The 142,532-nt window shown below is 35.2% G+C and overlaps 12 protein-coding genes, 2 long non-coding RNA genes and 1 pseudogene across 23 annotated transcripts; 7 read left to right on the top strand and 8 right to left on the bottom strand.

Annotated features, from left to right (window-relative positions):
- The first annotated feature begins 1,125 nt into the window (after nucleotides 1-1,125).
- LOC110802167 (clathrin light chain 2) lies at nucleotides 1,126-4,671 on the top strand. Its single transcript, XM_022007603.2, has 3 exons — nucleotides 1,126-1,550; nucleotides 2,888-3,041; nucleotides 4,073-4,671. Exons 1-3 carry the CDS (start codon nucleotides 1,249-1,251, stop codon nucleotides 4,394-4,396), a joined length of 780 nt encoding a protein of 259 aa, XP_021863295.1. The 5' UTR covers nucleotides 1,126-1,248; the 3' UTR covers nucleotides 4,397-4,671.
- Nucleotides 4,672-5,548: 877 nt separating this feature from the next.
- On the bottom strand, nucleotides 5,549-11,353 carry LOC110802163 (flocculation protein FLO11). Its single transcript, XM_022007596.2, has 5 exons — nucleotides 10,660-11,353; nucleotides 10,412-10,523; nucleotides 8,701-8,815; nucleotides 6,722-7,918; nucleotides 5,549-6,100 (listed from the first exon to the last, which is right to left on the bottom strand). Exons 1-5 carry the CDS (start codon nucleotides 10,859-10,861, stop codon nucleotides 5,846-5,848), a joined length of 1,881 nt encoding a protein of 626 aa, XP_021863288.1. The 5' UTR covers nucleotides 10,862-11,353; the 3' UTR covers nucleotides 5,549-5,845.
- Nucleotides 11,354-11,453: 100 nt separating this feature from the next.
- On the bottom strand, nucleotides 11,454-16,837 carry LOC130470123 (uncharacterized). The gene is made up of 2 exons (XM_056839718.1): nucleotides 13,983-16,837; nucleotides 11,454-13,791 (listed from the first exon to the last, which is right to left on the bottom strand). Exons 1-2 carry the CDS (start codon nucleotides 14,016-14,018, stop codon nucleotides 13,159-13,161), a joined length of 669 nt encoding a protein of 222 aa, XP_056695696.1. The 5' UTR covers nucleotides 14,019-16,837; the 3' UTR covers nucleotides 11,454-13,158.
- Nucleotides 16,838-19,924: 3,087 nt separating this feature from the next.
- LOC130470114 (uncharacterized) lies at nucleotides 19,925-25,111 on the bottom strand. Of its 4 annotated transcripts, none has more exons than XR_008930126.1 (5): nucleotides 22,000-22,797; nucleotides 21,861-21,909; nucleotides 21,659-21,784; nucleotides 20,948-21,011; nucleotides 19,925-19,958 (listed from the first exon to the last, which is right to left on the bottom strand). XR_008930126.1 is itself a non-coding variant. In XM_056839709.1 (3 exons), exons 1-2 carry the CDS (start codon nucleotides 24,044-24,046, stop codon nucleotides 20,983-20,985), a joined length of 1,038 nt encoding a protein of 345 aa, XP_056695687.1. In that variant the 5' UTR covers nucleotides 24,047-25,111; the 3' UTR covers nucleotides 19,939-19,958; nucleotides 20,948-20,982. The 4 variants fall into 4 exon arrangements, 2 of the variants coding, with proteins under 2 accessions (XP_056695687.1, XP_056695684.1); XR_008930125.1 differs by having other exon boundaries at nucleotides 21,861-21,921; nucleotides 22,000-22,768; XM_056839709.1 differs by lacking the exons at nucleotides 21,659-21,784; nucleotides 21,861-21,909; nucleotides 22,000-22,797 and adding an exon at nucleotides 23,038-25,111 and having other exon boundaries at nucleotides 19,939-19,958.
- Nucleotides 25,112-25,147: 36 nt separating this feature from the next.
- Nucleotides 25,148-29,183, bottom strand: LOC130470117 (uncharacterized). Of its 2 annotated transcripts, none has more exons than XR_008930128.1 (5): nucleotides 28,733-29,183; nucleotides 28,594-28,654; nucleotides 28,392-28,517; nucleotides 27,681-27,744; nucleotides 25,148-25,470 (listed from the first exon to the last, which is right to left on the bottom strand). It is a non-coding gene; the product is annotated as an uncharacterized lncRNA (long non-coding RNA). The 2 variants fall into 2 exon arrangements; XR_008930127.1 differs by lacking the exon at nucleotides 25,148-25,470 and adding an exon at nucleotides 26,658-26,691 and having other exon boundaries at nucleotides 28,733-29,181.
- A 135-nt stretch (nucleotides 29,184-29,318) lies between these two features.
- Nucleotides 29,319-31,218, bottom strand: LOC130466114 (uncharacterized). Of its 2 annotated transcripts, none has more exons than XR_008926134.1 (3): nucleotides 30,853-31,218; nucleotides 30,223-30,400; nucleotides 29,319-30,133 (listed from the first exon to the last, which is right to left on the bottom strand). It is a non-coding gene; the product is annotated as an uncharacterized lncRNA (long non-coding RNA). The 2 variants fall into 2 exon arrangements; XR_008926133.1 differs by lacking the exon at nucleotides 30,853-31,218 and adding an exon at nucleotides 30,670-30,724.
- A 1,490-nt stretch (nucleotides 31,219-32,708) lies between these two features.
- LOC110802162 (arginyl-tRNA--protein transferase 1) lies at nucleotides 32,709-38,958 on the top strand. 2 transcript variants are annotated; one of them, XM_022007594.2, is made up of 6 exons: nucleotides 32,709-33,194; nucleotides 33,884-33,922; nucleotides 35,859-36,009; nucleotides 36,498-37,631; nucleotides 38,003-38,318; nucleotides 38,511-38,958. In XM_022007594.2, the coding sequence occupies exons 1-6, from the start codon at nucleotides 33,062-33,064 to the stop codon at nucleotides 38,625-38,627; spliced, it is 1,890 nt and encodes a 629-aa protein (XP_021863286.1). In that variant the 5' UTR covers nucleotides 32,709-33,061; the 3' UTR covers nucleotides 38,628-38,958. The 2 variants fall into 2 exon arrangements, with proteins under 2 accessions (XP_021863286.1, XP_021863287.1); XM_022007595.2 differs by lacking the exon at nucleotides 38,511-38,958 and having other exon boundaries at nucleotides 32,714-33,194; nucleotides 38,065-38,286.
- A 121-nt stretch (nucleotides 38,959-39,079) lies between these two features.
- LOC110802160 (uncharacterized) lies at nucleotides 39,080-43,564 on the top strand. 2 transcript variants are annotated; one of them, XM_056839693.1, is made up of 4 exons: nucleotides 39,174-40,042; nucleotides 40,282-40,433; nucleotides 40,546-42,772; nucleotides 43,146-43,564. In XM_056839693.1, exons 3-4 carry the CDS (start codon nucleotides 40,549-40,551, stop codon nucleotides 43,301-43,303), a joined length of 2,382 nt encoding a protein of 793 aa, XP_056695671.1. In that variant the 5' UTR covers nucleotides 39,174-40,042; nucleotides 40,282-40,433; nucleotides 40,546-40,548; the 3' UTR covers nucleotides 43,304-43,564. The 2 variants fall into 2 exon arrangements, with proteins under 2 accessions (XP_021863283.1, XP_056695671.1); XM_022007591.2 differs by lacking the exon at nucleotides 39,174-40,042 and adding an exon at nucleotides 39,080-39,167 and having other exon boundaries at nucleotides 40,282-42,772.
- A 4,070-nt stretch (nucleotides 43,565-47,634) lies between these two features.
- On the bottom strand, nucleotides 47,635-50,604 carry LOC110802169 (protein yippee-like). The gene is made up of 6 exons (XM_022007605.2): nucleotides 50,452-50,604; nucleotides 50,038-50,209; nucleotides 48,478-48,521; nucleotides 48,190-48,298; nucleotides 48,036-48,091; nucleotides 47,635-47,932 (listed from the first exon to the last, which is right to left on the bottom strand). The coding sequence occupies exons 2-6, from the start codon at nucleotides 50,131-50,133 to the stop codon at nucleotides 47,848-47,850; spliced, it is 390 nt and encodes a 129-aa protein (XP_021863297.1). The 5' UTR covers nucleotides 50,134-50,209; nucleotides 50,452-50,604; the 3' UTR covers nucleotides 47,635-47,847.
- A 4,438-nt stretch (nucleotides 50,605-55,042) lies between these two features.
- On the top strand, nucleotides 55,043-60,396 carry LOC110791918 (uncharacterized). Of its 3 annotated transcripts, XM_056839686.1 has the most exons (6): nucleotides 55,043-55,816; nucleotides 56,240-58,337; nucleotides 58,454-59,144; nucleotides 59,335-59,837; nucleotides 59,969-60,022; nucleotides 60,108-60,396. In XM_056839686.1, exons 2-6 carry the CDS (start codon nucleotides 56,241-56,243, stop codon nucleotides 60,186-60,188), a joined length of 3,426 nt encoding a protein of 1,141 aa, XP_056695664.1. In that variant the 5' UTR covers nucleotides 55,043-55,816; nucleotide 56,240; the 3' UTR covers nucleotides 60,189-60,396. The 3 variants fall into 3 exon arrangements, with proteins under 3 accessions (XP_056695664.1, XP_056695659.1, XP_056695661.1); XM_056839681.1 differs by having other exon boundaries at nucleotides 59,335-60,022; XM_056839683.1 differs by lacking the exon at nucleotides 55,043-55,816 and having other exon boundaries at nucleotides 55,925-58,337; nucleotides 59,335-60,022.
- A 6,381-nt stretch (nucleotides 60,397-66,777) lies between these two features.
- On the top strand, nucleotides 66,778-69,317 carry LOC110802161 (pentatricopeptide repeat-containing protein At5g64320, mitochondrial). Its single transcript, XM_022007592.2, has one exon. The coding sequence runs from the start codon at nucleotides 67,107-67,109 to the stop codon at nucleotides 69,315-69,317; it is 2,211 nt and encodes a 736-aa protein (XP_021863284.1). The 5' UTR covers nucleotides 66,778-67,106.
- An 85-nt stretch (nucleotides 69,318-69,402) lies between these two features.
- LOC110802171 (protein SLOW WALKER 2-like) lies at nucleotides 69,403-77,919 on the top strand (annotated as a pseudogene).
- Nucleotides 77,920-85,421: 7,502 nt separating this feature from the next.
- On the top strand, nucleotides 85,422-96,662 carry LOC110802180 (3beta,22alpha-dihydroxysteroid 3-dehydrogenase). Its single transcript, XM_022007615.2, has 8 exons — nucleotides 85,422-86,015; nucleotides 88,854-89,003; nucleotides 90,007-90,258; nucleotides 94,665-94,751; nucleotides 95,044-95,122; nucleotides 95,222-95,328; nucleotides 95,719-95,852; nucleotides 96,220-96,662. The coding sequence occupies exons 1-8, from the start codon at nucleotides 85,500-85,502 to the stop codon at nucleotides 96,317-96,319; spliced, it is 1,425 nt and encodes a 474-aa protein (XP_021863307.1). The 5' UTR covers nucleotides 85,422-85,499; the 3' UTR covers nucleotides 96,320-96,662.
- Nucleotides 96,663-96,849: 187 nt separating this feature from the next.
- On the bottom strand, nucleotides 96,850-107,518 carry LOC110802178 (nuclear pore complex protein NUP88). Its single transcript, XM_022007613.2, has 9 exons — nucleotides 107,044-107,518; nucleotides 105,785-105,936; nucleotides 103,299-103,421; nucleotides 102,758-102,902; nucleotides 102,407-102,468; nucleotides 100,355-100,568; nucleotides 98,393-99,310; nucleotides 97,751-98,000; nucleotides 96,850-97,618 (listed from the first exon to the last, which is right to left on the bottom strand). Exons 1-9 carry the CDS (start codon nucleotides 107,374-107,376, stop codon nucleotides 97,344-97,346), a joined length of 2,472 nt encoding a protein of 823 aa, XP_021863305.2. The 5' UTR covers nucleotides 107,377-107,518; the 3' UTR covers nucleotides 96,850-97,343.
- Nucleotides 107,519-115,740: 8,222 nt separating this feature from the next.
- Nucleotides 115,741-121,629, bottom strand: LOC110802194 (uncharacterized). Its single transcript, XM_022007630.2, has 4 exons — nucleotides 121,247-121,629; nucleotides 120,053-120,333; nucleotides 116,341-116,468; nucleotides 115,741-116,218 (listed from the first exon to the last, which is right to left on the bottom strand). Exons 1-3 carry the CDS (start codon nucleotides 121,515-121,517, stop codon nucleotides 116,400-116,402), a joined length of 621 nt encoding a protein of 206 aa, XP_021863322.1. The 5' UTR covers nucleotides 121,518-121,629; the 3' UTR covers nucleotides 115,741-116,218; nucleotides 116,341-116,399.
- Between the last annotated feature and the right edge of the window lie 20,903 nt (nucleotides 121,630-142,532).

The raw sequence follows: 142,532 nt of genomic DNA, 5'->3' as shown, positions 1-142,532 counted from the left end.
CATGTAGAACACTTATTTTAACCATGTAAAACAACAATAGAGTATAAAAGAACATAATAAAGTAAAGAGAAAGAACATTAAAAATAGCAGAAAAGAACATATCATGTAGAACACTTATTTTAACCATGTGAAAAAAAAACAACAAAAAAGATAAAAGAACAACAAAAATGGTAAAAGAACAATTTGATCTGAAGTGTGTAATATCAAAAGAACAACAAGCTAAAGCAAAAAAGAACAAAGAACAACAAGCTAAAGCAAAAAAGAACAACATGTTCAATAATTATTTTCTGTATTATTACAATCTCTTAATACATATATGAGAACCAATATATAAAAGAACAAAAGATAAGACTAAAAGAACATATAAAATCGAAAAAAGAACAGAAATCAAAATCATCAGAAATATATAATCAAGATACATTAATCATCAAAATTATCAAAATATAGAATCAAAATACATTAATCAAGGTTATTGAGAAATGCAGAAATCGAAATGATCAAAAAAATCAAAATAAATTGAAATGATGAAAATAATGAACATGGAAATCAAAATCATCATAAATAAGTAATTCATTTTAAAAAATTGAAAAATTACCTTCACAAATCGGATTATCAGCAGAGGAATTCAAATTTGAAGAAGAAGAATCAATAGAATTTGATATTGAAGTAGAAAAATCAACCAATATCTGAGAATTTTCCATTAGTTTCTCTCTCCTCTTCACAGTTTCTCTCTCCTTTCCATAGTTTTTCTCTCTCCTCTTCACAAATTCTGATTCGAAAATTATATAAAAAAAGGTATATATACCAGAAAAATGGAGTGAAAAACAAAAGAACGAAAAAAAAGGGACAGAGCAGTCATTGTTCTTTTTTTTAACAAAAGAACAACGTTTGTTCTTTTTTTATCAAAAAAAACAACGTTTGTTCTTTTCTTCTCCGGATTCAACAAGATATCCGCGTTTTATATTTATTGCATGTCGTTTGGACACCAGTGCACCAAGAGCACTGTGCACACCCCTGCACCATCATATTTGCGCAACGGAGTGCTACTTACCTAATTAAATAACAAGTCAATTAAATTGTCTTAAATTACATGGCTATCAAATAAATGTGAGTTTTATTTATCCACTCCGAAGTCCGACGCCCATCTCTCTTGGTCTTCTTACCACGGAGCCAAAGAAGCAGCGAGCATTTCACATTCTCTGACAAACTCCCCCGAGTTAGGAGCCCGGTTTACCCACTCAACTCGAAATGTCTTCCTTCCCTAACTCGTATGACGAACTCGGCCCTGACTCAAACCCCGCCGAGTTAACTCACCCCTTCGACAACGACGATGACTACGTAACAGCAGGAGGCTACTCCAACTTCGCCGATTCCGAGTCGGTCAAGGAATCGGCTGATGAATCGGTGGTTTTTAACGGTAACAGCGACGACATTTTCGGATCCAATGATGTTCCGGCGGGCAGTGGAGCTTTCTCCGAATCGGATGGCCCGATGTTGCCGCCTCCTTCGGAAATGCAGGAGGAAGGGTTTGCTCTTCGCGAATGGCGGAGGTGAGAGAAATTCATCGCTTTCAATTATTTTCACTTATTTTTTTTTGCTTAATTTTGTGGAATTCTGAATTATGTTGTGAGATCTAAGTGCTGATTTGATTAATTGGCTATATAAGTTAATTTAGCCATTTTAAAGTTGAATTTGATCCTAGTTGTTGAAAAAATTTACTCTGATAGTCTGATTACTTATGCCATGTCCTATACCTTGCGCGTGAAATTTTAAGTAGTTGGCAAATTTAGGCCGTACAATTGTGCAGTGTGCTTGAAGAAGAAAATGTAGTTCCACAGTGGTTGTATAATGACTCAATGAGTAGTGATTATGGAGGATTATCACCTTCCGAATTTGGGGCAAATTATGAGCATTAATCATAAGGTCATACAGCAGCAGTTCGTAGATTGATATAAAGAGGGGAAGCTTTTTATCGTCTTGAATCGTGAACGTATGTTTTCGTCTACGCCTAGTAGGTTCTCTGAGTTTTGTAACGCAAGTGTGTATTTGGTTGGGGGATTTGGATTGTTAAAGCAGCCGTCTAATGCCTGCAGGTGCAGTGGGGTGTACGTTGTAGTGGTGGTGGCCCTGGTGGGGTGGATCCGTGGGTGTATTTTGGGTTTGTATTGTTGTTAACTTGTTGTACTGGTCAACTTCACTATGATTTTGCCCCAATTGGAAAAACTTGCATTTTGACGAATATAAGGATGGACTACTGGTGATAGATGTTAGGGAGAACATGACAGTATGACACCATCAAATTATTTGTTAGCAGAAATCCAGAACTATCTATTTGAAACGTATCTACAGAGAAAACAGGACAGGCATTGTGAAACCGAGTTAGCAAGATGAAAACCTATCACGGAGCTGAGGCGAGATCAATTGATGATCAACAGTATATGAAATCTGCCTTAGTTATCACTTTTTCAATGATGTTTTCACCTGTGGTCTTTCAAAAATAGCATTTCTACTGACCTACACTGTTCTGGTAAGGTTCTACACCCCCTAGACCTCCCCAAAGCTCAGCAGTGGCAGGATCCAAACTTCCTTTGGACCCTATGTTATGTTACATGCATGTTTGTCGTGCTAACAGCTTTTAGGTTTAAGGCATTTATTCGTTGAACTTATATGTGATTTGTCATTTTTTAAACATTTTGATGTATAAATAATGGTACCTTTGATATTTGACATCGAGTACAGGGCAACATGCTAATTGATTGTGTTGTTATCATGTTTTGACAAGTTCTGTATACACATATCTGTGTCTTCTCTATTTTTTAAGAAATTGAATTGCTAGAAGGGGACCTCATACGTTGTCAAGTGGTGATTGATTTCATTGGGTTTGAAGGCAAAATGCTGTTCGACTGGAAGAGAAGGAGAAAAGAGAGAAAGAAACACTGAGCCAGATCCTCGAGGAAGCAAATGAGTACAAAGTTGCCTTCCATGAGAAGAGAAAGGTTACATGTGAGAACAATAAAAGCAACAACAGAGAGAAGGAGGAGGTAAGATTTTGCTTTCTTGATCTTATGCTATTTTGAAATGTACTTATTTTCCTTATTCATTTATTTTAAACTTTACTTATTTTTATTATCTCTTACAATATTTCTTCTATAATGTATATACATTTTTCTCTTATCTTACTTTCATTAATTCCACTTTCTCTTCCTTGTTTTCTTCTTTTTACTTCCTGCTCCTTTCTGGTTTGATTGGTGACAGTGACGATCTCCTACGACGATTCATGTTAGCCGACCCAAATCATTTTGGGACTAAGGCTTTGTTGTTGTTGTTGATCTTATCCTGTCTAGGACTGTTAATTAAGTTTGGAAATGGACTTCATTTTTTCTTTGGGACGTAGAGAGACAACATTTACAATCTTACAGTATTTTTTGATGTGTTGATTGTTGGATGTTCATTTAGGAGACTTGCTGTTTTTACTGTTTACTGTAGCTAGCAAGTAGTCTAGTCGCGCCAGGTTCATGTTCATGTTCATGTCAAAAATACTTGGGCTGAGAATACTTTGACACTATCTTGACCAATTCTATTTCATGTTGTCACTTTTTACCCACTAGTAAGAAATTTTGGAGGATCTTAACAGTAAGCCACTTTTGTTGTTTGGTTATGTTCAGGTTTTATCTACTCCCTGCCTGTTTACATTAAGATTTGGTACCTCTTCTGTTGGAATTTCAAAGTTCTCTAAATCACTCAATATATTATGCAGTTTCTTTTTTGCCTGTGTTTGAGAGTTCAACTAACTTGTAAGTTGTAACATTAAAATGGGTTAATCTTGACAGTTGATCTCACGAGTTGAGAAGTCTAATACAGAGTGCTAACTGCTAACTAAGTAACTAGCCTATTTTCTGTCCATGGTGTGTTATAGGTTGCATAGTTTTTTCTGCCTTTTCGCATTTAGATAGCAAGAAGAAATGAATTGCAAATCATTTGCTATGTAATGAATATGGGCAACCATATTATCTCTCTCCGATAGCAATTAGCAGTGAGTTGTGTCCTGAAATAGTCGTGATAATTTTTGCAGTTATTTCTGGCCAACCATGAAAAGTTCCACAAAGAGGCTGACAAGAACTACTGGAAGACAATTGCAGAGCTAATTCCTAACGAAGTTCCTGCAATAGTTCAGAAAAGAGGGAAGAAAGAACAGGAAAAGAAGCCTTCTGTTGCTGTGATTCAAGGACCAAAGCCTGGGAAGCCAACTGATCTTGCAAGGATGAGACAGATACTAGTGAAGCTTAAACACACTACTCCTAAGCACCTACTACTTGATAATAAGAACAATGGCACCACTGAACCCCCCAAGACTGCAGCTGTTGAAACCGTACCAGAAGCTGTAGTCGCTGCGTGATTGGCTGATTTGGGTTCGTCTCTGTATTTATATCCGACGATATGATGGTCGAGCCTTGACAATATTGCTTTGACAAAGCTTCATAGACAAACCAAAGCTGTATTGACGCTGCATATTTATAAGTTTGACCTATTAGAAACTCTTGAGAAAGTAATTATGGGTAGAGTGTTTTAGACATCAGATTTATTGTTATCATTATGTATGTAGTGCTCCGACATGCTCGAAATCTGAAGGCATATGCTACATTATTCAAATTCTATTAGCTTTTCATTGCATCCTCTTTTATGATATCATCTCATATCAACTCATTTGCCACAAATACAATCCTAAAGGGGTTGTTTGGTTGACATGGAAATTTAATTCCCATAGTAAGTTAGAGCAACTCCAATGGTGAGTTACAAGATGTTGTGGCTAAGTTTGCCACATCAAATTTCTAACTACGATTGATTGAAACTACAAATTTTCACATTTGTAGGCTATAACCTTTGTAGCTCCCTATAGTATTTAATTTAAATAATTTATTTATTTGAGCTATATTTTTTAGCTACGTAGTCCAAAATAGCTACAAGGTTTTAACAGCTGCTTATGTCATTGTTGTACCAATGGTGGGCTGTCTGCTCACATGCTCATTGTTTTGTGAGCATGTACATTTTTTAACCATTGGAGTTGTTTTTATAATTCAAGGGAAATTAGATCCTTTATTAAATTCATGGGAGTTTGTTTAAATTGTTTGGTTGGCAAATGGGAATTATTGCTACGTAATTTATTTCCCAATGTTTTGTAGGAATTTGAACTTCCCATGAATTCCAACTTCCTCCATTTTTACCTTTTTATGTCAACCAAACAACTAGCCAATATATAAATTCCCATAAATTTTCACTTCCCTTATTATAAAATGTCAACCAAACAACCCCTTAAAAAGAAGAAATCATATACGATGTTAGTTTAACAGAACAGTGAAGCAGACCACTGCAAGAATAATATTCTGCTGTTCTACTATGTATTTTCTTCACACAAAACAAATGTACTCTCTGAGAAATTCAACCCCTTCTTACAGTTCTTTTGCGTTTTCGAGCCACTAGTACAGTTGCCGTAGGTGAATTTGGTAGTCAGACAAATCTCAATCTTCAAGCTTACAAAAACTAAACCAACTTTTGAGGTGAATCAATGATCTTCATTCATAGTTAGCATACCAATATATCAGTAGTAGTTGGGGGAGATTTCCGAAAAGTCAGCTACAAGGATAATTCAGCTAATAAGTTCTAATAGTACAAGGGCTGTTAATAATATAAATTTTAATTTTCTGCAGATGCTTGTTAACTTTACACATACACCAATATACCATAACAGCCTGCAAAACTCCGTGAAGAAACTAATTTGTTCCCGAATTCCCCAGATTGCTGATAAAATCCAAAACCGACAAACAAGGAAATGCATTTGAAGTTTTTGTCACCTATCATATGCAATGGTAGGCGAAGCATGACAAACCCGATCGCTGATGAGATCGTCTTCCAATTCACTACCATGCCCAGCATGGTTATTAACACTAAACTCAGAACTGGCATTGCTGCTTGTAGCAAGGGGTGAATCAGAAACACTAGCAGTCCTGCTTCCTGGAGGCCCTGATCTCACACTGTACATGGACGAAGCTGGAATTTTCGTCATCAATGGCCGTAAGTTACCAGGGATACTTCGCCTTATATCCTACACCAGCGAAATAAATTATCAAGGAATTGCACATTCTAACTATAGATTAAATGCCAATTATGAAATAAAATATGGATTTAATAGTGAAATAGAGACAACACCAACATATGCAGGGTCCGAAGAGGCACACATGGTCTTTAATCAACCGAAATTAGGAGTATATAAATCATGAAGAAATTCAAAAATAAAGAAATTACGGTAGTAATTAAAAAGAGAGAAAGGTCCTTTTAGCAATCTCCCTACTAATCTAGACGGCTTAACATAGGGTTGAGCATGCAATCTCCCTACTAATCTAGACGGCTTAACATAGGGTTGAGCATGTCTAGACCTCCTTGGACACCAAAAAAAAAGGCGAGATTCATCCTGTGAGATGGCTGAAATTGTTGTATTAAAACAGGCAAGTACGCAATTAAGTTTTTCATCAAATTTAGATGACTATAGAGACCAAAACGAGGTATAAGTGTAGAACAGTGCTTTACATATAAACCCTACACATTCACAAAGAAAGAGGCCAAGTTCAAGAGAGAAAACTTCGGATGATGTGCTGAATACTTGGGCAAAAGAATTTAACACTACATACAAAAAAAGAAAATATGACAGAAAGGTTAATGAACTCACCATATGCCGTATAGCCATATCCAAAGACTTCTTAGAAAGTGTCCGTCCAAAGCCAGTGCTATCAGGTGATGAGGCTGACTTTCCAGACAAGCCAGGCGAATGTTTGTCGTCCTGTCTTGGTGGTGCCAATTTCCTCATATTAATCACCCTCTCAACCATCTTTGTTCCAATAACTACCGGACTCACATCATCACTTACTTTGGAATGTCCTCGATTCACTGCAGGCACAGAACTTCCACTAGAGTGAATGCCACCATTAGGGGCCCGCCCTCTAGAAGGAGAACAAGACTGACGTCTGCCCGCTCTTCCATTACTCACAGGCTCCATAGAAGCAGAACGTGCAGAGGGGGCGGCAGGTCTACCCCGTGAAGCTGAAAGGGGTCTATCAGGGAGAGTGGTCCTCAGATTTGGCGGAGCATCTAAAGAAAAACCGGGCATCTCAGATGGATTCCATGGACGAGATCTTACAGTTGGAGATGCGCCGCGTGAAGGCACAGGATTCCTAGGCGGTGCTGAACCCACCGATTTACTACTAATCGAAGAAGATGACTTGTTAAGAGATGCAGTGACACTGGAAACACTCGACGGTGTTGACGTCCGGCGAGTTGGAGTTGATGCCCTGGATGTGGGTCGGGAAGTAGGAGCTGTGGGCCGAGCTGTTGGGGTCGAAGATCTAGCAGTAGACCTAGTTGGGGTTGCTGCTCTAGCTGTGGGCCTAGTAGGGGTTGAAGATCTCGATGGCCCAGCTGATGGAGCTGAAGTTCTTGTGGATCTTGTTGGGGTCGAGGACCTTGAAGGACCTGCAGACCTGGTAGATGGCACAGAAGTTGTGGATCGAGTTGATGTCAACGAAGCAGAGGGTTTGGGTGACGAGTGAAGTGTGGGCTTGGAAGAAGAAAGTGTGCCCCGAGAAGTTGGTGTAGAAGACCGTGAAGGCTTAGAAGACGTCACTGTAGGCCGACCAGTTGGCGTTGCAGGCCTAGATCCACCTCCAGGTGTCACTGGTCTTGAACCTGGACCCCCTGATGAGGGGGGCCTGGACCCTGTACCCCCTGATGAAGGAGGCCTTGACCCTGGACCCCCTGATGAGGAAGGTCTCCGCATCCCTAATACCGAAGAGTTCAACCCAGTGGATGAATTCTGCTGCCTTGGCATCAAGCTGCTTCTCACTGTGGTCTCTGTCTGGGAGTTTGCCAACTGCATTACAGTCAAAACACATTTTCTTAGAAAACTGAGGATCATATAATATAGGATAACAAGGTTAAGAAACATCATACTACTCCCCACCCCCACCACCACCCCCCCACCGCTAGTCATTCTAAGTCATAACATCCAAGATCACCATGAAAGCAAGAAGCTTGGCGATTAATATATCTAGTTGCGATGCTAACTTAACCATGGATTACCAGATTCGGATCAGAAGTCATGCAAATATGAAGAGAATTATCATTTGTGGTAATAGGAGGAAAATAGAGGGCCCATACTATGACAACTACCGCTATATAAAAGATAATGAAAGCCTTCCATAGAACAGAGTAGGTACTAAGGTATCCATAATCCATATTGGCACATCTGTACATTTTTATGGGGCAGACAGACTAAAGTGTTCTATAAATCTATACACAATGGTACAGTCAAGCTATTTTTAGTGCGGATAGGCTTCTTTCCACCCCATTTTTGCCAATTGCTACAAAAAAAACATTGTGAAAGTGGCAAGGAAGAACACGCTATTCCATATGGTAAAGAGAACGGCTTCCTCCAAAGAAATGAAGAAATTATCTCTCTCCACGGAGAAGAGATGTCATATTGTCATCTCACCCATCTTGACTTCAAATGAGGAACCTTAATCACCCATCCTCTTCTTTTCCACAGAGTACAACGAAATAGATGCACTTTTCTCTACCATTTAATAAGTAAAGACAGGATTTTTCAACTTCCATTGTGTAATTAATACCCATACTAGAAATCTATTTTCTTACTCTTGATCTCAGTGCAGTTGGTTGAGCTTTCGGAGCATCTGTTTCATTCATGTAGGCTTTCCTTGATTCCATCTCTAATGAAGGGAAGAGGGGTGTACCAGGAGGGGTCAGAAGCCTGAAACAGGAAAGTGAATGCAAGTAAGACGTACTTCAAGGAGATAAAGAAAATAGCTAAATACAATTTTGTATATCTCAATATCTCTTAGCCACAAGTTTACTAGTTTTCTATCAGCTGCTCCCATTCTGTCCAAATGGCACAAACCTTTTGAACATTTTACTTAAAAGGCCACTTGACGGAAGCTACCGGAAGTTGCCACAAGCTTATCATGGTCCATTAAAACATCACTACAAGAACCAAGTTCAAACAAGCCATGCCAACATTCCATGCACACCCCAAAAAAAAAAAAAAAAAAAAAATATATATATATATATATATATATATATATATATATATATATATATATATATAATGGGTTGCCTCCAGATGTTACAGTGGTCAATGTAGCAATTGGTTAGAGTGGTTACAGGTTGAAGCCTAAGCAACCTTGGGTGATCTCAGGAACATTAAAACTACATATTTAAAATTAAAAATAAATAAAAAAGAGGCTGAAGATAGCAGGCCCAATTTTCTAATTGGAATCTCCCATAAAAATGACACTATTTCCTTTGATATCTAAAATACAAATTCTAAAGAATCTAACCTCTTTTTTGTTATATTCTCCAATATTCTTAACATCTATACTCAACAACAATTTTAGAAACAAGAACAGATATAGAAAGCAATAGGGTTCTATTAGATTTTCGATAAATAAATCACAAACACACACAAGAAGATTTTCTTTTGTCATTAATAAAAGTCCAACACAAGCATCTTCAACGCTCAACCTACTCATTGATGAAGTTGTTGCCCCAGCATAGTTAAATAGAAGAAGCTAATAATATCAATATGTATTTTTCTGAGGGTGACAGATTGGTACAGCGTGGATTATACGCTATATAGCATAATCCTAAATATTTTTTGGTTGCATAGAAAACAATTTCCTTCCGGAGAAAGCTTTGACATTACAATCTGACATACTGACATAAAGTGTGAGTTAAGGCCTTAATTTTTTTTCAGAAAAATTCCTAATAGCCCCCCACTTCTCCATACTGCGCAGAACAAATGAACAATATGTTCCTCAGAAGCATGAAACAGAAATTATAACTTGTTGAGGATAACTTTTGGTACATGAGATATACTTGTATTGCCCACAAACTTTCTACTTGTATATCCTTATCCGTGACATACGTGGCCTACCTCAAAATTTTCTTCTTGAAATGAGTTCAAATTCCATACTTAAAGTGTAGTCTGTCTATGACATAATCTAACCTAAATACTCAATCTTTATGATATTATATACAAGAACAAGTCTATTGGTTGTTAGCTTGTAAAATGGAAATTCCAGTCCCGTTTTTCTTCTGAAAAGGAACCCACAATTGTTGTTGGATTTCGCTTCAAATTGAAGCAGCAACTTATTAAAGCACTTGAATACCATGTAATGATTGGTACAATATCAACTGAACATGCCACCAAATTAAGCAAATGCAATCTTAAACCACCCACATATTCAAATTAGATGCAAAAATATCATGTTTCATCATAGAGTACGTGTACATTACTCATCAACCGCCTAAAATTCAAATCTTTCACAAAGTGTAATGCTAGATTTACCAGTCATAATCATTCTTATCGCCATCTGAATTCAAAAATTCATCAGGACCGGTCTTCCTCGCCTGAGTGGCGGATGGAATATTGAACAACGGAGAACTTCCAGGTTGTGACACTACAAAATCCATCAACAATCATACCGAATAATTAGTAATAATATAGAAATCGCCAAACGATCATAACAGCTACTACTGAAGTCAACAGAAACTATCAAAAGTCCAAATGAAACTGAAAAACAAAACAAATAATACCTAAAGATTCATCTAATTCATCAGAGTCTTGAAGTAGGAGAAGATCGTTTTTCTCCTTCTCACGCTTTCGCATTTCAAGGAACAATGCGAGGTCGTCTTCTTTCTCTCTCGTCGTCGTTGAAGAATGGAGACTCTTCAGCTGCGGAACCCTAGACCTAATCGACGGCATTAGCGTTTCCGGACCTCTAAAGCTCCGATTCATCGCAAAAATTCACCTTCTCAAAAACCCTAGGTCAATCTATAATGCTCAACCACTAAACTACCTTCAAAAAGCCCTAATTTGTCATCAATCCTACCAAAATACACCAATCAAACTAAAAAACTGCAACCTCAAATCTCCACAAACTGGTTATCAAAAGCAGAGATCTGCAACAAAGCTGAAACGCTTAAAATGCCGCAGTTCAATCAGCTGGATTAATCAGAGAGCGTTTCTCCAGAGACTTTTGATGAGCAATTAACTGAATCACTTGACTAAATTACACGAAGCTTCTGAAAAATCAATATTTGTTTGAAGATCGCGAGTATTTTTGAATTTGAATGCTCTCAACTCAAGAAACTGCAGGAGTTTGAATGAGCTGCAATTAAGAAAGAGAGAGTTTTGAAGATGAGAGAGGAGAGAGAAAGTGTGAGAGAGGGAGTGGCAAGGGTGTTAATTGAGTTGAAAGCGATGGATAAAATGGAGAAAATAAAAAAACGGGTAGGAAGGGTTTGTTTGGATTTCAATTTAAGGAAAGAGAAAAACAAAAGGACGACATTTTGGTAAGAAGGATTAGCATAAAATGACAGGTAAACCAAATACTCCCTGGAGTCATTTCTAAATAAGTGTCGTTTTAGCTAACGTTATCTATGACTTATACAATATCAAATATCAATGTAAGTTACTACTCCGTATTAATGTTTATATTATTTTTTTGGACGAAACAGAAAGGTCGTTAATAATAAATTAATAAGTCATATTGCATATACAAAAATAAAATAAGTCAGTAAATTACAGCTTTAGAGAGACATTATATATTACAGCCAAAATAATTATTATTCTGCATTTTAAAGCACAAATTCATGATAAGTTTAAAGATATGTATAGAAAAATAAAAAGTTAGAGTATTTCCACCAGAAATCCAGGAGTAACAATATTTCCGAATGAAGTCCCTTAATTAAAGATTTTCGAATGAAGTCCGAATGAAGTACCCCTATGGTGGGTTTGTTTTTAGTTAAGTTTTGCGTGTTTAGTTTAGTTCAGGTTGTTTCTTTGGTAAAGATTTATGCGGGATCGAAGAGTATGTCAATCTTTCGACTACAATCAGACGAATCAAACGGTAATCATATTTGTCACGGCTACAACAGATTTATAGACCCCCTCGCCAATGAAGGCTGTAAATCACAGCAGGGTAAAAGAGGGAATACAAAATGTTTGATATACTACGGTCGTAGCTATGGTGAAAGAAAGTTTTTATTTTTTCGATTGTTATGTATTTGTTAGATTTAAATCTTTATGTAGATGTCGTATGACTTTTTATCAATGAATTAATTTGTTTATCAAAAAAATATTTAAGATTTTAATAAGTACTAGATATTAAAGAAATAAAATACGGAGTATCTCAATTCTCTCCCCTAAATTATTGCGAAAACACTAAAGCCACCATTACTTAGAAATAGATTAATCAATTATTAATTTTAATAATTAATTAATTAAGATGTAAGATGATGGCCCCAACTCCCAGGTTTGTGCTGTGTGATCTTTTGTTGGATTCCCTTTTCAGTCTTTGGGCAGTTTTTGAGTACTTGTTACTTCACCAAGGATCGGCCGGTGTGGGGGTTGGTCCTACTATTTGGCAGAAATGCTTCCTTTTGTGTTCAAATTGAAATTGACTTTGAATACACTAGTATTAAATGTGTTTTTAGCAAATTGTTCAATGAACTTCATACAGATTCTTTTAAAAAAAACGAGCTTCTTTGAGAGATGATGACCGATGGTCATAGTCATGGTTTCATGGGTGCAATTTGATTAGTCGAGCATTTGAGCTAAATAATTAACGGATCATTTTGGTAATCGGTAATAAATGACAGTAATGAAAATAATCTAAAGTGTAATATAAGAAGAAAAGTAACATCATAATGGCTATGGTAACTGTATGGGTGTGATATCAGCCCGTTGGCAACACCCTTATTTTGTGAAATGGTTAACAATCATAATACGAGCAACTTTCCTATTAACTGATCAACATCCCCTTACCAGCACTGGGATGAGATCGGTGGCAACAAGTCATCCATAAAGGGGAAGTCAACGGGTCGCTATCTTATGGGTATGACCCATATTGTTCGTACATCCGACCGGTGCCTATATATATGGACCTCATTTATTATAAAAGGTACGTAATCCCAATCATTTCACCCAACCATAATCTTATACTCTCTATAATCTCTGACTTAAGCATCGAAGGGGGAATCCTCGAACTACCCCCGATAGTAGCTTACCAGTGTTATCTGTGCATAATACAATCAACAGGAAGTAGTTAAGGCAAGCAGCAGGACCTCTCGATCCAACAATTCATAATCCATACTGGAACAATGGGCGCTAGAAGGAGGGATGATCTGAGCAAGACAAAAGTTACAGGCTCTCAAAATCTTTGCCAAATAGGGGTGTAAAGGGAATAGGAGGCCGTAATCATAATGGTGGACATAAACAGCAGTATGGTCATTGGGGCAATCACCAATCACACTACCATCACCGGGAACCACCAATCGGTATCCGCCAGGAAGTGTGAGATACTCCTTCACCCAGCGGGGATGATCATCCTTAACAACCTTGTTCCGGCAGACTGTTAGGATCTTGGTAGTCGCAATCTCACTAGTCGCATCAGAAGGACAAGGAATTTTATGTTCTTCATCATCATCCTCGAAGTCAGGCTCTACATCCAACGCACCCTCCCTCATAACTTGCTCACAGATAGCAGCAACATCTTCCCCGTCATACCACAATTCTTCCAGCTCATCCTCACCATACTCTAAAATTGAGTCACCGGACCCCTCACCCTCCTCTATATTTTCTTCTGCACCGGAATCCTCTATATTTTCACCAGTCGCATGACTGTTACCGACAACGTTTTCTAAATGCGAACTCCTAACAACATCCTGGTTATAAGAAACATAAACATTACAAGCGTTAGTTCCATACTGAGCATATCCAGGGCCGACATGATCTAGAAATTGCTACCAAGATCGGAGATGATACTTTGTAGCAATTAGAAGAACATCCAATACCGGCACAGAGTCAAAATATTATGAACATGGGGATACAAATCACGTTGTACATTGGCTCGTACCTGATGGAGACTGCGGGACCGCAACTCATCAGTCATCAGCAGCGTTGTGAGGAGGCGACTCTATATTCCCAGAGGTGGTCGGCCCTTCAGTACCGTCAACATTGATGAATCTTATTTGTATAGGGTATTTTAGGCGCTTTTAGGTTGCATTTCTAGGCATTCGTCTCATTTTAGTTGCATTTAGAGTCACATTTGCATAAGTTGTCGTTATTGTACTCTATTACGCCCCGTTTGTGTTTTCTTTAATATTTCAGGTGATTTTATGATCATTTGGATGCTTTCGGAGTGTTCATAGTTGATTTGGATGATGAACGGATGGGATGTTGACTTGAGGATCACTACATGTCTCTAGAAATAATCTTGAGTCAACAATGAAGCTAAACGTTATTTTTCTAAGCATCAAATCGGACAAGCGTTCACTCTTTTGATGATATCTCAAGTTCTACATATCGAAATGAGACGATTTTGATTGGGCTAGAAAGTAGACTTAAAGAGCTTTCCAACGATAGGTCACACGTCCCTAGGGGCATTGTAGAACGAGAGTTATGACATAAACAAAGGTGACACGAATGTGAGATGCGCCCACAGCCCACAACGCTGCGCCCTCATCTCACAACGATGCGCCCACATCCCCCTAGCTGCGAGGTACCTGAGCGCGCTGCGCCCACATCACTCCCTCGCTAGCATTTCCAAGCGCCTGACCTGCTCACAGCGATGTGCTGCGCCCACAGCGCACATTTTCTTCTTCGATGCGCCCACAGCCCAAGTGCTGCGCCCACAGCAACATCGTTGCGCCCACATCTCACTCATGCTTCACTAAGCGGTTGCTGGCCTGCTCACAGCGCAAGGCTGCGCCCACAGTGCGCCCAAGTCGACGAATACCACATTGCGTACGTCTCTCTCGCCGTCGGGTTTTTCATCGCCACGTCATCACGCCATCGACCAATCATTGACGACTTCTACTTTATTTTCTTAAATTTACTTTTTATTTTAGAAAATAGAAAACTATAAATACTTGAAGGGAATTATTTTTCCCTCATGCTTTTTATTTTCCTTTACGTTTTCAATTCCCTTAGAACTCCTCTTTCACGTTCTTTTTCTCTTCTCCTTCATGAACCCTAGATTTTCTTCAAACTCCATTAATGTAACTCTTTGAGGTATTATCGAATTTTCTCTTTATTTTATTTATTGCTTTTAATTATGTTTTCATTCTTAGATTTGGTTTTCATTGTTTGTTTCATGATTGAGTAGTTCGCTTTCTAGGGTTTGGGAATCCATGTTTATATTATGAATCCTTATTATTATTGTTGATGGTTTGATTATTCATTGATATTTCTAGTTGATTAGGTTTATATTGTTAATCTTTGCAATCTGATCAATTGTTTGATTAAATCATGCTAATAGGATTTAGAATCGAAAGATCAAATTTTAGAAGCTTACCTACAACTAGCAATTCTGATTATGTTAGCGACCGTACTGCATATGTTGAATTGAGAGCGTTAAGACCCGACCGTAGGATTAACTAGTGCTCTAGATACTCTGAATACTTGAATTGTTGATGATGTTTTGATTGATTTTGAACTATAAACATGGTGAACCATTGCCCTAGATCTTTTAGTTTATTTTCCTTTATTTTACTTTAACCATTCAATCCTAAATTTCGTGACATTGTTAGTTTCGCCATACCTTGAAAGCTAGATTTAAATAGCCATCTCTCTGTGGATTCGACCCTGCTTACCCTACTACATTGTTAGGAGGTTTCGTTAGGATTTTATTTTTGACGGGTGTACGACAGCCTATCAAACATCAACTTCAATAGAATTATTACAAATAGATCTTGGGGAACCCCGAGCATTATCATCAAACCCATAATCACTCGGGACGTTTTCATTATCCATTTTACACGACATACTACCAAAAAATAGTAAAACATACGAGAGAAGAAAGCAAGAGAAGGTTAAGGAAATACCTTGAATGCAGTAAGCGATTCGTAACAAGATACGGCGCAAACAACTCGGGCAGCCCAGGTGACAATCGAGAAATGGAGTAGAGTTTTCTAAATAATCTACGGCAGAAACACAATCGAAGCAACAGGAGAAAATACGCAAGGAATGAGGTTTGCAGAAAGTTCAGAAGAGAAAGTGAATGGAGAAGATAGAAAGTAAAGAGGGGGTAAAATAAGTAAAAGAGGGTTATATAGTCAAAAAGGAAACCCAAGGGTCTCGTATTTGACAGTTAGCAGAAGGTGAAGCGACTCACTCGCATCGTAACCATTGAAAATAGGGGACGAGTGATGCGTGTCGCAGCAAACCCAATGTAACACCACATATCAGAAATAATGGGCGGTCAAAAGTGAAATTTTTTGAATTTTAAATTCAGTCAAATTTAAAAAAGGCTCAAAGTCTGTAGTCAGCATAATTCAAGGGGGCTAGTCAGAAAAAGAAATCAAGGGGACTAGTCAGCAAAAGAATTCAAGAGGACTAGTCAAAAAATAATTCAAGGGGGCTAGTCAGCAAATAATTAACAAAGACAATCAGTGCAATATATACCATAATTTCGGCATGTTGTAATCTGTGTAACCTGTCACATGCACAAGTAGCGAAATAATTCTGAAAGGGGCTAGTAAAAAAGCAGTGTTTCAGAATTCATCTTACCAGTACCAGCATCCAAAACACACATATTCGGAGGATAGTTGTAGGGAGACGTGCTTTTCTATCAGAGCAAGCACGTCGATTCAAGAATTGTTACACTCACTTTGACAGGGCTAGTTGTACGGGTGTGATAGCAGCCCGCTGGTAACACCCTTATTTTGTGAAAAAGTCAACAACCATAATACAAGAAACTTTCCTACCAGCCGATTAACAACTCTTACCAGCGCTGGGATAAGATCGGTGGCAACATGTCATCCATGAAGGGAAAGGCAACATGTCGTTATCTTATATATATATATATATATATATATATATATATATATATATATATATATATATATATATATATATATATATATATATATATATATATATATATATATATATATATATATGGACCTCATTTATTGTAAAAGGTTGTAATCCTAATCTTTTCACCCAACCATAATCTTATACTCTCTATAATCTCTAATTTAAGCATCGGAGGGGGAATTCTAGAATCATCCCTGAGGTAGCTTACCAGTGTTATCTATGAAAAATACAATCAGCAGGAAGTAGATAAGGCAAGCAGTAAGACCTCTCCAATTGTTCCTAATCCATACCGGAACAATAACGGAATTCATCTTCACACTTAAGATTTTCTACATATATAAGCATCTTCAGCCAACACAACCCCACAAATGATAATGAGGATTTATGAAAGAAAATGAGATTCTTTAGCTGAATTAACATTCTCAAGACGTAGGTATGAGTTTTCTTACAAATTGTATCTCTACTATTTAGCAAATGCATGATATTCCGTGTCGCCAATATTTGGCAAATGACAAGGCGTCATGCCGTGACTCGTGAGACACATTAGACATATTGTTACCTCACAAAAAATGTTGACGGTATCATTGCTCAAACTCATGATTTCTCTTCCATTGATGTAATATTTTAACCACTACTTCAATTCATCAGCTTATAACTCTAAATAAATCAAAAAAGAATATGTTCTATTAATGTTAAAACTTTAATGTCCAATGTTAATGTAACCATTTATAATACCAACAATTTATTTTAAAATTTCTTTTTATAGTCAAATCATATACTCCATAGAAGTTTTTTTTTATATAGAATTATTCAAAGTATACATAGAATTGTTAAGAATAGGAAAAAAAAATAGGCAAAAAACATTGTACTTTTTAGCTAACCAAATATGTCTTCCCTCCTAACATATTTGTAACCCAATGTATAATTTATAATTAAAAAAATAAATTAGGTGAAATACAAAAAAAAAAAGTTCAAGTTTATACAAATTGAGTAAATTACTCAAAGAGTTTATTCTTAAACAATAACAAATACAAAATATGACCTCGAATTATTTTCAACAAATCAAACTCAAATACTGTATGACTAGTCTTATAAGCAAGCGATGCGTGCGAGAGTATATATCAAAATTAGAATTGTGTAATTACAACAAAGTGACTAATCATCACTCGTGAAACTATTCACAAAGTCATCTAAACAAAATTAGACATCAATCACATCATCAATCTCAACATGAACCAAACATCTAAATAGTGAAAAGAATGTAATCCTCGTGCCCTTACTTGACGGAAAATCTAAATTCTAGTACCAATATAAATCAGGTAAACATATAAAATAATGTGTTTCACTTTTATATTTTGCTTGCAACATATCGCCTAACCACGTGCACTTGTTTGCTCAATCGATATCCAACACAATAACTTACATTATAGGAATGTTCTGGATATATTCAATTGGTGTTGGTAGCACCCAACCACCACGAAAAATCTTTGGCTCCGAAAGTTAAGAATTATTCTTCCATGTGTCGATTACGTCTATTAGGCTAGCTACATAAACATAAACAAAATTTCCTTTAATTTTAAACTCAATACGAGCTACTCAAAATCAGAAGATTATTTAGGGTACATTGAAACATGTTGAAGTACTTATTTTATTTTAGTAGTTAAACAACCTAAAATGTGATGTGCAAGGTCGAAACATAACCTATAAAACCAAATCATCTACTCTATTGATTTCCCCTTAATAACCAAGATATTAGTTTTGACCTCCGATCTTGCGTATCTTCATCTTTGTTGTCGTCCAATATAGAACTCTATAACTATATATATTTTACCAACATACTCTACCTTATTACTGTACATTTTTTGGTGCTCCTACATCTTCAGTGTACAATTATTCAGAGCATGATTGACTGCATTTTAGTATTTTGTATTGAACACTATTCTTTTACCCAGTAAAACGTAGCTTTCCCCCCCTACATATCTTGTGCATACTTAATATGTACTCATATTGTTTGCTACTAATCTTGAAAAGTGAATACTACATTTTAGTGTGTAATTTGATGCGTTTTAGTACTTTGTATTTAATTCTAATCCTGAAAAGTGAACACTACACATATTATTCACATCTTTTATGATGATTGTTCTTACTAAATAATCTTATTTTGACTTTTTCCAATTAGATTGCTCCCATTACTCCCTTAGGAAAAATAACATAGATTACAAATTTGCATTAAAATTTTCCCTTAAATCTTGGCATTAATTATATATTTAATATAATTGGTTAATTTAAATTTAAACGAGGGCACTATACACTATTCTACAGGGAACACCAAAAGATCAATTAATCTAATGATCTCAACAGTTCCCTTAGGAGGCGCTTGGTATGTGGGAATGGTGGAAAGGAAATTTGTGTGTGGGAATTCTTAGATATTTTTCCCATTCATTTGTTTGGGCAGTGATAGATAGGGGTGTGCAAAATTTGATCCGGACCGAAAAATGGACTGGACCGGATCGGACCAACCCGGACCGGACCGGACCGGACCGAAGGCAATCGGTCCGGTCTTCGGGTCGAGAAATATTAATTTCCGGTCTTCGGCCCGGTCCGATCCGGTCCGGTTAAAACCCGATTTTGGACAGGACAGATTTTTTCTTAATAAAATATACGGTTTTTGTAACACCCCGACAATTCCCTCTTTTCTAAAATAACCTTTTAATATAAAACGTAGAGAATTATCAAGGCATTATCGCCCGTGTGAAAACGTATCGGCTTATTCAGAATTTTGCAGCGGAAAACATAAAACTAACTTTTAGGTTCATAAATAATCTATTACATATTAGGTCCAAACCCATTTAACTGAATTAAGGAAATACGAATGGTACGACAAATTTCAAATCCAAGTTAACAAATTAAATCACTTAATTAAACGAATAGAACTACAAGCTCTCTAATCCCGATCCCAATGATGCATCATCTTCAAATCTGTAGATGGTCAACGCTTATTGATCCTTAAAGACTGCTCACCAAAGATGGGTCATCACAGGATCAATAAGGCATAGCCATGATCAACACACACAAACAAGCACGTAATCAGCAAAGCTGAGTACTACATACTAAAACAACAACAATCCTAGCATGATACTATCAAACCAACAACCCTAACATGATACTAATAAATATAAGTAAGGACAGACAAAACATAATAAATTGACGATTATACTTGACTAGACTAAGCTAGGCTTAATAACCATAATATTATTTTAGTTGAAATAGACAATGGACCGAGTTGACCATCCAGAAGTCTTTACTAAGGAAGACGAGGTACGGGCGCGACTCCGTAACCTCGGTGACCTGCGATATCGAGGAACGTTTAAATAAAAATAGGACACGGTGATCAATCCGGTCCCAGAAAAGGCCATGGGCTACCACCATGAACCCCAACTCCTGTTTGTCCGTCACTTCAGACGTGCACAGTCTAAAGCTATTGCTATTCAGTTTCACTTTACATGATTTACAAATTGAGATTCCGTTATGACTCAACCATTACATAAGACAGACAATTCACATTTGTTCACAACTGTTTTTATCTTGGAATTAAGTGAGTGATCATAAAAGCATCAATCAAGACTCATTCCAACTTAACCAACCTTTCCTTTAACCATGAGCAACCCTGTATATGGGCATAGAGTTTCAACTTACTAAACAAGGTCCTCCGCCCTTATAAAGTAGTGAAAAGATAGAAAGGGAACAACAACCAATTGATCCAACCCAATCATATAGAATAATCTAGTGTTCCCAACCAACATGTTTGTATCAAACATCCATACTAACATGTTACAGTTCCTATAGTGCAAAATAAGTTCAATAAGTTTGTCCAACAGTATTAAACATGCACATTCCATATAACCAAGTTTGTCTATAATATCAACATCACCAAGTTCAACAATAATATCAACATGATTTCAACAATTAGCACACATTCCAAGCACGCAGGTATGTACGTACCTTGTGTAAACAAACTGCAAGACCACTTTAATAATTCAAAAGTCGCCTACGGAGAATTCTCCACCTAACAACAACCAATATAGACTCATATCAATTCATATTGAATTTTCAACAACATTAGGGAGCTTCAAACCCTTCCTAAACATAATTAGAACATTTTTCAATATCGAAACTTGAATATTTGGTTTCCTAGCATCATAATTATTGAATTAGTGATTGAAATTCGTTGAAAACTCTTTGCAAACATCGTACTTTAAATTTTCAGCAATATGAACTCATTTAAAAACTTCACCAAGGCCAATTTACGTTCTTAGAACATCGAAACAATAAATTTAATAAACCACAATCGTCCTACCATGATTTACAACCATTAAAACCTTAAAATTCATACTTTAATAATTAAAACCATTATTTCAATCAAATCGCATAATCCGAATATTAATAATTTAATTATATAAAACATAAAATCTGAAATTTATAGTTAAACCATAAAACTATAATTTAATCCAATAAAACATTAATTAAATTTGTAAACATAATTGAAAATCTAACTTAAATATTATTAACAAACTGAAAATAAATTAGTTTATAATATATAATCTGAATTCTAAATATAAATTATCAAAACTAATAATTTAAATTATGAAAACCTTAATTAAATTATTAAAACATAAATATTACATTAATTAAATAAAAGGGTAAAGAATTAACCAAAAAAAGAGAGGAGAGGGAAGCTGCTGGCCGGCAGGCAGGGCGGCGCGGCAACAGTGGGCGGCGACGCTGGTCGGAGGAGTACGGCGGAGGGTGTCAGCGTCCGCGCGATGGTTGTTGGTGGTGCTGTGCAAGAAAACAATTAAGGAGGGCAACGAAAGGGGAGAACGAAGCAAGAGGTGAGAGGAAGGAGGTGCTTTACCGGCGGCGAACAATCGTTATGGGCGCGGCTGGTGGCGCGGTGGTGGTTGCTGCGAACGAAACTGCGAGTGAGGAGAAGGGATGAAACAACAGAGAAAGAAATAAGGGAGAAGGAGAAGATGAGGAGGTCGAAACCTTACCAGTGGCGTGATGGTGGTCCGACGGCGAGGGAGGCTGCAGCAACGAAAGTGAAGGCGGGAGAGAGGAACGGCGGCGTGAGGGATAGCAGCAAGGAGGAGCGGCGGTGGCTGAAGCAGAGAGTCTTGTGCGTTTTCACGTGAATGGTGAAGCAAGGGTTTGAGAGTTTTCTTTTGTTTCTCTTTTTATTTTTGTTTCACGTGAAGTTGAATAGGAGAAAGGGTTATGGGTTTATTTGGGGTTATTTATTTTGGGCTTTGTTATTTGGGCTAGGATTATAATTGAGTTTATGTTTGAATTCGAAACCGATTATGATTGTTTTCTAAGTAAAAACGTATTTTCGTAATTCAAATTCTTTTCAACATAAAATTCTAAAATTATTTTTGATTTCATAAATCGTTAAAATGTTTAGAATGTAATCAAATAAAATAAATATACGTTAATTATATATTTATTTCTAAAATTTATAAATTCTATTTAAATATAATTAACTATACGTTAAAATATATTAATAAAATGTATAAAATTATGGGGGATTACAATCTACCCCTCTTAAAAGAAGTTTCGTCCCGAAACTTGACAAGAAATTTCCCACACTTTTCCCAAAAGCTTTTAACTTATTCTTACTAGAGAAGTATTTGTGCCACCTAAGTGCACTATTTTGCCAACTCAAGGCTGTTTGTGTTACTCATGAACACCTTTTCTTATGCGGAGAATCTATTTGCTTTGCATCAACTTGTAAAGGTTGCTAAAAATAAGCATAAAATGCATAAAAATACCATAAAAATAGGTAAAAAGCGCGAATTTCTATCGCATTCTACCCCCTTAAAGAAAACGAGTTACGCCCTCGTAACTCACCTCAGGGAATAGCTAATTCAAAATTCTCTTTCGACGAATTCTCTTTCGACGAATTCTCTTTCAAAATTCCCATTTCATTAAAACTACTAACTTTAGACTTTTCACAACAGATGACGAAACAAAAGAACAAGTCACCACGAATTAAATAACGCTTAACTTGCGCGGAGTTAATAGAAAAGTACCAGAATCTATATCGGCAGATCGTTCATCCTCATTCTGATTCATCATGTACAACTTTCCTGGAGCCTTATTCGGGTTGTTGTTATCATTTGCAGGCTTATTATAGTTCTCTTGATTGTTTTGTGCCCCTCCAGGCTTTGAATTTTGACCTCCAGACTGGTTAAACCTCACTTGGTTTCCAGCTTTATTACTATTTTGTTCCTTTCTGTGCTTAGTGAAGCACTCATACTCCCTATGTCCCCTTTTTTGACAATAGTTGCAGGTCACTAATTCTCCGTTGCAGTTCTTACCAGGGTGATTGCTACTGCACATCTTGCAATGATGCACTCTCTTAGATTGGTTCGAATTGTTGTGGTGCCCCTGATTGCTTCTTCCCTGAAAATTTCCATTTCCACTCTCATTCCTATTCACGTTTCTATTCTTCTTGAAATTCCCTCGGTTTTTCCCAGCATCAAACTCTTTTCTTTTCTCCCCAACAACATTTTTCTTGTCCCTTCTAGACTGTAAACCATGAATATGGGCGGTTCTCTCATACGCATTCTCTAAAGGTATAAAGGTTTCTCCACCTAATTCCAACTGGATCTCATCGGTCAACCCTTGCTCAAACATCTGAGCCTTTATCTCCTCTATGGCTACAACCTCAGGTGTAAACTTCGACAACGCTATAAATTTGCTATAATATTCAGCGATGGTCATACTCCCCATCCCAAGGTTTATGAATTCCTGCGCTTTTCGTTTTGTAATAAAAGGAGGATAAAACTTTTCCCTCAATGCAACAACAAATGAGTCCCAATTAAATCTCTCGGCAGTACTTAGCCTAGTTTCATTCTCTCTCCACCACAGATCGGCTTCATCTTTTAGGTAAAGGACAGCTTGACCTACTCTCATACTCATAGGGCAACTCACAGCCTCAAACTGTTTCTCAAACTCCCTAATCCTATTTTCTAAGAAGGTAAGGTCTGATTGTCCCTTGAAGTATGGTGGTTTAACCCTAGCAAGTCTTTCAAACATTTCCCCTGCAGATTTGGGGCGCTCAGTTCTTTACTGAGTCAGCTTTTCCGCCAAAAGGCGAATAGCCACGGCTAGATCATTGTTGTTGGCCATTCTAGAACGTGACCTGCAATTAGAATACTCTACTTTAGGTTTGAAACATCACCTATACGTTATCCCATACAATTTAATACTTGAATTGACCATAAAGATCACCTCAACCAACACTGTTCACATTAATACACATCATCTATGAAGGCACGACAATCGTTTACGAAGGTGCAACGATCGTCTACAAGATGCAATAATCATTGAAAAATAATCATCCTCAATAATTCACGAAAGACATTCACACACTGCACATAAGGCATAACATTTTGAATCATATTGGTCATGAGGGTCTAGATTGGCCCTCACTTCCTTTATGTACTCAAATCATTTAATATTATTGTGGCAATTAAATTGATCCACAATTCACACTGAGTATGCACCCAATAGAAAAATTAATCCATGACGTACTACCTAGAGGTTGGGGTATTATGGAATCCTCAAAATAGAATAAAGAACAATTCCTTGAAAACTTTAACTTTTATTGCTAACTCCATAGAGGTTTATTACATCCTTGAAAATAATAAAGAACATCTCAAACTTCAATAAACTTAAACCTTAAACAGTTGTAGCTTTGCTTGCTACTTATTCTTTAAAACATGAAAGAGCTAATTAACTATTTATGACTTCAAAATATTTGTGGCCTCTTGCCTATCCATCGCTCCTGAAAGTTTTAGGAGTGACTTTAGATCTCAAGATCATCGAACTCTTCTTCAGGGTCTTCATCGGGGTCTTCCTCAGGGTTTGCATCTTCTTCCATGTCTTCATCTTGATTAGGCTCACTTGCCATCTCCTGTTCACTTTCGAGCTCTTCATCTGAATCACTAGAAATCTCAATGGTTGGCTCATGGGTCGCTGGGTTAGGATTCTCTGCCTCAACATCTACATTCTCATTCTCCACAGCTACATCATTTTCCTCTAGGTCATTATTTACACTTACTCCCATAGGTTCTTCTGTAACTGCATCCCAAGCATGACTCCATGAGTTTCTACCCTCCTTGAACCCATTTTCTACGACCTCAATAATGGTGGTCAGGATCTCTACGTCATATCTCTACCTACCATCCCTAGTCTCATACTTAATCAACTTTGGTGTTCCATCATCAGAATGCATGTCTTTAAACTTTTCCTTGAGTTCTAGGTATGGAAATTTGTTAGGTAAGCAATTAATGATAGTGGCTGCTATGATATCCTTTCTCATTAAGATAGGTTGCCCTTGAACCTTAGCATAATATTCACATCCAAACACAATTTTCTTCACATAAATATCTGGGGTTTCTATATCAAGTTTCTCGAAGGATCCTATATTGGTATACTTGGAAAGAAACATTTTATTCCTGAAATAAACAATTCAAGGTCTCACTAACGATTTTCCAGCCAAAACATAAACAAGGTTCAGTAATCAATAAGTTTGGTGGAATCAAACAATTCTTTATGCACATGTAAATGTAACACTTAAACAATTAGCACACGCACGTACATAACAATCAATTTCTAATGCTAGCGTTGACTAGCTACTAATGCACATATAATTCTATCTTATATGCCCTTCTTATACTACCCATCTCTCATAAACTAAATCATTGAAATAATTTAAATGACGAAGTAAAAGAACGATAATATAAGAAAATTATAACATAGAATAATAACATAAATAAAAATATAAAATAAATAAAGTAAATCATTGAAATAATTTAAATGACGAAGTAAAAGAACGATAATATAAGAAAATTATAACATAGAATAATAACATAAATAAAAATATAAAATAAATAAAGTAAAATGAATTAAGTAAATGCGTAGCGAATAAATTCGAAAATAAAGTTATTAATTCGAAAAAGATTTTATATTTCCTAACTAACGAATTCTAACTTTTAAACCAACTAAAAAAAATTGAACTCCATTTTTAAAAAAAATAAATAAATTGTATTTATATTATTTTTATTTATTTGTTTGAATAATAAATAATAAAAAAAATAAAAATGTCCAAAGTATCACTTTAACTTGGAAAAATAATTTGATTTCGAACGTAAATAAGGAATATCGTATACTTTCAAACAAGATAAAAGGAAATCGGCCCCCCAAAAAAAAGTACCAATTTTTGAACACTATAATCCGTAGAAACTCGATTTTTAAGAAATTTATTTTGAATAACTAGATGGTTAGGCGCCTAGAAATTTATTAAAATAAAACCTTAGCTTCTAGATACCACTTTGTAACACCCCGACAATTCCCTCTTTTCTAAAATAACCTTTTAATATAAAACGTAGAGAATTATCAAGGCATTATCGCCCGTGTGAAAACGTATCGGCTTATTCAGAATTTTGCAGCGGAAAACATAAAACTAACTTTTAGGTTCATAAATAATCTATTACATATTAGGTCCAAACCCATTTAACTGAATTAAGGAAATACGAATGGTACGACAAATTTCAAATCCAAGTTAACAAATTAAATCACTTAATTAAACGAATAGAACTACAAGCTCTCTAATCCCGATCCCAATGATGCATCATCTTCAAATCTGTAGATGGTCAACGCTTATTGATCCTTAAAGACTGCTCACCAAAGATGGGTCATCACAGGATCAATAAGGCATAGCCATGATCAACACACACAAACAAGCACGTAATCAGCAAAGCTGAGTACTACATACTAAAACAACAACAATCCTAGCATGATACTATCAAACCAACAACCCTAACATGATACTAATAAATATAAGTAAGGACAGACAAAACATAATAAATTGACGATTATACTTGACTAGACTAAGCTAGGCTTAATAACCATAATATTATTTTAGTTGAAATAGACAATGGACCGAGTTGACCATCCAGAAGTCTTTACTAAGGAAGACGAGGTACGGGCGCGACTCCGTAACCTCGGTGACCTGCGATATCGAGGAACGTTTAAATAAAAATAGGACACGGTGATCAATCCGGTCCCAGAAAAGGCCATGGGCTACCACCATGAACCCCAACTCCTGTTTGTCCGTCACTTCAGACGTGCACAGTCTAAAGCTATTGCTATTCAGTTTCACTTTACATGATTTACAAATTGAGATTCCGTTATGACTCAACCATTACATAAGACAGACAATTCACATTTGTTCACAACTGTTTTTATCTTGGAATTAAGTGAGTGATCATAAAAGCATCAATCAAGACTCATTCCAACTTAACCAACCTTTCCTTTAACCATGAGCAACCCTGTATATGGGCATAGAGTTTCAACTTACTAAACAAGGTCCTCCGCCCTTATAAAGTAGTGAAAAGATAGAAAGGGAACAACAACCAATTGATCCAACCCAATCATATAGAATAATCTAGTGTTCCCAACCAACATGTTTGTATCAAACATCCATACTAACATGTTACAGTTCCTATAGTGCAAAATAAGTTCAATAAGTTTGTCCAACAGTATTAAACATGCACATTCCATATAACCAAGTTTGTCTATAATATCAACATCACCAAGTTCAACAATAATATCAACATGATTTCAACAATTAGCACACATTCCAAGCACGCAGGTATGTACGTACCTTGTGTAAACAAACTGCAAGACCACTTTAATAATTCAAAAGTCGCCTACGGAGAATTCTCCACCTAACAACAACCAATATAGACTCATATCAATTCATATTGAATTTTCAACAACATTAGGGAGCTTCAAACCCTTCCTAAACATAATTAGAACATTTTTCAATATCGAAACTTGAATATTTGGTTTCCTAGCATCATAATTATTGAATTAGTGATTGAAATTCGTTGAAAACTCTTTGCAAACATCGTACTTTAAATTTTCAGCAATATGAACTCATTTAAAAACTTCACCAAGGCCAATTTACGTTCTTAGAACATCGAAACAATAAATTTAATAAACCACAATCGTCCTACCATGATTTACAACCATTAAAACCTTAAAATTCATACTTTAATAATTAAAACCATTATTTCAATCAAATCGCATAATCCGAATATTAATAATTTAATTATATAAAACATAAAATCTGAAATTTATAGTTAAACCATAAAACTATAATTTAATCCAATAAAACATTAATTAAATTTGTAAACATAATTGAAAATCTAACTTAAATATTATTAACAAACTGAAAATAAATTAGTTTATAATATATAATCTGAATTCTAAATATAAATTATCAAAACTAATAATTTAAATTATGAAAACCTTAATTAAATTATTAAAACATAAATATTACATTAATTAAATAAAAGGGTAAAGAATTAACCAAAAAAAGAGAGGAGAGGGAAGCTGCTGGCCGGCAGGCAGGGCGGCGCGGCAACAGTGGGCGGCGACGCTGGTCGGAGGAGTACGGCGGAGGGTGTCAGCGTCCGCGCGATGGTTGTTGGTGGTGCTGTGCAAGAAAACAATTAAGGAGGGCAACGAAAGGGGAGAACGAAGCAAGAGGTGAGAGGAAGGAGGTGCTTTACCGGCGGCGAACAATCGTTATGGGCGCGGCTGGTGGCGCGGTGGTGGTTGCTGCGAACGAAACTGCGAGTGAGGAGAAGGGATGAAACAACAGAGAAAGAAATAAGGGAGAAGGAGAAGATGAGGAGGTCGAAACCTTACCAGTGGCGTGATGGTGGTCCGACGGCGAGGGAGGCTGCAGCAACGAAAGTGAAGGCGGGAGAGAGGAACGGCGGCGTGAGGGATAGCAGCAAGGAGGAGCGGCGGTGGCTGAAGCAGAGAGTCTTGTGCGTTTTCACGTGAATGGTGAAGCAAGGGTTTGAGAGTTTTCTTTTGTTTCTCTTTTTATTTTTGTTTCACGTGAAGTTGAATAGGAGAAAGGGTTATGGGTTTATTTGGGGTTATTTATTTTGGGCTTTGTTATTTGGGCTAGGATTATAATTGAGTTTATGTTTGAATTCGAAACCGATTATGATTGTTTTCTAAGTAAAAACGTATTTTCGTAATTCAAATTCTTTTCAACATAAAATTCTAAAATTATTTTTGATTTCATAAATCGTTAAAATGTTTAGAATGTAATCAAATAAAATAAATATACGTTAATTATATATTTATTTCTAAAATTTATAAATTCTATTTAAATATAATTAACTATACGTTAAAATATATTAATAAAATGTATAAAATTATGGGGGATTACAGTTTTTTCATGAAATGTCCCTCAGGTTTGCAATAATGCACCAAATACCCTCGCGTCTTTTGAATCACATAATATACCCCTATTTTTGCATAAATTTGCACCAAATACCCCTAATTTGACATTCCGTTAGTCCTCCGTTAAGTCATGTTTATAATTCACAAAATGCCCCTATTTATAAACTTATTGCACAATATACACCTATTTGTAAAGTTATTTGCACCAAATACTCAAATTGCACGAATTGAATCTAACGGCTAGTTTGAATCTAGTCACATTGCCTCCTCATAATTCATCAGTTTCAATTTTCAGAAGAGCAACTCAAGGTAGTTTGAACCTTCTAACTCTATCATGAAATGACTAAATTAGGCTACCTCAACAACTTGGTTGTTCTGAAGAAAAAAAACCCAAATATCATGAAACTAAATTAGGCAGAGGCAACGAATTTCACTGCTAATAACAGGTTTCCTTGCGTTATTGAAATACTCATTGTCAGAGAAACATTATGAACAACTCTAATAACATCTACAAAATAAAATACAAGTGATTGGTATTGTGAGAAACAAGTGTTGTTGTTAAAGGCTGCATTTCTTGCCTACAAGATCCTTTCCATCAACATGTATACCCAACTGATCAATAGGAACAAAGTTGAACTTTGTTTCAGGGATATATACCCTTTCAACACTGGCTACCTCAACAACTGAGTTCTCATTGATGGTCATCTCGTAGTCATTTTTAGTCGTGTTGAACCTCTTATTAGCAACTTCAACAGATCCCTTTGAGATGTATTAAACCTTCCCTGCTTCAAAGGTGTCAAAGAACTTCTTCTCTATCGCATTGAACATCGTTGCTTGTATTTGAGTACCCTACATTCATGAACTACTATATGAACAACTCTCAATTCAAACATGAAAGTGTAAAACATAGAGTTTGACTCATTCTAGATTATGCTTACATATTCATTAGTTAGCTCAACATTGAAGACATTCCCTTCTCCTCTCTCATTATAGAAGGTTTGTAGTGTCCCCTTGCTGGTAACTCGGACTTTGATGGTCCAGTTCCCTTGGTAAGGGTTCAAAGAACCAAGAGGGTACACTCTTCTAGTCATACCCATTCTTGCAGCAGGTGCAGCACTGCAACACACATAAAAGCACCATAAACACTAACCAAAACACACACACTAAAAAAAACCATATATAGACACTAAAACAACCAATTTATAGCAAAGCAAATTGAGAAATAAGCACAAGTAACTGGAATCAGTTTGATAACTAATGATTTCTTCATTAATTAAGAAGCAGATAAAGAATAAGAATTAATCTGAAGTTCAAACATAAACAAATCTTAGGAATTAATGGTACTTTACTGAATTGATAAAGACAAATCAGGATTATGAAATTACTAGAGTCGGGATTGATCGTTTCCAGGCACCCTCAAAATCAAATCTAAAACTCTCTGGGCAGCGAATCAAACCAAAGCAAAAACGCCTAGAAATTCACCAACATTCATCTCAGTCAACGAAATCAAACCCAGCAGAAACGCCTAGAAATCAAAAGAACTAAGAATTAATTTGAAGAAATCAAACCTAGCAGAAGAAATTGCAAGAACGGTCAAAACAACGAACCAAGAATCTCAGTCAAACAGTTAGGCTCGCCGGCGACCATATATCGGAGATCGGCCTCCGCCGGCGAACAGAGAGGGGAGATCGGCCGCTACCGGCGACTAGAGAGCAGGATGAAGAACAGGGGAGAGGAGAGAGAAAGAGAAGAAGTTGAGATTTTTTTAATTTTTTGGAATTTATGCCAAAGAACATGCATTAAGGGCAAAATGGTAAACTATAGCTAACGGAGGACTAACGTCCGTTAACTGCAAGTGCATTTCATGAACAATACGAAAAAATAGGGGTATATTATGTGATTCGAAAGACGCGAGGGTATTTGGTGCATTATTGAAAACCTCAGGGGCATTTCATGAAAAAACCGTAAAATATAATATAAAATATTTAAAAATTTAATTCTCTCCTATAATATGTTGTAAATATTACTGCATTGTGATATATTTAATTTTAGTTTCCAAAAAGGCCTTAAACAATTGTTTTTTAATATATATATTTTCTTTTTTACCATAGTTTTTAGAAAAAATAAAAAATATTTAGAAATAGGTCTACAACCGGTCTAAACCGGTCCGGTCCGGGTTTTGGACTGATTTTTCCGGTCCGGGTCCTGTATTCGGGTCTTGAATCATCAAAATTTATGTCTTCGGTCCGATCCGGTTCGGGTTTGGACCGATGAACACCCCTAGTGATGGATAGATTGAGGAAATAATGCAAAATTACTCAGATACTCTTATTATATAACTCATTTATGTTATTTATTAATGACATTTTGGATATTTTGCTCAATTTTCTAAATTCCCACCCCCACTCTTGGGAATAAAATAAACAAAAATGCACGGAATATTTTTCATTTTTACCAAACAAACATGGTAAATGAAATCAAGCCTAAACAAATACACTTTTATCGAATAGAGATTTCTCGGTTCGAGATTTTCAAGTTCAAAAAGTTAAGGGGCCGTTTGGTAGACACGGGGTAAAAGGAATGGAATCAAGAAAGGGTTTGGAATGGAATGGAATGTAAATCCCTTAGATTGCAAGAGTTGTTTGTTTGAACAAATCCAAGGAAACCCTAAAAAATTCACCACCAGTCCACCACCAGCCCACCACCCACACCAATCGCCGCCAACCAGTCCACCACCCCACCAATTGCCGCCAACCAGTCCACCAACCCCAGATCGACGACTCCCTCTCTCACCCGAACCAATCGCCGCTGACCCACCAACCCCAAACCCGCGACTCCCTCTCTCCCAAACCAGTCGCCGCCGACCAGTTCACCAACAGCAGACCGGCGACTCCTTCTCCCCCCGAACCAATCGTCGCCGACCCACCAACCCCAAACTCGCCGACCAGTCCACCAACACCAGACCCGCGACTCCCTCTCTCCCAACCAATCGACGCCACCCGTCCACCAGCCACTGGCCCGCGATTCCCTCTCGACTCCTCCTATTGCGAACGATGGGTGGTCAACGGTGGTTCGACGACGAGGGTAGGTTGACAGTTAGCGTGGCTCAGGTGGAGGGAGGTGGTGTTATGAGTTGGTCATGGTGGATGTGGTGGTGCGTTGAGGGTATATGGTGGCTTAGGGAAAGGGAATGCCAATACCTTAGGGGGGGTGGGGAATCAATATAGAGGGATTTGGGGGAATCAAGGGGTAAAGGGAATGATTGAAATAACATTACAAACAACAACAAAGGAAATCACTCCTTTTGATTCTCTTTCCCTTTCCTAAATACCCCCAACCAAACGCCCCCTAAATGAAATCAAGCCTGAGTCATATTATCGACTTATCTTGTGGGACATTTGTATGGAAGATCCTCTAATGAGTAACGCAAAAAGAGTAGTTAAGTTACAAGAGTGCTTCGTCTCAATCCTCCCCTCCTTTCAAACTCGTTTTCTTCTTTTAGCCCGCTTGACCAGCCAACAAGCTGATTTCTTTTTAAATTACAGACGTTCGACTTACAAAGACTTTCATTCCTCCATTTCCCCCTCGTAGTGACAACATCTGGATTCTTCCTTCTCCAAAGTAAGAGTTCAGAGTTTGACCGATTGAATCTGCAGACCACGAAAACACGAATCGACTTTTTCGATTTCTAGAATTCTATAATTTCTGATCTTCAATTGGTTGAATTCCGATTTCGTTGCCGAATTTCGAAGGTGTAATTGTCTTTGAAGTGTTCGAATGATGAAAAACGATGCCAGTAGCAGCAGTAGCGGCGGAGCAGCCGGTGGCGAAAGCGTTGTCGCTGATGTCGGAAGGCGTCGGTCCACTTGCGGTTACTGTAAATCCGGTCGTCGCTCCAGTACCACTCACGGTCAATCTTTACCCCTCTCTATACGGAGTATTTCTCTTATCAAATACAGTAGTGTTTAGCTGATTTTAATTGCCTGATCGTTGATTCTTTTAATCTGAAAACATCTACTGCATTTCTTTTTTCTTTTTTAATGTTGTTATCACTTATGTAATTCATGTTAGGAGGAAAAAAGGGGCAATTTGGCTTGAATCAGTGTTTATGTGTATATAATGTGATGATTGGTGATGTTTTATTCTTAGAATTCAAATTGGGGAATGTAATGATAAAACATCAATTAGTTATGTGTCATGTTGTATGTTTGGAATGAATCAAACTATGTAAGTGTTGGTAGTCTTAATTCGGGTTTGACATGTTTTTTTTCTTTTCTTGCGAGTACTCTTCGCAAACTCAAAGGGCTACTAATTTATTAGTGGTAGTGATAGCTTTGTTTGCTTCCTGGGTGATATATTGTGTTTTATCTGTTTATATTGTGGCAAAAATGATGTTGATGTTAACATTTCCTGCAAACATAGGGTATTGTCTTGAATGTTAAGATATGAGTGAGATTATTTGATTATTGAAGTTTCTTTTGGAAGCACGGAGTTTCCCGAAGTGTTTATGTAGTTCATATGGCCGTGCTTCTAACATTGATTCCTTTCTTTTCTACTTGACAAAGGGCTTTAAGCTTAAGCAATTATTCATTTGTGCAGGTTTATGGGCAAACAGCCTTACAGTTTATGATTATCAAGGTTGGTTTCTTTGGCATCTTGTCATATTAATACAATCATATCCTTGTCATAGTTACTACAAATGTATCTTGTTATAGAGAAATTTTCTAGTATAAGAGATTGATTATCTCCCGTTTGTTTATGTTATTATCATCTAGTATCATAGAGGTCTGTGAGGCTTTGACATGATTAAGGTGGTTCTTATTCCATGTATTTGTCTTAGCGCTGCAGCAAACAGCAGCGAGTATTAGGCAGTTGTTCCTGTTTCTTCCTCCATGTTCTTACTTGGTGGAGCAGTTTAGTTTAGCTTCTTCTTCACATTCTTACCTGGTACCCCTGAATCTGCCAAGTCAGCACTTCCCCTTTTTTCTTCAGCTTGAAGGTTAGATTTTCTTGTTGCTGTGTCAGCTTCCCAGCATATTCGCAATGAGGGCTCTTAACCAGCAAAGGGAAATAAAGGGGAGTACGGAAGGAATAGACTCCACTTCCTTGTTTCTTTCCTACTTTCCTACTCTTTGCTCTGCTGTGTATCATCGGACTTCATCCAAAAAGGATATCTAGAATATCTTTCCATTGTGTGTAGGGAAATCTACCTGACAAAGCCCAATTCACCACATGAAAGTCTTTCACTATCAATAGCTCCGTACCCAGACCTTCCTTTCCCAGGCCAAGTGGCTCAATGGACCTTTTTTGTGTGCTACATTTGGCAAGTTAACTAGCTCTACAAAACTAATTTGCCAAACAAAGCTAATTTAGAAAATGTGCAACAGTGGTGTAGGCACCTTATAGCTACTGGCTTAACATTTTTAATATTTGCAACCACGTCCCTTTCTTCAACTATTGGAGTTGCTAATATACTATGCTGGTTTAACACTTTGAAACTGGAGTTAATTTTCCTTGATTTTCATCCGAATTTTTTAAAAAAGCTGAAAATACAATCTGGTAACACTCGAAATAGGCTTAGTTGCTACTTACCTTCTTTAGGATTCTTGTCACAATGGTCTTATGAGCACTACGACCTTTTTTATCTCAAGGTCTTAATGTAGGAAGGAATATTAGAGGCACCTGCACAAGGCTTTGCAGGTTTTTGTCATTCAATGTCACCTGCAAGCATGGGTGAAGAGTGGCGATCGGTTAGTCTTTCTTCACAAGTTTTGAGTTGTTAAGGATTGAAGATGAAGTTCTGAAAAGAGTAAATATTTGTCAGTTGTATATAATTGTTCAACTAAGCTTCTACTACGGGAATTGGGGTTGAATGGTTGATCTTAACCCCCCTTGCCCCCTTATGAGTGTAAAATAAGTTGACCAGAGGATTGGTCTTGTGCAGTATTGGGTATCCAGACTTGAGATTTGAGTACAGTGACAATCAAATTGAAAAAGTACTTCCCTTCAGTAAAACCAAGAAGTAATAGGAGTTGGGCGCTAAACTAGTAGAGTTTGCAGCTGAAACCTTTTTTCATCCTGCATGATTACAGTTTCCCTCGTCCGATGTGTGTAGATTTCTGAAAACTTGAAAAGCAATTGAAGATCAAAGAAATTCCTACTGAGATTTATGTGCCGTTCTTGTAACGGAAGTTAAGCAGGGAAAAACCCAACTTACCTAGTTGCTTTTGTAAGCTTCCTGCATGGGGAAGTTGTAAAGTATTAAGAAAATTGACGGTTATGTAGAGAGAGGCCTTTATGAGTGTTTTGTTAACTGTGAAAATCAAAGCACTCCGTCTTAAGCTAAAATCTATGATGAATATCTATTAGCCTAAAGAGATAGATGAGCTCCACGTGTGGTGTTCAAATGTGTATCTGCTTCAGTGCATAACTTGGGGAAGTTCCCTTGTCGTTCTTCAATTGGCCTGTTAAATCAATAAATCATCATGCAAAAGCATTAAACATTTTCTCTTATTTGCTAGTGCTTTGGCTTTAGTTTGGCAATTACATTGGATGTCTGATGTTTTTCCCACAGATCTTCTGGACCGAGGCTGGAGAAGATCTGGTAGTTTTCTGTATAAACCTGAGATGGAAACGACATGCTGCCCTGCATATACCATAAGACTAAAAGCTGATAATTTTTCTCCTTCTAAAGAGCAACTTCGGGTGTCCAGACGAATGCAAAGGTATAATTACAGACTTTCTCAACTTATATTTAACTTTGGAGTTCACGTGAATGCAACCTTGATGATTTTCATCACTGTCATCAGCTTTTCTAGTTTAAGTTGCTTAGTATTTTACGTAGTTGATTTTAAATTTGAATGTTTTAATCTTAAATTTTATCATTTCCAAGCGAATATTAGAAAAGATTTTGCACAAGGAATTATGGGCTCTATATCGCATCAAGAGTCAAAATTTTATGTGGCTAGAGACTATCCTACCCGAGACACTTGATTTATAGTTAACCACTGTTTGTGTTTGGCATCTTTTTTCACTAAACCTTTCCCTTATGTGATTTCTTTTTTCTAACAAGTTGGTGAAACCTCGAAAGTGCCTTATAGAAGCACCCAACTATTCCCTTTTCTTCGCCTGATGATAACATTCTTCAACTTTTGTGCTGCGTAACCTGCGTTGCCTTGCTGTTCTGTTGATCATTTGTGTGATCAATGTGTAGGTACTTGGATGGCATATGGGATGGTAAAAAACAAGAACTTGCAGATAAATCAGGGGACTCACAAGTACTCCCTCATGGTGATGAATTGTCTGACTCATCGCGAATGGAATCTCTAGGAAAAAATGAACAGAATGCCAAGGAAGAAGAGTTGTTGGATTTTCTATCCAAACAAATAGATGTTGCCATCCAATCATTTGCTAAAAGTAAGGATTTACCATGTGATGTTCAATATCCTAAAGGTATAGTAAAAAAGGTTTCACTGTCCAAAAAGAGACGGTTAGTTGAAGGGTCAGAAGATCTGTTATATACAAGCAATATTTCATTTCAGTTAGTGGCTTTATTGAGACGGGCAAAGTCAGATGACAATGATGTCAGACTGTCAGGGACTAAGAAAAACAGTTTGGTTATAAAAGGTTCTTCATATGATTTATCTCCCAAACATATTTCAGAAGAGTTGGCAAATTCTTTGCGGCATCTTATAGATGTACCTGATTTATCAATAAAAGCCTGCAATGGACACTTAAATTTCTACTGTACAGTAAAGGAGGTCCATACTGTTAAAGACTCTCATGTAGCTGTTCCCAGAGAATCTTCGGTGCAAGAAAGTAAAGGACATGACATCATACCTAAAAAACCTCAGAGAAAGAAACGGAAACTGGAAATCATTTTAAATAGATCCAGTTTTGACCCGGAAGAGTTTGCGCTGTATAGAAAATATCAGACAAAAGTTCACGATGATGAACCTGGTGACATCACGCAGCAATCGTATCGGAGGTTTCTGGTTGATACGCCCTTGATATATGTTCCCCCAACTGGTGATGACACTGTTCCTTCTTGTGGGTTTGGCTCATTCCACCAACAGTATCGGATTGATGGGCGACTCATTGCAGTTGGGGTGATAGATATCCTTCCTAAGAGTTTGTCGAGCAAATATTTATTTTGGGATCCTGATTTTGCTTTTTTATCACTTGGTAAATACTCCGTCTTGCAAGAGATAAGTTGTGTAAAGGAAAACCAACGTCATTGTCCCTGCCTTCAGTATTATTATCTTGGCTATTATATTCACTCCTGCAGCAAAATGAGATACAAAGCAGCTTATCGGCCATCAGAACTTTTATGTCCTCTTCGTTACGAGTAAGTTATTTTCCTGAAAGTGATAAGTAGCATAAGTTCATGAATACAAAGAATCAAGTGATTTTTTTGAGGGAAAGAATCAAGTGATTTATACTTACTGAATCATGTGGCCCTTGTAGTTGAGCTATATTACCTTACCTTTCATAATCGATTAATCAGGTGCATGGTGCTTCCTTAGTGCTTGTCCGGCTGGGTTGTCAATATTTTTTTGAAGGGGTGTGGGTTGGGTGATAAGGTTTAGCATTAATAGCAATATCCCTGTCTGTTAATACTTGGACATGTCATCCTGCCTAGCTATGTCTATGATCTTGTGTAGAAAGTTGTGGTTGGAGTCTTTATCCCTTTCCGTAACAGAAGCTGATTTTTTGTAGGTGGGTTCATTTTGATGTTGCAAAACCATTGCTTGATAGAGCTCGGTATGCTGTGTTGTCAGATTATGCCAATATGCGAAACGGGGACTTGTTGTCAACCCAAGAACCTGGAAAGCTTTTGGATCAGCAGCATGATGACCTCGGTGATGAAGATTTGAATGATGCTTACGTAGGTGGGGATGAGAACATGAGTGATTCTGATTCATCAGAAGATGAACTGTTACCTGAAACCAATCATCTTGCCTCAGCTCCAACTGAGAATGGTGATGTTGGTTGCCTTTTGCTTGATTTGAGGGGATCTCGCCTAAGATACAAGGTATATAGATTATTTTTATAAAATGTTGCTTGTTTCTAAGCAAGGTTCAAAATCTTTAGTTAGCAGATTTTTTATTGAAAGTCACTCTACCCAAAAGCAGTGACTTCTTTTAGCTCTGTTTCAGTTTTAAAGATTAGTTGACATTGCTTTTGTTTTCTTTTTTGTTTTGTTTCCTTTTCTGATCGACTGAAGGAATTGCAACGAGTTATTAGCCCAGCTAAGCAAGTGCAACTGGAAAACCAATTGTTGAGTTACATGAAGGTCGTTGGCCCACATCTCTCAGAAAGAATGGTTTATTCGCTTGGTTAGTTTCGTTAATCTCTAACTATGGTTTGCAGCAAGGAGTTCCTGGTTTACATTGTTATGTGTGTGTGTGCGCTATGGCGACAGTATGCAATTGTTGAAACAATTGTTTAGAGTAGCTGCTAAGGGGTTGCTCTGTAGGATGGATCAAGTTTCTGTTTGCTTTCTTATCTTCTTTCTCTCTGGGGAATGTCCTTACTTGGAGTCCTTTGCTTTAGTGGGATTAATACATGATTGTTGTATTGTTACTCGGGAGTTCTTTCTAAGATTTGTGATAAACCATTATATACATGTTAAAAGTTCAAATTCCAAACTATCTATTTTTTTTGGTTTTGAACTTTTGGTTGTAAAGTAGAACTAGTTTTTCAATTTCTTGTTCTTTTTCAGTTTGGACATATAATTACTATAGTCCATAGTGACCTGTGTGATTGTGTCACTGCGTGTCTGGCAGCACCTACTTAGGTTCTCCCACTGTTTAGGGCTGATTCCAATTTCCGAGTAGCATGGTAGCAGGCTAGCAGCAGTGAACTCTTAGTTACGCAGCAGGTTAGCCGACCTGATTAAAACTTGGTCTTACCAATTCGCATGGTTTAAGCTGAGCTTGGTGCATAGACCATAGTGTTGATGTTACCTTTGCAAGTCTCATGTACCACACAAGATTCTCTTTTTCTCTAACGTTCCACTAAATCCAATCCTATCAATCTTCTCTGTCGTCCTCGGTCAAGTTTGCCGGTGATCACCTCTTCATCTTCATATACTCGTATAAATAAGACTTGATAGTACGGAATTTATTCTCAAAATGTTGACAATAATCCCAGAATTTATGAAAAAAGCGGTTAAAACTCAATTCGTGGATATGGACAATGATTTACTATGAGCATGATGAACTAAAAAGACATATATGCACATACAAAAACATACATTGCGACCAAAAAACATGCGATATATTATTTCACTTTTTTGTTATAAAAACTAATATTACTAGTCCGTATTTCATTTTTTTTAAGAAATAAATAAAAATAAGAAGGCTGAAAATCCAACCTATTAGTTAATCTATGCACTAGATGCATACGTTAGAAACACCAATAATCGATACATTCATATTCTTTTCATGTAAGGTAATGTTCTTTTAGCTATTTGCCTGTGTTCTTAAGGTGCATCATTGTCCACCTTCTAAATTGCGGATAAAATTTAAAAGAATATCTTTTTAAAATTACAAGTATATCTCCTTCTAATCCTTAAATAAATAAAAGGAAATTCCTTCAAAAAAATAAAAAAAATGGCTGTCATTCATTTCATAACTGCTAGATTCATTATAATCTCTCTTTTCCCCACTTGGGGATTTGGCAACTAATTTTCATTTTTTCTGAATCTAATTAGATCCTGCTTACATTATTTTTAATCTTTTATTTCTTCAACGAGTAAGTTTTTTTCCCTTTTGAATTCTGGCTAATAGTATATTATATTTTTCATCCGCTGAATTTCATTTTACAGAAAATATATGCGTTTATTGTTTAAAATCATTTTATTACATGAACATTGTTTATTGTTTAAAGTCGTCTTCATGCAAATTGCTATTGATCAATAGATATTATATAGTATATTTTCAACATAATAATATATATATTTTCTCCTGATTATCCACACATTTTGTTACAAGGTACATTATCTGAAGTTATCAAGACCAATTGCTAATTAAGCAGCAGACTTCATGGCGAATCTCAGCCTTGAAAGATCTACAACGGTGTATTGGTTCTCTTCGTGTAATGATGTGGTCTCTCGATCTTACAATTATCTGAAAGAATGAGTTAGGTTGGTATGTTCGTGGAGACTAGCCTATATCTCTTTTCTTGTTAAAATAAAAAAAATTAAAATCTGAAAAGATTCATAATTTATTTTTGTTGAATTTTGGTTTATTGGGAAGAAAATGGAGCAGTTTAGACAAATAGGAGAAGTACTAGGAAGCATGAAAGCCTTAATGATATTGGAAGACAATATTCAGATGAACAAAAGACAGTGCAGTTTGTTGTTTGACATGTTTAATTTAGCCTTTGAGACATTATCAGAAGAGATTAAGATGAACCTGAAATTAGAAGAGAAGAATACAAAATGGAAAGCATTAGAACAGCCATTAAAAGAGCTTCATAGAGTATTTAAAGAAGCAGAGTTTTATATAAAACAATGCATGGATTGTTCCAAGGATTGGTTGGTGAAAGCCATATACTTTCACAACAATCAAGATGGTGTTGAAACTCATATGCATAACTTGCTTTGCTACTTTGCAATCGTTATTGAAGCGATTGAAACAGCCGGGGAAATATCAGGTCTTGACTTAGAAGAGATGAAGAAGAAGCGGATCATGTTGTCTAACAAGTATGACATGACATGGAATGATCCTAAACTCTTTATGTGGAAATTTGGGAAGCAATATCTGATTTCACAGGATATTTTGCATAGGATGTGTAAGGTTTGGAAAGAGGATCAATGGCTTTTGCTGGAAATGATTAAGGAGAAGAAGTTGAGTAAACAAGAAAAACGGCTTAGTGACTTACTCATGAAGAAAATGAATGGGGAAGAATCACTCTTCCATAGTTCTGTTTTAACTGGAGCAAAGGATTATCAGGTGAGGAGGCGTTTAGGAGGGGGAATGCAGTATAAAGAGGTACAATGGTTAGGGGAGAGTTTTATTTTGAGACACTTTTTTGGTGAGCCTGCTTTATTGAATTCTGAGATTACTTCATTGCTCTCTCTTTCACACCCAAATGTCGCGCAGTATCTGTGTGGATTTCACGATGAGGAAAAAAGAGAGTATTTCCTTTTGATGGAGCTGATGAGTAAAGATCTAAACAGCTATATAAAAGAGGTTTGTAGTTCAAAAAGGCGGATTCCCTTCTCTTTCCCAGCTGCTGTTGATATCATGCTTCAAATCGCGAGAGGGATGGAGTATCTACACTCTAAGAAGATTTATCATGGAGATTTGAACCCTTCAAATGTTGTTATCAAACCTAGAAATTATTCATCATCTTCAGAAGGGAACAACAACTTTCTTGCGAAAATCTCTGGTTTTGGTTTGAAGGATGTTAAAACTGTGCCTTCTAGAGGCTCCCCATCACCAAACCAGAATGAAATATTCTCTTTTATTTGGCATGCACCTGAGGTGTTGACTGAACAAGAAAGACCAGGAAATAGTGAAAAACACAAGTACTCTGAGAAAGCTGATGTTTATAGTTTTGGGATGCTTTGTTTTGAGCTTTTGACAGGGAAAGTTCCTTTCGAAGATGGGCACCTTCAAGGTGATAAGATGAGTAGAAATATAAAGGCAGGGGAGAGGCCTTTGTTCCCTTTTGCTTTACCAAAGTATCTTGGAAACTTGACTAAAAGGTGTTGGCAAACAAATCCAACTCAAAGACCGGCTTTCTCATCAATATGTAGGATACTACGCTATATCAAGAGGATGATTGTGATGAACCCTCATCTTGCACAACCTGAAATCCCATCAATAGTTCAAGTAGATTTTTGTGATATAGAAGCAGGGTTTATGAAGAAGTTCCCATTAGAGGCTAGTGTAACATTAACTCCTGTTTCACAGATTCCATTTCAGTTGTTTTCTTACAGATTAGCAGAGAAAGAGAAGCTTAATGGAATAAGTAAAGACAAGAGTTGGGATTCACATAGTGAGGTGGTTATTTCGGCTCATATGTTGGATGATATGGCTAATATATTAGAGACCTCGTCTTCACCAGCTGACGACACACAGTCATTGTGTTTAGAGATTCCTGAGAAGAGACTGTCAATTCTGAGGAGGGTTAATGGTATAAACACAGACGAGCAATTCTTGCAAACACATGATACAACAAGGACTGTGAGTGTGGAAATCCCTGAAAAAAAAGTTCCATTGTTTAGGAAATCAAACAGTTTAGCAGCTGGTCACTCGTCTTTCCTAGTGAACCGTGCAAGATCAGTCTGCTCAGAAGTTCCTGAGAAGAAACGACCTTCTCCTTTGAAGAAAAGCAATACATCATCATCCCCTTGTTCTGAAACTCCTGCTGAAACAAGAACAGCTTGTAGTGAGACTTCTGAAAAGAAACTCCCTGATAAGAAGGTTCCACTTCTGAGGAAATCTAACAGTGTCAGAACAACCAAAGATACAGGTGAACACCGCGCAACTAAGCATGTTTTTGTATATTTACTGTCATATACTACCTCCATTTCAAAATGATCTTTACACATTCTATTTTAGTACGTTTCATGATATTCTTTACACTTTGCTTTATTCTATTTTTGGACATGAATTAGCTTATCCTTCTTACCCCATAATATTAACAATTTTGCACTCACTTTCTCTTTTCTTACAGTCATCCATCTTTTTACACATTTCTCTTACTTTATCCATATTTTATTATATTCAACCAACTTTTCTACTTTGTCTTAATATTTGTGCAAATAGTAACTGTAAAGATCTTTATGAAACAGAGGTTGTACAAACTTTTGGTTTATATACTGAATTGAATGGAACCATTGCAGGGAAAGCAAAAGGGAAAACGAATGGACCATCTTTCTTAAGTCCGTGTGGTATTAGTGCAAGGATAATCGCAGAGAGGCAGCGATCACAATCCACACCACAGAAGCCGTTTAGAAGTAAATACAAACAAGAAGGCCGTTCAACTCACTCGAGTTTTTAGTTCATCACAAGTCAGAACCACTGTTACTTGATTCGCTAGTATGAGACTGGGTACGGGTACGCAATTCGCTACCTAATTTGCTAAATTAGGCCAAAATTGTACTATTTTCATGTTATAATTCGTTTATTTGGTTCGCGGTTCGTGGGGGTGATTAGAGAATTAGGTAACACTGGTCAGAACCAACAATTACTATTTACTAATTTCAGCTCTTCATACATCTTGTACTATTATGTGGTAATCACTGCACAAATTACTTCTGAAGTCTGGTTGCGCTCGAATTTGCTTTCGGTCAGTTATCAATGGAATGATCTTTTTATCTGCAGTTACAGCATTACAGACTCCGTAATGCATTCGACATTTATAGTAACTTCACATGTACATGAATTCTTGTGGAAGAGGCAGGAAATTTTTACAGACTTGAAAATTATTTCTGTATGGATGTTATCTTTGCATGTTAAGAGACGTTTTGGACAAAAAAAATATTGCAAGTAGTATTAGACAACATTTCTGATTTTAATTTGCATGGTTTCTAGTTAAAGATCATACTTTGTGATCAAGAGGAAATTTAATGTTTTTACTTCTTTTAATTGACAAGAAATCTACTCGAATTATTTCTTTTAAATCTTAATACTCGCTCCTACCGATAATACTTGTTACGCTTTTTTTTTTCTTTTCATCTTTTTCGGAATAAGTGCTCCATAACAAATCGATAATCAAAGTATGTGACCTTGGAAAGTAAATGATTTTCTCATTTTTGAAAATTCGTATGCTGTTCCTTATCAAAAGTAAGACCTACTCCACAAGTAAAAGAAAGCAAGAAAATGCCAAGTTGTACCAACAAAGCAATGCTCTCATTGACTAATAATAGAATTATTAATCGTATCATCCTCATCACATAACATTAAATGGCTTTTCAACAACTACCCCAATTGTTTTCCCAAACAAACCATTTTTTATTCTGTTAATCTTTTGTCGATTGGTATTGAGAAGATATAAAAGTTGTAGGATCAAATGTATTTTATGTGAGAGTAAAGTTGTGATCCTCGTAATTATTTTTAATACGAATACAATTTTATAAAGACGAGTCAAGAAAAACAAACGGGACAAACAAAAAAAAGAATAGATCTTACATAGCTCAACTACGTACCCAAACTCAACTACCAAAACCACTAGAGAATACTTCAACTACCAGGGCAGGGCAATACATTTAACTGTTCTAGGCTAGGTTGGAATTAGCATATGAATGCAAATCATTCGGCCATCTTGTATTATAACTAGTCAACTAATCTCAACCATTCAAAATGTTTGGTTTAGACTTTAGAGTAGTGTTTGGTGGTTGATTTTTGTTGGCCCCCAATTTCTTGTACCAGAAAATTGAAATGCCAAAATTAATGTAACTAGGTTGATTGTGATCCATTAGCTAAATCTACTTTATTATAGTTTGGTAGAAGATTTGAAGGTTTTTAAATTATTTATTTGGCTTAGTAGCTAGGGGTGAGCAAAAAGTCAGGGTACTCTGAATCGGAACCGGAACCTGTTAGGAACCTTCGGTTTTTGCCGAAACATGTTGTGCAGGTTCCGGTTCCGTTTCTCAATTTTTTGAAACAGGTACCCTGTTGGGTACCCTGTACACACTAATTCTAACATGAAGTACCCAAAATAAAAGAACCGGGCAATATAAAAATGTCTCATATGCCCAAAATATAAAACAATTCGAGCTCTAATTTTTGGAAAATATAAATACAAAATTACAACTTAAGCCCAATCTATAAAAAAATCAAAGCCCAAACCATAAAGTATATAGTTTTTCAATAAAATATCAATAAGATATTAAAAAAAATATTAAAATAACAGGGTACCCTAAATCGGAACCTATTGCAACAGGTTCCGGTTCCAGTTCTCATTTTCAGGAACCTGTTACAACATGTTCCGATTCCGATTCCCATATTAAGGAACCTGTTTCAACAGGTTTCGGTTCCGATTTTTGGAATTTTAACTGGGTACCTTGATGTGTTCACCCCTATTAGTAGCATCCGACCCGTTAATTTTAATTAAGGACTAGGAATAAACAAACTCATTGTAGAGTTATTGTATGACTCCAAAAGGATCCGAACCCATGGTAAGTGTCCATACCTAATCTATACCTAATCTATAACTCTATACCTAGTATTTAAAAAGGAAAACCACATTTTATTAGATGACACGTGTCATCCATTCTTTCCTCCATCAATTTGGCTTTTATTATATTTTTTCTTTGTTGTTTGATATATTATACAACTCTATCTCCCTCATACAATTAACATCAATTTACCAATCTATTCATTCAACATTTTTCACTCCATCTTCCCGATTAGCACTCAATATTAATACACTATTTAATTTATGTATTCTTTCAACCTTTTAAATTTACCTCTATTTAAATCATACTTCCTCCATTTTTTTAATTGCACCATTTGGAATTTCACGTTTGCCAATGCACTAATTTAACCACTAATATCTCTCATTATACATTTTAAAAAATTATAAAAATTTGATAATTTGAAAATATATTTCGAGACGAATCTAACAAGATCTCACATGAATATATTTTTCGTTACATATAAGTCACAAAAAATAACTATATAAAAATATGTGAATAGTGCTAAAACCAAGATGGTGCAATTATTAAAAAATGGAGGAAGTATATTCTATCTAAAATCACAAGCTCCATAAAATTTGAACTTAAAAAGATAAACTAAATACATAGTAACAACTACATAACCGCCCAGTCGCCCACCCATTTTTTGAACGGGCTCAAAAGCTAGTTATGATTAAATAAAAAACGATCAAGTTTCATTATGACAATACAATGAGAGTTTCAACGGAAATACAATTTCAGACTTTCAAGCGTTTTACTTTACACTTAGAACTTTAGAAGTACTCCATTTAATAGTGTTTTTCTAAGAAAAAGATCCTTAGAATTTTGGTCAATTTAAACTTGAGAAACATTTTAGGAAATGAAAGAGAAATTTTGTGGTGTGTGTCCTAAAACACTATCTAAAGTCCAAACAGGCAAACACATGTATAAAGAAATAACTTTGATTGTATCACGCTCATAAATACAAGCGGTTGCACATAAAAAGTTTCTCAAAAAAAAATCTCCAAATTGAGTTGAGTGATAGGATTGGTAGCAATAGACAAGAGTACGCCATCAATGTAATAGGAGGTTCTAAATGCAGGTGCTATTTTACCTAAATGCACCCAAATGTAGGTGTCGGGTAATCACTGCACAAATGCTCTTGTATTGGTAATCACTGCCTAACCGGAGGTATGCTCTGAATTTTCATTTTACCTATGTCTAAATTCAAACTAGGAGCGATTTACATCGCCAATTGAGTTGGCGGTTTACTTATATGAACCGCCAATTCAATTGGCGATTTTGGGTTAATTCATTAAAAAATAAATTAGTCAATTTGTTTGCTAACGTGGACGGTAAATGGAGAATATATACCCAGTATTTAAAAAAGGAAACCACGTTTGATTAGATGACATGTGTCATCCATTATTTCTTCCATCAATTTTGTTTTTTATTTTATTTTTTCTTTTGATGTTTGCTACGGAGTATATTATACAACTCCAACTGCATCTTTCACTTCATTTTCCTCATACAACATCAATTCACCAATCTATTCATTCAACATCTTTCACTCCACCCTCCCCCCTCTTCCCCATTAACACTCAATATAAATTAATACACTATTTACTTTATGTATTCTTTCAACCTTTAAATTCTACCTCTATTTAATTCTTTTTTTTTTTCTCTAAAAGCACAAGCTCGATAAAATTAAAACAATAGATCAATAGACTAAATTACCACTATACAAAAGCTAATTTCATATAAAAGTAATAACCATAAATAATGTAATAACTCGGGGAGTAACCCGAACCCAAATCGAGTAGTTGCATTAAAAAGAGACATATTTTAAGAATTTTAACGTCTTGAAAGTGTTATATTGTGAAAATCGTTCTCAAACTAGCATCATAAAAAAAAAACGTTTATTTTTTATTTTTTTTATAGTGACTGTTTATAAAATTTGTGTACAGTCTATCTCTAATTCTCTATTACAAAAATCAATAGAAAATTAGGATAAATCGTATTTCCAAGAAATATAGGAACATGTTCAAAGAATAAAAGTTTGGCAATAGATCTACAAAAGAGACGTCAAAGTCACCCTGTAAATAGGAAAATTCGAGTATTGGTTTGAAAATACATTCATTTGATTCCCCTTCGCCGGAGAAAATAAATCAGTGAAGCTGCAATTACCATAACTGCAGAAAACACAATACAAAAGTAACAAGCACAAAGATTGTTGATTGAACATAAATTGTTTTGACACAGGGATAATTTACAGACAGATTGAACATCATACATAAATACAGAAATTCCTAAACAATGGAGGATTCCCGTTTATGTTAATGTGGCGAAACAATCTGGGAATCCTCAAGTTCAATTGAAAGATTTTAAGGGGTTAAATTATGTACAATTGGCTGCAATCAATATGCAACTAAACAACATCCGTGTCACTGCCACCAACATGTGCTTCATGAGCAACCCAATAGTTGCTACCATCAGGGACGAATACCTTCAACCTGCTCAACCATAAACATTTCATAATCATTCGAGGCCATAAACATTAAACAATAAGAATGTATGTGTTGGTAGGTTGTCCTTTATGATACAAATGTTACTGACCGTTCAAGGACGGATTTCCCTTCTTTGTACTTCTGGCTCTTTTCATGAGCAGTCTCCTGAAAGAATCACATCCCACAACAGTAACTAAATGAATTTGGCCAATCGTACGTTACATGAGAAATGATAGAATTTCAGCCTGCATAATATAGCTTACATATTTCCATCCCACAATTGATCCACATCCCACACAGAATATATCAGCCACAGTATGCATCCCAGTCATCATCACTCTATTATCTTTCTCTCCAAGGGTCACATTCACACTGTCAAACATATTTGGAAAAATCATCTTTTCTAGCGAACCATAACAACATCCATCTGACATGAATCATGATACTAACATTATGTGAAATTAGCTATATTATGACATTTTTCAATATCCGGTTGCTTCTGTGAGCTCCTTAGAGTAAGAAACAAATTCAAATAAGTTCAGGAAACTTACACCTTGCGGAAGAGATAAGCCTTCCCGTTCTTGGAGTGAAAAGACTGAATAAAAAAACACATGTAAAACTGCAGTCAGGTAATGGACTAGATCAAAAAAATTCCATTTCAACATCTAATCATTGTATCAAATGCAAGTATATTAGTAGTTCTAACAAATTTTATTTTGGATACAGTTGAAAGAAAACAGCAGATATTTGTACCAGAAAACAATGACAGTTTTACGGCACAAATCTCTGCACAAACAGAATATGCACATATATCAAACACACCGTGCATCTGTTACATGTTCAGACACCGTGGTGCACACTAAGATGGACCAATGACTTTGTTCATAGAGTCCAGAACACAATAACAACATACCTGCAAATCTGCAATAGGAAGTTGTAAAGTTTCAAGGATAAACAATGACTGTTCGTTATCAATATCAAGCTTGCAGTAAATCATATTTTGTATTTAAATCACTTTTCCACTTTCAATGAATTTACGAGTTAATCAAACAGCCTTGTATGTTGTATCACCACAATGCCTTACAGTGAACGATCAGCTCATTCTTTCTAACTCTTCACATCCTTTAATCAACACTTTTAAACTCTCATGGTGTAGAATGACTAGAGTGTCGAGTGACTAGAGTGTGAAACTAGATGATTATCATGACTAAATGCAGCCTGTTTTAAATGATTAATCAAGAGAATCACCTCCAAGAACAATCAAAAGATAAGGTCGACAAGAATAAAATTCACATGATTGTTTTTTTTTTTTGGTGTTAGCACCCGGTTCACCCTTAGGGCTAATCCGGATTCAAGGCGAGTTCTGGGTGGTTAGGTTCCGGCCAGTCCCCTCCCAATTGTTGTTGCGGGGGATCGAACACGTGTTCTCCCTACCAAGTTCAGCCCCAATCACCACTAAACCAACAAGCAATTGATAAAATTCACATGATTGTAACTATACCAGTCCCTTCTGATCCTAGAAACATCCCAAAAAACCGCCACAAAATATCCAGCAATAGCATTCTACAGACAGTACAGCAAGAACGAAGTTGCTGCATAATGCAACCAAGGCTCCCAAACAACTTCCAGGGAACCCAAAAAAAACCAGCATTTCCTAATTGCAATACTATAGCAAATTGGTTTCCTTTATGATACTACTAATTATTCAATAACACACTACTAATCAATTAATCATTTCATATCCCAAAACTTTAAATCCTAGTATTATCAAGTATAAGTAAAGAATACAGGGAAACTAGCAACGTAACAAATATGATAAAAAAAACTGCTAACACAAAAAGAATTATCAATCTCAAATTGAATCATTAAACTACACAAAGTAACCCAGAATTATCATGAGTTTTAGATATTCATATATCCCAGAATTCCAGATAAAACTGATTAAGTAAACCATTAACATAAAAACAACCCAAAACCTGAAAACCCAGCAGGCCAGCAATGATCATACAAACCAAAGATTAACCCAATTCCAAAATCAATAGAATATAATTTATTTTTCAAAAAAGAAAAAAAAAAAAAAAAAAAAAAAAACAAATTGAAAGGGATGAGACCTTGGAAACGATATCTTCAGTGACAGCAAGATGGGTCCTACAGTACTTGCAACTGTAGATCCTCCCTTCCAAATTGACCACAAAAAGCCTTCCCATTTCTCAACTAACTCAAAATTTCATCCAATTTTCAGAACCCAGAAAAAATTTCCAAAAATCACAGGATATTTATGTCCTGATTAAGAAAATTAAACAAAGAACAATTAAAAGGGGTAAACACAAAAAAAATTAAAGAACAAAGTAAAAGATGATGATAGCTTGGAAAAGTTGATGATGTGAGTGATTGAATCCAGGAGTATACGCAAAGAATATGAGCAAAATGTAAGGATCATGGAATAAAGGTTAAAGATGCCCGATTTTAATTGAAACGTGCAAAAGAGATTAACAGAACAGAGATGATGTTCAAATATATTTTACCTGTAATGTAACCACTCAACTTGCAACAACACAAAGAAATGTGAAAGGGGGATCCACTACATTTTGAGTTTTTATACAAATCATTTCTTTTAACTATTATTTTCCCAACTATCTTTTTGCGAATTAAAAGTTGTAGAGACACATGATATTTTATCCGGAATGACAGGAATGAGTAATAAAGGCAATACAAGTTATAAAGGGGCAAGGACGAGACTACGAGAGAGATTCAAAGGTGTGACTTATCGCATATAAAATTTAGTGTAAACCACTAAGTCAAAACATTATGGATGATGAGAAATTGTATCGTAACATTTATTTATAACCTTATTATATTTTCTTTTCATGTAATGGGATGGTGAATAGTTTACTTCATAACAAATTAATTTCATATTATATGTGAGATTATGGGTACATAATTAAGGCCATGTTCTTTTGGACTTTTTTGCAGTTCCATTCAGTTCAGTTCAGTTCGTTCAGTTCAGTTCGTTCAGTTCAGTTCAGCTTCATTAAGTTCAGTTCAGTTCAGTTTAGGGATGGAAATATCCAGTGGATGATCCAATAACCCGGTCACCCGCTCTAATTAAACAGATGAAAATCCGAAATAAATGGATGAAAAGCGGGTGATGGATGCGGGTCGGATGCGGGTGATGTTTTTTCATCCATCACCCGACCCACCACCCGTTTATCACCCGATCTATCACCCATTTATTTTATATATATTATTTTTATATTTTTTTAAACATAAAAATGTGTTAGTAAATCCATTATTTATTAAAGTTAGTGTTTGTTTACTCTTTTTGGGTTACAAGTTATGCATGATGAGAAACAATTATATGTTTCGGTAGTAAATGTAGGTATATAAGAATTTTTCTTTGGTTAATTATTATGCATATTCTTAGATGGTGAATTTGTAGTGGTTAATAGTTTTCACCCGAATATCACCCGATCCACCCGGTTCACCCGCGGGTGATGGATGGACGGAATGCGGGTGATGAGAAAAGCGGGTGACGGATGGACTGGGTGGAGCGGATGAAAGCGGGTGATGGATGCGGGTGATGCTCCACCCGATCCAAATCCCACTCATTTCCATCCCTAGTTCAGCTCCATTAAGTTCAGTTAAGTTCAATTCAGTTCAGTTCAGCTCCATTGAGTTCAGTTCAGTTCAGTTCAGCTCCATTAAGTTTAGTTCAGTTCAGTTCAGTTTAGTTCAGTTCAGTTCAGTTCAGTTCAGCCAAATAAAGTTCAGAAGAATAGGGCCTAAGTATGGAGCATGATTGTATTGTATGAGAGCCATTTTGAGATGTATGGTGTATTATATTCACTTGATTTCCATTTTTTTTTACGTATCTTAACTTATCAAAAATTATTTTAGTACTTGCGCAACCATTTTTTTTCCTGAACTGAACTTATTTCTCCTGAAATGTGTGGAAAAAAGATGAACAAGACAAGGCCTAAGTTTGGATGGATAGTCGATTATGAAAGTTTTTAGTCCCTTACAGAATTGTAATTGTACTTCAATGTCGCATTTAAAATTCTATTAATATTGAAGATATCCCCTTTAAAAAATACGGGTCCAATATATCAAGGCAAGAATCATGTCCTATTAATTTTAATCTCTCAAGTTGTTCTCTTGCAATAAAATCTAATCATGACGAATAAGTTTAAATCAAATCCAACCAAATCGGTCAGATTATCAAGTTCAATAAGCTTACATAAATTAAGTTTCGATAAATTCAGGTTCTACCAAACGAAGTCATGGAGAATATTTGGGACAAGGCAACGAAGAGATGTATTTTGGGAGATGTCCATGTGACATAATTGAGGATATGTGTAGTAAAGCAATGGCAACATATTGGAACTAGTGTATAGAGGATATTATTATTTAAGATTGAGGGTTGACACTTCTTTAATAAAGCTCAATTTTCTTTATTTGTAATCTCCTAATACTGTCCTGAAAGCCTATTAGACAATACAATCAATGAGGCCCATCCATTCGTTAATGCATTTTTCATCTTCAATGTCATTCTTTCAATTGATTCTAGACCTTATCCACTGATTGGGGCCAGTTATCCAAATTGGGCTGATGACTTTATTGGGCTTCACAAAATATTGAAACTAGCCCAATTTCAACATTCTCAACAACCCCAATTTTTAATGAGAATTACCTTAGGCTACTGATTATTTCTTCAAATGATCATAGTTTGTCCACTAATAATTCTGTAAGGCTGTATACATATTTTGTACTTTAGTGTCCTCTTATTAAAGATGAGTAGCAATTTCATCTTATAACTCATAATTAGCAATTTCATTTTATGACTCATAATTAGATGAGTAGCAATTTCATCTTATGACTCACAATTTCATCCTTCTATCTTTTTATTTTTGATTAAATTAATATATATTATTTATTTGTGGTATGCACATTAATACTTTTTTAAAATAAATTATATATATGAACGACATGTACAAGGTCAAAGTAACCGTAAAAGATGAAAGCGGAAGTCCATAACCGGTATGTTTGACCGAGAAGTGTTTCAAATCCTTTGAATATCGACAATTGATTTAAAAGATGAACTATCCAAAGTAACTAAGATACGAAGTATCAATCTATGGCAATATTGAATAATGGAATAAGTAGTACTCTGTAATAAGGGACGAAGGATACAAATATAAGATACTAGATTTAAGCCCGTGCGATGCACGAATGTTTATTCATATGGATTATGATTGAAGTTTATTGTAAATTAGTATTGTAAACAAAAGAAACAGGAGTATCTTATCCCAAACTTTAATATCCCAAACATGAGTATATATCTTATCCAAACCTACCATTTATATACTTCCTCCATTTTTTTTTAATTGCACCATCTTAGGTTTTGACACTACTCACATATTCTTATATAGTTATTTTTTGTGATTTATATATAAAGAAAAATATATTCATGTGGGATCTTGTTAGATTCGTCTCGAAATATACTTTTAAATTATCAAATTTTATAATTTTTTAAAAATGTATAATGAGATATATTAATGGTTAAAATAGTGCATTGGCAAGCGTGAAATCTAAGAGGGTGCAATTATAAAAAAAATGGAGGAAGTACAAAGTATTTTCATTTTTTTTTAATCTTTTGACCCCTCCACTCTGTCATTTATGCAAGTATGTGACCAATCTTATAATCATAGCAAAGAACCTCAATAGATAATTATGACATTGATTGAAATATTACTCAATTAGTTGTTTTTGACATACGGAGGAAAATAGGTATTGGGATATTGGCTTGGTGGTAAAGATATTATTACGGTCTTGTGTATGATATGTCACAGGTTTGAATTAACCCTTCCCCGTTGTAATTTATAATGTACCCATGGCTCATTAGCACAAAAAAATGTTTAACCACTAAAAGAAACTAAAATCTAAAAAAAAGTTGTTTTGATAATTAAAGGATATATGCTCCGTAATTTTCTTAGATACATACATACAGTTTGTTGCACTATGTGAAATCACAAATTCTTATTTACAAGGGTTGTACAATAAATATTGTACACTAGAGTAAAAGTTAACTCAAAATGTTTAAAAGTTAAGCTTATATATGTAAAAGTTATCTATTTTTAAATGATAATTTTTTTATTTTAATAAAACTTATTTCTTCAAAATCACTAATAATGTATAAAATTAATCATTTAACTCTTTAAAATGTTTATCTATCAACGTTTTTTTACTAATATAAAAGTTAATCAAAATTAGGTTAAAGTTACAAAAAAATGGGTAAAAGTTATTTTGGTGTACAATAAATTTATTGTACACCTAGTGCGCACAAGACCTTTTGATGTGAAATAAATGGGTATTTGCTTATAGTTAATTGTTGTTGCACTATGTGAAATACATACATGCAATTTTGACATTACCTATTAACAAAATTGGATAAACCAATCGATAAAAAATTAAACAAAATAATATTTCTTTTATCAAATTTGTAGGATCGTAATGATATGATACACCGATTTTATTATACCCTATCAATGATTCAAAGTATGATTAGGATACCAATCCTAACAATCTTGATGTTGATTATCCATAATAGTTCTAGATGGTGTTAAGATAGTATATTAAAAAGAAAAAGTGAAAGAAAGAGCTAGAGAACATCTTATGTAAATTATATACAATCCGTCACTTTTAAAAATAATATGCAAGTCGTCACTTTATATATGAAATAGTTAAATAACATCACTCATTCAAGTTATTTTGTTCAAAACATTAGTATAGACTTATAAATCCGTGCAATTGCACGAGTTCTGTACTAGTAAAAATTAAACATGGAATGAAACATCAACTCCTGTTGCAATAAGCATTTTTCTCCTCTCCGACAAAACAAGTACGGAGTATTACATATTCAACCTAAATTCCAAAAAAATCAATCCAGCAATGTCGATATTCCAATTGCAATAGCAACGATAATTAAAGCGGTACAATTAACGTCCCTTGTTCAGCACCCAAGCCAGAGAAGGAGACCGGTGATGGGTCGTCAGCTTCTGGGATGGAGGCTTGGCCTTTGGTCTGTGCCGGAGAAGAAGAAAGGTGTGGGGTGGTTGGATCCAAAGTGATATTGATGCTTCTCTCTCCTCTCTCGTGAGTTAGGGTTTGAATCATGGATCAAATGGATATTGAATCTTAGGGGGTGAGATGAGCATGAGATTTCAGGGATTTAGGGTGGAATTAGAACGCCTTTGGTATGAGGTTCCATACCAAAAGTCCACAACCAAACAATAATATGAGTTGAATGGATTTTAACTCATTATTCCAACCCATTCCAAAAGGTCTAACCAAACAGGACCTTAGAATGTGTTCTCGTGTTCGGTAGAAGCGTTTTAAGGTAAAGGTTGAGTAAATTTTATCAAAAGCTCAAAATATTAAGGTAGCATGTAACTTTTGATAAAATTATGTTAAAGTTTAAAATAATTTAGGAAAAATTACTTTTAATAATCCAACCTTTTAGCCATTAGCCAAAATTAATCCAACATTTTGATTATTTTTGATTAATCCAAGCTTTATACCCCTTTAACCTTTGTTGCTCCAAAAAACTGGTAACCTGCTAAAATGGTCAAAAATATCCGTTGACCTTTGGTTATTGATTTCCCTCCCAAAAACGTCTTCTTCAACGTCTTCTTCAATACTCTCTCTCACCCTCCATATTCAATACTCTCTTCATTAACGTCCTTCTACCCACCAGCCATAACTGCTTTCACCATCTTCAACCTACAATAGTACCAGCAAAGTTGACGCACGACTGTACTCGATGACGTCGTCCTCCATTTGAAGAAAAAAGCGAAGAGGCTCTGAAAATCGCATTAAATTACCAAAATTGAGGTAAGTAAAAACCCTAAATTTGATTCTTTGTGATTGATTTGGATTAATTTAGTTGGTTTGCATCTAATTGAACCCTAATTTAGTTCATGGTAGTCAAAATTTGAATTTTAGCATTGATTATGTAATTTGCTCTAAATAATTTAAAAATTAGGGTATGTGGATTTGCGAATTCAATTCATCAATTTGCGAATTTGTGGATTATCTTTGCCTCATATTGGGTGAATTGATTGTTTATGTTTGAATTGTTCATGTATGAATTTATCGTGTTTGATTATATTGTGTTTGCATTTTTCGTGTTTTAATTTGTCGTGTTTAAATTGATCGTGTTTGAATGCTGATGTGTTTTTGGTGATTGATTCGATGGGCTCTTGTATTGTGTTTACATCGTGGATTAATTAGGTAACTCGTGTTTAAATTGACTAGGATGGGTGTTGTGACGTTGAAAATTTGGCATGGTGGGATCTTTAAGACTGTGAATAATGGCCAGTTAGTGTATGAGGGTGGAAAGGGGAAGACTTGTCAAATTGATTCTGATGTTTTGTGTTGGTGGGATTTACTCGATTTAGCAAAGAAATGTGGGAATTATTCCACAATTGAGGGGCTGTGTTATTTGATCCCTGGGCAACCTTTGGGTAATGGGTTAAGGAAGGTTTATGATGATGCTCAAGTGTTGGAAATGACTGAGTTAGCTCTAAAGATGAGGTGCATTGAGGTTTATGTGAATCATGGGGTTGCACTTCCAGAGATGCATAAAAAAGTAGAGAAGTTGCAGCCTAGAAGGGCCCCACATCCACCTCAGCTAGATTCTGTTAGATGTAGTCCCAGGAACTGTGTGTCAAGTGCTGCATCATCCCAACAGAAAAGCACAGAAAAAGCCAAAAAAACACTATCCACCCACAAAGATGCTTCCCTCCCTTTGACTGGTCCCACAGAAACTCAAGACCCTATGTTCAACCATGAATCTGTCCTTGAGAAAAGCAACAATACAGTGCAAGAAAAACCCATCCAACCACTTCATTCCTCTACCATTCCTGATCCAAAACCAAACCAGAAAAAAACTAGGACTAAACTTTCTAAAACACAACCATTCTCATCTCCTATTGAATCTGAAGAGAACTTCCTGAATGATTATGAATGGGAAGATCCTAGACCTAATAGCCCTGTGGACCTGAATGCTAATTACTACAACAGTGATACTGAGGATGATGATGCAGATCCTATCTATGACCCTTATATTGACAAGGGTAAGGCAGTAACAGTTGATAAGGGTGGTGATTGTGATGGTGATGTTGATGGTGATCAATTCTGTGATGAGTTCAGTGATGAGTTCAGTGAGGATGCAGGGGATTCTAACCCAGATCTAGATGAAGAAGAGCCTGAAGAACAACTTGAAGATGCTGCTTACCAGTCAGACTGCAGTGATGATGAGTACAGGAGTGCTAGAGAAAAAGTGAAGGAGTGCAATCAGAGGTTAATTGATTTAGCTCTGCAAGTACAGAGAGATATTGAAGGAAAAGGAATTATTGTTCCCACTAATGATGTACCAGAAGTAGATGGTGATGGTGATGGTTGTATTAGTGAGTACGAAGAGAGTGATGATGATGTACACACTCCTCCTGATTCAGGTGATGAGGAGCTGAGTTTTAGGGATAGGAAGAAAAAGAGAGGTGTTTTAGTTGGTGCTGATACAGACTTCAACACATTTAAGTGGTCTGTTGGACAAAGATTTCCTGAAAGAAAAGCATTTAAGGATGCAGTGGCCATGTATGGTGTGCTACAAGGTAGAAACATATACTTTGTTGTGAGTGACAGAAATAGGCAGCAGAGGTTAGGTGTAAAGTGTGTGAAAGGGTGTCCATTTTATGTGTATGCATCTTGGGATTCCAGAAGAGCAATTCTTGTGGTTAGAAGAGTTATAGGTGAGCATATTTGTCATAGGAATATGAAGAAGAATAGGCAATTGAAGGCAAACTGGGTAGCTCAACAGTTCCTTGAAGTGTTCAAGGCGAGACCGCACTGGCCAGCCAGAGAAATAATGGAGTCAGTAAGGAGGGCCTTTAAGGTCTTGATTAGTAGGAATCTTGCTTATAAAATCAAGTATGCAGCCCATAAGATGCTACATGGATCAATGCATGAGCATTATAAGAAGGTTGGTGGTTACATTGAAGCTTTGAAGTCGACAAGCCCGGGAACAGATATTGAATTGGTCACAGATCCAACCAAACAAACTGTTCCACCTGTTTTCCAGAGGCTATTCACATGTTTTGAAGGGCTGCAAAAGGGGTGGAAATTGGGATGCAGAAAGGTGATATGTATCGATGCTTGTTTTTTGAAAACTTTCCTAGGTGGTCAGTTGTTGGTTGCTGTTGGTCGAGATGGGAACGATCAGATGTATCCAATTGCCTGGGCAGTTGCTGAGGGTGAGAACAACAATTCCTGGGAATGGTTCATGATCAAGCTTCAAAAGTGTTTAGACCTAGATGATGGTGAAGGCATTGCTGTGATTTCAGATGAACATGTTGTAAGTAATCGTGCAGTTAATGTTTTTATATTCTGTTTTGACTAAATATAACTACTGTGATGACTACATATGTAATAACAATGTCTATTTTGTGTGTGTGTGATGCATGATGACAGGCTATAATCAATGCTGTGGCTTCAGTTCTCCCCAAGGCGGAACACCGACATTGTGCGAGGCATATTTTTGCTCACTGGCACAAATCATTCAAAGGGGATCAAATGAAGCTGCTATTTTGGAAAATAGCAAAGGCATACAACCTAGCTGATTTCAATGATGCAGTAGAGGAGATGAATGCCATTAATGAGGACGCCGTCACTGCATTCAAGTCTTACAACCCTAAGCTATTCTGTAGAGCTTACTTGGACATCTCTATGAAGACTGATGCAATCACAAGCAATATGGCAGAAACATTCAATGGCCATATCATTAATGCTAGGACTAAGGATTTGATATACATGTTGGAGGACATCAGGATTTCCTTGATGCAGAGGCTGGTTGTCAAGCGGCAAGCGATGCAGAAATCAACTTCTACAGTGTGCCAAAGAATTCAGGTGAAGCTTGATCAGGAGAAGGCCAAAGCTGCCAATTGTGATGTGATTCCATCAACTGACACTTTGTTCAATGTCAACTACTATTTGGATCAGTTGGTAGTTGACTTGGAAGCAAAGACATGCAGTTGTAGAAAGTGGAACATGCTCGGTTATCCTTGCTGCCATGCCGTTGCGTGCATATACTTCCTCAACAAAGAAGCTGAAGATTTTGTAGAAGATTGCTATAAAAGGGAAACATACTTGAAGGCCTATGCAGGTAACCCTTGTTTATTTTCCAATCATGTAATCATACTCATAGTTAGGCGAGTAATCGTGTTTGCTAGTTGACACTTAGGCACGTAATCGTGTTTGGTATGTGACACTTAGGCAAGTAATCGTGTTTGCTAGTTGATACTTAGGAAAGTAATCGTGTTTGCAAGTTGATAATTATGCTTTGTTATTTTCAGGTTCAATACCACCCATAGATGGTGAAAGGTATTGGCCGAGGGTAGAGTATGGTTTAGATCCCCCTCCCATCAAAATTGGGCCAGGGAGGCCTAGAGTAAACAGGAGAAAGGATCCAATGGAGGATCCCAAGAAGCCGGGAACCTTGCAAAGAACCGGCATGGAAATGACATGTAGTATATATCATGTTAAAGGCCACAACAAAAGACGGTGCCCCAACAAAGACACTCCCTCTGCCCCAACTGAACCACCACCAAAGAGGTCTAGAGGTAGACCAAGGAAGGATGGGCAACCTCCTATCTCTCACTCACAAGTGGCACAATCATCAACTGCTCACCACAATGCAACTGCACAACCCACCCAACTTGGACGAGGCGGTAGGATGTGCAGAGGTGGAGCAGGTTCAAGGGGAGGGAGGACAACATCAAGGGGGGGGAGGACAACATCAGGTAGAGGATCAAGGGGAGGCAGGGCACCTTCAGGAAGAGGAAGGGGAAGAGACCAAGTGAGTTTTCAGTTTCATTGTTGTACTCGGGTTTTGCATTTACCATTTGTGATGACTTTTGTTCTGAAATGGTTGGTTCTGTTCAGATATTTATCTGAATTTTGCTTTCTGAAATGGTTGGTTCTGTCCAGGTTCCAATTGGTGTTGGGGTGTATTTTGCACCAGATGGTTCAGCACACACCAATGTGAGTGTTTAGTTGTTTATGGTCCTTTTTCTGTTTGTTGCAATTCAGGGATACACTGTGATGCCTGGTGTGTTTTTTGTTGCAGCAAGGTGGCAGTTCTAGGCATGTCAATGACCAAGCAAGCCAATCAAGCCAAGTCTCTACACTGCACCAAGCAACTCAGTAGGAACTTCAACAAAAAAATTTTTTGGTTTCCAGTAGAACTGTTTATGTATGTCATTAGACAGTAGCAAGATAGTGGTGTTTATGCATTTTCAGTTTACGTATCCACTAAGTCGTATTTTGGATTTTGTCAACATTGTCCCATATAACATTGTCCCGTAAATTATGCCGTGTTTTGAATTGTATTGATGATAATGATTCTCAAATATATAAGGGAAATGTGTTTGAAACTGATATTATTGTGTAAACAAGTTGTAGCTTCATTGATGCAATTTCAATACATTACATGTTAAAATCTAGTAAACTTCTACAAAGCTACTAAAACCCCGAGTTTTCCATAACTCCTGCATTCCAACAAAACGCAAACCAATTCACCAACTACCAACTACTTCAAATACATAAGTAGGATGCAAAAAACCACCCAAGAACATAACAAGGCCATGGAGAAATTCTTCTCATTTCTAGAGGTCTTCATAAGCTCAACGCGCGTGTGGCAAAGCTCGATTTTCAGTTCCTGATTCTCCTCCTCCAGATTCTTTTTCTTCCCCTTTAACTTTTTGTTTTTCTCTGCCATCAAGTGTTGTTGTTGCTCCATCTCCAACATCTTTATTTCAAGCTCTTCATGCTGATTATGATCACTTATCCATCTGAAAAAAATACATTTCGTGTTCTACTCCAATCCAATTCGAATGTCAACTAGTTAATATCCCAATTTCATTTCTCCAACATAAACCTAAATTAATTGCGAAAAATTCCCCCTTTTCACGTTCATTTAACAATATTAACAATCAACAAATTAAACATGGGGAGGGGGAGAAATTAAACACTTACTGGCCATAAAGGGCATCCATGGAACTTCATTCCAACATTAGGCCCGTGTTTCACAGTTCGCACAACCGCATCGTTGTCGCATTCGCATTTCAAAACCATTCGTGAATTTTGTGAATATCCAGAAACAGAACGCCCATAATCCATTAACGTGGAAGAAGCTATTTGTAGTGGTGGAAGAAGCTATAAGAAAAAAAAAATGGTGGAAGAAGGTATTTGCAGTGGTGATCGAAGAGGAGGAAGAGGTTGAAGATGATGAGCTGGGGAAATAAGGGGGATGACCAGAATCGGGGGTTTTAAAAGAAAGAACGGTGTCAAATGGGTCCCACAACAACGGTACAATGCCACGTCATTGGTAATGACCGGCTAATCTTGTTGGTAACCTGTAGGGTGCAACAAAGGTTAAAGGGGTATAAAGCTTGGATTAATCAAAAATAATCAAAAGGTTGGATTAATTTTGGCTAATGGCTAAAAGGTTGGATTATTAAAAGTAATTTTTCCAATAATTTAATACCCCTCCGTCCCAGATTAGTTGTTACACTTACCTTTGCACAAAGTTTTAGGTGATAAGTGATTGATTGGTTATCAATTGTTATTTTATTGAAAAAGTAGATGTGATAGGAGTTAGTGGGGTATTTTTTTAATTGAATGAGAGAGGGTGTGGGAACAAAAAAACATTTCTTGGGAAAAGAGAGAAAATATAATAATTGTGGGGTCGTTCCTAATTTAGAAGTGTAACAACTAATCTGGGACGGACGAAAAAGGAAAGTGTAATAACTAATCTGGGACGGAGGGAGTATATAGTTTTATTATATTTTACAACTCAATCTCTAGTTGTATATAGGGGTGTTCATGGGTGGTTAACCGTCTCAAAACTTGATTTGGCTCGGTAATCAAATATTACGGTTTTACATTTTCATGAACCGTTACCGCACGGTTTAAACCGGTTACCGTTTAAATCGGTTACCGTTTAAACCGCATTTTCCGTACGGTTACTCAGTTAACCATAAACCGCTAATATGTTTTTTTATTTTTGTTTTTAATCGCATTTATCTTATTATTATTATTATTATTATTTATCGTAGTAATTAAATACGGATTATTAATAATTTTTTATCGTAGTAACTATTTAGAATTATTAATTATTAATTATTTTGTTACGGAGTATTTATTATTTATTATTTATTATTTAAGTTCGACCAACTAAAATCTCAGTATGAGTTATAAGAATTCGAGATATCACTTTAATGTGATAGGAAAAGTATGACAACGTGTGTGTGTTCCGTGACCATAAAACGTGTATATATATATATATATATATATATATATATATATATATATATATATATATATATATATATATATATATATATATATATATATGATGCCACAACCCTTGATTTGAATTAGGCAGTTTTAGGAAAAATCTCAAAACCCTAAACCTTAGGACAGTCGGTCAACACAAGGCTTGTGGCCCAAGTTTCTTGTTGTGCAAGGGCGTTGGGCCTGGCGCATTAGGTGATAGGTTGGCACTTGCATGCTGGCATGTCGCTCGTTGCGTGCTTCCGATTCATTTTTCGATTTCGGTAATATTTCTTATTCGAACAATATTTCCGATTCCAACAATATTTCCGTTTTCGATAATATTTCTATTTCCAATAATATTTTCCGATTCGAACTATATTTCTGTTTCCGGCAATGTCTTGGTTTCGGACAAATATTTATCGTTTTAACTTTTGATGATTTGTTTAGCTCCCACTGAAACCAACAATCATCATTTCTGAATATCCATTATTAAAGTATTTACCGAATATAACATTCACTTTAATACTTAATCCGTTCACGGTTATTTGTGTGACCCTACGGGTTTTGTCAAGTGTAAGTTGTGGCATTAATAATATTAATTTCACTTGAACTGAAGCGGCCTCTAGTTAGGCATTCAAATCATTTGATCTCATTGAATAATTAATTTCCTTAATTAATATTGAACCGCATTTATTAGATTTTGCATTAAATGCAAACTTGGACCAATGACATATTTCCTTCACATACGTCATAGTATGGTTAAAGAACATTTTTGGTTATGTTGCCAAATTAAAGAATTTCTCTTTTCTTTTTCTGGTGCAAAACATATACTAAACATATTAGACAGCTCCAATGCTACTATGACTTATTGAGGATATGAAGCATATATTTGCTCTCAGAATAAATTTTGGTGACTCTGCTTTTGTTAACATTACAAAGTATATGGTCCGACATGACTTCCCGTCTTTTGCATAGGAAATTTGGCATAAGATAAATGATAACACGACGTTCCCTCTTTACTCATGAGTACTACACTAGGTTGCATGGAAACGGGAAACGGAAATGGAAGCGGGGAAACAGAGATATGGGGAAACTTCAAATTTCAAAATTGTAAATTACGGGGAAACGGCTTAAATATAAATAGCTAGCTTAGGACTCGTGTAACACACATATTAAATTAAAATTTGTTTACGGAGTATTATAATTACTCGTAAATAATATTATAAATATGAAATATTTTTAATGAACAAATATTTTGTTACGACGTAGTAAAATTTTGAATTTGTATAAGACACAATTAGTTCAAAGTGATCAATTAAACATAAATTATACTACGTACGTAAACTACAAATTGAACATCGTATTTTTAATTTATTTTCACTTTTTCGGGAAAATTGAATAGAAATTATGTTTAATAATAAGTTAAGTTTAAGAAACATAAGAGTTAAATGATTTCTCTAAATTTTTATATTGCAGTTGAAATTCATTTGTTAAGATTGTAGAATCATATATTTTTATGATAGTAATTAGTAACATATAAACCAATATTAGAAAATCAATAGTAATAGTGCAGTGTATAATTTGCAATTTTTTCCATGTTACGTGTTTGATATTTTTCATATTAATATTAGAAAATCAATAGTAATAGTGCAGTGTATTCTTTTCGATTCTTGCCATAATAAATGAACTCGTAATATTACTTGTAATATACTTCGTATATTGTTCTATGATATGGAAGGAAACAAATTAGAAAATTTATAGTTTTTAAAAGTTTCTTTAATGAAGTAGAGATTATAAAAAAAAGAAGTCAAAGACACATCGAGAGATGACACGTGTCAATCATGATGTGTATTTTAGTATATAGTTATTGAAGTTATTGATTGATTAAAAAATATATATTTAATTAGATAATAAAAAATTGTTGATTAACATATGATTAATTATTAATGAATAATTTTTAAACTTTAAAAAACAATTTTCAAAATGTTATTACGAGGTAAAGTAAGGAGAAGAGATAAAATAAATAAAAATCCATTGTCATTGTAAACACAAATTTAACGTCAAAGTTTTGTGTACAATGTTCTAATTAGTGGCATTTATGATATTTTTAATGCATACAGTCATATCCATATTTTGTTGACTATTCAGTTAGACCACGTTTGGTTCGACCACAGGTATAAGGTATATGTTTGAGTATTAAACCCATGGGTTTATAATCAACGATACATAGAAAATCATAACTTATTCAACCTGTTTGGTAAAATAAATTTAGAATTTAATCCTACCGATAATATACTCTCCTACTCCTTATTCTCATCTTTTTGTTTTTTACACCTTCCCCTCCTCCTTCTACTTAAAGATGTAAGGAAAAAAACTAAAATTCAATAAAATATAAAAGGCAGACATTATATTTTGATATATGGCACCATCTCCACCACAATCGCTCGCTTTGCTTCAACTTTAACCATCACATTCTTCTGTCACTAGACGAAATTTGATTTTTGGTTGTTGTTTTTTTTACAATTAAAGCTACAAATCTAGACTTCAACGTCCAAAATTTCGACGATTAACAATATATCTAGGTATTTTATTCAAAGATATGTTTAGTTAAATTATTTTTCAGTATTCTAATTTCGTCATTTTGGGTTTTTACAGGGGTGTTGATGGTGACGTTAGGTAACATTGACGATTTGATGTCGAATCGATAGGGTAGTGACTTTGTAGTATAATTTTTATGATATTGATTTTTGGGTAGCTTGAGCGGCGACGGTGGTGGAGTAACATTAGTTAGGCTGTCATGGTGTTTGTTTGATCGAGTTTGCACTGTCGATTTTATTTTCAGTTAATATAATTTCATATACCCACCTAGCCCTTGAGTATGAGAACTCGATGCCATAGGAGTTTTGGAGGTGGGTCCCCAAATTTTAAATTTAATCTATAAAAATAGTTAACCAAATATCAAATATAGGGGTGGATGATTTCAAACACATACGTGATTCCAAAATATGCTGAACCAAATACAACCTTACTGATTTAACTAGCTTTTGAGCCCGTTCAAAGAACGGGCGGGTATATAGTGATTATTTACTCTGTCTTTTTAAGTTCTAAGTACGTGGTTATATTGTCCCGTTCTCAATGTCATAAAATTCGGCTTATATTCCAGCTTCTTTACGTCACTCCGTGTATTCCACTTTTACGCTTAAAATAGTTGTTTACATCATGTCCATAAAATGGTCGATGAAATGCTTGAACGAAATGTAGACTCTTAATGACTTTTATGACGTCATTACTGCCCACTTAAATTAAGTCGTATTAATATTAAAGACAAATGACATTCCCATCTCGTATAACATAAAAATACCCTTGGTTGCACCTAATAATTTCACCGCCTCGAGTCATTAGCATTATTATGTTCATGTTACTCACTGTGTATCCATTAATGAGAATCAAATTTGTCTAACTCATCCAGTCCAAACAAATTATCTACTTCACCATTAAATATGCCAATTGTCATGCATTTCCCAAATTTAGCAGAACATGATATTGAACCCAATTGAACAAAATTCAGAAATAATACTTTAGTGGCTTTAATACCTACTACTTAATAATTAGAAAGATCGTAGTGTAGGAAACAACAAACCTGCAAACGAATTCAATAAACTCCTTAGCTTTAATTTATCTTTTTCAAGAAATGTGTCACACCATTATTATTGTTCGTGAAAGAATCTAAACTAACAGATCAAAGAAAAAACTAAAAACCTTAATTCAAATCAGAGCCATAGCAAAAACTGGTAGATAGCATGAATCTAGAAGCAAATTAGAGCGAGATAAATCATTATGCTTAAAATGGATTAAAAAAAAGATAAATATAGGGAAGACAAATTTACCTCAACTAAAATAAGATTATATAAAATCAATTAAGAGAGCCCTTGCACCGATTTTGAACAATTTTAGATTTGAAGACAAAAATGCACCCAGCTTGTAAATTTCTTGGATAAAAATTATGAACAGAAGATTAAGATTGTTGCAATGGAGAAACCCGAATGAAAATTGGTTGTGGGTATAAAAACTAATTATATCCATAAACTCCTACCTTTTCAAATTCATCTATTTATAAATTGATTAGTTAGTTAATTAATGATTTTAAAATTACAAAAAACCTTTCAATGAAAGAATGAATGAAACTGTATGAATTAACTTTGTCATTAACTTTGAAGGTTGAAGGAAGTTAGAGAGATAATGAAGGTAAAACATTTTCCATAAATCTTTGTACAATCATAAAGTTTATATTTTACTTTTATATAAAAAAGGAAATGAGGATGCCACGTGTCATAAGTGGGTTTTAAAAATAAAAAGAGGAACAAGAGAGGAGATGCCAAATGTCACCATGTCATGAGTGGTTTGAGTTTTTAAATACTAGGTATTGATTGATTGATTTCCTTTTGTCTACTTGGGCCAGGACCAAATTTGTAGCACGGTTTCGAATATAGGCTATGCAAGTGTGAAATACAGAGTAACTGAGATCTTCTTCAACCTATCTTCTTCAACCTAATTTCAGTTTTCTGACGGAAAAATTTTCATACAATCAGCAAGTTTACTTGGGAAACGTGAATATTAGATTGAAATCTCGCTTCCCATTCGTTTCCGGGATGAATTCAGTTTCAAACACGTCTCTAATTTTCTGAAACGGTTTCGGCGCGCGTTTCCCGGTTTCCCCGTTCCAGGACGTTTCGGAAACGGTAAGTCGTGATTTTTTGGCGTTTCCGTGCTTCGTAGTTTTTTAGTTGTTATGATAAGAAGACCAAAGCTAGGAGCTTATGTGACCCAAAAGCTCCAATCTTTGTCTAAAAAACCCAGTTTTCCATTTTGTTCATCTGGGTCACATTCAAATTCTTCCTCTTTTGATGATGATCATGATAAAGTTAACAATCAATTAACTGCTGAACACTTTAATCAAAATGGGCATTTCAGTTCTGAGACTGATTGGGAGAAATTACTTAAACCCTATGACATTGAAGATCTTCAGAAATCATTCAATTTTCTTACACCATTTAGACTGTGTAAGTTGATTGAGCTTCCAATTGATGTGTCCACTTCGACCGAGCTCTTCGAATGGGCCGGTACCCAGAAAGGGTATGCCCATTCCTTTGATGTGTATTATGCTTTTATTTGTAAACTTGGTGCTGCTTCAGAATTTAAGGAGATAGAAAGGTTGTTGTTGCAAATGAAAGATGAGGGGATTGTTTTTAAGGAGTCCTTGTTTATGTTGATTATGAGGTGTTATGGAAAGGCTGGATTGCCTGGCCAATCCACTAGGTTGTTGTTGGATATGAGGAATGTTTATGGTTTTGAGCCTACCTTTAAATCTTACAATGTTGTATTGGAAATTTTGGTTGCTGGGAATTGTCATGAGGTTGCTCCCAATGTGTTTTATGATATGTTGAATAGGGGTCTTTCCCCGACCGCATATACCTTTGGTGTTGTGATGAAAGCTTTTTGTAGGGCTAAAAAGGTGGACAGTGCGTGGTCTCTTCTTAGGGACATGACCAAGTATGGTTGTGTTCCGAATTCGGTCATTTATCAGACGCTCATTCATGCTTTGTCTAAGATTAATCGTGTAAATGATGGATTGACCCTTTTGGAAGAGATGATATTGATGGGATGTGTCCCTGATGTTGAAACATTCAATGATGTCATACATGGTCTCTGTAAGGTTAGCCGTATTCATGAGGCAGCCAAGTTGGTTGATCGGATGCTTGCTCGAGGTTTCACCCCAAATGCTGTAACCTATGGGTTTTTGATGAATGGGCTGTGTAAAGCAGGACAAGTCAGTGAAGCAAGGGATCTGTTGAGAAAAGTTCCTGAGCCTAATGTTGTGTTGTTTAATACTCTGGTAAATGGGTATGTAGTTACTGGAAAACTTGATGAAGCCAAGGCCATTGTCCAAGAGAACATGGTGGGTTCTATATGTGAACCAGATTTATACACATATAACATACTTATCCGTGGTTTATGCAAAGAGGGATTTCTAGGTTCAGCTGGTGAACTTGTGGAAGAGATGGAACGTAAAGGATATAAGCTAAATGCCACTACTTACAGTATATTAATTAACGGTTTCTGTAAAAAAGGTAAACTCGAGGAAGCTAATTTTGTTCGGGATCAGATGTCTGTTAAGGGGCTCAGCCTGAACACAGTAGGGTACAATAGCTTTATAAGTGCCTACTGTAAGGGTGGGAAGGTCCATGAGGCTTTCAGAATATATGCCGAGATGTCAGGTAAAGGATGTAAACCTGACATATATACATTCAATTCTCTAATATATGGGCTATGCAAGGTTAATAAAATGGAAGAGGCTTTGAAGTTGTTCAGGGATATGTTACTAGAAGGAGTTATTGCCAACTCCGTTACTTACAACACATTAATCCATGCTTATTTGGGAACAGGATCTACAGAAGATGCAATTAAGCTTGTACATGATATGTTATTTAGAGGGTTACCTCCTGATGAAATCACTTACAATGGCTTGATAAAAGCGCTGTGTCAGGGTGGGTCTGTGGAAAAAGCTCTACGGTTATTTGAAGAAATGATTAGGAAAGGAAATAAGCTTAGCATTATTACATGTAATATACTAATTAACGGCCTTTGCCGGACAGGGAAGGTACAAAATGCACTTGACTTTTTGAGAGAAGTGATTTATAGAGGCTTGACACCAGATATAGTCACTTATAACATTCTGATAAATGGTTTCTGTAGAATGGAGCGCATCCAAGAGGCTGTTAACCTCTATGAGAGATTACAAGTTGAAGGAATTTCCCCTGATCCTATCACTTACAACACTTTGATTAACTGGCATTGTAAACTTGGCATGCCAAATGATGCCTTGTTGCTTCTAGATAGAGGTGTGGACAATGGTTTTGTCCCCAATTCCACCACATGGTCTATGTTAATAAAGAATTTTGTTCGCATCGAATGGAGGGATGTGGTTTTGTCTGTCTCTTGATCTGTGTTTTGCCGCTAGGCCATAAGAAGCTGAGTTAGGTGTAGGGTTCCAGGTGTAGGGTTCTTCTTTAGGAGCAACAAAGAGCATGCATCGGGTAGCAATACAAACGCAAAAGTCCCTAAAGAAGAACCCTACACCTCAAAATCAAATGTCACAAAACGAAAAGCCCCCAAACCAAAAACCCAAGTTCTATAATGATTTGAAAAGCAGAAAAATCAACAAAAATGATGGTTTTACAGTTAATAATAATGATTACAAGTCATTTGAAAAGTTTAAGAATCTCCCAAAGCTTCCGTTGGTAAAGGCAAGTGCATTGGGGGCGTGGCATGTTGACCAGGGGGAGCTGGAGGAGAAGGTGACAGGGGGAGGAGAGAAAAAGAGGGGGAAAGTTGGAAATGCAGAGGAGTGGAAGAATCTGGTGGCGAAGAAAAAGGAGCTTGGGGAGAGGTTATTGGCACAATACACTTTGGACTACGAGTCTTCCAGGGGACAAAGTGGAGATATAAAAATGCTTATTGCCACTCAAAGGTCTGGAACTGCTGCTGATAAGGTTTCTGCTTATTCAGTTTTAATTGGTGATAATCCAATTGCCAATATGCGAGCACTCGATGCGCTTCTGGGTAAGTTTCCCTTTCATTTGTTTTTGACGTCTCCCTTTTATTTATTGCTTTGGATTAGTCGATTGAGGATCGTAGTGCTGTGTAGCTTTTGAGTTTTGATGTATGTAACATAAAACACACAAGAGTTTAACAATGACCCCAGGATTTTGGGGGTAACCTTGCCCATAACTGATAGGGTGCAGCAGATTTTTGAAACTCATGTGTTCTATAACTTTTGCATTTTGTGTTTGGGTGATCCTTTGACGATCATTTCCTAGCAGTGAGATTGTGATTTGAAACTCATATATGCAGTTTAGCATCAGCTTTTTGATTGTTGTTCCAAATATCTAACTAGAATGCAAGAGTATTTTTTCATTTGCCTTCTCTGATTTCCTTTTAGCCGCAGTTAACCTGTTTATGTTTTGCCAATAGTCATGGTTATATCCATTCCCATTCTGTCCAGTTATTCAGAAACTAAAGTTTAAGTAAGAGATTATTTTCTCTCTTGGTTTTTGGTGCCCCCTGTGCATCTTGGTGGATTTTTGGGGTTAACATCATAGTAGTATCCCGTTTATCAACCTGGCAACAAAGAGCATGCATCGGGTAGCAATACAAACGTGAAGTGTCTGTCAAAGAAAGATCTAGAATGATGTTCCAACTTCCAAAACATCATTTCTGTTTTTCTCTTGTTCATAATAATTGGTATTTTGTCTTTTGCAGGAATGGTGACATTGAAAGTTGGGAAGCGTCATGCACTTACAGGCTTTGAAGCTCTAAAAGAGTTGTTTATACAAAGGTTAGTTCCTGTTCTTTGGTTTTCCCGAATCTTCTATGATTCCAAGAATATATTACACTTATGGAGCTGCTCAAATGAATTTTGGCTGGTCATTTCTGTGACATACATCTACCCCATAATAGCACACAGTATTTAGGGTGCTTTTTCAACTGATAACCTTTAACTTAATCTAATTTTTTGGGACCTTATATGGACTGAACTACGTCAACTTATTTTCAAGTGTAAATTAACTTTGTTATCTCTTAGCTGAACCAATATGGACTTATCTCCCCTTATTTTCAGAACTTAGTTGATCTGAAACCTTTTATATTGAGGTGAAAGAAACAGGGCCTTAGATGATGTTATGAGGAATCAGTTCATGATATTCCGTGGCCTGGTCATAGTTGTTGAATCAGTTAAATGGAATAAGTTACTCTTGTTATGATGCAAACAAAATTACTGTTAGATTGTTGGGGGTTTAGTACACAAAGTGGAATTGTTCACTCTTTCTCCCCTCTGTAGAGGCTGCACTTGTTTGCTTAGGGGGATTCCATATGATTATCACCTTAGCTTAAGATACCAGTTTAAGTGTTGTATGCTCACTGAAGTACTGAACTTGAAAACTCTTTATGTTGCAGTTTGTTGCCTGATAGAAAGTTGAAGACCCTTCTACAACGGCCCCTGAACCATATTCCTGAAACAAAAGATGGTAATTCTCTTCTGATGTTCTGGCACTGGGAGGAATGCTTGAGGACAAGGTATCATATTCATTGCTTGGTTATGATTGTTTTAGAGAAAATTGTTGCTGGTGTACATATTTATTTAGTGTTCTAAGACAAGGAAATTGGAACATGGTAATTTATACTTTAATGATTCAATTGCTTTGCGGCCTAGACCTCAAACTCGAACAACTCAGCCAGAGTTTACCTCCTCTTGAGACTTACATCATCCTATACACCGTTAGCAATTCTACTCCAATTAAATAAATACCAGGAAAGAAAACGTGTTCATCAGTTTTGAATTTTTGATGATTGTTTTTTTGTTTTCATTTTTTCCTGAAAGTTGATTATAACTTCATTAATTCTCTACATTTTTGTTTCCCATAGCTATCAACTTGAAAACTTTAATTACTGAACTAAATTGATAGGTAACTCAATACAAACAAATTATTATTATCAATCAAGACAACAAAGGCTGCTGATATGTTTTAGGAAATTGAATTATGGTGACTATCATTGATAAATTTGTTACCATATCAGCTTACTCCAGACTTCCAGTAGAATAGAAGAAAATCATGAGAGCATGAATACCTCTTTTCATAATTAGCCATGTATTGCACGTCTACTATCTCCCTCTTCATCGTATGTCACCACTTTTTGTGTCATTGGTTTGTCATTTAGGTATGAACGTTTTGTCGCTGCACTTGAGGAGGCATCAAAGGACATGTTGCGTATACTTAAAGACAAGGCATTGATGGTCTGTTGGGGTGTTAGTTGCCTATAAAAATTATCATTTCTGCCTTATGTTAACTTATGCCAGCTTTACTCCATTGGGACTCTTTATATTCAGATCAGTGTTATGCAGATATGTTGTACATACGTGCTTTGTTTATGTATTTTCCTATTTTCTAATTGCATGCAGATAATGTATTCTCTGCTACGGAGTAAGTCAGAGCAAGAGCGGAGGTTGCTCACTGCATTGGTCAACAAAGTAAGCCTACAAAAATATTATCTCCATGATGAACCAAATTTTATTTCTCTTAAATATTGCACGCTCATGTTAATTATAGAAGACTATTGAATAGAAGTATTTTGCTCGACATATTCTGCTTGACAAACTTTTCATTGTTTTGATGATGTACAGCTGGGGGATCCTGACAGCAAGGCTGCATCAAATGCTGATTCTTACTTGACTAACCTTCTGTCTGATCATCCAAACATGAAGGTAAAGCTTTTTATCAAGTTGCTTACTTGACTGTGTATTGGGGGAAGCAAGTTACAGAAGAGCATTTGGAACAAGAAGTTGTACATTTAGTCCCAAATGCAGAGGGTGAATCACCAGATATATTTTATCACAGGAGCGCACATGGAACCAGAAGCTGTATATTTAGTCCCAAATGCATAGGGATAACCGACAGATATACTTTAGGCCCTGAGGATTAGATGTTGAGATAAAAGAGATAGGGGAAAATAATAGTAATCAGTTTTCTACTATTTTATAATACATGTGGTTCGCCATCTTCCATTCCCTCTGCCTAGTCTCTTACTTGTAGTCCTCCCTTTTCTTTTCTAGGTCTGAGTGATACTCTGCTTCCTAGTTCCTACACTTATTATTTGAATGTTCTTAGTGGGTTTCATTATTTGTCAGTTAATTTATTTTGTGTCGCACGATAGTTAATGCTTCTGGTGCTGCAACAGTAAATGAGAACCAAGCAAAATCATCTGACAGTGATCTAGTAATTATCTGCTTGTGTAGTAGAACTTCTATGCTTCCCGAGACATATGTCTTGCATGTTAACACATTATTTAGGTCCATAAGATAAAAAGTCCGACTCAAGTTGTAAAATTGTTTCTAATTTGCTGAGTTGCTGAAGCTATTTTAAATTTGACTTGGGAATATGCATTTTTGCTTTACCTCTGACTAGATGCCTGATTTTTTTTTTCTGCTTCATTTGCAGGCTGGGGTGATTGATGAGGTGGACTCATTTTTATTTCGGCCGCACTTGGGGTTGCGCACCAAGTATCGAGCTGTATGTCTTCCATTATATTTCTAAAGTTCATCTTGGAGGGTTTGTTTACTATGATTGAAGCATGTGTATTCTTGATTTTAATTTGTCATTTGGAGCTCTAAATAGTGGGCGTTAAATATTTTAAATATAATAAATAGCTCTAAGCCTCTAACTCAAATTGATAATTGGTTGTACTATTTCCATCATATGCGGAGATATGGTAGAAGCAGAGAAAAATGCTAACGCTTACCATTTCTTCTTTGCAGGTTACTTTTCTAAGTAAAACCCGACTAAGTCACAATGGGGATGGGCCTAAGGTAGCAAAACGTCTGGTAGATGTGTATTTTGTGCTATTTAAGGTATTGCTGCTTGTATACTTTTTTTTTTATTGGATTTTTTGTCAATTTTGGATTTTTTGTCATTTACTCCTACCTTAAAAATACACATTTTCCCAGTTACTAACTTGTGAATGTTTTATTGTTATATACCTTAAACTATACAAACTTTTAAAGGTTACAACCACTTGACACTTTGACAGATTCTGTCCAATTTTCTGTCAATCTGTATACGTTTATAAAGTTTAAGGTAGTAAATAACAAAAAACTTTTCATAAGGTAGTAACTGGTAAAGTAGAGTATTTTTAAGGTAGTCTGTGTCAAAACATCATTTTTATGTTTTTGTTTTGCACCTCCCAAATGAATATTTTCCTGTAATCCCCCACCACCCCCGAAACAAAAACCTTATGCTGTTATTAATATTGTGCATGTGGACTTGAATTTCAGTTACTGATTGCTGGGGCAGGAAATGGTCAAAAGAACGATGCAAGCAAAGAGACAAACAAATCAACTAACGAGGACAATGAAGTGCAATCTTTGCCAGAATCTCATGTGGAATTGGATTCACGGCTTTTATCCGTTCTTTTGACAGTAAGTATCTTAAAAAGAAAGACTGTTGACTGGCTTAAAAGTTTACTTTTATGTTTATGCATTTTTATTTTGGAAATTTGGTCCTGCTTTCATTTTTATATCCGGGTATTTTGAGGGTCTCTATTCTGAGAGTTGTTAAGATCTCACTCGCTAGTTGAGGAAACTCCGTTGCTCGTTTCAAGTTTCGTTTCAATTAACTGTTATTTTAGGTAATGTAAAATGTTACTGCAATAGCTTGAATTCTGAGCATTGGTGAAATAACTTATTGCACTTATTTAAGTCTGTTTTTTTGGCAAAATATTCCGTTTGACTCAGAGATTTGGAGTTCTTAATTGGAATTGGCTGGCATTGATGTCCAGTTTAACTGGGTTTTTGAGAACTTTGTGTCAGACTCATAATTTCATAGTAATCCGCTTAAAAAAAAATCAGTTAGCTTACTTCCTTTGTTTATGTCATGTTTTAACGTTGGGTAGTTTCTGTAGTTTTTACTAGTTCATCAATGTCACATATTTTCTGCTCTTCTCAGGGAGTAAATAGGGCATTTCCATTTGTTTCTGGGAATGAAGTTGATGAAATTGTCGATATCCAGACCCCAATGCTTTTCCGTCTCGTAAGTACATGATTCCACTCATATGGTATTGTGTTTCAAAAATATTATTTGTTATTTTAATATCTCGTGTTTATCTTTTAGACGCACTTATAGTTCTGGTAAACATTTCACAATTTGAAATTATGTAGTAATATGTCATTACCGTGCAGGTTCATTCACAAAACTTCAATGTTTGTATCCAAGCATTAATGCTTCTTGATAAAATTTCTTCCAAGAATCAAGTCGTTAGTGATCGATTTTATCGTGCCTTGTACGCGAAATTGTTACTTCTTGCTGCTCTTAATACCTCTAAGGTAGGTGGTTTCATACTTTTTATTCCACTTCAATACAAAGCTGATGCTCTCTAGTTAATTTTACTTGTTGGGATCAGTTGTGTGAATAGCTAGTCAAACAATTTTTGCGTACTTGAGGAGCTGGTCATTGGTCTGCGATTATACTGATTAAGCAGAGTTTTCATGGAACTACGACTTTAGGTATTGTGTTGGCTTGACTTTTGAGAAGCCGCGGGGGACTTATGTTAGAATATGCTTTCGCCCTTATAGTAACTTGTGTAATGGTTGAAACTAGAAAGGATGGTGAAAATGGTCTTTAAGCTTTGGCAGCTTGTCAAAAATTATTGATAATGCCCAAGGAAAGATATCAATAATATTTTTCATCGTATGATTGATTGTATCATCTCGCATGTTGAGCATACCTTTTAGCTAACCTTACGATGTTTCATCTAACATTTGTGTTACTTGAAGTAACTTTCTGGTTTTAATCTATATTACAGGCAGAAATGTTTATTGGACTACTACTAAGAGCTATGAAGAGTGATATCAATTTAAAGCGTGTAGCTGCATTTTCAAAGCGTCTGTTACAGGTATGCTGTAGAACTTGAGTTCCTGTAACTCTGCTTACTTATACTATTCCTTTCTAAGCCTGTTTTGAGAGTTGTCTTGCACTGGATGTTTTGACTTTGTTTCTCAATAAGGAAAGGTTGACTCTTTTACTACTTTTGCAGGTTTCACTTCAACAACCACCTCAGTACGCCTGCGGGTGCCTGTTTCTTCTCTCCGAAGTCCTCAAATCAAGGCCGCCTCTCTGGTAAGTATCATATTTCCTATCTTGTTTTGTTTGTAGAATCTTGCAGGTCTGAAGATCTTGTCAAGATACTCATGACGCGCTCTGATGCAGGAATATGGCAATTCAAAGCGAGGCAGTCGATGAAGATCTTGAACATTTTGAAGATGCTACAGATGATCTTGAACATTTTGAAGATGCTCCAGATGATACCGAAGATTCACCTGGTACTGAAGAAGAAGCTATTATGCCAAGTCGAAATGGCGGTGATGAAGAGAACGACATTAAATTGGACTCTGACAATGATTCTTCCGAAGATGAGGAAGCCTCTTTAGCATTTTCTTCTGAAGAAGATATGTCAGGTGAAGATGAAGATTTACTTATGAGAAAGAACATTGAAAAACCCCAGGAATCTAGCTCCAGTAAGTTGCCTGAGGACAGTGGAAAGCAGCTTGAGTCCTTACCAAAGCAATTACTGCCTGGTGGATATGATCCTCGGCACCGGGAACCTTCCTTTTGGTATGATTTTGCTAATAACTCCATTTTTTTTCCCAACCTTGAATTAATTGCTGGAAATTTTGACAAATATCAGTTACGCTTCCAATGAGTATTTCCTGTGAAATTTTGGTATGATTTTGACAAAATTTGACAAATATGTGAACCCTATATTTTTTCCCCCTACAGCAATGCAGGCCACACTAGCTCGTGGGAGCTGACTGTACTGGCTTCCCACGCGCATCCATCAGTGTCAACCATGGCAAGGACACTTCTTTCTGGAGCAACCATTGTCTACAATGGTAATCCATTGAACGATCTTTGCCTACTGCTTTTCTGGACAAGTTCATGGAAAAGAGGCCTAAACAAAGCACATGGCATGGTGGCTCAAAGATTGAACCTGCTAAGAAGGTCGGTGGTTTAAGTTATACCAAAAAAACTACTTGAGTTTTGTACTGTGTAGTATGGAATTAATTGATCTTACTGGTTGCTGTTTTTGTTGCAGCTCGACATGAACAAGCATATAATTAGTCCTGAAATCCTTGCGTTAGCAGAGGCTGATGTACCCCCAGAGGACTTGGTCTTTCACAAGTTGTACACAAACAAGATGACTTGTTCATCAACAAAACTGAAGAAGAAGAAGCAAAAGGTGGGACCCGAAGAAGAACAAGCGGCAGAGTTATATGGTGGTGATGATAGTGATGAAGAAGAGATGGATGACTTATTGGATACAACTGAACCTCCCTTGGAAGAAGCTGATGGAGAATATGATTATGATGATTTAGACAAGGTTGCTAATGAAGAAGACGATGATTTAATCGGTGATGTTAGTGATGATGACATGGACATGAGCGGCGGTGAAGCTGGTAATAACTTAAGTGATTTAGATGATATGAGTGATGACATGGACGGCGATGCTAGTGACGATGAAGACGGTCATGGTGCACCCTTGTTGAAGAAGTGTAAGAAGAAGTCATCAGCCTCTCCCTTTGCTAGCTTTGAAGAGTAGGAGCATTTGCTGGATGATGATTCAGGGGAGGAAAAATCAGACGAGGACAATATGGTCAGTTCACCAAAGAAGAGAAAAACATGTTGAGAGTGATAATAACAAGAAAGGCAGGAAACACAAGAAGAAGAAGAAGAAGAAGAAGAAGAAGGAAGAAGAAGAAGAAGAGCATATCTCTTGACTAAGGTGCCAGTATTGATTTTGGAGCAATACCATTTCATGTTTGCTATTTGGCATGTTAGATTTTGTGATATTTACCAGTAAAATTTTCAATTTTGTAGCTTAGACGATATTACTGATTGTTCTGTGCTCTGCTCAAATTCATGATTTTTGAGCTAATTTTCATTTTCACAATATTTATGTTGATTAAAAAGATATAAGGATTCGTGATTTTGAGCTAATTTGACAATATTCATGTTGATCAAAAGATACAAGGATACAGAGATGGATACAGAGATCTAACACCCAAAACCCATTGGAAGCTCTAAGAACATTCTAGGAGATAGTAACTTGAATAGTCTTAGGCTTAGAAGGTGGGATCTTCTGCACAGTAACAGTAACAGTAACAGTAACAAGTCCATTTTCGCACTTAGCAGATATGGAAGAAGAATCAGCATCTTGAGACTTGAGGTAGTCGGAACTTCCTCATCATTTTCAGCATCTTGAGCTCATCTTCCCACTTGCCTTGATCACTAACACATTCTCATCCTCCAATTGCACCTACATTACAGAAACGGACAATCAATCAATCATTCTACTTTCTCATATAATTCAATCAATCAATCATCAATGTACTATATTCTACTTTCTTAAAATCCGTATTTTTAGTTAAACAAGACTATAAAATTGGGACGAAAGGAATATATTTTAATATTAAAAAAATCCAGCAGAATGTATATCTTGTGTTAAAAAAAAAAACAAAAAAAAGCTTACTTTTGTTTTCCACCCCTATGATTCTATGAAATGAAAAAATGGAGTAGTGATCAGTGAAGTGACTGAATTCTGTCCCACACGTGTGCCCCAGACCTCGTGGTTCGTGCAGAGCTGACCATGTCAGTTTGACTTCGCCACACTCTCAAAATGCAACGAGTTTACATGTTCGTGGTGGTAATCCATTAACCAAAGCAATAACTATGGAACTACCTTGGTTTTGTATTGTGATGGAGATTGCAAATCTGGTCATGCACCAACTACTTAGTTAGTGCCCTCACTGATTTAGTTTCATGTGGAATTTTATCTTGTCATGGGAATATACTTTTCAACAAGTAGTTTTATACGCATGATATAATAATTTTATACATATGATAATTAATTTTTTATGGTCAATTTTTTTTATTTAATAATTTTTTTATGACTATTTATCGGACTGATTACAGATACGAAAAAAATGAAACAATGGTACAAAAAATTAAAATAATAGTATAAAAATGTAAAAATGGTATAAAAATGAAAAAAATGGTACTCCCTCCATCCTTGAATGTTAATTTTTTTTGGAATCTAAGACAATCCAACAAAATTACAATTGTCACATTAAATCTCTATAGAATATAACCCACGTGGCCACGTGGGTAAGAGAGAAAAATAATTAAAGGGTGTAATGGAGATAAAAGTTTACTCGAGATTAAACAAGTGGACCATTTAGATATTTACAAGGGTATAAAAGGGATAAATATTGGACAAATGGGGAAAGATTCTAATTAATGAGAGTAATAAAAAAGAACAACCCAATAAAGAAATGAGACTAACATTCAAGAACAAAGTGAGTATTCTTTTTTATCTTCAATGATACTTTCTTTCTCTGCTGTTGTCACTTTCTTTCTCTACTTTTTCCTCATTCTCTCTACATTTTTTCTCCCTTTTTTTTTCCTCTTCTGATTGTCCTTTTCACCTCTTTCTTGTATTATTTTTCTTTTGTTCCTCTTGTTTTTTTCTCTATTTTATTTGCTTGCTGGTGTTATGAAAACTAATTTCCATAACGATTAGCCGACTCACCAAGCTCATATACTCCCTCCGTATTTTATTAAATGGTGCATGTTTTTAAAATAATACTTTATTAAATGATGTATTTTGCATTTTTGGTATATTTTCCCTTATTTTTATCATTTTCTCATTATCTCATTGACTTTGTTCTCACTGTTTTATCATTAGTTTTCTATGCACGAGATAAATTTAAAAACACACAACCAAAAATACTTATTTGTTTAACTACCTTCCCCCCTTCTTATTGATGTTTTTTTAGTTTTAATATATTGTGATTTTATTAAATATCTTTCAATTTAGTTCCTTTTTTATATTGTAATATAAATATTATTTTTTAATTTTTTTTTTAATTTTAATAAAAGGGTAAAATAGGCAATCACTATTTACGCGCTCAGACGTTCCCTTATATAATAGAAATTTCTTTATGACCTTTTACGATCGAGTACATTCTTTAAATATTTTAATACCACCTCTATCTTTTATAACAATTGTTTATTTCCAAATTACCCCATTTATTTCTTATTTTAACAAAATCCGTTCACACTTCTTAAACTTTGTGCGGTCTAAGCGTACCATTTAATAAAATACGAAAATAATTTGTTTTTTTTATATTATTTATAAGGAATCTCGAAGTTCGTCATTCCAAAGGGTTTAACCTGTTTTTCGTTTTCTTATAAAATATGGTGGAATATACTTTATACTTTCTTGGTCTGTCCCTCCTCTTTTTATTATTCCATGCATATATCAAAATCACTTACTAAGGCTTGGGCAAAAATATTGCACATGTTGGAATTTGAACTTTTGTGAATGAAACTTACCATACTACTCGTATAAGATATGGACAAACTCAAAAATTCACCCCAAAACGAAAATGAAACAAACAAAATAGGCGGAAACTAAAAACAGTAGTCATATGGATGATGGATCTAACAGGATAAGTATCTTAAGAAACCCTTACGTTTTTAGGAATTTTAAAAAAGGAATTACTCACAAATCTGACTTGTTTAAAGAAAAAACAATGATCCAATGAAAGTTCCCATCAAAATGAAATCTCTTTTCAATTTTATGTCAATGAACACTTTAGTAGCTTAGGACGACATTTTTAGGATTAATTACTCATATCTTGTAATTTAGAACATGTTAAGCTCCGACTAATATAAATTCGAGTTATCTAACATATTTTGACACAAGTCACAATATACAAAAGACATTGGATAGTGTAATGATGTATGGAAAATAATATTATTCTTCCTTATCATTGTGCACAAAAGTAATATCGATCGATCAAGGACAGCTTTGGAGCAATTGCAATATATGATAGAGGCAAAGACGAGAAAAAAGACAAGTTGAATAGAAGAAAAGTAGGCATCAAATTGGATTTGAAACATGCATTATGTCGGCGAATTAATGCATTTTTGTGTACACTACTCTCTAACATTACCATTTAACATAAGGCATCCAATTTTTAAGGCCCTACCTATCCACATCAATTACTTAGCCCCCTCGTGTAATCTGATTAGCCCATTATTTATATACATTAAAAAATTATATACGAAAAGGAAGTTTAATGGCTCGCCTGAGATGGTGGAACCTCAAAACTCATCTTCTGATTGGGTGTCATATGTTCGAGCCTCATTAAGAGCGATAATCATTCCCTTATTATCTTCTTGTGCTCTCAAACGTTGATCTACCCAACTGGGTTGACTGACTTGTAGTAGCTAGGTGACAAACTGACAATCCAATACGATACTTCTCGTCACCGGCCATTAATAAAAATATACTTTATCCGTTCAAGAAATGTTGTACCATTTTGTGTTTTACACTAATCACACTACGACTTTGACTATTTATTGTGATTCATACGTAATAAAATTGTAGTCATGTGAGGTTATGTTAGATTTGTGTCGATATATGTTTTATATATATTAATTTTTATTAATACACGATTTGAAATATTAAGAATCAAAGTAATGTGTTCGATGAGTAAAAGTCAACCATAATGCAATATTTATAGAATGGAGGAAGTATAAAAATTATATGCGAAGTACGCACGTATTATATGTATTTATGACTTGGTTCATTTTGATTAAAAAAAATGAATAAATAATTGTGTTTTGATGCATGGGAAGATGAGCTTTCATTTATTCAAAACTTGATTGTAGCTAGATTGAAATGACAATTCTTTATTGTGTATACCAGAAAGAATGTGATGGATCAAGTTAATTATTTTGGCTTGGTTTGGTCCCGATCGATCTTATCATTTACTCCGTATTTCGTATGAAAGAAACATCTAATTCTAGCATTTGCTTGTCCAATTCAATGAATTATTGCCCCCGGTAGGGTACTCTATTTTTAAGTGCATTACTATCTCTACCCATCAAGGCATCGATCTTAATAATGATTATGATATATGACAATGTATATTAGCTTATTGCTAACGTCTTCAATCCCCTTCTGGATTTATAGTATCGATCTACAAATAAGTTTGAATACTTAGAGTAGGCGATAATGCATTCACCTTTCAAGTAGGAACTAATTAAATGATCGATCGAGTTGAATACTTAGCGTATGCGATAATGCATTCACCTTCTCAGTATGAACTAACTAAATGATCGATTTTCAATTAATCTTTCAGATTATGATGAGAAGGGATCAAAACTCATCTCTCACAAGCTCATACTAGTTAATTGGATAGAATTAATACTATAGTACGTAATTTATTAAAATGTGTCGTGTTGTGTTTGTAACAAAGGTAATTAACCAAATAATATACTTCGTATATATAGTAGAAGACTAGAAGTCAATAAAAATGCCAAAAGTAGGGTCAAATATCCACTATTAGACATGTATCAATGTATGAAAACATGATTTTTGTCTAGCTAAGAAACACACATGCATGCAGTGAAAGCTCCTACATTGGATTTGCCCAAATCCCAGAAATCATGGATAGTATTTTTGTCTCAAAACTACTAACCTACCTATACTCTAATTATTTATAGATAATATGTAATCAATCTACAACACTTCGATCATGTGGGTGGAATTGGACTATATGTGTCTTTTTGTAATAAAAAAACATTATGCTAATTCACAAAAAAACTTTCTTCAAGGAAAAGGTTTGGTCTATTCAACACTATTATTATCTGCGGGAGTTAAAGAATGTTTGACAAGGTAATAACTTGACTTTTATGATTATTAATATTTTACAGGATAATATATATTTGTTTTTAAATATACTTTTTTTTAATAATGTAAGTAAAACTGTTTTATATATTTAGAAATGGAAAAAAATATTTAGGGTGTGTTACATTACCCGGATGAAATATGAACTTAATTAAATTTATTGGACTTGATTAAACTTGATAGGACGTGATTTGAACTTATAATTGGACGTGATTGCAAGAGAGGAAACTGAATGAACTTGATTAGAACTTATTGACAATGATATATACTACGTACGACCTAATTGCAACTTACTCCGTATCTTAACTTAATTGTTATATATATTTGAAACTTGAAATACTCCATTCGTTTTTTAATACTCGTAACGTTTGGACTTTTTACACTATTTATATATTCTAATATCAACTTTTTATAATTTTTGCTTGAAAAGACTTAAAGATATATATTAATGATCAAATTATACATTGCCATATATAAAAGTGACAAACATTACGGAAAAAAACGAACGAAGAAAGTATATTTTTAAGGCGACACCCTTGAAACTTGAAAAGGAATTAGAGGATAGAAGTTGAGATTCGCTTATATGGCTGAAAAAAGTTGATTCTAACGTGACATACATGAATAAAATGCACTTTGCTCTAAGTCTCTTAACTAAAGATAGTTAATAGTATGGGACTCAAATAAAGGTAATATAAGTGGACAAGTTCTCTAAACCACTAGACACGTGCTAGCTACACTTTTTCTTACTTAGGGTTCTTATTTTAATTTGGTATTCTGTGGTTACGTTGTAAGGTGCATATATGAGGTAATTTTTATCCTTTTTTTTGTTAGATTGATTGAATGAATAGGTGCATACATAGATGTTGTAATGAGATTTAAGGTGCCTTTGCCCTGAGGAAAGGGGCAACTTCAACCTCTTAAGTTGGTACACAAGCGTGCGTGCACAATGTGTACGTACCATGTACAAGGTCGGGTTTTTTATAGGTTGTGTGGAGACGAATAATCAAGGTACGTACTAACGTATGTGTACGGTGTATTTGGTACTTGGTACAATTGGTAGGTTTCCAATCCTATAATCTTCACACTCGAAACTTATCAATTACGGAGTATGGTTCTTTGGATGATTTATTTTACATTTTTCGCCTCTTCTGACAAAAGGAATATTTAGTTTAAATTAGCATTTATGGCCATGACTCGTGTCGAGCCAACATACTTAGGGAAGGCTAGCATGGTCCACAACCCAACCCAAGCCACCAGTTGTTGCCACGTTGAAATTCTTAACCTAAATATTTATATGTTGTGTCGTGTCATATTTATGTACATGTATTCATGTCTGACAAGCACAATAACATTGTCGTGATATGCCTACTTCGTGCTTATGTTGTGCCTCCGATTCTCTATAACACTTAGATAGCAATTAAACCGACACTTCTCTTTGTAGACAACATGCTTAACTATCATTTTTCATTTTTCTCTTTATTTGAAAATCATTATTACAAATTCTTATAAGAGGTTCTCTGATTCTTGTTTATATATCATATCACTCATCTCTTACCCGCATAATATACTACTAGGCGTGATTTGACATTTAATAATATTGTGATAAAAGACTATTTGATCTATCATTTTTCTTGCCGTGGAAAGAAATTTAAAATGAAGTCACATTAAAGTGTGAGCCAAATTGATTATGATGATGATGATGCAAAATGGTTTCATGTGATAGGGCAAAAAGGAAAGATTGGAGGAGCTTGTGAGATTGAAATTGCATACACATGTTCGATCAAGTGGTATTGACAAGAGACTAATCACATGGATTAATTATGAAAATTTCTTATTTTATAAAAATAAACGGCCGCATTTTATACTAATTATAGAATTCGTGTTCCCTCTTTTTAGAAAATATTGAAGGGGCCCGGGAGATGGCCCAAAGATTAAAGGAAGAATTGACTATTCTTTTCGATTTTGCCTCCTAATTTAATTTCTAGGTAATTTGTACTTCTCTAGCTACATATCAAACCCATACTTATTCGCTTTTTTAGGAGAATTAGTAGGACATAAATGCTAATTTATATGATCCTTGTTTTACATATAGAAAACAATTTTGTTAACCATATATAGCTTTAACATTTTCCAAATTTAAAAGTGTATAACAAAATTACACGTCTTTGAGATTTCTACTTTAAGAAATTTGATCTTCCTTATTTGTGTACCTTACCAATCAATGAGAATACCTAATTAATTAATTATCCCTATATAATCAATAAATTTCCGTACTCTAGCTAGTGTTCAAATATACCCTCCTTCCTTAGTAAATTGAATACTCCGTAATGGATTTTATTAGTTTTTACTGGTGAAAATCAGAAATTTATTAATTTATGTGGTTTAATCTTTAATTCTTTTAGTTTTATTTTTTTCAATAGGTTTTGCTAAAGTAAGCCTAATTTTTTACTCACCCTTTTTTATAAGTATATACGTTCTACCTTAAAAAAAATGTTACATGTCTAATATTTTTTGTAAAGCTTCAATAAAATCAAATAAATTGCAATCATGTTCAATAAAATTAATTACAAAAATAAATTCAATTCAGATAAGTTTAGCAAATTTCAGATGTAGAAGAACGCACCGACTTTTCCCTCCTTATTTATCATATTCATAGTCCATGAATGATATTTTCCAAGCGGGTCCCACCCCCAATCCAATTTCTTTCACTAGCACATTAACTCAGCCACCCGTGTGCTCTGCTCTAGTGCTCTCACCCCCTTCCCTTTAAATTCTTCCCTCTCTTATTTCACACTCCCATTTTCTCTCTCCTCCAAAAATGGACCTCTTCTTCACACTCACACTCTCCCTATCCTTTACCCTCCTCTCCATCCTCCTCATTACCCTCCGCCGTAGGCGGCCCCACACCCTCCCCCCAGGCCAAACGGGTCTCCCCTTTATCGGGGAGACCCTTCAACTCATCTCGGCCTACAAAACCGAAAACCCCGAACCGTTCATCGATGATCGAGTGAGACGGTTCGGGCCCATTTTCACAACCCATGTGTTCGGTGAACCCACAGTGTTCAGCGTGGACCCGGATGTGAACCGTTTCATACTCCAAAATGAAGGAAAGTTGTTCGAGTGTAGTTACCCGGGTTCGATCTCGAATCTATTAGGAAAATACTCGTTACTCTTAATGAAAGGGAGTTTGCATAAAAGGATGCATTCTCTTACTATGAGTTATACAAATTCTGCTATCATTCGCGATCATCTTTTACTAGATATTGATCGCTTGATTAGCTCTAATTTGGACTCTTGGCCCGCCAAAGTCTTGCTTATGGAGGAAGCCAAGAAGGTAATTTACTCAATACTCCTGCTCCATATCACTACTAAATATCATGCTTATTTTGTCCACACATGAATTTTGTCCATTGTTCGTTTTGACTGGACATGTTTACGACTTTATTTAACTTTTTTTTATTTGGGGATAGGGATTAGCTAAAGTTTAGTACCAAACTTAATGTATAGAGATAATAATCAATGACAAAATGAAGTCGGGAATTTGGAGTACTCCCTCCGTCCCTTAATACTCGCACCGCTTTTCTTTTTGGGTCGTCCCTTAATACTTGCACCGCTTCTATAAATAGAAATCTTTATCAATATTATATTATTTCTCACACATACTTACTTTCCCACCTACACTCCTACTTCCTACAAAAAATCATTTAAAAATCCACACCCCTCACTCACTACTCCCCACCTCTTACATATTTCCCACTAACTATATTAAAAAATACCCCACTATCAACTAACACCCATTACATTAATAAGTCAATTCAAATATCTTAAACTCCGCACCGATTAAACCGGTGCGAGTATTAAGGGACGGAGGGAGTATTCAACACTTCAAAAAGTGAAAAATCCACACCCCTCACTCACTACTCCCCACCTCTTACATATTTCCCACTAACTATATTAAAAAATACCCCACTATCAACTAACACCCATTACATTAATAAGTCAATTCAAATATCTTAAACTCCGCACCGATTAAACCGGTGCGAGTATTTAGGGACGGAGGGAGTACTCAACACTTCAAAAAGTGAAAATAACACCACTAATATTTAAAGCATCACTTTTTTAACTATAGACGTGGGACCTTTTGTCTTGTGGAAAAGTATGACTGGATTAGCAAACATACTCTTTATTTTTTCACTAAATTTAGCTTTTAGTCCGTCTTACAATTATTTAACTATCATATCGAGATGAATGTCATAATTTATAGTTCGACAAATTGTTGAGACCTTGTTTTTATCAAGTAAGGATTGACTTAGTGGTAACAGTGTGGCCTCATAATCCCAGAGTCACGAGATCAACCCTACTGGGATTCTCTAAACTCTCCGATCCCTTATCATTTTCCTTGCTTCCATGTACGGAGTATGTACTTTATTTCTATTTGTTTTGTTTCCTCCTATATTTTAATTTCTTTGTACATGTCCTCTATTTCTATTTTTATTAGATGGAAAAGATTACCAAACTCAGTACTACGGAATTGTGATAGTTTTACTGCTACCAATTTTACGCGTAACTTAGACATAAACCAGACCACATGCCGCTTTGTACATGTCTCTATCATTCGTGGGGAGGTTTTTTTTAAGACAGTTTAATATCACTACGTCATCTCGTCTCATAATTTACAAGACGAGATATTTTCTATTAATATATATATTATGAATATATTGTGTAGATGTTAACTATTTTAGTTGGTAAAATTTTAAAAGATAGTACTGTATCTGAGAACGAATCCGTCTATATTATTTGTTGCCTTGTACTTCATACTTAATTTGTAACTCTCTCTATACCTTACAAAAAATTGTAACTCTCTCTATACCCAAAAAAAAGGAATATAGTGTGCGTCGTTTGATTATCCGTAAATCAAAATTGTAGGGGTATTTGCTTAACTAATTAGGTACGGACTATTAACAGGTGTTCAGTATTTTTTGTGTGTAGGAGTTCTATTAACATTTTCGGTCCCTATTAGTTGTCCGCTTGTGATACTTAGGCGGATAAGTTCATTTTATGTCGCGTATTGTTCTATATACTCTCTCCGTCCCTTAATTTAATTGATTTATTAATTTAATGAGTGTTAGTTGATGGTAGGGTATTCTTTTAATATAGTTAGTGGGAAATGTGTAAGAGGTGGGGAGTGGTGAGTGGGGGTGAGAATTTTTAAATGATTTTTTGTAGGGAGTAAGGGAGTGGTGAGTGTAGGTGAGAGAAATAATATAATATTGGTATAAATTTCCATTTATAGAAGTGGTGAAAATATTAAGGGACGACTCGAAAAGGAAAGCGGTGTGAGTATTAAGGGACGGAGGGAGTAGTTCCTTTCGACTCCAAATTTACACCCAGATTTTGTCAAATCCGTTTGGCTGAGCAGAATCATATTGAATTTATAGTGTATTTTTGTTCTGTCCCCCTAAATTTTAAGTGTACTTGTATAACTATATTGTTTAATTTTTCTACTGCACTACAAGAAATTGTACCATTAACGACGGGAAATTCCGTCGCTAAATGCCAATAATTGTTGATTAACGACGGGATTTCACGTCGCGAACCTGTCATAAAAGGGAGCCGTCGTTAATGGAAAATCCCATCGTAAAATACATTTGTGACGGTTGTTCTCGTCTTTGTTGCGTTGTTATTCCCGTCGCAAAAGCCCCTTTATAACGGAATTTTTACCCGTTGTTATTAGGTTGTCATAAAAGATACAAATTCTTATAGTGCTGGTCCATCTAGTTAACCTATTCAAGATCCGCCACGGGGGAGCAGGGGTGGTCGACTGTTGAATTAGCAAGAAAAAGCAGTGCTAGTGTGTAGATACTTTTCATTAGTAGTATTAATAATTTAAATACTTGAGTATGTATGTAGTGTTACAAAAGTAAAAGGAAGAAAATCATTGTAATTTCCGGCAACAATAAGTAGACGCACATTTCTGATGATCTGTTTATTCTCCAAACTTGTTTTTTTGGCTTCAACGTATATTCTAAACTATATAATAGTATTTATTTTTCTGCACTTACTTTACAGTATAATTTTTAAAAAGTGCTAGGTTAATTAGTCAAATATTATACTATAATAAATGTAGATTAAAGTTAATGAAGCTAAATGTAATGATTACGTGTGAATGCAGATTACATTTGCATTAACAATGAAGCAGCTACTAAGCTTTGATCCTGGTGAATGGACAGAGAGTCTTAGAAAAGAATACCTTCTTGTCATTGATGGCTTCTTCAGCATTCCCGTGCCTTTCTTCTCCACCGCATATAATCGAGCTATTAAAGTAATTTCACCTTCTTACTTTTAGTTTTCTCCTAATTATTCATCATATAATTATTTTGTAGCGTATTTTTTATATTGATACAATATAAAATTGATCTTGGGGCTTCAACCATCACCTTAATCTTTTGGTTGAGTTGGTCATTTGACATAGTATCAGAGCCAACGTGACGCAAAGGTCATGGGTTCAAATATCATCCACTCCCCCTTTCAAAGTGGAATATTTCGCGCTAGGTATGAGGAGGCCTATGCTGCATCCACACTTCAAGCCCAAAGGGCTTTCATGTGGGGGGAGTGATAGAGTATAAAACTAATCTTTGGGTTTTAACCATCAACTTAAGCTTTTGGTTGAGTTGGTCATTTGACACATATAGTCACTTGCAGAGTTGCAGCCACTTGTATGTACTTACGTTTCTCCTAGTGGCTACTGGCTAGGAGCAACGTTACTACATGTGCAGTATCTACAAGTTACTATAGTTAAAGCGAAGACCTACATAGCCAAAATTCCGTAATGTGTGATGGTTCACTAAAATCCCTTTTTTTACCTAGTTAAAAAAAGATATGTATCATATATATGTAGTTGTAATAATGTTGTAATGGTGGAGGAGGCAATATGATGATGTGAGGAAACTATAAGGGAAACATATTGGACACAAAAGGAAGAATCAATGGGGCCTATATATATCATGTATAGATCGATCCCCATCTTCTATTTTGACCATTCGAGGAAAAGTGTCACAACTTTCCTATGAATAATGTGCTAACAACTTTTTCATTAGCATGTACTCGTAAGTCGTAACAAACTTTGCTTACTAGTGCAGTACATATTCTATATTGACTTGTTTTGAGCGAAAAACAAGTCATTGTATAATTATGTATGGAGTATGATTTACTGATAGAAAGATTTTATAGTGTTGCCTTCTTAAAATGAAGGTCTAATTATATTATATAAAAAAATATTGTCATTTTAATTAATGGAAATATTTTGGTTATTGTTGTTTTTAAAGGCTAGGACAAAAGTGGCGGAGGCGTTAGGCTTAGTGGTAAGAGAGAGGAGAAAAGCGAAGGAGTTAGGAGAAAGAAAGAACGACATGTTAGGGGCAATGCTCGACGAGGAGGCCGGTGGTGGACTTTCCGACGAGATGATAGTAGATTTCCTAGTGTCATTGTTGGTGGCTGGCTATGAGACCACCTCTACAACTATGACTATAGCAGTCAAATATTTAACTGAGACTCCTCTTGCTCTTACTCAACTCAAGGTATGTTTTTTCTCCGTATTTTTTAATTTTTTTACACATTATATTTCCATATTATTTAATATTAATATAAAGTTTTAAAGTAAATACTAGAATAAATTTTGGCCCACACTACACCCCACGAGTGGGATCATTTTATGGTCCCTATTTAGAAGCTTCAATTCATCATCTTGTTATCTGAATTCTCAGCCAAACACACATTCAATGGTTGGATTTAAAAGCCATCTAATTAAAATGATCCGATGGTTATAAGATCATGTATGTACATTCATGCAATTAAGCTGAGAAAAAAAGGTTAAGAAGAAAATTAAAGTACATTAACTAAAGTAAACGACGTGACATGAAGACGAGAAATAATTCTGAACCTACATTAAGAATATCTAGTGACTACTTCCAATCCATGTATGATAATCCACTCAAGAAAAGGCGTAGTAATCGTAATCAATTATGTCATGGCACATGTAATACACATGTAGAGTATAAGAAAAAGCAAAACTTTACATATATATATATATATATATATATATATATATATATATATATATATATATATATATATATATATATATATATATATATATATATATATATATATATATATATATATATATATATATATATATATTGCATTTATATTTGTTATCTCATCAATCATAAAATTCATAATTCATTAAGAAGCAAAGTTTGTAGGATTAAGGCTCCACTTTTAACAACTTATTATTGTTACCAAAAATACTTGAGCAATAATCTTGTATCCTACTTTAGTTTATGGGGGGCAAAATGGCCCGCCCATGCATATTAGGTTTCAACACCTAACATGCGTTACCACAAGTCATTACATTATTTTTTCTTTTTAGAAAGTCGGTAGTTTTTTTTTCATTTTCAATTCCCGTCAATTTACATTTGTGATTTTTTTTTACTAGAAATCTAATTCCGTAACTAACTGTAGTCGACTATGACCTTATCAGATTAAATTGTTAACTTTTCTCAGTTTCAACTAACTTATCAATTTAAGCTACTCTATATTTGGTTTGTGGTTTTTAGTTTCAGATAACTTAACAATTTCAGTGGTAAAAACTACATGTCGACATCATCTAATCTTCTTCTGGAAGTACGACGTACATGTTTAGAAAGTTTGTTTAAGAGTTGGGAAGCAATGAAGTAAATGATGCTGGGGGAGGAGTCAAGACAACATAGTTAAAAACTTGAACCTACCTACCAATATAGGAATAACACATGTATCAATATATATCACTACAAGAAATTGTACCATTAACGACGAAAAATTCCGTCGTTAATGGCTAATAATCGTTAATTAATGACAAGATTTCCTGTTACGAACCCGTCATAAAAGGGGGCCGTTATTAATGGAAAATTCCGTCATTAACCCGTCATAAAAGACATTTGCGACAGTTGTTCATGTCTTTGATTGATTGTTAACACCGTCGCAAAAGGCTTTTGCGACGGGATTTTCAACCCCGTTCTAATTAGGTTATCGTTAAAGATACAAATTCTTGTAGTTAATGCATGTTCTATTGGACTCATCTGTTTAGTTCAATTGAATTTGACTGGAATTAATTTTTCTTTGCTGAAAAAAAAAATTCAATTGAAGTTGTAAATTGTTTGAAAAACTTCTTATTGAAATTAACTTATCTGAACTTATTCTTGTTAAAATAGGTCAAATTAAATTAATATTCCGTATAAGTTAGAAACAAATAAACCTTTATTTTGACTTACTATTGCATAAGAAATAACTCCATGGGTAGGTGTTGTGCTTTTATGCTGGAATGAATAATTGGGCGACTGTAGTTTGGTATATTTTGGTTCATAGAATTATATAGGGACCAGGAAACAATATAGTCTAGTACTAGCTAGGAAGTAGGATATTTATAGCATGGTTGGAGGAATGATGTTGTAGTGTGACAAAAGATGTCAAACAATATTGTTGCCTTGTTTAATATTTGCTCCGTTTTACTATAGATGTATCATATTGACTTTGGATACTATTTATATATTAACTTTGACCATTACTATTTTAATTACATATTAATAAAAATTATAAAAATAAAATATTTAAAAATATATATTAGATTGACCCAATAACGATAAAATATGCAAAACATATCTTTACATATTTCTAATAAATATGATCAAAATTAGTAAATAAATAGTGTAAAACGTCAATATCATGCTTCTGTTAAGAAATGGAGGAAGTATGAGTAATCTATTTTGCCATCTTAAGAAAAGACAACTCGAAATTTGTTTATCCTTCCATTTCTCAGGGTAAAAAGACAACTATGAGCGGGAGATAATAACACCCTTATAGCGAATACGTCGAACAATTGAGTAACTTGGTAAGACTCTTATCTGTACGGATTATGAAGAACGGCATACCAACTAAAATGCTCAAAAGTTGACTTATATACGGAGTAATAGAGATAGTTACTCCGAATATTTTCTTTAATACTCCGTAGTCTATAAACCGTAGGAATTAGGAATTACGAGTGTAAAAGTTAAAAAAAAAAAAAAAAAGATAAATAAATAAATGTGAATGTGAAAAGCGGACAAATGCAAAAGGGTTTCTGGTGTGGGCGGACTGATGGATGGGTGAAGTTTTGTCTTTCTCTTTGTAGCATCTTCATTCATTCATGTCTCCTCCTTTTGCAGTTTTGCTGCTTCTGATATTTGTCAGATTTGAGGTTACACTTAGGCAGCATTCAAGCCTTTGACTCTGTTCTGTTAGTTTGAATCATTTTTCCTGTTTTTAAAAATTAGATTTGTGTTATATAACTGAATCGAATATAATTGAACTGAACTGAGTTGAATGAAGCTGAACTGAAAATCGAAATAATTCTAAAAAACCTAGTTTATATAAATAACTATGACTACTTCTAACTAAATGTCTACAAACAACCTTAACGGTTGGTTAATCAATCAAGTGAACCAAAAGAACTAGCTTATATAAACAACTATGGCTAACATTTAACTAAATGTCTACAAACAACTTCAACGGTTAGTTAACCAATCAAGTGAACCATTTAACTACTTGTCAAACAAAGCTCATACCATTCCCTCAAGAAAGAAATAAAAATTAAAAAAGAAGCTTATCCCACGTCCATTTAAGTTTTGAATGTTGTGCTAAATCAATAAATAAAAAACGTTGTTTGAAGATGTAAGACTGCATTCTAAAACATCTTTTCTAAAGAATAATATTCCGTATAAAATAATTTAAGGTCCACTTTTGGGACATTATATTAGGGTTAGATTTCCCCATATTCTTTCTAATGTTAGAATAAAAATATGGATCTTTCTAATGTTAGAATAAGAATATGGACTAGCTCACAAAAGCTAAATTGAGTTGATTCATACGTAGTATAACGTTTAATTTAGCTAAGTCATTCATCTTATGTAATCGGAAAATAATGACAAGGCCTAAATCTAACCTTGTGTACTCCTCGTGTAATTGTATACGTGTATGAGAAAATTATCAAGTCCAAATTAGAGAATAATGAATTAGTGTCAGGAAGTAATGGCAAGAAATTACTGCCTAGGAATAATGAATTAGGTCTGTTAATGAATTATGAATTTTATGAAAGTGTGAGTTCACATTTTCTGCAAACCTAGAAACAATTCAGAATTTAGAGATGATAGAGTCTAGATGCTACCCTATTTATTAATGACCACGTACTACTCTAGGCTAACTTTTTGTAACATCAACAGTTGACTGTTAAATTTTGTACTCATTTTCACTGTTCAATTGTCTGTAACTTTGTACTGTATGGAATTTATTGATCGCAATAGGTTGCACTCGTGGGTACCACTGTTATTTTTCGGTTTTCATATTTTTGAAAAACAAAAACTGAAACAAAATATGCAATTTGAGGTTGTTTTTCCGCATATTAGATATGTGCCACACATATCAATTAAAAGACAAATAGCTAAAAAAACAAAAATAGAAGTACCATTCATGTTAAAAAAAAGTATCATTCTGTAAAAAAAAGGTACCATTTTTGTTTAAAAAAGTACCATTTAATTTTTTTGTCCTTTTTTTCTATTTTGTCTTTTGTTCTGATATGTATTTAACCATACATATCTGATATGCGCAAATACTTTCTCCTTGTATTGAACCAGGGCTTGTTATGCAGCCTTATTTGGTTCAACTAAATTGAAATAAAATTAACTTATGCATGAATTATGAACATTTTTGTCAAAATAAATTTATTTATGTGTTAAGTTGTGTTGAAAACTTATTTTGCTGATCTTATTTTTTCTGAAACCAATCAAAATAAGTTAAGTTGAAATAAACAAACCATTATCTTATACTCCGTACAACTTTATATCTTCGGGTGTTTTGTACTCCGTATTTCAATGAAGTTAGCAATAATTAATTATTGTCATTTTTATCATAGGAAGAACATGAAAAGATAAGAGCTCGGAAGGGTGAAGATGAGCCATTATTGTGGACAGATTGCAAATCAATGCCTTTCACTCAATGTGTAAGTCCTCAATTGATATAAGTATATCTGTATATGCCTATACATGGCCAGTGACGATTCGTTCACTCAGGGGCGGATCTTTGTTATGGCTGGGGTGGACCTGGCCCCCCGGCCGAAAAATTTTGTAGTGTATTTTTAGTTACGACCCCCCTAAAATTTGTGTATAATTATATAATTACATAGTATATTGCTTAATTTTTTTCTACCAGCCCCCCTCATAAAACCGTTCAAGTTCCGCCACTGCGTTCACTCACATGTGTCACTTGTCTTTGTTGTATAATGTTATCTCCAGGTCGTAAATGAGACTTTGCGAATTGCGAATATCATAGGGGGCATATTTAGACGTACTACATCAGATGTTCACGTTAGTGGTACACAATTTCCCCTATTACCTGAAGTTGGGTTATCATTTTCAAGTATAACTTTATGTATGTGCTTAATTGGCTAATGCTATATCTTCTTGTGTACAGGCTACACAATACCTAAGGGGTTTAAAGTGTTTGCGGCATTTAGAGGCGTACATATGAATGATGAATACTTTAAGGATGCTCGAAAATTCAACCCATGGAGATGGCAGGTGATACGTTATAACATATATTATCCCGTCAAACCCTAAATAATATGAAGCACTACCTCTGTTTCAGAAAAAAAAATTACGCTTCGGAAAATGTGTCCAAAGTATAAAAACTTTGACGGTAAATTCTCACCATTATATACATCAAAACGTTACATGTAAGATCTTGTTAGATTGGTCTCGGGATGTATTTTCAGAATCTCAAATTTTTATAATTTTTTCACATACGAAATTAGATATATTAGTAGTTAAATATTGCATTGGAGCCCGTGCAAATAGTAACGGTAAAGATCTTTTTGAAACGGAGGTAGTAGGTCACATTTGCTTGGGAAAACCTTTGGTTCGTTGATCTTAACGGGTTTTTTGTGTTCTCTGTTAATGAAATGTGAACAGAACGATACAGGATCGTGCCCATCAAGTGCATACGCATTCACTCCATTTGGTGGAGGTCCAAGGTTGTGCCCTGGATACGAGCTTTCTAGGGTATCAATCTCCGTCTTCCTTCACCACCTTGTCACGAAATATAGGTACGAACTCGTTTTTGTTCAACTAATAACAATTCATGACGGTTTACTCCGTCTGTTTCTGAATATTTGCAACAGTTTGACTGACATATTTGTCAACACACTAGTTTGACCATAATGATAAGCAATTACATACGAAATATTGCTAAAAACTTAAAAATTGATATTCGAGAAGTGTACGTTAAGACTAATCTAATAACATATTATGCAATAAAAATTGATTTTTATATATTAGTAAGAAGATTTGGTCAAAATTAATAGTGCAAAAGTCAAGTTGTTGCAAGCATTCAGGAACGGATGAAGTACTATTTAGCAATCTTATATTTTCCAAACCATATTTTGCGGTATTAACCCATTTTTAATGCAATAGTTGGGAGGCTGCAGAGCAGGATAAGTTGGTGTACTTTCCCACAACACGAACACAAAAGCGGTACCCCATTTACGTGCATCGTCGAAATCCAGCAATGTAAAGAAGAAAAGCGATGGAGAAGCGAGTTTAGAGTATAGGAGAGCTGTAAAGAAGGTCGAAGAAAGAAAACGAAGCGTACATGTTGAATCCAAATAAGATAAAAATAGATGAGGAGAGGTGAATTGGTTAATATCAATGAGATTAAGCTGCTCAACTTGTTCAGAAAGTGAAATGAGCAGAGTTACTCTTAATTCTTTTGGTCACTTAATTTATGTCCAACAGTAGTAAACATTCAAAAATTTACACCATTGTACATGTTCTTTACCAATGTCATTAGTTAGGCCTAATTTCTTCTTTGTGGTAACTCTCATCTTCCTAATTTGTTATTCATTATTTCTTATACACTTGTTTTGCTATTCGACACAAATATTAAGAACAGCACGTACCATGTATGTATGACTGTATGTAACTATGTATTAAGAACAGCACGTATGCAAATCTGTCTATACTTGAACACGAATATGACCCGACTAAACATGCATTCAACTCTGTTTCTTGATGATGGAAGGCATAATGGTAACAAGTTTCACGATGAGGAAAGTATATCACCTTTTCTTCAACCATTGAAAGTGATTACAGACATTTCTGGGAAGTTTCACCAGAAAACAAAAAATGACCTGAGACATGGAATACAAGAAAAAGAAGCGATTAATTTTACAGTTGTAAGTTAAATAACTTTAGCCACTAGTAATACACTTGTATCCAAATGACATCATTTCCTATAGGGAACACAAAATAACCAATTTACAACAAAGCAGAGTGACAACGTTTTCATGTATGGAGCTTGTTAAATTTACAGTTAAGGAACAACATAGTTCTTCTATGCTTCACACTGCACCACCATTGCAAGCGTTGCACAGGCATCTTTCCTTTGGCCTCTGCTGGACAAAACATCTGAAACTCGTTCAATCTAACCTTTAAGCAAGGAGCTAGTAGTGATAATCTCTGTACGAGAATTACTTTAGAAAACACCGACAGACGGCCACATCCATAATCAACACCTTTTTTATGATCCAGTGCTGATTTCATTTGGAAGCATCATCTTCTCGATCCTTCAATGCAGATTCTACTAGTTTAACTTTTTTTGAATTCTCACTGTTTACTAGTGATAGTTTCTCAAGTGAGGCCTTTAGTTGGTCTAGCTGGGTATCTTGTACCAATTTCTTCTTCCTGGAGGTGTTCCTCTGGTAGTTAGGCATCTTTCCTTTGAGAGACTGGGTTTGGGTGTACCTTCTCAACCTACCATTCAATGCTTCAACAGAAGACTGCAAAGCAGTCAGCTCAACAGTCGAAAATCTGTCTGCAAGAACAGCAACGTATGCCTATTAGCCTTCTTAACTCTATTGATTGTCATAACCCAAGTCATTGACACACTTAACCTATAGCTAATTACCAAAAACCACAAATAGCAAAGCAGTATATAGATCCATACCCAGTTCTGAGCTGAACTCGCGCTCAGCTCTGGTCAATGGCTTCTTATGTATCCCAGGGAATTTTCTCAAGTTATGCAAGCGGTTTTCCAGAAATTCATGGCGCTTAATTGCACGGCTGATCCTGTCATCCAGTTCTGGCTGTTTCTTCTCGACATTCACAAGCCTTTGCTGAACTTCACTTAACCGGGCATGCAGATTACAAATTATTTTATTCAGATGTGGCCCATGATGCTTGAGTTCAAAGTACACCTAGAAGAAGAAACAATTTCCAGTAAAATTAAGATACATAGAATCTAAAGACCCCCATAAGCAACATCAATTCAACAGCCCAATCAATTCAATATCACAAAATTATCAAGCCTTTTCCATATAATTCCCCTTCCCTTTTTCCTTGGGGGTCGGAGAGATGCTGTTCGTGATTACGTTCCCATAATTCATGAGAGGATCCAGAAGGAGAAGAAATAGTAAGGATTTTAGAAATCTAATCAATGCCACAACAGCACTATTTCCAAGCCCCCTTTTTCCGAACAGATTAAATTCATATAGCAGTCATCACAAGGATTTTTGCATGCAAAGACAATAAGTTTGCAATACCACAGTATTTGGAATCAAGATGTCCAAGAGTTTTAAAAAGTCACTACCTTATGCGCATACTCCACGTAGTTCTCATGGAAAAGCTTGAAATACTGATGCAGGGCCGATCGGCCTTCAATAGAATCAGCAGCAACTGATCGCAAGTTAGATCCTTGTGGAACAATAACCATCTGAGGACCAGCAAGGAGCTCTTTACTTATTATATCTGGTGTGATCCTTTCTCCTGCTTCTTCTAACCTGACAGGCGTCTTATCCATGTCCATAAGCCTAGGAAGCAAAATATTCCATGTTTTCATCTCTAGTACAATGCATTCTCGAGTAGAGGTGACTCCCGAAATCCATGAGTATCCAAATGAATCAGATAGAACCACAAAACCACAAAGAGAAGAGGAGGTGCCTGTTGATCCCTGGTATGTACTTACAACTGGATGTACAGATGGAGCTTTCATAATTTCATCTTTTCCACATGTCTGATGTGTAAATGGGAGAAAATGCAACACTATCGAATCTACACCTCCATCATGAAGGCAGTATATTCTCTCAGAAATAAGAGGATCGATAAACATAGAAATTAGTGAGTCACTATCCCTGATTTTGGGCAGAGCCAAATCTACAATAGCGAGTCTTAAAAGAGGAGGTGGAAGACCTGACCAATCACAATAATCAAGTGGCTGGTCAAGCCTTATAACAGAACACTGATCTGCAATTGATTCACATATCATAGCAAACCCACGTATGCGATCTTGGGAATCAAATGAAAGATGAGGTGGATTCCCAGTATGCCAAAGGGGTTGAATTTCATCAGCCAGAGCATCAATTTGCAATTGTCCACCACTCCATGCAGTAACCAAGATCGAGTCCTTGCCAACTGAGTTGTAAAGAAAGCTCACAGCACGACCAACACATTCTGCACCACGAAATCCAGGATCATCTCCCTCGCCATGGCAAACTTTACGAAGAGGGCCCTGGAAAACTCGTAAATATTACTGTTCCAGGTAAGCCAGAGACATTATTGATTTCTTGATTCAAACAAAACCAAATAAAATGCTAATAATGTAACAAACTACTGGTTGGATGGCTAGTACCAATCTTCATGTACAGCTGATAACAGCCAAATAGTACCATGCTACCAGCATGGTTCTCAATCCACCCAACATAAGGCCAAATTGACATCAGGTAACAGAATTATGAAATAGTTTATAGAATCTCCACTTCTGCCAAACAAGTTGGCCATTACAGATGATGGCTTAGATCTTAACAAGCATGTTTGTGGCTTTGTGCTGTCAAATAATCAATTTCACGCTATGCCAAAATTTCCAAACCATGTAACCAAGTGAGTATCAACCCTTGAGAGGGGGGATAAAAATCTACAAGTACAGAGGGCAGTCAGGGCACATGATAATTTTCTCAAATACAGGGGTATGTGGTACAAAAACATAGGCATAATGACAGTAACTACTACTTAAGGGGTAGATGACAGGTGAACAAAATTCCCAAAATAGAAGTACAATGATCTGAGGAGCAGCAGGAATTTCAGAGTCGAGCCAGATATAAATCACATGTGGGTTACACTTATTTGGAGCCTTACCCTCCTACATCAAACATGCATACTGATGGGAACCTATGGGAGCAATTTTTTTAATCCAACAAGGGCCCATACCAAATTTTAGACTCGTTAATCCTATATGAAATGCTAGAAAGTATTGAAATAAGCCTAGTACCCTAGTCGGCCTACATTTTCTGGAACATCTAAAGCAAGTTTTAAACCGAATCCAACATAGAAAAACCTTTTAATCTTTGTTTTAAACCAACATAGTAACGAGATAGATGAAATGGCTACAATTAACAAGGCATTTACACTTCAACAAGTAATGCTTAAGGTGTGGGATGAAGAAACAAAAACATAACTGTCAAAACATATGCTTCAATCTGGTCGTCCAACTGCATGCTTTAAACTAAAACTAAAGAAATGTAAGCCTGAAATAAAGCACAACAATGCAGGAATTTACCTGCAATGAAAGTGAAGCATCTATTAGCACATAAGGACGAGCCTTCACAACTGATATGTTACTAATTTCCTTTCCTTGTTCTAGTTCGGGAAATGTTGCTTCCAACCAAGATATGGCCAGACTTGAATTGCTGCTAGCTGTTGAGTTGGTAGATTTCTGAACAAACGTTTGTGCATCACTGTAAATCTCTATTATTGATTCCCACATAAAAAAACTGTGACAAAATGGAAAAAAAAGGAAGTTAAAAAATCAAAAAACAATTGTCACCAACTGTGCTAAAGGATCATCAATGTTGCTGAAAATCAAAATATACACAACAAAGACACCGATTCTGAATACAGAAGAAGTCTTAATTTATAGTTCAAACCTTTCAATGTATAAACAGGATGCACAACCTAACAACAACAACAACAAAGCCTAGTCCCAAAATGATTTGGGGTCGGCTAACATGAATCGTCGTAGGAGATCGTCATTGTCACCAATCAAACCAGAAAGGAGCAGGAATTAAAAAAAGAAAAAAACAAGGAAGAGAAAGTGGAATTAATGAGAGTAAGATAAGAGAAAAATGTATATATATTGTAAGAGATAATAAAAAATAAGTAAAGTTTAAAATAAATGAATAAGTAAAATAAGTACATTTCAAAATAGCATGTAAAATTAAAAAAATAAATTAAAAGAATTTTAAAAAATAAATTAAATAATAAATAATCCTAAGAAAATAAAATTAATCCTAAAACATAGCTCAATGTATAAACAGGATGCACAACCTCCGAAAAGAAAATAAAATTAATCCTAAAACATAGCTCATTTTCTGTAACGCACAGACTTTGAATTAATGGTAATCCTAACTTTTGGAAGTCGCTTAAAGGCCATATCCTAACTGAAATATTCTACTAATTTACTTGATCGACGATTCACCAGTTACTATATGGATATTTAATATTTTAACGAAGCAATCCTCAAATGTTGGAATTATTTCAATATATAATATGATTCCATCAATTTTTCCTCTCCTTCAAGAAGATTGCTAAATTCATACTCTGATCTCCCTTACTTGCCCCATGCCATCACCCACGGAACTTACCTTCATGGTGCCAAAAGAGGGCCAGGCTAGAGAGGGACAGGGGTCTAGGACCAGTGCCCTACTAGGCCTTGTCTACTTTGAATGATGCCCGCTGAATTAGGCCAAGCAAGAGGATTCAGTCCTTCACCACCACCATCGATGACTAGGATCATGGGAAAGCCTTAGGACAGGAGGGAGGGAAGGCGAATACACATGAGAGTGACAAAGAGATGAGATTTTCTAATGAGCTCAAATGGTCGTACAGAGACTTTCTTTAGAGAGGCTGAGAAGGAGATAGGGAAATAAATAAGCAAGAAAACAATCATATGGTGTATCATGCTTTTTTTTTTTTTGGTACTTATGCTTTAAAATTTTAAATTGAAACCAAAGAAGTGTTGTTCCCATAGTCACGTTTCAAATCCTATCTTTATCTTATTTGTGGGGAGGGGAGGAGGGTAAATAAAATTGGTGGAACAACAATGCTGGGACAGTCTAAGCATAACTTTCGTCACATTAAGTGTATTTTTCTCTTCTTTCTGACCATGTTGCTAACCTTACAAACTAAGAGAGGTGAGGAAAAGTAGATTATGCACAACAGGAATGCCACTAGCTTCCCAAAGCCTGAAACAGGTCTTACCCATCAGATACCATTCAGGTTAATTCTGTTAGTTCAAATTCAGTTGATGAGATAGATGCTGTCTTTGTTAATTAGTTCATAATAAAAAAAGCAATCAAAACTGTTTATACTGCTTTTCAGCTAGGTTTGTTCACATCGGGTTAATTTCAGTTTGGGTTATCTAGTGTACAAGTTCTTTTAGCCACATCTAACCAGTATTTAGGAACATCCTCAAATGTAAACAAAAATCCATAAGATAGGCCATTCGCAGCTCTAGCGACTACATCAACAGAAGAGTGATGCATATCTAACAGAACTTTAAAAAGACATTCTCAACGAACATATTACAAAAACAACTATGCAGGAAATGCACCTTCCAAATGGGGCCACTGGGCAAAGTATGTAAACAGAGCCGTCACTAAACAAAATAAAGACCTGCAAAATGGCAAGAAGGAAACGTAAGTAGCAAAGTAAGAAGGAATGCCAATCACTCCGAGATCATCCCTCAACATTCTTTTAAGCAAGACCCTAAGTATAGGACATAAAAAAGCAAGTACTCGATCGTGTGAAGCTGCATCAGAAAAATACAGTAAACATATCAAAGAAAAACTTTGCCTTCTTCTAGAACCACCAAAGAGAGTCAAATATTTAAACGGTCTTCATAACAAGTAAAAATCTGAAAAGACCTAGATTGATCAGATCCAAGAGAACTCAGTCAACTCACACTAAATCTGTCCCATAAGTGATCACGTCCAAAGGAAAAATCAACAGGGCAAATTGATGACGCATTCCGGGATCTACCTGGATCTAAAGGCTGCAAGTAGTACTCCTGCTCTGGCTGATCAAGAGCAGAAGACAAATCAAATATTCTACAAAATGAAACCAAAGGTGGTTAGTCATAGTGGCAAAAGGTAGTTCCCCACAAATTTTCTTAAAACAAAATCCATCCATAGTGTTAATCAATGAGTACGGAGTCGATATAATTGACAAACACCAAAGCCACGGCCAAAACCAGTAAGTCAAAAAACTGCTCGGCAACATCAACGTATAAAACATAAAATAATCCAGCAAAAGTATCATCACAAGTGACTTTGATAATTTTGGAGGCAATAACTGCAAACAAATGGCATGGCGCCAGCAATGAAGATTGGAAGAAGGTTTTTGTGCAAACGAATGCTCTGTATACAACATAAGCAATTGAGCAGTGTACAAAACAAAATACGGACTATACGACTAAAATAAAAGGGATTGTGGATGTTTCATACCTGAAAACCGAATCAGAAGACAGAACTGCAATATGTGTATCACTATAAGGATGCCATGCCACTTGCAATATGCGGATAGCATTATTACTTTTCTCATAAACTTCAGAACCAACAAGGACAGTCCTGTGTGCAAGAATCAGATAATCGATAAGTAGTGTAACGTAAAAACCCAGCAAGTCAGAAAGTAATTTTGAGTACTATGCTAGATAAAGAACATGGAGTTTTGAACATTTACCCCCCCCCCCCCTAAAGAGAGAGAGAGAGAGATGGTATAAAATTCCTTGGTCAAAAGATATTTGAATCATAAGTGCAGAAGAGGAAAGAAAACAGCAAAGAAACCAAAGCAAAAAATTTAAGCTAGGTTAAGGCTCGTTGTTGCTTTTGCTCTTATATTTATATACTCCATACTTGAATACAAGAATGAAAGTGAAGTTATATTATTGTGTAATGAGCTCTTTTTTTGTTTTGGCTAATGGAGAATTCAGAGTGTTTGCAATAGTAATGGGCGAATTGATGAGTTTAATTCAAGACAGTATACAATAGGGGGAGTAGTGTTGGTGGACCAAATGGAAGGTGTGGAAAGTAGTTGGAAGTATGGAGACATACTTAGGGAATCAATCTCATGGCTTTAAGAGTTTAAGTTGAGCAGAAGTAAGGCAAAATATTTGGAGTGGAAGTTTGGCGGTGATAGAAGCAGAAAGGTAGGGACGGTCACCTTGGGCGGGAGGACTCTAAAAGATTCAGATTTCTTTAGCTATCTAGGATCTACTATCCAAAAGGATAGAAAGTTGGATGGAGATGTCGCCCATAGAATTAAATCAAGTTAGTTGAAGTGGAACAGTGTTTCAGGGTTTCCATGCGATCCAGGCATGCCCCATAGATTGAAAGGGAAATTCTACCGTTCGGATATTAGACATTAGACAGGTTGTGAAATAATGTGGCAGAGATGTGTATGTTGTGTTGGATGTGTGGCCATATAAGAGAGGATCGGTTGAGGACTTGAGGAATGAGGTAATTAGGTAGAAAGTGAGGGTTACGCCGATTGATAACAAGATGAGGGAGAATCAATTAAGGTTAGCCATGACGGAGGGCAAATGATGCGGCGATCCCGGATCGCCTTTTAGAAGGGTTGAAGAGTGACAAACGAATGGAACTGTAAGGGGTAGGGGAGACCAAAACAAACATGTAAGAGGGTGATTGAGAGTGATATGAGTTTATTTGGGATAGGGGAAAATATGGCGTTCGATAGGGCAGAGTACCGGGAAAAAATACATGTGGACAACTCAACATCTTTTTCATCTCTTTCTCTTTGTTCTATTTTCTTTGCAAACTTATCTCGTTTTCCTATTTTTATTTTTATTATTGTTTCATGTTCCCTCTTTTTCGTGCCTCGTGTCTACTCTCTTTAACATATTTCTTTTTTCTCTTACTTCAGGCCCTGTAAACGATTCCTTATAATGGTTCATGTTAGCCGACCCCAAAAATTTTGGGACTAAGGCTTGGTTGTTGTTGTTGTTGTTGGAGAATTCAAAGTATTTGAGAGCTTTGGTCAACAAGATACATGATTATTTTTTCTTCTCGTCTTTTCCAATTAATTGTTTGTTCTCCCAATATGTGGTTTCAAAAAAAGAAGTGTTTGCCTTTTATAAGTTATTGGTGTTACAAGATTGAAATAATTACGGAGTATAAGACTATTTAAGTATAAAACAAAAAAAGTTTCAAGAACTCGTAAAAGTAAACAATAGGCCAATCAAATTTTAATTGTTTCTTTTTTCTTCAAAAGTACTTCTAGGATATTCTCAAAAGTGTCCCCTAGAAACATTTTCCGGGAAACTACTTCTAGGAAACATAAGTGGTTTTCTAGAAGCTTAACCAAACAGAGACTAAACCCCTCATTTCCAGCAAACAGTTGAGCATTGGCATTCAAGAAAGAAAGAGCAAAAAATTCCATCCTTCAATTCTCCGACTCTAATTCTAATTCTAATTCCTTTGAATTGACTCACATTTTCATGAACACAAAGCATCACCAACTCAAGCCCCTCAGAGCCCACATTCACCCCATAATACCTTTCTGGCATCTCCCTTGCACTTCATGAATTATGGTCAAGAATTAATTTTATTTAAGATAAATCTTCTAAGCATGTCGACTTCTATCAGCTCTTTCACAATGCATGACCACTGATGAAAGGGTAGCATCAAGAGGCTCAAGATAAATGTGGTTAGAACAAAAGAAACAAAAAAATAGAGATGTTCCACTTTGTCGGCCCTGCCCGGTCTAGGATTATAGTGAAGAAATGAAGAAAAAATGAAAAATTGATAACGCCTGAGATGCTTCGAATCCTTGAGCACCAAGAAAATTCAACGACATGAAAGTCCCCCAGTGCATAAACAGTTGAAAGTCTTGAAACACACATACTATATCCTCTGTATAGACACTAAATCCTCTATATACTGTTAGCAATAACATGTATATATATATGGTATACCTGCAAATAATCGAACTATCCTTTGCAGAACTGCATCCATAAAGGTACATGCCACATACGCCATCAGAACCGGCAAGAAGCAATGCTGATCCATTTCTATTAATTGAGATTTTGGTAACATGAAAGTCAAGCTCAATATCTGCTTGCAACACCTATAAGGATGGAGTCAGCAATAACTAAAATCGAACATTCTTCCAAGGGGCAAGGAACTCATAATTCAAAAAAAAAAAAAAAAAAAACAACACTGCATCTGAAATGCAAAGCAAAACAAAAGATTCATGGTTAAGGGTATTAGTGTAACATACACACATGCAAAAGACTGATTTGACTTTTGAAGACTTAAACTAATCTAGAAAAGGAAATCATAGCTCAAACTTTCTTCAACAATAAAATCAATAAAAAAGTTTCTGATTTCACGCCATAAATATTTCCGTCAAACTTTCCACCCGAATGTGAACTTCATAAAAGGAAAAGGAAAATTTTCTGTACAGTAAAATAACGAGGAAAGTAATGAATCCAACAAGCATTATAGCTCCGTGCGGGAAAAAGACCCTCCGACAAAGTAAGCATCTTTGAGACTTCTCAGTGCATGAGGAATAAAAGGGGCTTGGGCCGTGGATAAGAGAGAGACTACAAGCTTCGCAATTTAACTTAAAGGTAAACATACAGCTATATTTGCCATTTTCTGCACTCCTCACCACCGCCAACCCCACCCCTGCATAGAGATTGCCTAAAAATAATAGTTTGTACTAGTATCTAGTTGAGATTAATGTCCAAAGTAGTACACAGAGGGACACCATGGAAATATAGAAGTTTCAACTATATTGAAACGGAGGAAGTACATTCTCACTGAATTTAATGCCAAATAGTGAAAAAAATGCTAATTTACAGCTAATTTCGGTCATAAAAGGCAATCAGAACGCGTACCACTAACTGGAATAGCTTAAACAGACCGATTAATCTAGCAACAGGAAAGAAAATTCGAACAGATGCTTATAGTACTTGAAAATAAAAGCCTCTATTCAGCTAATACAACTGAAAATTCTTTAATTTCCTGATTTTTTTCATTCTCAAGTATAAAGTACCAAAATTTCAGCTCCGGCTAAGCAGTCAATCATGTAAACTAAATAAATCCCGAACACCATAAACCCTAAACCCTTGAAATTTCCAAATCAACAGTAACAAAAAAATGCAAAACAAAATATCCAAATTAAACGCAAATGCAATTAAATTAGGGTAACGTAACAGCAAATATGAACCTTAGAGGGAGAAGCGGCGACGACAGAAGTAACTTCAGGTTCACCCAATCGAACAGAAATACGGTGAAGGAAATTCTTCTCAGAATCCCAAAAATATATTCTAGAAGCTCCGTCCCAAGCCATAAGATTCGTCGGAAACCGCTTCTCCGAAGAAATTCCAGCACCGCCGGCGGCGCGGGAGAAGACTGGGTGATCTTGAAGAGGAAGCCATTCAAGTTGTTTATCAGTTGGAGTTGTAGTAGGAGGAGGTGAGGAAGGAGCTAGAGCTAGGGTTTTCAATTTGTGCTCTTTCTTCTCATTGCTTGGTTCTGCCATGTCGAAATTGAACCTCATTCTTCGCGGATTTTGGGAATTTTGCAGTTCGTTTTTTCTCTCTCCTCCGATTTAATTTTAGTTGAGTTTTTGTGAGAAAAAAAGGGAGGGAGAATTTGCAGATTTGAGGGAGCCCGAGAGAGTGTGTTTTTTAATTGAGGAGTATGTGACGTTTTATGGGCTTTATTCTTAGGATTTGGATCCACAATCAACTCGTTCCTAAAATCCTAGGTGGATCTAATTTTTGTTTTTGTTTTTTTTTTTCTTGTATGAATGAGACGCAAGAAGTAATTCAGATTTTAAATAAAAGGGGGAAAATTCGAACATGTAATGTATCATATCAAATGAATTCAATTGACATTTAACAAATCGTCTCATCTAACGAGTCACAAACTTACAACTAAAGCTTAAGTAAGGTGGTGTATGGTTCATCTTATGTAGTTGCCTTACTTTAAAATTGAGTTTGTGGTGTAAGATAAGGTTATGTGGTACTTGTACTACTTATTCTCTATTTCAATACCATAACGTATTAGAAAAATTTATTTTCAGATCATATAGTTTAAAATCTTCATAAAAAATCATAGAATTATAAAAAAACTATCTCTTGATATCGTTCATAGAATGGTCAGTTATATAGTGGTTGTTGAGCTGTCTTTTAACGTTCTAATTTATACCTAGTCTATAAAAACTGAAATCATAGGTGACAATGTGACACGTGTCTTAGCATCATCAATATTTTTTTTATATATATAATTAAAATAGAGAACACTAAAAAGACATCAATATTAATGTACATGTACTTGTGTTAAAAGAGTGAAAATCCAAAAGACATCCCCTCAAAAAATTAAAATACAAACTAAAAAACACATGTACCAAAAATAAAATCATAAGACATCATTATTAATATACATGTACTTGTGTTAAAAGAAGGTAAACCCAAAAGATAATCCCTCAAAAAAAAAAACTCTATAAAAAAATAATAATTCATAACTCTATATAAGCTAAGTTAAATTGTTATTAATATTCAATAACAATAACAATAACAATAAACATTAGTTCTTATTAAAAAGAAATCTTAAGAAATGAATCTTCTCAAAATAAGTCATCGATCTCTCATCTTCTATGCACTCCTTATAAATAAATCGACTAACAACCATTTTCGTATATCTTACACAATCAACTCTATAAAAATAATACATTTTTAGAGGTAATGTATGATTTACTTTATGTGTCTATTCTCTTTTTCTATGGCTAAGTTTCAATTTCATCTATTTATTATTATTATTATTATTATTATTTTTTTTTTTTTTTTATTATTATTATTATTATTATTATTATTATAAAACGTTACAAGCTTAACAAGCTACAAAGATCAAATGAACTACAAGAAGTTGGAGGGGAGCCGAGATACAATCTGGGCCCCCACTCCTCTAGCTATGGCGAACCCGATCCTGCTGAAAATGTGGGCAGCTGCCCGTGCCCCAATGTCTTGAGCCCTGGAGTACGTCTGGACCCGCTTCAGCAAAGAAACAGCCCCTTTCTCTAATTCCCCAAAAGAAGAGAAGGAAAAAGGAAAGAAACCGTAACCCAAAGCTCTACAACGTGCCCCATACTTATCCTGCTTCCGCTGCGCTGCAACCGCCACAACCCGACCCGGAACGAAGCCTGACAACCCAGATTGCGTCATAGGGGAAGACCCAGTCAAGTCAACACACACATCCAGACCGCCATCCCATGAGTAAAGCAGTATATCTGCAGGACGAAGAGCTCCATCACTCTCACTAGTCAGCCCAACATCAACCTCCTTGCGAGCAGAAATTCCCGACCGATAGCAAATATCCAAAAGGGTATCACGAACAACATTATGCCGATGTTTGATACCCACAATCCCAGCACAAGACACGGCATGATCCCCATAAATGTCCCCGTCGAAAACCCGAGAGCAAGCGGAACACGGCGTCGAATAAGAGAACAACGGAATACCCAACCGATAGCAAAGAACCGAACGATAAGTCTTACCGTTCATAGTCTGGCCTAACCCCGAGATGGGGACTGCCCGCAACCAAGCCGAGGAGTGATCCCCCTGCTGTGATTTCCATAGGGCAACAAGACGCGAAGATAAGGAGTAGGCGGATTCCGCATCAGCAGTAACCTTCGTGAAATATATGTCTGCCAATTTCTTCATGAGTCTGGGGGCAGCGATCTCACTAGGGCTACGCATAAGGTCGGTCTCCACGGTCCTATTGAAAAGACCAAGAGCATCGTCAAAGGCCGGTCCCGGACCATCAACACCTGAAAGCCGAAGAAGCGAATCCTGCAAACCAGAAGACTGCAAACGGGATGCAAGAAAAGCATAATGCCGAACATCACCAGCTGAATAAACACCCAATCCTCCATAAGAATAAGGCAAGGTGGAAAGGCGCCATTGCCAGTCACCGAACCCAGGTCCCGAAGCAGCCACGATGCGCTCTAAAGAAGCCCGCAGAGCCACATCAAAAGATAATTGGGCCGCTTCGAAAAGATGAGGCGGACAAGTGCGCATAGCAAAGTAGAGTTTAGAAACTCCAGTACACGCACGAAGAAGCAACAACTCACACTGGGGATCATTAAGCTTGGCTACAGCATCCATCAATACAACAGTCTTCGACACACGCTGCGAAACCAACTCCTTACAAAAAGAGGAATCCGAACTGACTGGGCCACCAAGCAACTTAACACCAAGCGCAGGACGAGCAATATCCGTAGGAAAGACACCCTCTAGACGACGGCGTGGGTCCTCCGAAGGCCAGAAAACCTCCGTCTTCTCAACATTAACATGGAGACCTAAATGAGGACCCTCCTCCAAAATCAACTCCAAGACCTGTCCAACCACCAAAGTGTCACCAACGATAGTGCCATCGTCCAAGTACCAAGCCTGAAGAGATAGATCAAATGAGTCTCTTATTCGACACACCAATGGATGTAGAACCAGAGAAAAAAGCAAAGGGCCGAGAGGATCCCCTTGCTGCACACCCTGACAAGACCACAAGGTATGCTCCCCATAATACAGCCGCGCTGGAGAAGAGTAGCAGAATTCAACCCAACGCGAAAGAGAAGGACAATGTAGCCGAACCTCACGCAACAAAGCCGATCGATCAACTAAATTGAACGCATTCTGAAAATCCACCAATAACATAGAGAGGCCAACATCGGCCCCACGAGCCTCAACCAACCGATTGACAGCATGGAGAATGGCCTCACCACCTGCTGGAACTCCAACTCCAAACTGAAGACCTCCAAAGTAGTTTCCTAAACGCGGACCAATCAAAGCAGCCCCGACCTTAGAAACAAGGCGCCTCCAAATAGTGCCCACAGCAATAGGCCGAATACCCCCACCAGGCTTAACAAGTGGCGTAAGAGGAGCACTTGCAATGTATCCTCCAAGCTCAGCAGGACACTTTCCAGCAAGAAAGAGATTAACTACCTGAGTGTTAGCATCCACCAATTCATCAGAAACAGCTATAGCAGCACCACCCAAGCAATCCAAAAGGTGTTGAGCACGCAAGCCATCTCTACCGCACGAAGTACCACGCGGAAAGCCCTTAATCTGCTCCAAAACAACAGCGGAGGAAGCAGTAAGGTGATGATCAACAAGGATATCCGGTAAGGTAGGGACCGGAACGGAAGGATGCTTTGCTTGCAAATCTGCAAGAGTAGCATCATTGTAAGGGGCAAGACCTGAGGAAGAAAGAACCCTAACGGCAGCAGTGTAGTGACCGTCAGAAATCTTTCTCTTGCATTGCATAATATTACGCTCTGCTAAATCATGGTCTTCGTCAACATCCAATAGAGGGGGAGACACGCTAGCCAATGTGTCTATGACAAGTTGCTCAGAACCACCAGACACACCCCAAGAACGAATAGCAGAGGTGATACTCTCTTCCTGCTGTCGCCGCCTAACACCGGAGGAACACTCACGATTACTTCGTGGAGAAAAAGTCTTGAGGACACAAAGAGGTAACACGAGCAACTGAACCCAACAAGCGATGTCATCTGGTCTGCAAATCACCTTATCAAGCGCCCCTTTCAGAACTCGCGAAAAACCCAAACGACATTTGGGAGGGATGGATTTCACAGAACGCAGCCGCTTAGACCATAAAGTGTTTAGAAGAGCAACATCAAAAGAAAAATGATGTTCTCGAGGCGCCTCAGAAGTAGACAGCTCGGAAGCAGGAGCTTGTGGTTTTTGAATACCGTAGAGAGTAAAACGAATAGTACCATCCCCAGAATCAGGTGGGTCCACAAAAACCGTACTAGAACCACTGCCATGTCGACACCTAATACGATGAGTATGCGTCCTAAAACAATCTCCACATAGCCAAATTCCCATACGACGAAAGGTCACCTCAGCCGTAGTAAAAACCTGCAAATTGGTGGTAAGGGAATGACGGGTTACATCCCGCACACCAGTGCAACAATGACGATCCCGTAAGTGAGTGATCAGAGAACTCCTCACCAAACCACGCCCACCTCCATCCTGGCACCCGCTAAGACCCACAAAAGGGCAATGAAACTTCTCCACGGAAGCCGCCATATCAAAGCACTTCAACCGCACTGAATCTGAAACGGAACTCACCAAAAATTCCCCGTCGAACGTCGAACGGAAATGCACCAAAACAACTGCCGGTAAACTGCACCAAAAACTGCCGGAAACTGCACCAAAAACTGCACCAAAAACTGCCGGTGAACTGCCTCACTAACCTCAACACAACGCCGAGAAAACTAGTCTCCACCACCGCAACACAACTTTTGACTTTAAAGAAAGCTACACCCTTCTGCAACCTGCTTGTCAACGAACAAATAACAAGAACCCCAGCACCCTACCAACCCCAATTCACAAAGGAACGAACCACAATTCTCCAGCCACAAAATCACGACACAGAAAATACTGAATTCACAAGACAATCAGCGAATTCGCACTACACAATGCGCAATGCACAATACTCCAGCGAATTCTCACTAATCTGAGATATGATATATATTCAAAAATGAGGATGCGACGATCACCCAACTGGAAGCTCTTCCAAGGTCGTCGGACAAAGGAAGCAGCCGTTCAGAAACCCACGTAATAGCAGCGAACCCAAACACCAAACACACTCCACGTAACAGCTTGAATGTCGCCGGAAACTCGCCTGAAACGACTAAGAAACCAACAACTCGCCTGAATTGATCAAGAAACGCCCAAAACCGCCTGCCAAACTCGCCGGTAATTGCCTTATAAACAGCCTCGGTCTTCGCTGTAACCACAACCCAGAAACACCGCACCAGAAACTGCACCAGAATATCACCGAAACTGCACCCAAACGTCGTGTTAACCGCCTGAAAAACCGCCAATAACCGCAGCATAAACCTTGCCTGAGCCCTGCGCGCCGCTGCGAAACTTCGCCGTGCCGGAAAAGCCGTCGGAGATGGCCGTGGAAAATGCCCTAAACGGCCATTAGCGCACCCTAATCGCCCCTTTTTTCACTCTAAACGTTTATTATTATTATTATTATTATTATTATTATTATTATTATTATTATTATTATTATTATAATAATAAAACAAAACAAAGCGATTATTATTATTATTATTATTATTATTATTATTATTATTATTATTATATCAAATGCTAACAAAGTCAAACATTTTACAAATAATTAGTGGGCAGCCGAGATACAATCTGGGCCCCCACTCCTCTGGCTATAGCAAAACCTATCCTGGTGAATATATGAGCAGCAGCACGAGCCCCAATGTCCTGTGTCCTGGAAAACTTCTGAATCCGCTTCACCTCTCCCAACAGCATCCTTATCCAGCTCTCCCAAACATTATTATTATTATTATTATTATTATTATTATTATTATTATTATTATTATTATTATTATTATTATTATTATTATTATTATTATTATTATTATTATTATTATTTAATAGTTGTTTATTTATCTATTGACATTATATGTTACATTATCAACATCGTGGCTTGTTCTCTCTAAATGTTGTTAGATTCATAAACTTGACATATACTTCCTCCGTTCCGGAATACTCGAAACGCTTTCTTTATAAGGTCGTCCCGGATTACTTGCAACGTTTCTAAAAATAGAAACTTTATTAATATTGTATCCATTTCTCACTTACCCAAGGACTCACCTAGATCTTTACTCCCTAAAAAATCATTAAAAATTCGACTACCCCCACCCCGACCCGTTACCCCTTTAAAAGTTTGACACACATCCCGCTACTTATTGTAAAAAAAAAAATCCACTACCAACTACTATCTAACTAAATAATAAGCCAATTACAATGCATTAAACTCTACCGGCCGGTCAAACCGTTTTGAGTATTACGGGACGGAGGGAGTACATATTGTGGTTTTATTTATTTGTATGTTTATATCTACGCTAAGCAAAAATTTACAAATACGTATAAATAATTTAATTTTTCATAATACCTAATTTATTGTATGTCGATCAATATAAGTTCTTATAAATAATTTACAAAATGCTCTCGTGCAATGCACATGTCAAAATGCTAGTTTTATTAAAAACTTGTTATTTTAATTGGAATAATATGAATAGTAGTGAAATCTGAAGGTTGAAAGAATGTATACATTATATGTTGAATTAATATTGAGTGTTAGATGAGGAGATAGAGTGGAAGAGTCTAATGAATATATTGGACTATTGGTGAATTACGTTGAATGAGGAAAATGAAGTGGAAGAGGCGTTAGAGCTATAAAATATAACAAACAACAAAAAGAAAAACAACTTGATAGATGATATGAGAGATGACATGTGGCTTCTAATCATCTGTAATTTTTCTTTTTAAATACTAGAGGCTTGTTTGGTTGACATAGGGATTTGATTCCCATAATTCAAGGGAAATTACTTCCCCTTAAATTCATGAAAATTTCCTTAAGTTGTTTGCTTGACAACATTAGAATTTAAGGGGGCTAGGTAATTTATTTACCATGTTTGGTAGGAATTCCAACTTCCCATGAATTCTAACTTCCTCCGTATTTTTTTCTTTTTTATATCAACCAAACAACTACTCCCTCCGTTTCTTTTTGTTTGTTACGTTTGGAATTTTGCACGTTTATTAACGTATAATAAAGATTATTTTTCTTTTTTATTAAAAAAACAAACTCAAGTAAAACCTCAATCCACTAATCATTATAACAACCAATAATAAGATTGTTTTATTATCAAAATTAACCAATAATGGAAAAGCACAAAGATTGCTAACTTAACACACTTAGGAAATTGTAAAGAAATTTAATGGATTGAAAAAATTGGACCAATTAAAATTAAAACATGGCACAAAAAATGATAGTATAATAAGTTTATAAAAGGAAAGATTATCCCACGTAACAAACATTGTGAAACACCCTAAAAGGAATACGTAACAAACAAAAAGAATCGGAGGGAGTAACTATTTATAAATTTCCATGAATTTCCATATCCCCTATTTTTAGTTGTCAACCAAACAACCCCTGGATATAAGATATAGATTAGTTAACTGGTTGAATCTGCTAGGTATACGAAGTATGTGAAAATAATTATGTGCACCGTGCACGCATTGGTATTTTTATGTCTAATGATGATTCCTACCATATTTTTTCATCATATGTAAGGAGAAAATGTAAAAGAGTGCATGGTGCAACCGGTTACATATGCCAGTTAATTTGATTGAGTAAACTTATGAAAATGTTGAGGTGTATAATAAAAATTCATCGCATTCCATAAGCATGATGATTTTGTGATAGTGTTGATTGGTAAAAGATAGTAGTGGTAGTAGACTAGTAGTATTATCATATACAGTAACAACTTATATTCTCCCATATAACCCTAGTCGTTCTCCTCATTTTTTGGAATCTAGGCTTTACAAATCTCTAAGGTTTTTTAGGTTGGAAATAACCAATTTTTTTTCGAAAATTTGGCTATTTTTTGATCATTTTGGTTTAATTATTTATGGTTTTGTCTTCAGATTCGATAAAATTACATCGTTTTAGTGTAGTAATTTCCCTTTTGGTCGGATTAATTGAGTAATTTTTGTTTAGTATAGTTTTGGTGGAGTATTGTCGTGATTTCGGTTCGTTGATAAAGAATTATACGAGATGAAAACAGGTATCGAATTTTCAAATTGACTTAAATGAATCGGATGGAAATCGTCATCGCGGCTACAACAAATCGTTAGACCATCTCTCCGAAAAGGCTTTACATTCCAGTGATATGTGCGAGAGATATCCCACAGAGCAAGATTTTCTCAACGGTGGTAGTTTTGATGAAGGAATACCTCTTTTTTCTTCAATTTGTTATGTATTCCGTATTTGTTAATTTCGACTTCTTTTGTAGATGTCGTATGACTTTCTATTAATGATTTGATTTTACATTAAAAAAAGAGTATATACAGTAACGACTAGAGAAGTCCACTCACTTGATACTCTACTAGTTGCATCTCTTTATAGGACCAACAAAATTGTAGGAGCCTTCGGCTTGCCTACTAATTTAATATCCATACTAATAGTTTCTCTCCTTAAATATATGCATCATTTTGATCCTTAAAACCCCCTCCATAAAAGAGCAAAAAACTGTACATGGGGCGGATATAATAAACGAGCACGCCGAGATATGATCAATAGTCGAACCCCCAGCTCGAACTCCATACATGAGTTCAAGTCCTCTTCTCCGGTCAGGAGTCCGGGGAGCCAAAACCATAACCCTCCCAAATTACGATAAGGATGTTGCATTTGTTATTCCTATGTTGTTAGAGATGTACTTCTTACAAAGTTATCTTGGAACTTCCATAAAGTAATACATTGTAATATGTACGGTTCGGAATATCCTGCATAAAAAAAATAAAAAATGTGAGTACAAATCAATTAGTAGGTACATGCAAAATATATATGCAATTGGACTTGCAAGTAGACAAAGAGATGAACAAAGCTTCTTTCAAATCGATCTTACCTTTTAAATAATGTAAGGAGATCCTTTATATCTCTAATGCCTCTACATTTGTACGTGTATCACTTCTTCCTTTCCTCTTGTAACAACTTTTCATATCTTGGAAACCCCTTCTTACAAGCAAAATTAACCTACATATCACAATTTGATGATGAATAATCAGAATTCGACTCGAAATTAAAAGAAAACCACTACTATGTACGAAATATTAAATAACTTTACACGAAAAGTAACACAGTAAAGTTCTAAATTGTACAAATTTGAATAACTTGATGAACATAGGTTATTCCTAAGCCATAAAGGGAATGCATCCCTCTATTAAAACTAAAAATCAACAGAAATATATTGCGTTATGACGTGTCAGAAAGTATGGGTGACACATAATCCAACACATTACCACCAATTCAGACTCATAATAATAACTGTTACAATAATACAATTATGAGTACACTCTTATTACCCTCTATAAATCGAGTCCATGTCTAGTCATGCCAGCCCATGAGTAACTCCTCATACTCGGACCGGCATGATCAGACATCACAAGATCGAAATATACACTTCAAAAGTCTCTTACTCCGTATGAACTACATTTACACCCTATAGAAGTTTAAGTTTGAAATTATGGGACCCTTGATTATCAAAGCAAGAGTGTCAAATTTTCAATAAATGTCAATTATAGATGATGCCTTTATTCATTGTCAATTTATACAACTCATTCAAATCTCTTTCTTATCTAACATCATAATTACGTCATTTTGGTTAGATATTTCTTTGATTACATTAATTAAACCATATAATAGTATTTCTTTGATCCCATAATTAGCAATACAAGTGGATTCATACACAAAGCTTACTCAAATGTCCTCGTCATTGGATAACTTGTCCCCACCTTGCATATTCCGTAGACCATAGGCTTTCTCATTATTCCATTACTATATTACCAATTTTGATGTGGATATTAATGGATTAAACCGCCCACCCCTAATTTTCATTGTTTTGGTTACACATCATGTGTGTAGGTGGTGTTTTTATAGATACTCAAAAAAAGGACGATGATAAAGGTCGTAAGTTGCGACAACATTTAGTTGTCGTAATCTTACGTGTCGCAGTTTAATTGGTACATATAAGCGCCACGTAGGCTACGCATCATCATAATATTTTTACTATTAATTTAATATTTCTACTACGAAAATATGTAAATAAGGTAGCCGATATAAAAAAGGAAAAAAATTAGAATATTAAGATTTTCCTACCTTTTTTTTATAACATGTATAATAAAAAATATAAGTTAAATATTTTAATTTCCAATTTAAATCATGACACATAAGCATGCCAAATCATCATTGTGACACGGCTTAAAGGTCGCATGTTGCGACCTTTATCATTTTCGCTCAAAAAAATAATACTCCCTCCGTTCAGAATAGAAAGTCGATCATGATTGAATAGATTGCGGGAAGAGTACATAAAAGATTCGTCTAAAGAAGTATCTATATTCATAATAACTTACTAATGTGATGATGGATGGAGTATGTTTATAATTTATTACTAACAATAAGCTAAGTTTTTATATAAGTAATAAACAAAATAATAGGACAAACACAAAGTATATTAATATTAATAACAAATATTTTCTTCAAAATAAAATAAAATATTAATAACAAATATTGTATATCACAAATGTGATGATTAAGCAACTAATACGCATAAGATAACGTACTTAATTCAATAATGCAACAAAGAACCAAAACAATAACAGATCAACGATGTCATTTTATGTGATTAATAATTCATTTGATCCTATTATGATTTTATGATTCTAATCAAAACTCTAGATAATTTTGCATGTGATGTAATCAACTCCTCAAAACTCTTATCGGGGACCTCATTACAAGAACAAAAGTAAGGGTACCTTTTAGAGTAAAATAATTAATCTAAATTAGCATCACTTTTGGTGGTCCTTAGACTTCTTACAAAGTTACAATATGCCTTAGGTAAGAGTAAGACAAAAACCTCATTTAACCCTTACAATGTCACAAATATTTGAAAAACGGACATACGAAAGACCCCAATCACCGTGACAATTGTATTATTCTTTGATTTTTTTTAGAAAATGATAGATTTTTATTTGAAAATCTTAAATGTTTTCAGGTGTTGAACACTTGAACAAGATATTAGATTAGAAAATATCCTTAATTGTTTGCAATTTTTGGAGTTTCATCATTTGAGTATAAATTATTCAGGTTATATTCTCTTCACTTTATTTTTATTACTTGTTAATATCAGATCATATCAGAAAAATCAGACCAGAAAACCCCACATAAAAAAACACTCAAAACAAACCAAAACTAGACAAATAAAATACATCAAGAACGAAGCTTAGGGGTAATTAATTAAGAAGGGTAGGTTTTGACTGAATAAAAATGTTAGGAAGTTTCGCAGCCTATTTCGTGTAAAAGTAATAGTCAAATTTAAGGTAAGACTTCTCCACATTGCTTACTATAGGCAGCACACCCAAATCTAATTATTATTTGGTGTCATAAATTAATCATCGTCAAATTTGGACAACATGCTATTTTATAATACCAAGATTAAATTAACATAATCCGTCAATGAAGCTCAACGAATCTCTTTATTAGACTAATATATAGCTTTGGTCATGGCTTAGGTGGTTATAATTCCATCCTCTTATCGAATCTAATCTTCGCATTTTATAATTAAGTTTAAAACCTTAATTATATGTTTAAAACCTTTGTTCCTATTGTGACACTTTCGACCCCAAACAATGAGTAGTAACTCTTGTCGATATTCTACTTATTTTCTTACTTTTTCGAGAATTAACGTGGTGATATTCTACACATTTTCTTGCTTTCTCGAGAATTACCGTGGATTTGTTGAAGCATAATTTTCCCAAATGATAAATGTGAGTGTCACCTATTGACAAAAAAAGTGAAAGCTATTCACTTTATAAGTTTATAAGGTTAAGTGTTACTGTCATACGATTTTACGGTAAAACTTCCTAAAATCTTATAAAATAGACTCTCTCTTGATGACGGAAGTGACCCAAATCCGTATTTAAAGACAAAGAGTACGAAAAAAAATTAAAGTTTGATGATGTCAAATGGAATTGATCTTTCAATCCATCCAGGCAATCCAGCTAGTATTGCTATGACCTTTTCCTAAATTAAAGTTTTCCAGATCATAAATTCCGTAACTTTGGGACCTTACAACTGGTATTGCACCCCACTGATTGGGTGCCCTTCTTTTTAAAGGAATGTTTCTTTCTTATAATTAGTGTATAGCTAATTAGTACTCCGTAATTAGCTAGCTAGCTAGCATCTTTTTAATTATTTTCGACCAACTCAAGCCACCTAACTAGCAGAAACCTATAACTCACTTTCTAGCTGCCATTGAGTATAATCAAATATAAGATCTCACGCTATTGTTCTTGTGCTCCGTTCGCAGCAAAAAAAAGTATATTAAACCCTATTCTAATAATTTTATGATATACTCCGTACTCCGTATCAATAAGTTTTGGCCTAAATTGAGGATTAGTGTACAATTATACGATAGGTATCAGGTTCGAATATTCCGTCCTCAGTTTTATTTTTTATTAAGTTTCATTATGTAACAACCAACTAATTAATTAATCATGCAATTTTTGAAAGTAAACAAGCCCATAAGTTGGAACTAATATGAGGGGGTGGAGAGAACTTACAGCTTCGATGTCAATTCTATACACTAGAAGCTTTTTTCGTTCTCGACAGCTGGTCCTATAAGCAACAAATACGTGTCCAACAGCCAACACGTAAGAACAAATGAATAGTGCAACCTCGGTGGCTTTAGTATTATATCCTCCCTTGTCGCCACCACTAGCACCACCAAACACGAACGGGGCCTTTAATGAAACAAACACCAACGAAAGCACCGAACAAACCGTTACCACCCACAAGTAGGGCCCGCGTGACAACTTTGGCCCATCACAACAGCTATACACACCTATACATTTCAAATACCCAATTCTTCTCAATATAAATTTTTAACACGTAACCAAACATACATTATTGTGATCGAAATTTACATTTGCATCCGTCTTATTTTACTTGCCTAATTTTAAATAAAAAAATTCTCACAAAGTGAGCTAATGGAAAAAGTAAAATGAGGAGGGACTAATAACTTAGCTAGTTGTCTTTTTATATAACCAGTACTTTGTATCATACTTTGATTTATATAAATGAAAGGAACCTAACAACAACTAACACAAAATGTGGTCTACAACACGACGTCCGGCCAGTTTACGTGTATCATACAAGGTACATAGGTGTATGAGTTACACAATTTTTTTTTATTTTTGTTTATCAACCTTAACCATCCTTTGGGAGGATTACATTATGACATATACAGTGATCATATGTTTTATGGTATACAAATGAGATAAATGTGTACTAATATTAGTTCTAATTCATCCAAAATACCAAAGCATATGAAATGTATAACGTTTTAGCCAAGATTAGTAACTTACTAGCATGTAGAAAATACAAGAAAACGGCTAACAACAATTGGGCCAACTACTGTCAGAAAAATTATAAAAAAATTAAACCAACTAGCTGGTTTGCTAGACTTTTTCCTTTAATTAGTCAATTAGATTATGTAAGCGGACTTTAAGGTAGTTCAACGTTTAAACCAATCACATTTCGAGGATTTTTACCGTAAAACCGATAGTATATAAAAATTTTATCATATTAGTAGGGTAAGTAAAGTTATTCCCTGTTCCTAAGAAAGATTAAGGGCTACCAAATTACTATTACCTAGCCTTTTATTTTACCACAACTATAAATTACGGCGGATAACTTTCTGCGTAATCAATACTCGCTTCTTATACAAGAATTTTCGGGAAAATAAGAAAACTTACAGATGATGACAACGGAACGAAGGATGGAGATCAGGGGAATATCAACGAGGGAGTATCTGAAATCGTAATTAGCAAAGTGGGATGATAGCGATTGAGGAGAGAGAAACGGGGACGAAGCAGAGAATAAAGCAGAAGGAAGTATTGTATCCGCAACAGCAAGAAGAACAGGAGCAGAGAAGAACAAAAAGGAGATTAGCAACGTAATTAAGAAAAACACCGTCTTGATTGCTCTAATCATCCTCTGTGATTTCTCCTCTTTCAAAAATCCCATCTTTTCTTCGTTTTTTTTATGAGCTCGAGTATTATGTACAAAGACAATTAGAGAGACACACAAAAATTAGGAGTAGTTTATAGGAGGGAGTGGGAAGGTTTATTAGAGAAGAGGGGAAATAAAAAGGGGGAGAATTTAAAAGAGGCGTTGGGAAATTTGACCACAAGTTTTAGAAGAGTCGTGGGGTCTGCTGACGTGGATTATTTTATTTTGTTTTTATTTTTGAGGGAGTTGGAGTTAATTAAAAGACAGAGATTAGGAAATTTAACAAACACGGACGTTACTCGTCAAAGAAAGCTCAATTTGTTTTTGCCTTTTCTTATATCCCTTCTAGACTTAACGGCAATAACTATAAAGTCTTCCTCAAGTTTTTGTTGTTTTAGGTATTTCAACCGATGATCTAGAGCCTAATCGGCTTCAATTAATCTGAACTTAAGTTGGGTTAAGAACAAACTATTATTGATTCGTTTTTGGCTCAAACTCGAAATCATAGTTAAGTTAGAACAACTCGCTTACCAACTCGAAAGAAGGAAATTAATAGTCTATCCCTCTCTTCTTCGATCGACACGTTTATTTGTTTTTCCTAAGTTACACGAATATAAATGTAAATTTGTGTAGCTTTGCCCCATCCACTAAATTCTATGAGTAGGAGTTTGAGTATTTGACACTACAAGAATTTGTATCTTTAACGACAACCTAATTACGACGGGTCAAAAATCCCGTCGCAAAAGCCTTTTACGACGGGGCTAACAACCAAACAATGACGGGAATAACCGTCGCAAATGTCTTTTACGACGGGTTTACGACTAATTTACGACGGGATTTCTATTAACGACGGCCCCTTTTTATGACGGGTTCGCGACAGGAAATCATGTCGTTAATCAACGATTATTGGCCTTTCGCGACGGGATTTCCCGTCGTTAATAGTACAATTTGTTGTAGTGTGACTTTCTTTATAAAAGTATATTGCAATCAAAATTTGCTTTTTTTTTTTTTAGTTTGACTATATTTTCGGTGAACAATTTTAACTTTGTTTAAATGGTAGAACATATTTATTTCAACTCTCTCCGTCTCGTTTTACTTTTCCTATTAGATCATTTTTTGTCATTAATAATCATAGCAAGCAAGAAGTAGTCAAGTAGGACTACAAATGAAAATGAACACATCAAATCTAGATGCTACTCCCATACTATGAAGTATACATTAAGAATAAGACTAGTTGATTTCTAAATATATTTTTCACGCGTCTTTTTATTTGCTCAACATACTATAAACCTCTTACCCTAAACTTAAAGCTAATTCTAGAAAATTCAACTTTTTCAAAAATTACATTACCCTCAAGTCATGGAAATAGGAGAACGTACAATATCCCTTGACTTTATTCTTTTCATTTTTTTGAAGGAAAATTTATTCGTTTCATCAAAAAATATTTTCATTTAAATCTTTTAGTCCTAAACAAGTTATTTAAGTTACAAATTGGGATCGGAGTTGGAGAATCGGACTTAAGACTTATTGGACGTATGTCTCATTCTTGCAATACCTCATTGATAATCAGGTTATTTATATCACAACATTTCCCACTATTTTCTTTTAAATCTTTTAGTCCTAAAGTCAAAGAAACTTTCCCATATAACTTGGCAACATCAAAAAATAATAATGAAAATAATTAATTCCCATTATAATTTTAAAACATGATTTTGATGATGAATGACAGAATGAGTGTATATTATTCCTTGCTAATCAAGTTTTGATTGGTAAATTGAAGAATGCGAAATAAGGCGGGAGTGATGGAACCGCCCCCATAAGATCATGTGATCACATGCATTATATTTTGTCCTTGTGAATCTCAGTAATACAACAATACCCAATCATTTTATTTTATATTTCTACATTTTTGTTATTTATGATAACATTTCGGTGGAACGCAATTTCCAATGTTGCTATGTTCATCAAATAACAACCCGTTCTTTAAATTTTTATATTTTACAGATTTTATTTTATTTTGTTTCTTAGTTCTCTCTCTGTTTTGTTAGTCTTGTTTGAAATTGTTAGATGTTTTAATGCAAATGAAATGTAAAAGTATATGGAATAAAAGAAATACAGTACGAATTCATGTTTGATTTTAGTTTCGCAATATTAACTTTGTTTTAATTATATACATATAATACATAATTGAAGATATTCACGTGTAAAAGTTTAATTAAAATTATGCAAAAAGTGAAACATTAACCCGCTGACTATGGACAAGAGACTACAAACAAAAACACAAGCGCAAACATCAAACAATATGTCATTGTGATACAGGAATAGACGTAATTACGTAAATGTTTGCGTTTTTTAGGGGCACATGTGGTCTTGGGCCTCTTGGTCAAGTGATGCTAGTGGCTAAGACTAATGACAAGTTTACAAATTTATATCTCACTTTCTCTGTTTGTAATTTCTAATACCGTTGTGACTCATTGGAACCAAGAAAAAATATAGAGCGAGTGTCTTGGACGAACCACAATCTTTCATTTAATTTGTGAAAATCGAATAACTAAATAGCCTACTCCGTATATAACTCGATCGGTTGGCAGAAATTTCATGGGAATAAATCTATTGGTAACCTGTGAAAATGTTTACTTGGTATGAGTACGACTTTTGATATGTCTGGCTAATAAAACTTGGGACAAAGTTGACTTCAAATTTGAATGTTAATTTTTTTTAATTTTATACTGTAATTGGTAATTCAACATTTCTTTTATATGATTCACGAGGAAATAGCATGGAATTTGATGAAGAGCTAAATTTCAAACCTTTGACTTGCATCAAGTAATTCATCACTTCGTGTGACAACCATTTATATATTGACCGTAAGCTAGGGTTTGTGGACATTGTGGTGCACATAATTATACAATTATTCGATGTTGATACATTGAAATTAAATTTTTCAACTAATGTTTTTGACTATATATATATAAGTTAGGTGCTATTTTGATCGACTTACTTTGACTTATTTCGAATAAAATAAGTTCATATAAGTTCAGTTAAATTCAGATATATATAAGTTCAGTTAAGTTTAGATAACTCACTACAAGAAATTGTACTATTAACGACGGGAAATTCCGTCGCTAAAGGTCAATAATTGTTGATTAACGACGGAATTTTCCGTCGCTAATCCGTCATAAAAGGGGCTATCGTTAATGAAAAATCCCGTCGTTAATCCGTTATAAAAGACATTTACGACGGTTGTTCCCGTCTTTGTTGGTTGTTATCCCCGTCGTAAAAGCCCTTTTGCGACGGGATTTTTACCCGTCGTTATTAGGTTGTCATAAAAGAAACAAATTTAAACCAAAGCTTCTCAAGGAAGCCATAACATCGGAGGTGACAAAGTTTATTACGGCAATAGAATAATTAGTAATTACTACTCCGTACTATAAAACCACGTCATTTTATCCAATTTTGGAAATTAATTTGCTTATAGATTTTTTCCTCACTTAAAATAAGGATCAATACCTAGTATTTAAAAAGGAAAATCGACTCTATTTTAAGGACACATAAGCAACACCATTTTGAAGACACGTGGTGGACACATAATCATCACCACTTAGAATACACGTGGCCAAGAATACATAATCAATTTTTCATTTAATACATAATAAGTTACCTCAACCTTTCATCCTTCCCTTTTCAATTTTAGTTTAACTGTTTAGAACAATTTAATTAGAGACATTGATCAATACATTGGCGGTTATGGTGAATATAAAATGAGAAACGTTTCAGATGGTTATAATTCTCGGGTTAATGAATTTGACTATTTATTAAACCTACATGTTTACAATTTTTTATAGACTGACATTCCTACCAAGCTTATTTTGCTAAATTTCTTCATTCTAAAGAATTTTACTATTTTTCTATAGGTGGGTGGAAGTTAAAATTATGTTCTTCTAATTCATGCACACCCCATTATTTTCTGAAAAAATATTTCTTCTAATGAGGTTGGTATTAGTTAATGTTATCATTATATTCATTTTTTAGCCCATTTAAATCAACGGTGCATCTTCTTTGCATTCCGTTGCCTGACTTGCCTCAATCATCATCATATTTCAAGTTCTTTTACAAACGACTTAAAAAATCAACAACATGGATGCATTTTTGTTTTGCAATCTGTATGACATCTACTACTACCACACCCCTAACTCCGTAAGCATAATTTCGAGTTTTAAAAAAATGGTTTAGTCTTTGATATTTTCCAGAATTTTGACATATCACGTCCGGTTAGCTTGATCAACAACTCTTAATTCTTAGTTCATTTTCCTTTTTGGTAGTTTTCTTGATTGTGATGCGGAGGATAGGGTGCTAAACTTCACGTATAATTGGCAATTGAAACATAGTTTTTTAATCCAACAAACAACAATCGTGAATTTCTTAGCATGTTGAAGATCTATGGATTTCTTTGGTTTAATCCAAAGAATACATATGCTTAGCTTAGTTACTCCGTACTAGCATATTTCTCTTATTCTCATTTTTTAAAAAGCCCCTTGGATAAAAGCTATACTCCTAAACTAAGAATGTATTTGTGGTCTTGTGGGAGCTCATATCAAAATTATAAGTGAAAGTTTTTAGTGAAGTATTACACATTTATACTTTTGTCATTTTGGTATATCAATTTACCATTTTTTTTAATTGAGTTTCCTAAAATATAGCCCGTGCGTAGAACGGGCCAAAAGCTAGTTCACAATTTATAAATTTGTGAACTCGTGCATTTCTGTCTAAGGTGGGGGTCGTTTTTTCGGATATCAAATATGCGTGACAACCCACAAATCAGTTAAAAGACAAATAGCTAAAAGACAAAAAAGGAAGTATCATTCATATTAAAAAAGTATCATTCTGTAAAAAAAAAAAAAAAGTATCATTTTGGTTTAAAAAAGTACCATTCAATTTCTTTATTGCATTTTTTCCTATTTTGTCTTTTACTATGATATGCATTTACAAGAACATACTCCCTCCGTCCCATAACTATAGTCCCGTTTGACCAAAAACACGGATTTTAAGAACATTGAATATAGTACATGGAAAAGTAGAATAAAGTACAAATGATGATTGAGTTGGATGGAAAAGTGGAATAAAGTATATGGAAAAGAGAATATAGTACATATGAAATTATGAAAGTGAAATATAGTACATGGGTGGGGTTTTCAATGAAATTTTAATTAAGGAGTATAGTACATGACAAAGTGGGGACTTTAATAGCCAAAATTAGAAACAAGACTATAATTTTGGGACACCCGATATGAAAAACAAGACTATAATTTTGGGACGGAGGAAGTATCAGATATCCGAAAATACTTTCTCATCTAGGGTGATGTCTTAGGGACAACAATGGTACTGAACACACACTATAATTTTATGGCATGAAAAAGTTTAACTTATTGCTACCTTGCATAACATTAAATAGCTAAGATTGTTCAAAAATTCACAAAGCATGCCAGGGAAATTAGGTCATCATTAACCACAACGGTTCAACTTAGCATACTTTTTCGTCAACTACATGCTCATTACGACCTTATTTTTTTGATCATTAGAAGATTAATAAGTATTGAGTGTATGATAAACCTATTACCTATATGACTACATAATGGAGAATATTTTTAGCTTACGGCTTCCTCGCTAATTCTCAACGCATGTCTTGAAACTAATTTGTACCCACATGTGTGGTGTCCCTAAAGATGGCTCTGGGCTAGGCGCTTAGGCCGGACAACACGGCCTGACACAAGCACGAAGTCGTGGGCTGGATACAGGTTGTACTTTTAAAAAAATGCGACAATTACACTTAATGAAACTAGATTTTAGCCCGGCCTCGCCACAAGGGCACGCAGGATTGGGCCGTGCCTTAGGCGTACTTTTAAAATTTTCGGCCCGACCTTGCCCGACAAGAATCATATTGGCTTGGCGTGGGTCGGGCTCTTTCCAGAACAAGACACATTGGCTAGACATGAAGTCAGACCCCACTCATACCCATCTTTAGTGTCCCACGCTAGAGTAAGATTAAAGAAAATTTATCTTAGAAGGTATGTTTCCAATTAGTGTTAAAATGAAAAATTACGTAAGATTTTACATAGTGTCGTCCATACGTATGCACTACGGTATATTTCCTCTGTTTCTTATTAGATGACATAATTAGATTTTGACACTCACACGAGCTCTTTAACTTCATTTTGTGATTTATATTTAAGAAAAAACATAATCATGTGGGTCTTATTAAAATTAGATTCGTCTCAATAAATATTTTTAAAATATCAAATTTTAATAAAAATATTCTTAACCATAATCGAAGATGTTAATGTTTAAAATCGTATATTAATAAACGTGCCTAAATAATTGTGTCATCTAGAAAAGAATGGAGAAAATATACATATACGAATATACGATCAAAGATGGCTGGTAAAATCATAGTTTGAATAACAATAAGGTGCGCAAACTGCAAAGTGTGATTACGGTAATTAAGGAAGTCAAAGGATAGCAACTAGGGGTGTCAAATCGGGTCATCGGTTCGGTTTCGGTTCGGGTTCATCGGTTCGGGTTGAAACCGGTTCATTTTGCTATCGGTTCGGTTCGGGTCGGGTTGAAAAATTAACGGTTCGGGTTCGGGTTATGTGGTACGGGTTCATATCGGGTCGGTTTCATAACGGGTCGGGTTCGTATCGGGTCGTGTTCATATCGGGTCGATTCGTATTTGGTCGGGTCATAAACGGGTTAAGTCGGGTTCAAATCGGTTCAGGTTCATATCGGGTCGGGTTTATATCGGGTCGGGTTCATACCGGGTCGGGTCAGATCGGGTCGGTTTGTTGCCGGGTCAGGTCGATTCGGTTCGGTTTGTTAACGGGTTTAGCCGGATTGTAATCGGGTCGGGTTCATATCGGATCGGTTTCATGTTTAGTCAGATCAATTCGGATACAAATTACAAACAATGTCGAGTTATTACTAAAATCACATCTTTCAATACGTTTATACTATAATATCTACATTATAAAAGCAAAGTGACATGTAAAAGAGGCCATATAATTTGATTACGTGGTTTATAACTAATGTTATTTTCTTTTTTGACGAACAACTAATGTAGTAATGTTCATATCCAATTAATTTCATAAACTTAATTAAGAAAAGTCAGTCAATTCTTTTATTATGTCATGTAATATTTACCAATCAAATTATTCAAATGGAATCAAAATCATCTATGCCCTCCCCCACCATGCCAGAGTATTACGAAACATGTATAGATGAACTAAATACTAATAACGTAGTAATTAATAATCGATAATGATGAATTAATACGTAATGAATTTGTAAAATTTGTAAATACAAGTTTGTAATATATTCATATTGGTTTAAACAACAACGAGACTAACATGTTCATTAACGAAACGAGACAAACAAGTTCAATTGTTAATGAATTAAGTCGATTCAATTAAAATAGCATAGTTTTTCGATTAGTTCTTAGGTTACAATTAAGCTTATAAGCTTATAAGGTATTGAATTAGATCAATTTAGTTTAATGATCGATTAGACTATTAGTCAGTTGAATACGAGTCAATAAAAAAGTGCACATTCAATTCTACAAGACTATAACTATACAGTAATATAGCTATATTGGAAATACATCTAATAAAGAACAATATGTTAAATGATAACATGTTTAGTTACTTAGTCGGTTGATAAACAACAGTTCGAATACTCGGTTGTACAACGCACATTGAATTATATCTTTGGTTTATAAAGGTTTAAGAAGTACAATTACTTACGAATTATTTCATTTGATATATATCTTAGTATTTCGGCTCTGTTTGGTTTGAAGGAAAACATTTCAAGTAAAAACTTATTTTTGAGGCGGGTTATGAACGGTTTGAATCAAACGGGGTGTAAACGGGTTACGGGTTGTAAACGGTTCGGGTTGAAACAGTTCGGGTTGTAAACGGTCCGGGTTGAAACGGTTCGGGTTGTAAACGGTTCGGGTTGAAACAGTTCGGGTTGTGAACGGATTTTCCCCGGGTTGAAACGGTTCGGGTTGAAATAAATCAGGTCATTAACAGTTTTCGGGTCCATTCAGTTCGGGTAGAAACGGTTTCGGGTTGACGCATGACGGTTTGCTATCGGGTATCGGGTCTTAATCGGTTTAATATTTTCGAGACGGTTCGGGTTCGGGTTGAATGTTATCGGTTCGGTTAGTTTTCGGGTTCCAACTAACGGGTTATTAACGGTTCGAGTTCTTAACGAATCGGATTAACCCAGCGGGTTCAACGGTTCGGGTTGAGATTTGACAGCCCTAATAGCAACCCATGCTAGCTAGACAAGACGCCGGTCGTATACTATGTTGCACCTCATTCAACGCATCTAGCCATCTACATCTTCATGTGTTTAGTTGCTTTATTTTCGTAGATTCATAAGAATTTGTCCTACCTAGTTACCTATGAACAAGAATATGTTATATGATTAATTAAGGTGATTAATTAATTAATTAGGATTTACCGTTTTAGGAGCACATGCTAACACAAAATTCATCATACTATATGATACAATAGATCTATGTAAACTAGTCTCGTATCAAACTGTTTAACATTTACTTAGTTGTTATATCACGTTTAATACTTTGGAATTGCGAGTTTAGTAGAGATGGTGACATGTTATACTTCCTCCGTTCCGGAAATATCGCACAATTTGTTTTTTACACTATTCACACTACAACTTTGGCCATTTTTTGTGATTCGTATAATAAGGAAATTTTAGTCATGTGTGATCATGTTAGATTCGTATCGAATATATATTTTCTAGATATTAATTTTTTATAATTTTTACTTGTAAACGTTTTGAGATATTAAGAGTCAAAATAATGGTTAGAGGAGTAAAAGGTCGACCATGATGCGATATTTCCGAAACGGATGAAGTATATATGATCTTTTATCAGAATGGATTGATTTCGAATTGCAATTAAACGACAATCTATGTAATTATGTATCATGCGGCGCGTCTATGCAAACGTAAGGGACACCCTTAAAAATCCAAATCAATTGTAAAATTAACACACAACTGGGAAAATAAATATTTAATGGGGTGATATCATGGATATTATTGATCTATATGGGTCAAATCCAAACATTTTCCAGGTTGTTTTGTCCCGGAAAACATACCAGAAGTACAGTACATGCAGTGTGCAACTTGCAGGCTTGAAGCTCATACTGAAACTAAAATCCTTTATGTATTCCCTACATACGTACTCGTACTTCATCAATTAATTGCGTTGTTAGTCTTGTTGCTTGTAATGTTGTCAATATAATACGAAAATATTCGTTATGCAGCATGGATCATTTGGGTTTTTGTCCATTATCCACATATAAGTAAACTTGTACTTCGTAAATAAATACACGACTCTCTGTTCGTAATCAATAATCTTGTATACAATAACAGTGTATAACTATTGCAGTGGCAAAACCAACAATTATTTATAAGGGGGTCAATATGAAATACAAGTATATTATATGTCAACATAACTTGTACTTTATACGGCGTATTGCATAATACTTAAAATATGAAGTACTGGCTATAAACCATGTAATTAATTTCCTGGTAAATTTTCAGGAGTATAAATCATACTATAACTTGACGTAAAAATCCACTAGCAAATATTGGTGTCTAATGAAGAGACTAATAACACAAAAAAACAAATACAAAAATAAAGTGTCAACGTTAGAAAATCGAACTTCAGACTACACAAAATCATTACTTAGAATATGCCAGTAAAATCAATTGCGCTGTCAAGAGTTACATGATAACTATATACAAAATTAATTTTTAAAGAGAAATCATAAGGGAGGCCTTGAGTCCATGACCACCTCAACCTCTCCTTAATTCCGCCTCTATATCATTGGTAGTGATGAGACTCACCAAAATTAAGCGGTTGAGAGTGTGAGCGGATAACTTAAAAAAAAAAAAAAAAAAACAGTGTATGACTCAGCTCGAACATAATATTTTCCGATGAATGAAAACTATAAATATTACGAGTAAATAATACATTCAAAGGTTGATCCAAAGCATGCATGAATTGTATCGTTGTGATTGTGGCCATTGTCATAAACTATATATAAATACTACGAACATATCTAAAATTGAGTATTTATTGATAATTTCGTGCATCAGATAGGTATGGCATAATATAACAACCAATTAAATGATGTCACTGCTACTGTCAAAATTTGGCACTCTACTACTAATAAAAAATCAAAATAATAATTAAAATAATACGAATTCTAGAAAGAAAGAATGACAAAGAAAACAGAATCTTGAATTGCTGGCGTATAAAATTATGACAACGTATCTTAAATTAGCCGCCATTTTCCCTATTAATTAATATTTAATTTTTGGCTCTTTGAAGTCAAAATGATGAACCAAATTTCACATTTTTCTCGAGTTTATGGGAAGAGGTGGCTACACTTACACATGTATTTGAGTAATGCATGTTGTCATTGCCATATTCGCCTTCTATTTTAGTGGAGTTTACCAAAATTATTATTAGATTGCCTATTAATTTGAATTACACAATAAGATGTAAAGAATTGTGTTAGAATAGTAGTCCTAATCAGAGGTGGCAAACAAGTCTATTTGATTGGCCTAGTTCATTCAGGCGAGGAGACTTGTGTATGTGCTGTGTATGAGTCAGACTCATTTGAGATACATAACATGTTCACAATTTAGTAATTATCGGATTGCATCAAGTTAGTTTTAGGTACAAATTTCTTTCCAGTGATGATATTTCGTAAAGTATATATTATTTTTTTGATGCAATTGAGGCATAGCCAAAGAGAAAGCAAATACAAGAATAGAAAAACAAAACTAAACAAATAAAAGCTAAACGTGGTACTGCCACACCCTGAACATCCTCGTCGAGTATCCTACGAAGCTCTAATGGAGGTGCTTCTGGGATATCCATACCACCTGCTTGCTCCACAGCTCGGTTCACCAACCGATCCGCAGCTCGATTGCCTTCCCGATAGACGTGGAGCACCTTCATATATGTGATATAAGTCTACCAGACTTAAAAAATATACAAAGTATAAGATATCTAATTTATAGCATAAATAGAGGCGTATGTCCATAAATAATAGGAGACATCAACAATAAATCCCCTATAATAAAGGGATCAAGTAATGTTTTGTGTTGAGACTGAGTCATATTCAAATCTATGGGGTTTGTGTTTGTTTTTTCGGCGCGTCTCCTGTGTGACCAGTCACACCATCAACTTGATGGTGTGACGAGCGCGAAACCAACGACGTTAAAATCTGGTCCTTTCCTCGCATATGTTGTTCACCTTCTTCGAAACAGCAACCTGCTTAAGGACTTCTCGATGATGACTGTGACGGAGCATAGATTCATGGCGTTGATGAACCGAGAAAACCGCACCTGTATTACATTGGGCTGTTTGATTTCTGGAAAATTGCTTCACTGTTCATCATATTCTCTACACAACAACCAAAGAAGTGTTTCCATAGAAGATAAACAAATGATTGTTCATCATCTTCCCTGTTAATCACGTGTTTTGATTTCGATATGAGTTGTTTAATGACAGGGATGATGAAGGAACCCCTAAAACTATAAAAGTAACAGCCTCTAAACAATAAAAGTAACAAGTCTAAACTATAGAAAAAATACCTTGACTAAAACTATAAAAATACCTCCCCTGAAACTATAAAAGTAACAGGCTTAAATTTTAAAAGTATCTCCCATCTATTACTACTCCCTCCGTATTTATTTAAGAGATACACTTGGTCGGGTACGCGTATAAAGAAAAAGAATTGAATGAAATAAAGTAATAAAACAAGTGGGGTTGAGTAGATATTTTAATAAGAAAAACAAGTGGGGACCATGTCATTTTAGGGAGTGGGGGTGGGGATGAGGTGTAGATATATTATTTAATTAGATGGTGGAGTTGATAAGTTACTAAAAATGGCAAGTGTATCTCTTAAATAAATACGGTCGAAAAAGGCAAGTGTATCCCTTAAATAAATACAGAGGGAGTATATACTAAAAGAGACACCAGGAATGACACGTGTCAATTCCTGGTGCGATTTTTTCCCGCCAATTTTTTTTTTTTCTTAAATTTCTATCACTAAAACTAAATATGTTTGCTATAGTTTCCAAAAGACATAATGCCCACGATTATACATTGCTAAAATTTAAAAGGTTAACCGCCATTTCAAATTGGTTTAAATTGGTTATAATCTTATTTTTTTTCTTTTTTAGTATTAGATTCTTTAACATCAGTCCAATTAATAATATTAGACCAAAATTTATAGTCATAATTTCAGCGATTTAAGTCATTTTTGGAGAATATATTAAAGCAAGGTTGTAATTTCCTTAAAATGGTCAATTTAGATTGCTGAAATTGCTAAAATTACGACTTTAAATTTGGTCATTATTTCAGCGATTTCAACAATTTTTGGAGAATATATTAAGCAAGCAAGATTTCAACTTAATAAATAGAATCGTGAAACTACCAAAAATAAAAAAGGAAAAATGATATAGAATATAAATATACAGTGCACATTATAGAAATTATATATTACACAAATTATATACATAAAAAATAAAAGGAGATCTTTGTTAAATTCATCCGAAAAATATGAGACATACATCACTTTCGGCTACATTCTTTAAATCAACACCTATAAAAAAAAAAGATCTCCTTTTATTAGACAATAAACTATTTGAAAAATTTACCTGCCAAAAACTCGAGTTTTGGCGGGTAAATAACCTATGGAAAAGATTCAGTATATTTGACTAAAACTTAATCTTTTGAAAATCTATCCAAATCTTTTATACTTCATACTGATGTACTTTCGAACATTCTTTGTTAGTCAACGACGTGGTATTTTATAAATAATGGTCAAATTATAATTTTACTAGATTAGATCCCGTGCACGCACGGATTTTGAAATTTTTTTCACAAAATATTTAACTGAATATATATCTCCCAAACTACTGCATAGTTATAAGATTTTTAACATACTCGTTTAAATTTATTCATCTAATATGCATATTTAAAATGCTAATATGGTAATTTGATCAAAATATTGAGTGATATATTTTCTATTATTAATATAGCGATTTGACTAAAATATTACTAATTTAGAATAATTATTATTACGTCGTAGCTATTATTTCCATAATTTATAAACTTAATTTTGTTTCCATACATAAATAGTTAATAAAAAAAGGTAGAAAATAAAAATAAAATGAAATATATACACTTTTTTAGGAAAATGATTTTTGGCGGGAAAAAATTGAACCAGGAATTGACACGTGTCATTCCTGATGTCTATTTTAGTATATAGTAATAGATAATATCCGTGCGTGCACGGGACCTAATCTAGTAAAACTATAAAAGTAACGCCTAAACTATAAACAACACGGGTCTAAAGTATAGAAGTACCTTGACTAAACTTTAAAGTTAACAAGCCTAAACTATAAAAGTAACAAGTCTAAAAATATTAAAATTAACAGGCATCTATTACTATATACTAAAAGAGACACCAATAATGACACGTGTCATTTCCTGGTGCGATTTTTTCCCGCCAAAATATTTTTTATTTTTTACTTTAAAGTAAATAAATTACATTACGTTTTTTTTTTGTAGAAAACTAAGATAAAAATATATTTTAGTTACCATAGATGTGTCCTGCGTAATATATTATTGGAGGAAAGCTAAATCAATATTATTTTTCCTTTATGATATAATTTTATTAATGTATTATTATAACTTTTTAATCTGATAATTAAGAAATATAAACAATATTGTTAAATGAACTTCTAATGTTAATCTACTATTAATAATATAATATATGGTAACTGGTAAGTAAGAATGTTAATTAAAATAATAATACATGGTAAGTAGACTAACATATAAGTTTATTTATCAAGATTTTACTCAATTCAAATATGTTGTATTTGACTAACTCGGTTATGCTCGGGTCTTTTCGAAAATTAGTCTTGAGTCATTCGGGTTTGGTTAACGTTGTTAGATCGTTCTACATACAAGTAAACGACTATAATTTTTAACTTTGTATAGTAATATGCAAATTTAGTTCTTTTGAATATTTTTTTTACACAACTTTGAATTTATACTTTTTCATATCTCATTTTTACTTTCATGTTTTTCTAATATCACAAGTCTTTTAGTTACTATTAAAATAATAAATTGTTTTAGTAGTAGCCGTGCGTTGCACGGGCCCTAAACTAGTAAACTATAAAAGTACTCCCCCTAAAACTATAAAAGTAATAGGCTTAAACTATAAAAGTACTCCCTCTATAACTATAAAGTAACGTCTAAACTTTAAGCGTAGCTCCTCGAAAACTATATATATAAAAAAAAGTAACAGATATAAACTATAGAAGTAACATACCTAAACTAAAAAAAGTACCTCCTCTAAAATTATAAAAAAAAGTAACATGTCTAAACTATAGAAGTAACATACCTAAACTAAAAAGGTACCTCCCCTGAAACTACTCCGTATAAAAAAAAAAAGTAACATATCTAAACTATAGAAGTAACATACCTAAACTAAAAACGTAACTCCCCTGAAACTACTTCGTATAAAAAAAAGTAACATGTCTAAACTATAGAAGTAACATACCTAAACTAAAAAGGTACCTATCCTAAAACTAATCTGTATAAAAAAGTAACATGTCTAAACTATAGAAGTAACATACCTAAACTAAAAAAGTACCTCCCCTAAAACTATAAAAATAACAGGCTTAAACTATAAAAATAACTACCCTAGAACTATTTTTTTTAATAGTAATTAGTTTATTTTTTGTATTATTTTGAGTTGCTTATTATTATGTACTTAACATTATATTGAGGGTTGCTACTCATAATATTATGTATTACAATAAAAGAAATGAAAAAGTGTGTTCCAAGAAAAGGAAGAATAATTGCAGAAATGAAAAAGAGAGGAAAAAAAAACAATGAAAGAGTAGAAAATGTTGCGGTCAGTATTCGAACCCACGGCTTATCTAGTTGAAGATAGCTATACTATAAGGAAGTCTAACCATTGAGCAAACAAACTTGCTTTTGATCTATGTCTTCCCATTAAATTATAAAACAACTACATTTCTATTCGAAGCGCTCAAATATCATGTGTGAACGCGTCACACCAATACACCATTAATTGATGGTGTGACTGGTCTCATATGAGAATTTGGGTTGTTCTTTTTATCTTTTGATATCATACTTATGGATTAGTTAATACTTGGTACCTTAATGTCGCATCCCTCGTGAAACCAAACTATTGGGCCCAATGTAGTTAGAAAAACATATTGGTCAATATACCATCGTATGGTAGAACCGTAGAACTAAGATACGTTTGGGCCTTAATACTTCGTATTTTGTTATGAAAGTCGGCCCATTATAGTTCCCTTCGCCATTTTATATTTGGGCCAGAGCATGTTAGAAAGGTCTCAAATATGATGTGAATCTCTACACTTAAAAAGTGGGAGATATGTTACTGTTTCTTATGAACAGTAACTCCATATGTACCAATTGTTTATTTTACTTCTTTTTAATTAATTATCCTAACTTCTTTTTAACTAATTAATCCGAAAGTTTGGGATGCCCGAAATTTTCGGATCGGAAACCCGAAAATCCAAAATCGACCCGAATTAAAAATAAAATAAAATTAGAGTGCTAAAACACCGTGCCAAATTTAAAATTTCAAGCCACATTGCGCGCAACGCGTGCTATCAACTACTAGTATGTTCAGCAATTCAACAACGTATCAGTTGGCAACTAGGCTATCAAAAAGTGACCTGACCCAAAAATCGACCCAACTCAAATGATACCCGAACCTAACATATTCGAGAAAAAGTAAGATCAAAACCGACCCAAATCGATCCATTATTGATCCAAATCCTTTTTAACCCGTGAATTCAATACTCTAACCTGAACCGCTAGTAACCCAAGGAGACCAATAACCTGATTTGCATCCGATAACTTTTAATCGAACCGAACCCACATATTCTCAGATAGCAATCCGCATATGACCCCATAACAACCGCAATCAACCCAACCCAATAAACACCGATACCTTACTTAACCCGAACCCCGCATATCCGAATCCGGATTCTACTGAATTGTTGCCAATCCGAACCGACTATATTAGATATCCGTAAAATAACCCAACTCGAGTTAACCCGATAAACAAAAGCCACCCAAGATTTTAAAAAATAAATAAACCCAATTTAACCCGAATCCTATTCAATTTACTCGTCACTAATCTAACTCAAGCTAACCGAATTAAATTATTAATTACGTAAATCCAACTCGATATATGAAAAATAATTTTATGTTCTATTTATATTGAATAATTTGGATACAAAGTAATATAAGTCTAAAAAATCTTTGTTTGGCATGAAATCTTATAATAATAAATTAAAGTGATTTGGATTTTATACTCGAGAGTCACACGAATATCTAGAACACAAGAATACAAACTTAACTCGATCTAAAAATGAACTGCAAACCTAATCCGTAAATGAACCGAATCCGAAAAACGTCTTATCCGAACTTGACCCGGATCTGGGACTCACTTATCTACACTTGACTCAAATCAGATACTTAGTCGATCCATACATGAACCGTACCCGAAGAGGACTGGTCAAATTATACCTGAATCTAATTATACCCAAACCAAACTCAATTAGACGGATACAAAATCGTTCTAAACACGAACCGTTCCAAACAAACCCGAGATTCCCGAACTGAAGTTATCCGAATCGAAACCGAGTTCAATCCCAAAACATTTGACCCGACTTTGCCCGAACAAAGTTATCTGAACCGATGCAATTTGACCAGAATAAAAATATTGAAAAGACAACCGATTTCGACCTGACCCGAACCGTTTATAACCTATCCAAAACCGATATGATGACCTGATTTGACAGTCGTACATAACATATCACCATCCAATTATTGCATTTTCTAACCTTGTAGTAACAAAACGTTACCCTCCTCAATCAGTCAATCCCAATTTGATACAGGGATTTATTTCCTTAAGCATTACCAAACAATAAAATAATGAAAACACTTAAAACCACTGTTAGTGGGGTTTGAGATTATGGTTCCGATTTACTGTTCAGGGTTTTAAGGTTTATGGGTTGATTTAGGATTTAGGATTTAGTTTTGTATAATAGTGTAAAATTATAACAAAATGATGAAAACCCACCCAACATAAAATGAAAGCAGGAAGTTCTAAGTTTTCAGTCAAGAGGACCTCAGTCCATCTATCCGGTTGAACCTTAGTTCTATGTGATCTACGAGGGGCAACACCGTCTTGAGAAACTATTTCCACAGGATCTTCCAGAGTCCTTGGAGGTTTTTCATCTTGAACTTCTTCCAAAGATTTCTCAATTCGTTGTTCGTCTCGAAACTCTTTGAGGTCTATTATTCTCCCACTTGTCAAAATGTGATTTCTTTTCAAAAAGACACCGTCTCGAGCAACGAATATTGTGTTCTCTGACTTCTAGTGAAGGAATACCCCTTAGTTTCTCTTGGATACCCTACAAAGAAACATTTGTCAAATTTTGGTGCTAGCTTGTCTGAAATTAATGGCTTGACATACGCTTTGCAACCCCAAATCTTGAGAAAAGACAACTTTGACAGTTTCCCAGTCCATAATTTATATGGAATCTTTTCAACGGCTTTTGATGGAGCACGGATTAGTGTGAGTATTTATGTTTGCAAAGCATGTCCCCAAAATTATAAAGGAAGTTTGGCTTGACCCATCATTGATTTGACCATGTCTAATAAGGTTCGATTTCTCCGTTCAAACACACTATTCCATTGAGTTGTCCCCGGAGCAGTCAATTCAAAAACAATGCCCAATTCTTTAAGATGGTCATCAAACTCGTGGCTAAGATATTCACCTCCTCGATCAGATATTAGAGCTTTGATTTTCTTGCCAAGTTGATTCACTACTTCATTTTGAAATTCCCGGAATTTCTTAAACGATTCAAACTTGTGTTTCATTAAGTAAACATAGCCATATCTACTGAAATCGTTTGTAAATGTTTTGAAGTAATTGAAATCACCTCTATCTTTCGAACTCATACGCCCGCATACGTCGGTATGTATTAGCCCTAGTAGTTCGCTTGCTCTTTCTCCCAACTTTGAGAAAGTTTGCTTCGTCATTTTGCCATGTAAACATGATTAGCATTCATGAATTTTCTTGAAGTCGAATGATTCTAGAAGTCCCTTCTTTTGAAGTCGTTCTATGAGCTTTATATTTATATGGCCTAATCGACAATGCCACATATATGTGAGATTCGAATCACCAGTTTTAGCCTTTTTGGTATTTATGTTATGGATTTGTTTGTTCGTATCAAGCACATATAGACCATTTTTTTTGTTGTGCAGAACCATAAAACATGTCATTCAAGTAAAAACAACAACTATTGTTCTCAAATCGAAAACTAAAACCTTTAGAATCCAAACTCGAAACGGAAATTATGTTTCTTGTGATACTAGAAACATAGTAACAGTTTTCTAGTTCCAAAACCAAACCACTAGGCAAAGATATAAAATATGATCCTACGGCTAATGCAACAATCCGTGCTCCATTTCGCACGTGTAGATCCATCTCGCCTTTATCCAGCCTTCTACTTCTCCTTAGTACATGTGAATTGGAACATAAGTGTGAGTCACAACCAGTATCCAATACCAAAGAAGTAGAATTAGCAAGATTGCAATGTATAACATACATTACTTGAAGTAGAAGCAATGAGGCCATTCTTCTCATCTTCCTTTCTCTTCAAGCAATCCCTCTTTCAGAGCCCCTTGTTCTTGCAATAGAAGCATTCAGAGTCGCTGGAAGAACGAGCCGCCTTCTTCTGTTTACCGGAATTGGTTTTGTTGGACTTGGGTGTGGGCGAAGCCTTTCCCTTACCCTTCTTTCCCTTTCCCTTTCCAGATATCTTGAAGCCTTTTCCCTTACGAACCATAAGCATGTCTTACTTATTCTCTTGTTTGTGCATCTTTTCAGCGGTTTTCAACATACTGTGAAGATCAGTAAGAGTTTTCTCCATACTATCCACGTTGTAGTTCAATTTGAACTGATCATAGCCAATATGAAGTGAATGGATAATGATGTCAATGGCCATCTCATTCGAGACATCAGAATCTAAAGCTCTTATATTCTCAAAGAATCCAATCATCTTAAGAACATGGAGGCTTACTGGTTCTCCTTTCTTGAGCTTTGTCTTAAGGGTCAACCTATGAGTTTCGAATCTTTCGATCCTGGTCTGGTCCTGAAACATGTTCTTCTACTCCGATATGATTTGATAGACATCCTAGTTGATGAATGTTTTATGAAGTCAGGAGTCATGGATGCAAGCATCACACATTTGACGTCCATGTTGGCGTGTATCCAACGATTAAGGGAAGCCATTTGGACTGCACCATATTTTTTTATTTAATATTATTATGAATTAAAATGGAGAGAATTTAGGGGTTATGAATTAAAATGGAGAGAATTAAAGGATTTTGTCATCTTTTCCCAAGTTATTAGCAATTTAACATTAACAAACATACATTATGAAGGAGAAAATTAAGGGGTAATTGATTGACTTTTTGACTTTTTTTAAAAAAATTCTTTTTACTATTTTGTGTCATTACGGTAGGTTAGTTGGTTGTAATTAAGTATTTGGTAAAATACATTTCCTTTTTAATTTCTGCCCCCGATTTTGGTGGGTTAAGTTAGATGTAATAAAGTATTTGGTTAAAAAAATCCCTTTTTTATTTTGACTTTTTGCCAGTTCTTACTTGATGTTTTATTAGTAGAGTAATTTGTGGTTGAACCTACGTAATCTTTACTGTGATTAAGTTCTTTTTTGTAGTTTTCCTTATTTATTTCTGACTTTTTCCCTTTATGACATTATTTATTGTGGCTATTGATTGATTTTCTTTTTTCCTTTTTATTGTATTTAGTACTTATTGTTAATATAATTTATTGTTAGTAGGGACATATTAGTCTTTTACATGGGGAACACCAAAAGTGGGATTACCAAAAAGCCCCTCTCCTCTTCCCTTGTGTAATAGAGATGTATAAAAACTTAAGGCTACCATAGAGAAAATTATTGTTTTCATTTTACCAAAGAGAAAAATAAGAAATTTAAAGTTACCAAAGACAATTTCCCTTTTAAAAATCAGTAAAAGAAGTTACGTAGTACATCTTAATATCTAGCTTTTTTTTTTTTTGGTGCGAATGAGCCTCGAGGTCAATATAAATTACAAATTGGGGCAGGAAAATTCGAACCTAAGACCTATTATACATAAGCCCTCAGTCTTAACCACTAAGACTTCACTGGTTAATATCTAGCTTTATGCTCACGAGTATGTAGATCATCAAATATAACTATATAAAAGATGAAAATCATGAGTACATACTCCTTTTCCTTCCTTTTTTCTTAAAATTTGCATTAAATTAGGTTTGCATGCAATAATAAATACACATTTAAATTAGATTTTTTTTTTGAAGGAATTTAAAATTAGAATATAGTTCAAGGCAGTTTATTTTCTAAAAGTTTTCAACACATGCATGCAAAAAATTGTTTGCACTCACATTACTTTCGTTGTGAAAGATGGAGTAAAACCAGAGTATAGTATATACGTGCTCACTACTCAACCCCTTTGTGTTTAAATTTGTAACAACAACAAAATTAAAATTTGGTAAAGAAAAACATGACCGCTCCCATATTTTTAGGGTTTGTACATTTTCAAGAACTTTACTACATTAAAATTAGGGTGCGTTTTCACTTTTCAGTTTCAAATAAGACTTTTGAGTTTGGTAGTTTGATGACGAGATGATCAAAATTGTGCCACCTTTCTCTCATTAATTAAGTGTATGTGGACAAATCCCTAACTATTTAAAGTTTATGAATTATGAATATGGGTGTATTATATTCTATTCACATGAAATATTTTGAACTTATTTG

Source organism: Spinacia oleracea, chromosome 1 (assembly GCF_020520425.1).
Source record: "Spinacia oleracea cultivar Varoflay chromosome 1, BTI_SOV_V1, whole genome shotgun sequence".
NCBI classification, from domain to species: domain Eukaryota; kingdom Viridiplantae; phylum Streptophyta; class Magnoliopsida; order Caryophyllales; family Amaranthaceae; genus Spinacia; species Spinacia oleracea.
Note: the sequence above shows the minus strand (reverse complement) of the source record. Positions and strands in the feature narration are given on the sequence as shown.

What these genes read in the sequence shown, in the direction of transcription:
- LOC110802167 (XM_022007603.2), top strand. Translation starts at nt 1,249, where the DNA reads ATGTCTTCCTTCCCTAACTCGTATGACGAACTCGGCCCTGACTCAAAC. An exon ending in GCTCTTCGCGAATGGCGGAG is followed by an intron (nt 1,551 to 2,887) that starts GTGAGAGAAATT and finishes TTGGGTTTGAAG; the next exon opens with GCAAAATGCTGTTCGACTGG. An exon ending in ACAACAGAGAGAAGGAGGAG is followed by an intron (nt 3,042 to 4,072) that starts GTAAGATTTTGC and finishes TAATTTTTGCAG; the next exon opens with TTATTTCTGGCCAACCATGA.
- LOC110802163 (XM_022007596.2), bottom strand. Translation starts at nt 10,861, where the DNA reads ATGAATCGGAGCTTTAGAGGTCCGGAAACGCTAATGCCGTCGATTAGG. An exon ending in TGAATTAGATGAATCTTTAG is followed by an intron (nt 10,524 to 10,659) that starts GTATTATTTGTT and finishes TGGATTTTGTAG; the next exon opens with TGTCACAACCTGGAAGTTCT. An exon ending in CAACTGCACTGAGATCAAGA is followed by an intron (nt 7,919 to 8,700) that starts GTAAGAAAATAG and finishes ACTGTAATGCAG; the next exon opens with TTGGCAAACTCCCAGACAGA.
- LOC130470123 (XM_056839718.1), bottom strand. Translation starts at nt 14,018, where the DNA reads ATGACTGATGAGTTGCGGTCCCGCAGTCTCCATCAG. An exon ending in GGTCCCGCAGTCTCCATCAG is followed by an intron (nt 13,792 to 13,982) that starts GTACGAGCCAAT and finishes TCTTATAACCAG; the next exon opens with GATGTTGTTAGGAGTTCGCA.
- LOC130470114 (XM_056839709.1), bottom strand. Translation starts at nt 24,046, where the DNA reads ATGTTTGAAAGACTTGCTAGGGTTAAACCACCATACTTCAAGGGACAA. An exon ending in ATCTGCCGATATAGATTCTG is followed by an intron (nt 21,012 to 23,037) that starts GTACTTTTCTAT and finishes GGTTGTTGTTAG; the next exon opens with GTGGAGAATTCTCCGTAGGC.
- LOC110802162 (XM_022007594.2), top strand. Translation starts at nt 33,062, where the DNA reads ATGATGAAAAACGATGCCAGTAGCAGCAGTAGCGGCGGAGCAGCCGGT. An exon ending in TCGCTCCAGTACCACTCACG is followed by an intron (nt 33,195 to 33,883) that starts GTCAATCTTTAC and finishes TCATTTGTGCAG; the next exon opens with GTTTATGGGCAAACAGCCTT. An exon ending in TACAGTTTATGATTATCAAG is followed by an intron (nt 33,923 to 35,858) that starts GTTGGTTTCTTT and finishes TTTTTCCCACAG; the next exon opens with ATCTTCTGGACCGAGGCTGG.
- LOC110802160 (XM_022007591.2), top strand. Translation starts at nt 40,549, where the DNA reads ATGGAGCAGTTTAGACAAATAGGAGAAGTACTAGGAAGCATGAAAGCC. An exon ending in CAGAACAACCAAAGATACAG is followed by an intron (nt 42,773 to 43,145) that starts GTGAACACCGCG and finishes GAACCATTGCAG; the next exon opens with GGAAAGCAAAAGGGAAAACG.
- LOC110802169 (XM_022007605.2), bottom strand. Translation starts at nt 50,133, where the DNA reads ATGGGAAGGCTTTTTGTGGTCAATTTGGAAGGGAGGATCTACAGTTGC. An exon ending in CTGAAGATATCGTTTCCAAG is followed by an intron (nt 48,522 to 50,037) that starts GTCTCATCCCTT and finishes TTTTTTATTCAG; the next exon opens with TCTTTTCACTCCAAGAACGG. An exon ending in GCTTATCTCTTCCGCAAGGT is followed by an intron (nt 48,299 to 48,477) that starts GTAAGTTTCCTG and finishes TATGTTTGACAG; the next exon opens with TGTGAATGTGACCCTTGGAG.
- LOC110791918 (XM_056839681.1), top strand. Translation starts at nt 56,241, where the DNA reads ATGGGTGTTGTGACGTTGAAAATTTGGCATGGTGGGATCTTTAAGACT. An exon ending in TGATTTCAGATGAACATGTT is followed by an intron (nt 58,338 to 58,453) that starts GTAAGTAATCGT and finishes GCATGATGACAG; the next exon opens with GCTATAATCAATGCTGTGGC. An exon ending in ATACTTGAAGGCCTATGCAG is followed by an intron (nt 59,145 to 59,334) that starts GTAACCCTTGTT and finishes TGTTATTTTCAG; the next exon opens with GTTCAATACCACCCATAGAT.
- LOC110802161 (XM_022007592.2), top strand. Translation starts at nt 67,107, where the DNA reads ATGATAAGAAGACCAAAGCTAGGAGCTTATGTGACCCAAAAGCTCCAA.
- LOC110802180 (XM_022007615.2), top strand. Translation starts at nt 85,500, where the DNA reads ATGGACCTCTTCTTCACACTCACACTCTCCCTATCCTTTACCCTCCTC. An exon ending in CAATGCCTTTCACTCAATGT is followed by an intron (nt 94,752 to 95,043) that starts GTAAGTCCTCAA and finishes TGTTATCTCCAG; the next exon opens with GTCGTAAATGAGACTTTGCG. An exon ending in ATCAGATGTTCACGTTAGTG is followed by an intron (nt 95,123 to 95,221) that starts GTACACAATTTC and finishes TCTTGTGTACAG; the next exon opens with GCTACACAATACCTAAGGGG.
- LOC110802178 (XM_022007613.2), bottom strand. Translation starts at nt 107,376, where the DNA reads ATGAGGTTCAATTTCGACATGGCAGAACCAAGCAATGAGAAGAAAGAG. An exon ending in ACTTATGGGACAGATTTAGT is followed by an intron (nt 102,469 to 102,757) that starts GTGAGTTGACTG and finishes GCCATTTTGCAG; the next exon opens with GTCTTTATTTTGTTTAGTGA. An exon ending in CCAGTGGCCCCATTTGGAAG is followed by an intron (nt 100,569 to 102,406) that starts GTGCATTTCCTG and finishes ATTTTGTCACAG; the next exon opens with TTTTTTTATGTGGGAATCAA.
- LOC110802194 (XM_022007630.2), bottom strand. Translation starts at nt 121,517, where the DNA reads ATGGGATTTTTGAAAGAGGAGAAATCACAGAGGATGATTAGAGCAATC. An exon ending in TCGTTCCGTTGTCATCATCT is followed by an intron (nt 120,334 to 121,246) that starts GTAAGTTTTCTT and finishes TGAAATGTATAG; the next exon opens with GTGTGTATAGCTGTTGTGAT. An exon ending in ATAGAATTGACATCGAAGCT is followed by an intron (nt 116,469 to 120,052) that starts GTAAGTTCTCTC and finishes TGTGATATGTAG; the next exon opens with GTTAATTTTGCTTGTAAGAA.